Source organism: Pipistrellus hanaki, assembly GCF_964339955.1.
Source record: "Pipistrellus hanaki genome assembly, chromosome: 6".
NCBI classification, from domain to species: Eukaryota; Metazoa; Chordata; class Mammalia; order Chiroptera; family Vespertilionidae; genus Pipistrellus; species Pipistrellus hanaki.
In genome coordinates this window covers 41,345,479-41,453,508 of record NC_140508.1, presented here as the reverse complement: position 1 = coordinate 41,453,508, position 108,030 = coordinate 41,345,479, and the positions used below count along the sequence as shown (strand labels likewise).

The following is a 108,030-nucleotide window of genomic DNA, read 5'->3' as shown; positions in this document are numbered from 1 at the left end:
CTCGCAGGGAGCCAGTCGTTTTTTTTTAGCATTTTAAAATGCGGGCGCAAATGTTTTTTCTAATGTTCTCCAATGCGGGGCAAATTCCCGAGACTGGGGCGTGCTTAATCCACCGCCCGAGAGGAACTCCAGCGCCCTCGCCGCCTGTGAGCCGCGGCAGGCGGATGCACCAAGCCCACAGGCGGCTCGGCCCATGGTAGGGCATGCAAAGTTAACACAATAATATCATTTAATTATCGGGAGAGCCCATAAATCTCCCTGTTATGAGGCTTCAGAAGGGCCCTGCTAGATTGCAAAACAAAGCTAGAACTCCAAGAGCTTGGGTTTCAATGTGGCCAAATGCTTGCCTCATTGGAGACTTGTTAATTTTAAAAAAATTGTCGATTGTGTGGGGGTGGGGATGGGTGTTACGGCAAGATTGTTGCCTAAAGCAAGCAAACTTCTCTTGGGGGCAGGGAGTATGTAAACAGTCTTGGACGACACCCGTGGATCTTTCCCCAAACACACACGCACGCGCGCGCACACACACACTTCTCTCGAATCCCGGGAGAGGAACACCCCGGATTAGGGCTGTAGTAGCTACCATGAAGCCTTGGCAGACATTGGCATATCCCAAATCTTGTCTCTGAAAAGACCCGAACCCGGGCAAGTTCTAGAACGCTCTCAAGCCGCAGCTTTAAAAAGTACACCTTCTTTTTACCTAGAATTTCCGTTATTTGGTAACCCCGGAGTGGGGTCGAGAGAAGGTGGAGATTTCTGCGACCCGGGTGGGAGCAGGGAGAGAGGTGATAGCCAACAGAGCCACCACCGGACACGGAAAGCATTAAAAGTAGCAGATTCTTCCAAAGCAGGTTGCGCCCTCTGTTTGCCTCCAGAAGATTCAAGCTAGCTGAGGTTGCGCAGATGTTGCCTTTGTTTAAAGAGACAGTAATTAAGGACAGGGTGGACATAAGTTTGAGAAGCGTGACCTATTTTCTTTTGATCAGCTGTCAGAAAGAAGAGCAGGGGGTCTCCTTAAGACAGCCCCCTCCAACCACTTCCAGCTGTTAGAGAAAACTTGCTAGGGAAACAAGGGCACAGTCTGGCATACTGTATGCGCCTTCCAGGGGCTTGAGAAAGGGTTGAAAAATAGGTCTTAGTCCCCCTGACCTTTCAGGGCTGCCCTCCTCTCTTCTGGCTACAGAGCCTCCTGAGTCCACCCCATCCCACTCAATTCTGTCACATGAAATGTACAGTGATGTTACAGGTCTACCATTGAGCTCCGGACAATGCCTTACCGGTTATTATTTCAAATAGCTGCTTCTCGCTGTAATATCAAAGCCTGGGTAAGAAAGTGGATTGTCGACACACTTTTCTGGATGCTCGCTATTGTAATGTCACAAAAACCAGACAGGTGAAACAATTCAGTTTTCTGTTTCTCTGCCTTTTCTCTCCCCCTCACCTTCTCCTATGGTCTCTCTCCCCACACCCCACCTTATATATGGCAGCTGGACACTTGGGATAATTTGAAACAGTTATTATTCGAAATAGACATGGAATTGAACAAAAGGTAATAAGAATGCAAGCTAGGGGAAGGAATCTGTCTGGTCTGCCCTGGTGCTGAAGCAGCCTTCTCTTTCCCGGCTTCAGCCTCAAAGACTGGCCAGTGACCCCAGGCTCGGACATTGATAGGCAGTGCCTCTATACAGAAAACTAAATATATAAGTTGCCATTTAAATAATTTTTCAAAAGGATAAACTCATCTACCAGGCTATCAAGATAAATATCCTAGGAATTGCATTTCGGTGTGCCTGGGAGCAGTCGAGTAGTGGGGAGTTGAAAGGTGAGTTGCATATTCTCGCTGCCTGGCTCCCTCCCTCCCTCCTCCCTTTCTCCTCCCTCTCTCCCACCATAGCTCCCCCTTCGCTCGATCAATATTGGCGATCTCAGGGAAATCATGAAATAGTATTGGCTTCTTTGTGTATAATTTCATCGGAGTAGATTAAAGCAGATTTTTCACGTTGTTTTTTCTAATGGTGGTTTGAGGTTTTATATTTCAAACCAAAACCCACTTAAAAGGAAAATTAATGGATGTATTTTAGTCGGCCTCCTAATTTTCTACTGATTTAGGTTTGCATGCCCTTTTTCCTTTTTTTTTTTAAAAAAAAGGAAGAATATTTATTATCTACTTGAAGATCATTTTAAGAGCATCAGTACTAATAAGGTTTTCAAATACGTTTTAACATATCTTTGATGTTTCTTTTTCTATTGTTCTTTAAGAAAATAAAAATGCTTTCTAACTGCCCCTTGTTTAGGACATATACACTAGGCTTCACAAGTTCTTCGACTCAGGGTTTTTTCTTTTAATTTGAAATTACATGCTTGTTCCCCCTTCCTCTTGGCATTTGATTGGCAAATAGACTATACAGAACTGTGGTAGCAGGAGAGCTAGTTCATGACTAGTAGAATCTGGACAAACAGTTGCACTAGCCATTTTATCAGGGGCAGGATCTCCATTTCTCCGTGTGCCACATCCACAGGTCTGATATTCTTTCAGATCAAACACTTAAATGGGTCAAAGAAGCCTTTACATAAAATGCAGCTTTGAAAACACATGTAAAACCTCTTGTATTGTAAAAGGAAAAAAAAATCTGAACTTGAGCTAGCCATTGCAGAAGACTGGAAATTTTTATACTTTTCATATGTGTTTTCACATTAAATTATTTTTAGGCTCTGATAGGGAGAAAGCAGTGGACGTTCAATTAAAACAGAGACCCTATAAATTATTCACACACACAAAAATAAACAGCCCACAAGTAAACCCAGTCTGGATGAGGGGCCCAACAGCTTTGTTTTCTCCAAACAACAGTAACCACAACCCAAACCTCGGGAAGAGGAGGGCTGCTAATTTCCACCCAAATGTTCAGAATGCTGGCGAAGGTTTTGTGTCGGGCAGAACACATTTGTGCTATAGCTAGGTTGATCGGAGCACTACAAAAAGACATAATGGTGGGCTGATTTGGACTATTTTATTTTTGTCCTTCCCCAAACCATCTGGCGTGTGAGTGTAGGGGTATTGATCAGGATCTGTGAGCCGCAGACCCCATGCCAATCTATAGCGTTTCTGGCAATCAGCATCGCCCATGAATTGCAGCTGTCTGTGCAGCTCCCGAACAGAAATCTTCAAAAAAGTCCCCCCCTTATCAAACACATCATCCGTTCCGGGGTAAGTCAATATCTTTTCTTTGTCATTCTGTGAGCCAGGATTATGAGGAGAAAGTTTTTTTGTTGTTGTTGTCCGTCCTAGCTGCCGCTGCTGCGCCTGCTCCCCCCCCCCCCCTTTTTTTTTTTAAAGGAAGGAGAGCAATTTTCTAGCCTTTGAATGGAAATAGGTTTCCAGAAAGGCCTCAAGCGTTTGTACGAATCTGACGACAAATGCTGTTTAAATATTGCGCGGGGGTGGGGGTGGGGGGATTCCAAGAGGAGGGAGAAATTCTTATGTTGCTATATACAAATTATACATGATAATAGAGGGTGCCTTTGAACGGAACAGAATTTTCTCCCCCTTTTTTTTCGGAGCCCCTGGTGATGAAGGCGCCACAAGGCTTTGCGATTACACTTGCAGATGGACGGCGGGTGCTGGTGGTGGAAAAAGGGCGTCTTCCCAATGGTGGCTCTGTTTGATATCTCCATTAGCTTCCGTGTCCCTCTGCTTGGAAGCTGGGGCCAGTTGAGCACTGGGTGAGGAAGACTAAAACCAAAGCTCCAGGAACTCCCTTCGGCCTCTCAGCTCAGAAACTCATGGACACATTTCGATTTCGGTTGGATCTAGGAAAGTTAAAAAAAAAAAAAAAAAGTTGTCCAGGTGGTGAGATGGAAGCAGTCCGGCCTCCATGTGAACGTTGTTAAAAAACCGAAAATGCCAGGTTGGTTGGCAGAGCTGGCAAGGAACTGACCGCCCTTAACTTTTTGGCTGACAAAGAGCAATTTGCGCCAGAGTGGGGGGAGAGTTGGAGTTTGTTAGTGTCCTTCCCACCCTCAGCTGGCCTCTTCGGTGGTGGTGATGGTGGGGGGAGATGAAGGTACAGGAGAGCCTTCCCTTAGAGCCCCAAGCCCAGTGCCTAGAATGGAAAGTGGGGAGTGGGGCAGCAGGGTGACCCCAATGGGGTGGCTGTGCTGGGGGCAAGTCAGTCGTCCACGGGCAGGAATGGTCAGTCTTGGGGGAGGGAAGAGAAGACCCCCACCCCAAAGAGCGTGGACACCTGGTTCAGGGGCCGAGTCGGAGAGGCAGCCAGAACACTGAGCACCGCTGGGGTACTCTGCCGGCCTCTGCCGGCCTCTCCACCTGCCTAGTTTTGAAGAAAGCCAGGGACTTGGTCGGTCACCCAGCTTGATTGCCCCCCCCCCCCAACTCCTATAGATAGGGAACTGTTGGAGTTTTGTATCCTCAGGGACATACACACACGCAAACGCACACGCGCACACATACATGCATACATGCACGCATCCCTGCCCTCTCTGGCTTTCCTGGCCCCCTCGGGGGAGGAGTTTGGGCAGAAGTGGGTGTTGGGGCCTCTGATCCCGGCAGCTGGTCACTGTCTCAGGGGCCTGGATTTTGGGACTGCGGCCCCGGCCCCGAAATTTGGGGCCCATCACAGAACCTTATCTGTCCCTCTTCCCATTTCAGTTCTGTTTTCGTGGCTGTGGCTGTTATTATTGTGGAAGCGGTGGGAGACATAATTTCACTCTTTCCGGGAAAATCAAATTCAAAGAAGTAAAGGGGAATGCGAATATTCGAACCTGTGAAGATCAGAGGGTTTCTTCTGGGTGGGAGTGGGGAGCCACCAGCACAGCTCTCACAAGAACGACTTTTTCGTCAAAACATCGTGGCACTTGAACAAAGCTACTTGGTAGCCCTAAGAGCGAGGATGAATTTGCTTCAAATGGGCTTCCAGTTTCTTTCCCAGGACGTTCAGTTCCCGTCCCGTAGCCTGTGTGGGTCTGCCATCCTACTTTCCTTTTGACCGTGGATTTCAGAAAACACAACTCAAGTGTGCTTAAAATAAAGTTTTCCTCTCCCCGGTTGTCACCTCACGAAAGATAAACTGGCGTGCGGTCCTTTTGTTCAGGTCAAGTTGTTCGTGAAATCTTTTTGTTGTCCTTTCAAAGGGAAGGCAAAAGTTGCAGTAAAAAGAACAAATTTAACTGAAAGTGGAGCCGTTTTCAAGTTGCTCCGAGACCCCTAAGCACGGGCATCGCCTTTTATTTATGACCTCCTTAAAAACGATTACTTATTTATTTGCTCTGGACATAACTATTTTTGATTGCGGATTCAGTATTGTTTAGGTATTGATACAAACATCCAGGACTTCTCCTCTCCACGAAAATGGTAGATTATTAAAGTCTTTTTGTATAATTTCAATTGTCTAGCTCCCATAGAATTAAAAAAGTATACAGTATATTAAAAAAAAGAATTGGCTAGATTTTAAACTTGACAAGTATCATTTCCGATTTCAAAATATAATATTTATATTTGAAACGAAGGAAACCGAGGATTTAACATGTTTATGCGAATCAGACCATTTCTTTAAAAAAAATCAATATATATTTTTAGATTCCTTGGTCTGAGCTCCCAAACATGACACAACCAAAGGGAGTCGGAGCTGATCTTTCAAAATAACAACGATCAAAAGGCCACGCTCAGATTATTGAAGGAGTATTTTATCTTTGGGAAATTGCTTCGATGTCACTTTTGGGGATTTTAATTTTTTTTTAATTTTATTGTTTCAAAACGTGTAACAAAAAGCAACTCCGACCGACCGCAGATTCGGCGGCGGCTGGGTCACTGCGGGACGCGGTGCCCGAGGGCCCGGAGTCAGCCCCGGGTCGGCGGGCACAGGTGGTTTGTCTGCTTCCAAAGAGCCGGGTGCGAGAGCCGTGCCCGCCGCGCTCGCGTCTCGGGAGGGAGACCTGTTGGCGTCGAGGCCGCGGGCGCGGGCGGCTGCGAGCGGCTCCCGGGGCGGCCGCGCTCTCCCGGCCCCGCCGAGCCTCGTGCCCCGCGCCCCGGCCCCGCGCCGGCCGCCTATCGGGGAGGGGGCTGCGCGGCCCCGCGGCCCGGGAGGCGGGAGGCGGAGGCGGAGGGAGCCGGTCGGGATTGATGTCTAAATCAATGCCGTTTCTAGGCGCTTCTCTCGGCTCCTCTCCATCTTCCTTAGAGGCAGATCGCCTCCCGAGGGTGGGCTTCCGCTCCCTTTGCCAAGTCAGTGTCCGCCCGCACCGAACCGAACCGAAACCGCAGCCCCCCGCGGGGCGCGGGGTGGCCGGGACGGACCTGCCTGGAGTACCAGCAGGACTGGCGGGGGAACTGCTGGCCCGGCAGCCGCGCCCGTCGGCGCGCCCAGGGCCCCCTGGACCTCCCCCCGCAGGCCGCCCCGCGCCCCTCTGAATTCCGCTCCCGCTCCCCTCCCGCACCCGGGGTGGCGCCCCCGCTCGCCTTCCCCTTCCGCACTGGCTCGGACCCGGGGCGAGGCCCGCCCCCGTCTGCCCTCCTGGCTCCCCCAACTAGGCCCCGATCTGATGGGATCTGGAAGGGGGAGACCCCTCGTTTCTGATTTAATTATTCACTGATGAATTAGACAGCTGCAATGGTTGTGAAAAAATCAGCGGCCGCGATCGATCCCGGGAGAGAGCAGGGGGTGAGGAGGCCGCGGGGGAGAAGGGGAAGTCGGTCCGGCCCTCGGTGCCCTGGTCCGGGCGACCTGGCCTGGCCCCAGCCCGGCCGAGCGTGCAGGACCCCGACTCCTCTCCCCGCGCTGGGGTGGGCTCCCCGCTCGGCCTGCTCAGGCCTCCGGTGGAGGAGCCGATGGGGGAGTGAAGAGAAGGGCCGGAGGGTGGAGGGCGATGCCCCTGTGGGCGCCCCGGCCTAGCGCCCCTGCCCACCTGGCGCCCGGGTGTGGGGAGACTGAAGGCGCTTCCGGGCCCGCACACGTGGGCGCGGGGTCTGGCGAGGCTGCGGGGAGCCCCTCGCCCGGCGGCGAAGGGCGAAGGCTCCTAGGGCCTCGCCGCCCTGCGCGTCACGCTGCGCCCCGGACCCTGGCTCCCCGGCGCCGCCGCCCTCCCCGAGGGCAGGGTGAGCCCCATCGGGTAGAGATCGGTGAGTTCCAGCCGCCGCACCGCCGGCTCCTAGTGCCCTCGAGGCGGGAGCCGGGAGCCCCAGGGCGGTGGGTTCCATTTCGCTCTTCTCTGACCCAGGTCCTGGATGAGGAGGGCTTTCCGGATAAGGAGCGGGCACGGTTGTGTGGCGAATACACAAGCTAAAGAAGCCATTAGGGTCATAGGGATGCAAAACTGTAGAAGGATTTGATGTGGCCACATAGTGTATGAAAAGCCGTGTGTGTGTGTGTGTGTGTGTGTGTGTGTGTGTGTGTGTGTACGCCTATATCCGAAAAGCACTGGAAGCCAAGGGGTAGTCCTTTGGTATATACATTTTATGTTCTCTTCTTTGGTCGTATTAAATTCACGTCGTTTTCCTTACAATTTTGAAATTATTTTCTTATACTACGTTTTATAGGCGTCACAAATTATACAGGGCATTTATAGGCTATGGAGAACAAAAATATTAAAGGTTTAAAGCGCCTCATCCCCAATGTTTCATTTTTCTTTCTTCTTAAAACTACTTTGAAGTATTTACTATCTCCCTTTGTTGGTGAAATGTGCTCTTTAGACCTTATCCTGAAAGAGGTGAGCGCTGGCTCCCTGGAGATCAGATATAGAGTCAAAAAGGGACCTCGGAGGTTCATCACAATCCACGGGGCTGTGCATAGGTCACTGAACACAAAATGGCCTTTGCTGTCTCGCTTACTGAGATGGTTTAATAGATTTTGTAGTGGTCTTCCAACTACCAGACTGGGGAAACCTGGCTTTGGGGCTTTGTGTTCCCATAAACCAGATATGATGCCCACGTGAAGTTCTTTACCTTATCGACATAAATTGGTAAAAAGAAAGGGAAATTCTTAGGACAATTTTGAAACATTATGCTTTGAACCACCATGTTTCAAACATGGCTTGAATATGTGGAAAGCCCTTAAACTTTTCCATCTGGGCTTGTGAAAGATTTCCGAAAACCCTGTAAATGGTACTCTGTATACTAGTACATCTGCTACAAAACTACAGATATTTAATTTGGATGTAAATTAGTATTAATTTGCCCTCATCCCCACTCTTTAGTATTAATCTAAGTAGCGGTGTTTTTAGGGGGAAGGAGTGAGGTATGGTTGATTTTACTCCAGTAAATGTGGAGTGAGTAGAAAGGGTTGGTTGTGGGTCCTCTGGTCCCATGCACCTGGAGGTCAAGGTTCTGGATTCCGGCACATGCCCCCGTTGCTTGTGGGCTTGATCACCCATAGGGGGCGTGCAGGAGGCAGCCAGGTTGATATTTCTCTCTAATGGATTTTTTTTTATCTCTCTCTCCCTCTTCCTGAAATCAATAAAAACATATTTTTAAAAGTACAAGCCAGAAGTTAGATAGATTCATATAATTAAAGCAAACATTTTTATGTTTTGAAGAGAGAGAATTTTTGCACTTGCAGATGCTGTTCCCTCATTGACTCAGATGGTGAACTGTTTTCAACCACAGAGGACCTGGTGAATGTCAGTTAGTTCATAGCTGAAGTTTTAGTTCCTATTTATAGACTTCTTTTTTTGGAGCTATTTGACTAATTTGCTTTGAGAAGGAATTTCCTTTATTTTCTTTTATTTTCATATTTTAATTTTATTCCCCAGCTCTTATATTAAATATTGTAACTTAAATATTGGTACAATAGTGGGGGCAGCAACCAGGTGCAATACTCAGAATATGGGAAAGTTCTTGGAAATTGTCAAGTGTTATACAGAAAGTTGGTGATGGTTCATTGATTCATTAATTTGTTTCTTCACTTAAGAAATATTTATTGAATAAATCCTAGGTGCCTCTTTCACTTCTGGTTTCCAAGTAAGTGAAGTTGTCTTTAAGTAGAAAAGAACTCCATGGAAGAAACCTTGTAGCTCACAGAGGCAATAGGAATACAAGAGTCAAGCTTGGAAAGCAAGCAGAAATCAAGGGACAATGGGAACAGCAGCAAAGTCAAGGTCACAGGGTGCAATAGACTGGTTAGGAAGCTTCTGTGGTCACTGTTGTCTCTGTTGCTGCTGCCAAGAGAGACAGGCTATCCCTGTGTTTTTATGATTTTTCTGCAAGGGTCAGTGGGGCAGCGGGATGCCCTCTCGTATGACATATACCAGGATCCTAGTTATCCAAGGGTGAGAAGGAGAGGCACTGATTTTACTGCACACTTTAGGGAGTCATTTAAAATAAGAAGTTTGTTTGGATAGTGGGCAGCAACCCCCCCCCAAACAAAACAAACAAACAAACAAACAAAAACAGAAAACAAACAAAAAGCACCCTGAAATATGTTACTACTTTGGTGCTGGGGGTAGAATAATGAACAAATTAGATATGGTCCCTGCTCTTAAGAATCTTACATATTAATGGAGTGAGGATAACTGGTTTTTTTTTTTTTTTTTGTTTGTTTTTTTTTTTGTATAAAGAAGGGGAAAAAAAAAACCCAGCCAAGAATTATTCAGATCTCATCTCAAAGTGCCAAAACCGGTTTGGCTCAGTGGTAGAGCGTCGGTCTGTGGACTTAAAGGTCCCAGGTTCGATTCCGGTCAAGGGCATGTACATTGGTTGCGGGCACATCCCCAGTAGGGGGTGTGCAAGAGGCAGCTGGTTGATGTTTCTCTCTCATCGACATTTCTAGCTCTCTCTCTCTCTCTCTCCCTTTCTCTCTGTAAAATATCAATAAAATATATTAAAAAATAAAATCAAATCAAAGTAATGGACTAAATTTCCCCTTATTCCCCCCCCTATTCTTATCTTTTGGGTAAGGTTGGAAGTTAGTTAGGGGAAGTTAGACATTACTGATTTAGGGGGTGCTGTGTCTAGTCCATCACCTGCAATCTCAAAATCAAGTGTGTGCTGGAAACAAGATCTGAATCTGGAGGTGGAACTGAAACTAGACCAGGCAATCCTGTTGTCTAGTGCCCTCCTCATGCAGATGCTCTCCAAAGTCCTTTCCATGCATGCTCCCCTTTTATCAAAATGGGCTCTTTATGATTATTGGGTTAATTTCCTGAGGGCTCTTTTTTAGATATCCTAAATCTGAATCCAAGTTGTTATGGGGTTTATAACCTTAAAAGCTTTTCTGATAGGATACTTTTGTAATGATTAACTTCATATAACAAAAAGGTTTTGGGATTCTCTTTTAAAAATGAATTTTTAAAAATTTCGAATTCTGAGTGATCTGATTCAGTGAATGGGTTTGTTGCTTCAAGATTTAAATTATATTCTGAGTTTGTGGTTTCTAGCTGTAACTAATTTTCAGACCAAGAAAGGGACAGAGGGTAGAAAATGAGTCATCAGTGAGACCAGAATTGCTTTAGAGTTATGTCATTTCTGAGAATTTACTGTACATTTTTTTACTGAGGTGTTTCTTTTGAAGAGGATTTTAAGTTTCCAGTAAAAATATTTACTTGATGGGGTAAAGCCCTACTTAAATCTTGTTTCTTCAAAGTGGAATAATAGCGATATTTACTATATCATCAAACTGTTCTGACTGGAAAGATGTGGGGACAGTTTCAAGGGTCATGTTTAACATTAGGTTTGTTTCATAATATAAATAAATTGCAGAAATCCTGCATATTTTGTATTCTTGGTATTTTGAAAAAATGGGTGTCAGTAAAATGATTGTGTGTTAAACCAGGGTCACTTGTCCTGTAAATGAACCTGCTTTAGACCTATTTTAAAAGGGAATAATTTCTTGGAAAACCAAACAATCTTTGCAAATATATATATACTTAAAAATTGATTTCTGCATGTTGGGGTTGCTTACAATAGTAGGGGTTGGGGTAGGGTGGAGGGGAATGAAATGAGCAGTGGGAGGAGTCACATTTATAGGAGTTTATTGATCCAAAGCATGGTAAGATTTTTTTTTTTTGGCTTGGCTTATTCTCTCCTTTTCTGTACCATTTCAAATCCTACTCATCTTTTAATATCCCAGTATAAAAAATTTCTGGGTGAGACCCATAGTAGGAAATGGATTTTATGCTGTAACCCTAGTACATATGTTGTATATACACATTTCAGGAAGGAAAAGACACTTTTTAAAAGTGCCCTGTTGTAGCCAAAATTGTATTTGAAATTAATTCCTAAAGCAGAGAGCCTTGTCTGTTGGTTCTGGGTTGTTTTTTTCTCTGTATAGTGTTTGTTTTTCTTGCTGCTCATTTAGCACATGCCATCTAATGCTTGGTATTGTTATTTGTGTATGTGGTTCCCTGGCTGCTTTAGATAGTTATGATGCCATCCTGGAGGGGAAGTCTCTAATGACATGCCATAGGACTCTTTATTCTACCATGTTCAATATATTTTTTTTTATTAAAGTCTTTACTGAAGATTAGAAAGATTGCTCATCAAATTTGTAGGTGACACAGAGCAAGTAGCCATAGCTAATATATTGAAAGGCGAAATAAAGATTCAAAATGAAACATGAATGTTGGAATGAAAACCAACATGATGTAATTTAACAAAGACCAATACAAAAGCCCTTTATTGAGGCTAAAAAATATAAATCAAGGGAGGTTTCTGGATTGTGACAACAATGCATGTGAAAAGATGGGGATATAAATCTTATATACATGCAAAATGGTTCAAAAATATCATTCTGTATAAAAAAGCTAATGTAATTTTATGCATCAATAGAAACATAGAATATAACTTGCAAGGAAGGTAACAGGTTCCCAGTATTCTGGGCTGAAGATTTATCTGGCTCCAGTTACCTTATTTTAGTATAAACATTGATAAGTTATAGATTAGCAAAAGTCCTCAGGATGTGAAGGAAGAGGAAACCATGGTTTAGGTGGAAGAGTTAGAGCAAATGTTTAGCCTAGAGAAGAGGCAAATAATACAGTACATGATTGCCACTTTAAATATTTGCCTCGCTGTCACATGGCAGAGGGGCGAGTGTTTCCTGCTCCCCAGGACAGAGTTAGGACCAAAGGGTAAAAGTGACAGAGGAGCTGACTTTGATTCTAATAATTAAGGTCGTCCGAGAGTATAGCAAGTTTCCACGTGAAGGAGTGAATTCTTCACCCAGAGAAATATCCTGCAGAGGTTGAGTGACTATCCAGCTAGGATGCTAGTAGTAGGGATCAGCTGAATTAGGCAACCAGTTGAAATAGATGATCTCTCTGTTTGAATTTTTATAATTCTCTGAATTGCATATTTGAAAAATAATACTATGAAAGTGATTTCATATAGATGATTTTAAGAGATACATTAATATTCAAGCTTGTGAGAACTTTAAATGTGCACAGTAGAGCATTTTGTATCTCAAGGTACTATAACACTATTCCTTTACTTTTGAAAAATACAACTTTGTTTCTTGTGTGCATTTGTAAAATCTAAAAAAAAAAAGCCTGAGGACCAACATTTTTTTAATCTCATGTTGAAATAACCTTAATTGAACTGATGTGACACTATTTCAGTCTTTACTCCAGTTAGAATTAACATTCATATATACCTCTGTAGAAATATTATTGTATGTGATTATAGGGAGCTGTGGAGATCCTATTGGGGGTTATGATTTTTACCACAAACTTTCAAAATATCTGAAAAGTTCTTGATTCTCAATTATCTATCTCCAAAGGATTTAGTTAGGGGGTTATTATTATTAGTTGTCCTATTATTAAATAATTTTTGTTTTTCTTGAATTGATTGGCTAAAAATCTAGGTAATAAGCTCCATTATTTCCCCATGCTAGAATGATTCTCAAGAGCTATTGTCAAGTCCTTAAAATTGTCACAGAAGGAATTTTCCCTATGAGCCACACTTATACTAAATATTGAAGCAGTAAGTAGCTCTGCCATTCTATATATATTTTATGAAGAGGTCAGTGGCAAATATTATCAGTGTCAAGGATCTTCTCTCAAAGCATAATTTGATATTACTTAAGGCTGGCTCTGGGTGACAGTATCACACTTTTCTGGCCTAGGTGGAGTACTTAGTAAGATCAGGTAATTAATGGTTTTCATTTTACAAATAATTTCTGTAATTTTTACTCACTCTGCAGAATTTATGGGACACCTATGCTGATTCTCAGTGAAGCAACAGTATTTACAAGATGAAGGAAATGAAGATAATAATTTTAATATGCTCATTTCACCCTGAAAACAACCTGTAAGGTAAGCAGGACTGATATTATTGTTCCCATTTTAACGATGAAAAAATGGAGTCTCAGGAAAGTGAAGTGATTTGCTTAGGTTACATATCCAGTAAGTGGTAGCATAGGACTTGAATCTAAGGTTTTAATTCAGAGTCTAGTTATCTTTCCATCATATTAACATATATTGAGAACCTGTTGTTTATCATATAAAATGTATCATTTTTTTTTTTACCCAACCCTTATCAGAGTCATTTACTTTTACTTGGCTGCTCAGAATTTGTGCCCAGTTTTTGTGTTTGGAGAATGCACTGTGAAATAAGTTTTTATTGGATATGGGTCTCCACTTACTACTGTGAAAGTCCAAAAGCTCAAACTCTTTGTCTTTCCATTCGCTGGCAGTTGAGAATCAGGAACATCAAGTAAGCTCAGCCAATAAGATACACTCCCCTGGGGGTAAGACACCAAAGAACAAAAGAGTGGGGGCAGCCTAGAATTCAAGCCGGTGGAGGTGGTGCATTCTGTATCCAGCTGTGGTAGTTCTTCAGCAGACTGGATCTTTGGTTGCGATTCCTCATGCTTAATCTTTGTTGATTTCTGACTATTTTTTCTGGAGGTGATTTTCATCCCTTATGGTCTGTGCCGTGAGCCATCTGCTTTCCTTTCATGAAATTTGTCTGCAAAAGTTAGCAGGGGTTGGTTCCTGTTGTTTTAAACTAAGAACTTTAGAAGAGATTCATTTTATGGATGAGAGTTGTTCAGATTTTGGAAATATTTTGAAGGGGAAGCTGACGGGGGAGCTGACAAATTGAGGAAATTTGGATATGGAATGTGAGAGAAAGAAAGGAATCAAAGACAGAATTTTTGGTCTAAATAATAAAAAATAAATAAATATATTACCAGTTCTAGTTGTTTATTACTTACAAATAATCCCCCAAGTGAATTAAAACAGCAGCCATTTATATTATTTCTGTTGGCTTGGTTGTCTCACAGCAAAATGACTGGGTTTTGAGAGTTAGTTCTAGTTGTTTATTACTTACAAATAATCCCCCAAGTGAATTAAAACAGCAGCCATTTATATTATTTCTGTTGGCTTGGTTGTCTCACAGCAAAATGACTGGGTTTTGAGAGTTAGTGCTCCCTGAAGATGAACATTCCAAGAGAACCAGGAAGAAGCTGCATGGCCTTTTATGACCTAACCTTAGAACTCTCATAGGGTCACTTCCACCATATTCTATGTCTAGAATTATTCACAGGCTCATCCAGATTGAAAGAGGAGGGGACATTGCAGCATCAAAGAATTTGGAGCCAAGAAAACAGAAACACCAATCAGAAAGGATATATGCATCCCTGTGTTATTAGCAGCACAATTTACAATAGCTAAGATTTGGAAACAGCCTAAGTGCCCATCAGCAGATGAGTGGATTAGAAAATTCTGGTACATCTACACATGGAATACCATGTTGCTGTGAAAAAGAAGGAATCCTTACCATTTGCAACAGCATGGATGGGACTGGAGAGCAATATGCTAAGCAAAATAAGCCAGTCAGAGAAAAATAAATATCACATGATCTCACTCAATTGTGGAATATAATGAACAATATAAACTGATGAACAAAAATAGAACCAGAGTCATAGAAGCATTGAACAGACTTCCAACCTATGAGGGAAAGGGGGGGGCATTAAGGGGATAAGAGATCAACCAAAGGACTCATATGCATACATATGAACATAGCCAGTGGACACAGATGTGGGGAACAAAATCTGGGTGAACTGTGAGGATCCAATGGCTACCTAGTAGGTGGAGCTTTTGACTTTAGCTGGCATAGAAACTGACCAATCAGAACCTAATCTGGTGAACTGAGAAGGTAGAACCTAAGGTGGGGGTTGAGGAGGGGTTTTAAGGGCAACAGCTGTTTGGTGTAAGGAGTAAGAAAGTGGTTCAATTTTTTAAATGACTAGTTTGGCAGTATTGTGCATAGGGCTGGCTATCAGTCCAGATATAGGGAATTTTGTCTGCCAAGGGCATCTCCTTCTGCTGAAAAAGGCTCCCCTCCCCCCATTTAAGCAATCCTATCCTATATAATCTATCTATACTAATAAAAGGGTAATATGCTAATTAGACCAGTTCAATCAGCCATCTTCCAGACGTCCAACTTCCTTTCAGACAAAGCTATGGTGGTGGGGGCTGAGGCAGAGGCAGTTAGGGGTGATCAGGCTGGCAGAGGAGGGCAGGTAGGGGTGATCAGGCACGAAGGCAGAGAGGTTAGGGGTGATCAGGGAGGCAGAGGCAGTTAGGGGTGATCAGGCAGGTGAATGGTTAGGAGCCAGCAGTCTCAGATTGTGAGAGGGATGTCTAACTGCCAATCCCCACAGGAATTGGGTCTAAACTGGCAGTCAGACATGCCCCAAAGGGTCCCCGATTGGAGAGGGTGCAGGCTGGGCTAAGGGAACCCCTCCATGAACGAATTTTATACACCAGGCCACTAGTCCTATATAATAAAAGCCTAATATGCTAAGTGTCTGGTTGTTAAGTTGGCCATTCAACTAATCAAAGCATAATATGCTAATGATATGCTAAGGTTGCTCAACCTCTTGCTATGACATGCACTGACCACCATGGAGCAGATGCTCCAACCTGTAGGTTAGCTTGCTGCTGGGGTCTGGCCAATTGGGACTGAGTGAGATGGGATGGACACTCCCTATAGCCCTCCAGGGTTCCTCCCTTGCTGGCCAACCTCTCACATCCCTCCCTGGCCCCAATTGTTGCACTGGTGGGGTCCCTTGGCCTGGCCTGCACCCTCTTGCAATCCAGGATGATATGGGAGAGCCGGTTTCAGCCCTATCCCATAGACCAGGCCAAGGGACCCCACTGGTGCATGAATTCATGCACTGGGCCTCTAGTTTTTATGTAGTTATTATAGCTGTTGCTTATGATAGCAGGTGGCTGCTCTGCTCATGCCTTGGGCTTTGTCCTGTGGAGAGGACCAATGTTGAACAAAATTCCTGACATTGCCTCTTAATTGATCATTCACATGGAGAGGGGGGGAAAGGTAGTAGGGGGGCAAATTCCACATTTTGCAAAGGGGAATTGGTTCTAGAAATTAATGTGTATTAAGAAGGCATAAGCAGGAAGTGAGATTTGAGGTGGCTCTGTAAAAGAAAGCTGTTTGGGTGATTCATAGGTGGGAGTACTAACATAGATAAAAAGGAGATGAGGGTAAGGGAAAAAGTTAACCTGCTCATAGGAAGGGAATACAGAGTTTAGAGCTGTGTGAAGATAGGATCAAATGGGATGGATTGGACTGATGGAGCTTTTCCAAATCATCCCGATCTGGTCTTTGTTTGGGTGTGTTTTGAATTCTGATCAGTGTGCTTCCTCATAATATGTATGTCACCATTGAAGTGTTTCAGTGACCCAGGGGTCCAAATGCATGAAATCACTTTAAAGAGATAGATAGACAGGTTTCTAACCCTTCAGCTATTTGGCTACATTCAGGTCCCACTTAAGAAAATTACCTGGATTTAGATAATCCTCAGAGGATTTTGGTTCCATTAAAAATTTTGAGCACAGGATAGATGTAATCCTTGATTCCTCATTTAATAAAATATAGAGGGAAATGGGTGCACACACATCAGCACCCTGAAATAGCAGACGACTAGAAGTACCTTGATTGGAATACATTCAGACAGATAGAAATATGTTTGAAATCACTGGGTGACATTTCAGTGGTGTTTGCCCTTCCCCTTTCCAATTTGCTGGGGAAAAAATATTTTTTCTTTCATGGAGTATTGCAGAAGCATTTGCACTTGCTTGTATTTGCAGAATGCCAAGGCATGATATTACTCACTGATTCCTTGCAAGACAGGGAAAGGATTTTAACAAGTGCAAAACACTGCACCGGTTGCTTTGAAGTTAACTGCAACGGAAGAGAAGGCCCCTGTTCTTGTTAAGGGGCAAGGCTAAACATCGAAAAAAAATGTAAAATATTACATATTAAATATATTCATGCTAGTTTTTAAACTAGTTTTGCAAGCATCTTTCTGTTTGACACTAGCCATATATGGAGTGTTTAATATGTGTCAGATATCATAATACATTATCTCATTTAATCTTTCTTAAGAAGTCCAATGAGGAAGATATTGTTATTTTTACAGAGAAGGCCCTCCTGGCAATTCTGAGGGGAGTCAGAACCAGCTTTTAGAATAGATTAGGAAACAGGCTCCCAATGCTAAATGACTTCCATACCTTAATGACCTAGTCTTTTTAACCCTTTCTCATGGACAGTGCACTGTGATACCAGCATGTGAATTTTCTGACATTGTGTTAGGATCTTTGCAGGAAGTTGGTAAAACAACACATGTCTCAATGTTTATGATGCTCATTATGCAGTTCCCAAGATCCTTCTGGACTAATTGCTTTAATGCAAAGGTTTATTTCCACTAGCAGCTATTTCAGGGCCGGTTACAGTTAAGAAAAGGAACTGGATTTAGGATGTGAGGGAATTTAAATGTCTTTTAAATCATCCTAGGCTATCTGCTGCTTATTCTGCTTATGCTGGATGACGTAGAATTGAGAGGAAAACATAGGTGCTACGAGAGTGTGTATTTGGGAGCTAGAACAGGGGATTTCAGGATATTCCAGTTGGTGGACCGAGACTTAAGATTCAAATGCTGAAGAATTAAAGCAACAATCTCTTCTTTAGACTTCTTCCCTTGAAGAATTTAATGAATAGATTGGGGATTTTGTTTTCTGAGTCCTTTAAGAAAATGTGGCTCTGCATATAACAATCAGTCCTGTCCATCATAAACTGGGAGGTAGAGAAGCAGAGCTATAAAGCCAAAAGGCTCCAACACCACTGTGTCAGTGATGCTTCCTTCACGTCATCACCTACCCTGTCTGCGATGCCTGCTTCCTGAAGACTGACCCCAGCATCTGAGACGTGCAGAACCCCAGAGGCTGGCCACTCCTCCTTCCTCCCAATGCAAGATATGACATCATCTTGAAAATCTCATCACTTCTTGGGGAAGCCCATTCCATTGCTTTCAGGCTCTCAGGGTTAGGAAAGCCTCTGACTTGTGACTTCCACCCCTTAGTTCTGTGTTTGGCCCTCCCAGAGAATAGATTCAGTCCTCTACCTCTACCAGGTGCAGCTCCTGCAATCTCTTGCTTCTGTTTCTCAGCCTGCAGAGGGTTAATTATGCGTGCAGCTCTGCTCTGCAGCCCAAAGCACAAAAGGCTGAGTTAAATGAAAGTCACAAGCTTTGCCTTCTAACGGAAGGTCCTCTGTCCCTCCTCCCAAAACACATGAATGTGGGCAATAGGTACATGTGAGGACCGCCACTTTCTGTTGACTGTGTGTGTGTGACAGAGCCTCTGCCTCTGCACCCTCATTTGGAGTTTCTGGCTCTATGGTCGGTGACTATAAGCACCATAGAAATAATCCTTGGTGTGTGAGTGTGTGTGAGTGTGTGTGTGTGTGTATGTGTGTGTGTGTGCGCGCGCGTGTGTTGAGGACTACAGTGGGATAAGATGTTAGGGTGGAAGAATGCTAAAGATCTAGATCATTCTGTAATTGACAAAGAAATTGACTTCTGAAATTTTTGCAGAGTCCTCAAGTAAAGTCGCTGCACACACCGTAGCCATAATCACTAAATTTGATTAATCATTGATGATTGAGTCCAACTTTCAAACGCTCTCCCTCAGGGCACAGGATCATTACTTGATTGTCCACTGAATGGATAATCCTATTGCTGGTTCTGCATGGAATGCACTATCTAAGCCACCTGCAAGTTTGAGTTTGAATAAGGGAGATGAGTCAGTGATATCAGTACAACCATATTAATTGTAGCTTCCACTTATTGAATGTTTACTTGTTAGTCAGTTATTTAATTCATGTAACCCCCATTCCATCACCCTCACTGTAACATCCTTGGAAAGTGGAGGGTATCAGAGACTCTGTGACTGGTATGCCAGAGCAGGAACTAGGGTCCAAGCTTTTCTGACTGCATAGCCTTGGTTCTCTCCATGCAGCCCCACTGCCTTCCTCACACGGACAGGGGCAGAAATCCGTCACAAGGTACAGCACTGACTTTCTGCTAAAAACATTGTGAATTCAGTCCGGTTCACACAGCCTCACTGCTCATGGAAACACCTTGTGGAATAAGTTTAATATAGGCTGACATCGTAGAGGAGGTGTCTCCTTGACTAAAAAACATTGTACAATGTTCTGTGGAGAATTAAAAAAGCAGTGGAGAATTCTAATTCATGGGGAAATCAACGTGGGCTTGCTTTGGACTTGGTTTGCTTAGGGATCAAACACAACTGAAAAATGGAAAAGCTATTCTCCTTCCTCTGCTCCTTTTTTCCTTCGGCAAGGAGAAAGTCTGATTTAAAGGCAGTGGAGAGGAGTCCTCTCCCTCTGAGCCTCTCCTTTTGCCTGTGCTGAGGTAGAAAAAACCATCTCCCTGTTCATTTCCTTCCTCCCTCTCCCCTCAGATTGGAGTTCCCATTCTGCACTTTGTGGTTTTCACTTAAGGAATGTTAATGAGATGGCATTGTAATCACCGGATTTTATAAATATCTCACCCACAAATTGGACCACAAAACCCAAACGAGCCAGCTGAGCGGCTATATTCCATGAGCCTGTTTTCCCCACAGTCTTAACCAAAGGATGTAAAACGTGTTCTTGCTTAGAAGCTGTTCAGGCCCTTGGGTGTTAGATGCTGAGGACAACTGCTGTCTGCCTGGCCCTAACTCAAGTGGCTGGTTGGGTCTGAGCCTTTCACACAGTCCTGGGTGATGTAAGGGATTTAGGCTTGTTCAATTATACCCTTTTCAAGTTAACGCTAGAAAAATGAGAAATTGATTTTTTTGACGAAACAATATTTTAGAAATTCTGGATATAAAAATGGGATTTGACCTCTCTTATCAAGTCAGCTATCATGATGATGATTACAGTCTTCAATTATGCCATATTTTGTAAGTCACGGCCTAATGCGATCAGCTTGTCAGATTTGTTTCGGGGAGAGGGTAGGGCAACGATAAAGCATCCAGCTGTGACTGCTTTGTGGTATGAAGGGGAGAACCTCGCAGATCCATCTTGTTCAACAAATCTGCTGGAGTGAACATCCTCCCGTTCGGCTGTTGGAATCTAACAATCCGGCTTAATCTCTGCAGAGATCTATACTGAATAATTTCCCTGGTGTTTCATATTTTGACCTGGTATTTCTTATTTTTATCATCATCCTTCTATTATTAAATCCAAATCATAACCAAACAATAAGCAAAGAAATAACATATACTGCAGATGTCTGTTGACTTACTACCCCGTGTCCCAGAAAAATGTATGTATTTTTTTTAATGATTATAAAGTCAGTGTTTATTAACATAGGTTTATTTTAACTATCAATATTTAAAAGAATCTACAGAAATGAATAATTTCTTTTATCAATGTCTGTTTTCAAACTGATAACTGTTCTTTGTGGTTTTCACTTAACAAATGTTAATGAGATGGCCCAGGCACTGCTGATAATGTGAAGCATTGGAATCACAAACATTAAGAATCATTTTGTTGCCCTAACTGGTTTGGCTCAGTGGATAGAGCATTGATCTGGGAACTGGAGGGTCCTGGGTTCGATTCTGGTCAAGGGCACATGCCCAGGTTGTGGGCTCAATCCCCAGTAAGGGGGGTGCAGGAGGCAGCTGATCAATGATTCTCTCATCATTGATGTTTCTATCTCTCTCTCTCCCTTCCTCTCTGAAATAAATAAAAATATATTTTAAAAAAAAGAATCATTTTGTTCAGTATTTGTGTGCCCTCAACTCGTCAACTGTTGCCAGTTTTGTGCCATAAACTTTATCTTTTATGTGTCCCCATAAAAAAGACTTTAGGATAAATTTTCTTCATTCAAAGGTTATTCTGGCTTCACCCATTATTACAAATCAGCTTAATCCAAAAAAGAGTGAAAATTAAGTGAGTTATCAGCTGTTAAAGTGTGTATACATTTTTTGGGACACCCTATATTAGGTTAAACAGCATTTTTTAAGGTAGGACTAAACTTTATTCTCTTTTGTATCCTCAGCACTTAGCACATTGCTTGGCCCATAGAAAAGATTAAGTCATGTTCTTTTAATATTTGTAAATTATACTGCAACCTTGGAACTATCTGAAGAATAATTCCCAGGCTTCTCCACTGGAGTAATATGAAAGAAATCGTAATTATTTAAAATTTGCCAGTAAAAGATGTTTGTTTTGGGTAAGTGGCTATTTGCAAGGTGATTAGTTATCCCAAATATTGAGTGACCTGGTAAATGAAATAAAAAAATAACTATAATGTAAAGAGTACATGAAAGATTTTGCTAAAAACCACCACCACCTCCACCTCTCCTCATATATAGGAATCTGGATGACTGTATCTTTAAATTTCTTATTATGTATTCTAAATATTTGAGATAAATGGCCATTTTTAATACCGTTTATTTAATCACTGATTTAAAGAGTCATTATAATCATATATTGTATGAATTCTTGGATCTGCTTTTAGAATTTTTGTCCTAGAATAGAATATATTGATTTTTCCGTCTACTCATCACTAATAATACACTTTTAATTATAGTAGCTTTTTTCATATGTTTAATATCTGCCAAGGCTAGTCACTCATTACTAATTGTTTTTCAATATTTTTTTGGTTATTTTTGCATAGCTTTTCTGTAAGCTAAATTTAATAGTCATTTTGTCAAGTTAAGTTGTTCTTTGCTTGCTCTCTGTCATCTATTTCCAAAATCTGGTTAAAATTACATTAAATTTATTTATTAATTTTTGGGAAAATTGACTAATTTATGATGCTATATCTCTTAATGTGATGTTATTTTCACTCTAGTGCTATAGAAACAAGACTGTGTATCAGGGAAATAACCAGTCTAAGAATCAAGGCATGTGAATTTTAGTATCTGCCCAGTTGTAACAATGGTCTGTTTATGCCACAGTTTTCTCATCTCAGATGTTGAAAGACATAAATACCTTTACATATTTGAGGCTTTATTATATATGGTTTTTTAAAAAAATGATTTATTATCCTTTGTTTGATAGAATATGGATATCCTTCCCTTAAGGATCAGATAGAAAGTGAGATTATAACTTAATACATAGAGGACTTCTAATTCTAGTTTGAGAGTAGGAAGTTACAAGAGACCACTGCCTTCATCCTATAAAAGAGAATGAACCAGATAGCCACAGAATCATAACTTTAAAGACTCATCAGACACAGTAACAACCCAAGTGACTATGGACGAATGAATAGATAAACAAAAGGTGCTATACAATGGAATACAATTCCGTCTTAAAAAGAAAGGACATTCTGAAATGCTGTACAACATGGATGAATCTTGAGAATATACTAAGTGAAACAAGCTAGTCATAAAAGGACAAACATAAATAATTCTACTTACATGAGATGAAGTGATCAAGTTGTTAGAGTTAGAAAGTAGAATGCTGTTTGTTAGGGTCTGGGGGAAAGGAGAATGGGAAGTTGTTGTTTAATGGGTAAAGAGTTTCAGTTTGGGTAGATGAAAAAGTTCTGGAGATGGTTGGTGATGATGGTTGCACAATAATGTGGAGATGCTTAATGCCACTCAAATGTATACTTAAAAATTAATAAAATAGTAAATCTTAAGTAAATTTTTCAGAATTAAAAATAATCCTCAGAGAGCCAAGGATAGGAAAAAAAAAAAGAAAAAAAGGAAGCACAACCCAAAAGTGATAAGCTATTTTTAGAAGGAAGGAGCAGGGCAGTGGGAAGGGGAGAAACATGCCAGAAGCAGGGGTAAGAAGCCAGCTGAGTTTCAGATAACTTTTAAAAAATTCTTTCATTGATCTACAATTGATATACAACAAATTTCAAATATTTAAAGTGTAAAATTAAAACAATAACAAAATAAAGTGTAAAATTTGATACATTTTGACATCATTATACACCCATGAAACTATCACACTAAATAATGAACATAATACTGCCAAAAATTTCTTTGTGTCCCATTTGTAATTCTTCCTTCTCATCTTCTCCCCTCACCCTACCCACACCCCCAGGCAACCAATGATCTGCTTTTTGTCACTATAAATTTGTTTGTATTTTCAAGAATTTTATATGAACTCAACACAGTCATGCAACATGAAATCTTTTAGGCATGGCTTCTTTCACTTAGCATAATTGCTTTAAGATTCACGGGTACTGCCAAAACCGGTTTGGCTCAGTGGTAGAGCATAGGTCTGGGGACTGAAAGGTCCCAGGTTCAATTCTGGTCAAGGGCATGTACTTTGGTTGCAGGCACATCCCTGGTAGGGGGTGTGCAAGAGGCAGCTGGTCGATGTTTCTCTCTCATCGACATTTCTAGCTCTCTATCCCTCTCTCCCTTCCTCTCTGTAAAAAATCAATAAAATATATTAAAAAAAAAAAGATTCACCGGTACTGTTGAGTATACCAGTTCATTTTTTCTTACTAAGGAGTAGTATAGTATTCCATTGTATAGCTATACCATATTTAAAAAAATTCACTTTTCTGCTGGTGGACATTTGGTTGTTTCCAGTTTTGGCTGCTACAAATGGAGCTGCTGTATGAGTGTTTGTACACAGTTTTTGTATGGACACATGCTTTCTTTTCTTGGGTAAATACCAAGGAGTGGGATGGCTGGATCATAGAGCAGATATATGTTTAAGTTTTTAAGAGACTGACACACTGTTTTCCAAAGTGGTTTGTACCATTTTATATTCTTACCAGCAGTGTATGAGAATATCAATTTTTCCATGTATGTCTTCACCAACACTTGGTAGTCTTTTTTAATTTTAGCATGTAAATGAGTATATAAAGGCATTTTGTGTTTTAATTTGTATTTCCCTAATGGCTAATTGTGTTGAACATTTTTTTCATGTGCTTATTTGCCATCTGTGTATCTTCTTTAATGAGATGTCTGTAAAAATCTTTTGCCCTAAATGAACTTTTAGTGGCCACATGTGAGTTGGCATGACGAATTAATATCTTAAGGAGCCCCAGCTACAGATCAGGTCCGACCCACCCTAAGCTTTATAATGGACTTCACTGAGTACGTGGAGGGAGTACATTCTGAGTTTCTTAGAGCTGCCCTAGCAGTACCTCTGAGTGGCTTAAACACAGAATAGAAAATAAGATTCACAGATTGCAGAATCTTGGAGGGAAGGCAGGGGAGGGTGGTGTGGTGGGAGGTAATTAACCAAGGACCTTATATGCATCTATGCATGGCCCATGGACACAGACAATGGGGCGGTGAGGACCTGTGACTGGGGCGGGCTGAAGGGGTCAATGGGGGAAAAAAGGGGGATGTATGTAATACTTTCAACAATAAAGAATTATAAAAATAAAATAAAATAAAGATTTCAGGTCAGTGCAAAAAAAAAATGCTATATGACATGTGTAATTGAATTAGCAGAAAAAGAGGAGAGAGAGAATGGGGTCGCTGAAATATTTGAAGAAGTAAGGCCAACATTTTTCCAAAATTGATAAAAGACACTCACTGACAGATCTCAGAATCTCCAAGAACTACAATTAAAAGGAAACACCTCTAGGCACAAATTAAGCAAGCTACTTGGATCCAAAGATAAAGAAAATAATTCTAAAAACAGTCAGAATAAAAAGAACATATTACATATGGAGGAGGGGAATAAAAAAATAAACTGACTTCTCCAGAAATGTGATTTACAGACAATGATGAAAGAATAAACTTAAAGTATTGAAAGATAAAACAAAAATTGTCTATCTAAAATCCTTTATAAAGTGACAATATCCTTTTAAAAATGAAGATAAAATAAAAACATTTTTAGACAGACTAAAGTGAAGTTATGTTTTGGTAATAAATGAACCCCCCCAAAGTTCAGTGGTTTACCAACAGAAGTTGGTTAGGTTCACTAGAGCGCCATTGGGAATGCAAAATCATGAACAGGTTTCTAAAGATGCCATTTTTCTTTCTGTTTGTTGTTGTTGTTGTTGTTTTAAATCTTTATTGTTGAAAGTATTCCATAGGTCCTCCTTTATCCCCCATTAACTTATTCCAGCCAGCTTCTGTCCTCCCCTAGACACACAGGCCCTCAACACCCCATTGTCTTTGTCTACAGGTTATGCATATATGCATACAAGTTCATTGATTAACTCTTCCTGCCCACTCTCCCCTGCCTTCCCTCTGAGATTCAACAGTTCATGCTTCCATGACTCTGGGTCTATTTTTGATCATCAATTTTTTTGGTTCATTAGTTCATGTGGTACTTATCTTTCTCTGACTGGCTTATTTCACTCAGCATAATACTCTTCAGATCCACCCATGCCGTTGCAAATGGCTAAGAGTTTTTCCTTTTTTATTGCCTCATAGTATTTCATTGTGTAAAGGTACCATAGTTGTTTTATCCACTCATCTACTGATGGGCACTTAGGCTGTTTCCAAGCCTTAGCTATTGTGAATTGTGCTGCTATGAACATAGGGGTTGAAGATGCCATTTTTCTATGTGGCTGTCTGGAATCTGCCCACCCCAGCTTCCAGCCTGTCTTTCCATAGCCACTTTCTCCCTTTCCAGAGGGATGAAGTCTGTTTTTCTTTATTCATCACAATGCTGCCACCTATTTTATCCCTTGAGCTTCTTATGTGTCTACAAACTGGCAGCAGAGGAGGTCACACTCCTAATTCCCAGCTCCTGGGGTTATTCTGATAATTCTCTCCTTACATAGGTTGGGTCTTGGTGTGCCGTGGGCTTGCTCACTCATGTCCCAAGGGCCTGTCTCTTGGTTGGGGGCACCTTCAGAAACTTGAGGTGATTACAGCTTGTGCATCTCAAAGGCTACAAAACAAGGTGAAACCTGGAGTTGGTGTTACTGAATGGATCCATGCAGGGGTAGATGAGGACATGGAGCTGGGTCTGAGTGAGAGGGGTACTTTAGGGAGTTAATATGTGAGGAAGGTCGTTGCAGTCAGAAGGGAAGCAAATGAGGAGGACTTCCCTGAAGCAGAATGACTTCCCTGAAGCACAATGTTGGGATCACTTAAAGGGCTGTCAAAAAGTTAACTCTACCCACAACAAAGAAACAATCCAGGCATTGATCACAAGGAACATAGAAAATTACAAAAGTTAAAGAGAATGACAAAGTTCTCTGGTTCCTTGTTCCTGGTTGGTAGTTCACGATTCTCTTCTTTAGATAGTATCCTGATCACCCCAACCCTCCTTCTTTTATACCCCAAACTCATTGAACTTAACCTCTTCCTTCATCCCTTCTCCCTGCTCTAGTGTTTGCCTGACCTGTCACGTGGAAAACTCCTTCCCGTGGCTAGGGATGGACCAAAGAGGGAGAATGGACAGGCCTGTAGTATACTCTGGCACCAGTGGATCACTTCCTGGTCTCTGGAATTTTCAGGTGTTGGGGACGTCTCCCATCTGAAAACTCTCTGCCACCTATAGGAAAGACCATTTAGGCCCTTTCCTCTTAGAAATTTTCATATTCCCTGTAATTTTGTCTCCTAAGGAGGTTCTTAGTAGTCATTCTGGTCTTGATATATATATAAGGCAGAAAGCTTTCTTGTATATGTCCCATTTTGAAGGATGTAATGCTTTCAACAGGGTGAAACAAATCTATGCGGCTGTTTCAGTTTCTGATTTTCTATTTAACTTTGCTTTTTCTTTCCTTTAAGCCACTCAATCATTCTCCTTTGCTATTTTTTACACTTTGTTAGTTTCAGTATGTTCTATTTCTGAAAAAAATATCTCCAACTGAATCTCCATCTTAGTTCCCAATAGGCTTTGTTTGCTGATTAGGTCACCAAAGTTTTTGGGAGCTAAATCAGATATATTAGTGTTTGTGGCTAAAATGGTTTAGCTCTAAGTCTATATATCTGTGATATCTACTACAAGATGAGAATGAGTTTTAAATTGATCTTTAAGTGTTGAACAATGTGTCTACTGAAACATTTTAAACATTTCTTCTGAGTCTGTCACCTCATGTCATAGGTTGGGTCAGCTTTCATATTTTCGACATACATTTTGTTTTCTTTCAATGTGTTGCATGCACCCCAGCCAGAAAACCCACTTACACAAGATCAATATCCCGGCATTGAGCATCTCCTTGGTGTAGGAAAATAATTCTAGTACAACAGGAACATTTTTAGAATTTGTTAACTTTGGAGGTGATAGTTGATTTGTTTCTGAATCTACTTTTGGAAGTGTATCCATTTACAGTCTATAGAAAAACGTAATTTGATCACATCTTTCCATCACCCAATAATGCTTTGGGCTTTTGCAGTATTGACTTGTTATGTCTGTTTCTTTTAAAAAATCTTTATTGTTGAAATTATTACAGATGTCTCCCCCTTTTCCCCCCATTGACCCCCCTCCACACTGCTCCTACCCCCTCCCCAGGCCTTCCCCATACTATTGTTTGTCCACGGGCTATGCATATACTGTATGCATATAAGTTCTTTGGTTAATCTCTTCCCACCTCTGCCCCCCCTTCCCTCTGAAATATGTCAGCCTGTTGCATGTTTCATTGTCTCTGGACCTGTTTTGTTCATCAATATATTTTGTTCATTAGAATAGACATATAAGTGAGATCATGTGATACTTGTCTTTCTCTGACTGGCTTATTTCACTTAGCATAATACTCTTCAGGTCCCTCCATGCTGTCTCAAAAGGTTTGGATTTGTTACCTTTCAAGGGGGAATAATGACATCCAGAGCACATCTGCATCTATGCATCCCTGAACTGTCTTCTATGGGCTGATGGGTCTTTGAATTACTTGGCAGATGGGGTAATATTGAAAATGGATGTAGTGGGTTGAATTGTGGCCCCAAAATATATGTACACCTAAAATATGACCTCATTTTTAATAAGGGTCTATGCAGACATAATTAAGGTAAGGATTTTGAGATGAGATCATCTTCTATTGGGGCAGGCCCCAAATCTAATGTCAGTCCTTATGAGAGAAGGGGAAACATACAGACAAACAGGGAAGGCCATGGGAGGTGGAGGCAGAGTAGAGTCATACAGCTATAGGCCCAGGAATGCCAAGGGTTTCTGGCACCTACCAGAAGCAAGGTGAGAGACATCAACCAATTCTCCCTTGGGACTTCCAGAGGGAATCAGAATCAACCTTGCTGATAACCTTCATTTCAGACTTCTGGCCTCCAGACCTTTGACAGAATAAAATTTCTGTTGCTTTAAGCCATCAAGTCTGTGGTAATTTATCGTGACAGTTTTTTTCCTTTCTTTTTTTTTCTTTTTTTTTTATCGTGACAGTCTTAATAAACTAGTACAATAAAGGCTGTCACATGAAATCTTTTACATACAGTAAGGAGCATGTTCCTAAAAGCAAAGGTTGGCAAACTATAGCCCAAAAGGCCAAATGATGCTGCCCATTTTTGTAAATAAAGTTTTATTGGAACACAGTTGTACTTAATCATTTATGAATCATCTCTGCTGCTCTTATGCTACAACAGCAGGGTTGAGCAGTTGTGATCCGAGATATAAGGCCCACAGTGATGAGATCATCTTCTATTAGCTTTTTATGCATGCAAATTATACATGTTCTGTACCCGAAGCTACACTGTGTTCTAGTAAAAAGCCTGCTCAGATTGGCCAGCGTCAGAGAGGCAGTCTATTACAAAAAGAACTGGTGTTGCCTCTGAAGTGGGGGGTAGTCTTATACAGCAAATATAGGCCTAAACCTATGTTTTAACTGTAAAATTAGGGGGTCTTCTTATATGCCAGAAAATACGGTAATGATAGGGAATAAGGAATTCTGAAGTGATTTCTTTGGCCACCGTTAATATATTTGCTTTGAAAATCTGTATGTCTATATTTTGAATTTGCTTAAAGTTACATCTCTTCAATAGAAGCAGAGATATTGATTAAAAGAAGTGCAACAAAAACAACTGATCTATAGGATTTATATAGCCTCAAGGTAGATTGTTTAGTTCAACCTTCTCATTTTGACTTCTTAGACTTAATGTGAATTGGAAACATTATTAGGTTGGTAGGATTGAGTAAGCAATAATCATACCCTCAGAATAAGAAAAAGAGCTATCTATCATTGTATTGAAGGTCCCTCTCTCCCAGATGGTCCTGGGTGCTTTATATTTGATTAGCAACGAAGATGTAATTGGATGGGTTTTCTCTCTTAATGTGTGAAATTCTCTCAGCTCCTAAATAAGAGATAATAGTAACTGAATTTAAGTAGCTCACAACAATGGCTTATTTATTTACTTTAGTGTAGCACATAAAAATACATAATTTCCCTGTTGAGGAAGTCATTCTCAATGATGATTCATGCTTTCCTCCTAACCTTTTGTCTTTTTGAAAGCCTTTTAAGTTTTCTAGGGAAATAAAGATTTAGAAATTTGGTCATTGAACTTCCACTTGAACATTTCTGATTTTTGAAAAAGGCTTATTTTATAAAAATATTTCATATCTTTTGAAAGTCCACTTTAAGGGCTTTATACAGGGACATAATCATGGAGGTACAGACATTCAGTTAAAAAGATGTTGACCAAAGCACAATGAAAAATGGCAAAGAATCTAAATCTAAATTTGAAAATACAAAAATAATGGGTTAAATAAGTTATAGTGCTTTCATACTATGAGCTTATCATTAAATAATATTTGATAACATGGAGGGATGCTCTTAATATACTTTTAACTTGGGAAAAAGCAGAAAACAATAGTATGCATGGTGTAGGACAAGCATACACTCAGAAAAACAGATTAAGGTTTTTGATATTTTATTTTGCTTTTCTCTGTTTTCTAATATTTTTAAAAAGAATATATTTGCAATAATAAGAAAAAAGAGTTAAACTGAAAATGAGCAGGCTGTTCTTTCAAATATTTTCATTTAGAATTGAAACTTGTTAGTTGATATAAAAATAACTTTTTCCTTTTGCTTCCCAGAAAAATCTATATCAATAAAAGGGTAATATGCTAATTTGACTGGACATCTTCTGGACATCCTTTTGGACAAAGCCATGGTGGCAAGGGCTGAGGCAGAGGGGTTTAGGGGCAATCAGGCCAGCAGCAGAGGGCAGTTAGGGGCAATCAGGCCAGCAGCAGGGGGCAGTTAGGGGCCAATCAGGCCAGCAGGCAGAGGTGGTTAAGGGCGATCAGGCAGGCAGGCAGGTGAGCGGTTAGGAGCCCTGCAGGATCAGGTTTAAACCTGCAGGGGTACCAGATTGTAGAGGGTGCAGGGACCCCTCCCCCCAATGCATGAACTTCATGCACTAGGCCTCTAGTTTATTGTAAAGTACTTAAATTATTGCTTGTTAGGGAAGTACATTTGGACAAGTCACTTTCTCTCCTGAGCCTTGGTCTCTTTATTTAGAAATGAAAGCATTGAATTCACTGAATCCCTGATCCTCTAAATTAGGGGTGTCGAACTCAATCAGAGAAGGGGCCAAAATCTAAAATCCAGCCTAAATCACGGGCCGAATGGTTTACTGAACAGTCATAAACTGACAATGTCATAAACTGACAGCGGAGTGCAGTGATGACAGCGCGGTGCGGGCCACATTGCAAGGCCTGGCGGGCTGGATTTGGCCCGTGGGCCTTGTGTTTGACACATGTGCTCTAAATTCCTGGCCAATATGACATTCCAACTGGTATGAGATAGTATTCAGAGCAGCCTTTTAGTGGAGCTGACTTACCAAGAATAGCTCACTGAGGTTGGGGCATGCCTTAGTTGTTGAGGATAACATTAGCTCACCTTCTGTCTCTCCCTAGGCCTTTGGACCTGGAGAATGCTCACTGGAGAAGGTGCCCATGCTCTTGCTTACACTAACATAGAAAGTCTATATCCTTACTGGCCTTGGAACCTTGAGTCAATTTGGTCCTTTTATGAGTGGGGTTTCTTTAATCTCTGCCTTGATCAAGCTCTGGAAATGCACTTTCTTTTTAATTTATTGGAGAGAGGGAGAAAGAGAAAAAGAGAGATAGAGAAATAAAGAGAGAGAGACATGGATTTGTTGTTCCACTTACTTATGCATTCATTGGTTGCTTTTTGTATATGTCCTGACTGGGGATTGATCCCACAATCTTGGCGCATCGGGATGACACTTTAACCAACTGAAATATCTGGCCAGGGCCTAATATATTTTCTTAGGGAAATAAAATTTACTTTTAAAATTTAATTTGTATTAATTGGACTCAGGCAAAGAGAGCCTGCAATAAATTTGTTGTCATTTTTATGTTTTGTGAAATGTTTTGTTTTAGAACAACTTACTATTTCTCTGAGAGGTGGGAGCAATAATCAGCTTGGCAGGTAGTTTTAGAAAAACACAAGTCGTAAGTATTATGTTTAGCCTCTATCATTTTGTTGTCTTCACTCGAAATTAATGGAGTCATCCTTTTCTCTCTGCCTCACTCTTTCTCAGTGTTCCTACTTGCATCCCAACATTCCCTGAGTTGCCCAGGATAAAAGGTATTCCCCATTAATATGTTGAACTGTTTCTCCAATAAGACTTGTAACTTTTTTCAGGATAGCCATGATGATTTTGCTAAATTTTTACCCTGTTCATATCCTGCCCTGTGTTGTGCATAGTGTAAAAGAAGGGTTTTAAGTTTGAATTAAAGAGCATTGCGGGAAGCACTCTCTGATGCAAACCTGCTTACTGAAGGTGGGGTCTTCCAATCATGCTGTTGTGGCTTTTTTTTTTTTTTTAATCCTACACAAGTTTTCCTTTTGCTTGAAATTATTATCAGCCAGCCTCAAGAACAGGGTAAACTTTGTGCATTAATATGCTGGGACATCTTAATGCTGGAATATGGATATTGAGAAAAACAATTCCTAGGACTGTTCATGAATTCATTGAGTCTTCAAGTACTTAGTGAGTGTTGATCATGGTCAGAGCAGAGTGAGGACTTTGGTGTCTGCGGTGTAGGGACAAAGATGGGAAGGGTGATAACGAGAGTTGAAGTGGTGCATAGACTCTATGGTGTGTCTGTCAATCTGTCTGTCCATACATTCAACAAATATCATTTGAGAGCCTACCAAGTTCCCAGCACTGTTATAGGCATTGGGGATATGGTGTGACTAAGACAGGCAGTTACCTGCTTTGTAGAAGGTAGAGCTTATAATATGTAGAGTGGAAGAGTAGTCTTTATCCATGAGTAGATAAAGACTATCATTTTAAGTAAGGAAAGAAAATACTATCAAGAAAAATAACACATGGTATGGAGAAGAAGGCTAATGGGGATATTCAGGGAAGGCTCTATGAAGGGGTGGCCCAAAGAGGGACTGGCGTGGGGTAAAGGTGCAGGGAGCACTGGACCCAGAGTCATGCAGCATTCTCACTTTAACTCACAGTGCAGCATGCATCGAATCCCTCAATGTCTCTCCCTCACCCAGTAATTGATGCAATGCAATGATGTATGCAACTGTGTATCATTCAAATGTACAGTGGAACCTTAATTCTCAAACCTAATTCATTCCAGAAGGTTGTTTGAGAAGTGATTTGTTCAAAAACTGAATCATCTTTTTCAATTAGAAATAATGTAAATTGAATTCATCCATTCTAGACCACCAAATGATTTCTTGCTTTAACCTTTCTTATATATAGTACATGTTTTATGTACTGTTTAATCTATAGATAAGCGCTTATTTTTAAAAATTTATTGAACCACTCCCCACGCTTTAAAGGAATCACGTTCAGCACTCATTCCAGGGGTGTCTTTAGGCCAGCACGCAGCATCTTTGCTTGTTCACTTACCACTGCCTCCCAAATGCTGTCACTGGCTTACTGCTTTTTCTTTATCCAAATCAACAGGTTTTCCTACCTCTTCAATTGCCTGTGACCATTGCTTCTTTCACACCCTAAGCAACATTACCACTCTTGATGGCCTCTTTAAGTTTTAAAATTGTGCTAATCATTTATTTCCCCAGCAACAAAAGCCTTCTCTCCTTTGTCGCCTGAGAGATGCTTTTTGTCATGCTGAGGTATCAGCATGAAAGGGTTGTCAGTTCAAAAACTGAAATTTGGTTCCACAATGGAGACATTTTTTTCTGTGAACAACTTGGCCAAGAACTGAATTGCTGGAGATGGGAGACGTTTGAGAAATGAGGTTTGACTGAACATATTATTATTAATAACATTAAGGCCTGCTGCATGATTTGCATTTGAAGTACCTCTGGAAAAATTGTGTGTGGAAAGCATTTTTAGTTTTTGCTATTAGTTCATTTCTGTAGGCAGTCAAGTCCAGCCTTTCTGGAGTCTCACAAATCTCCAAGGAGAATTCTTCAAAACACGGACAAGGAAGAAAAGGAGGCTGCACTTCATCTTTTCACTGGATGGAGTGTGCTAGTGTGTGCGTGTGGGTCTTCCTAATGAGACAGAAACAACCAGCAGTTCTCCAATGCACAATAAACCAGTTTATTTAAAAACAACGCATTCTGTACTGTGTTTGGCACATGAGGCAACAAGGCAGGCACATTCACACGTAACAGGTACACGTGGGGAGCTATCGAAGCAAATCATTGCATTTCTTCACAAACTACAGTCACAATGCACACGCGATTACCTCTACAAAAGAAAGATGAGCGTCCTTGTTCACCAAGAAGGCAGAAGATATTTACATGTTCCTCAGTCCATTCCTTCAGGTCTCCATGGCTCTGTCAGTCTGGCAGCGTGTTTGCAAGAGACATGAGTCTGATTCCTAAGCTCCAAGGCTTCTGAGGGGGCTGAGAGGAAGTGAAGTCTATAGTGCCAGTCACTAGGCATAAAATAGCAATTTCCAAAACAAATGCATCAAGTACGTGGGAGGGAAGGCGGGAGAGGGCTTGATGGTCTGACAATATAAGAAGCATTTATTTTTCCCTGTCACATGCTTCTCGCACATTTCTTTAATAACTTACATTCACTGTTCTTCTGCTATTGCACCTTTTGGTTTCATCATTATAGAGAGCTTTGTTCTTATTTTACATTGATATGACATTATTTAAAACGATGCTAAGATGAAACGGTGAAACCAAGGAGGTTAAGTGAGAGAATATGTCACAAACATTCTTTTGTCTTCACCTCTGATTTATGCTTTCGCAGTGGATTGTCAGCTTTCCATCTAAATAATGGAGGCTGCACGTTGTGGTGTAGCACAGCCAGTGTTTGAGGTGCCCAGACTCCAATTCCAGGTAACTGGCTGGGAAGTAAGACACTTCCTACTTTTGGAACCTCAGTTTTCGCACCTCCACATTGATAATGTTGGTTTAGAATCCAGACCTGAGATAATGTCTAGATCTGTGAAGTGCTGCTGTGTCCTGTGTAAGTGCAGTATTTTTGTTCTGTGTCCTGGGATAATTTCAGTGCTAATTGGTCAGCACTTGATGATTGGATCTAAACCCATCAATAAACCCCTCCCAGGCTCTTGGCTCTCAGACTGCTTCTCTCAATAGGAAGGGCTCAGATCTATATCTTAAAATGTGGTTAAAGAGCATTTCTGACATGGAGACCAATTATTTTAAGTCTTGCAAAAATGGTCTAGATTCCAGATTTCGAGGAGAAACTTCCCCTTCCTTTTGGCAAGTATGCCAATGACTTTATGCCATCTATGCACATTGACTAAACCTTTCTCCCATTATCTACCAATTTTCCTTCCCCACCTTCCTACCTAACAATGTTGTGAGAGTGGCTGGACCCCAAAACTGGATTTGCTGTGAACATGTTTATAATAGAATGGGGCCTGCTGGCAAGTCCCTTCTGCTTATGTTTATGGACTTACATCTTTGGTGTCCAGAAAAGAGCCAGAGTATGGAGGTGTACTCTGTTCCCAGGCTGCATATATGCAATTTTTGTGAATACAGAATAACATCTGAACATGTACCTGACTCCTTTAAAACCAAATGTAGCTTATCCAGTGCAGAGAAACAAACACATTTAGATGACTTAAGGAGAACAAAAACCAGAGGTGTGCCCTGGCCTTTTAAACATAATATAGAAAATGTCGAAGTTGAGTTTCAAACATTTATAGTCCAGCAATGTCTTACTAAACCTATAGATATATACTATAGCGAGGGAAGTAGATTTGGTCCTTTATGATCTAATTTTGATTTACTACACACAGAATAAAAAACAATGGCCACTTATTGTGTATGAGGAATTCAGAACATTTTTTTTTTCTAGCACTGCCTTCCAAAGGATCTAAATAAACCCATTTAAGAATGATTTCTACCAGAAAAACCTCTAATTTGCAAACAAAGCTTGTTTTGTTGCTCACCAGGGTGTCTGATTTCTAAGTACTCAGTAAGGAAAGGCTTTCACTTACAAGCAGTGTTAAGAAGGAATGTTCACTGCTCAGCATCGAAAGAACTGCAGTGGCCAAATGTTTGTTGGCAGTTTTTATTTTCAGGATTCAGCCTTCCACTAGCTTAGCTAAATGCAAGGCATTGCATGACACCTTCTTCTGAAAGTTTGCCAAGTGGTATTCTATTTAGTGGTGTTTCTTTTCCATTTGGAACTTTTCTGAGGGCAAATACTGGTAAAGCTCAGCTGAGTGCATACTCAAACCCTAGGAATGAGGCATCCTGAGTATCTCTTGGTGGGGTAGAAACATTTGAACTACAGAACCGATGTAGGTGTGGTGTGGCCAAGTAAACATATGGGATGTCTTATTCTCCCTCTGCTCCTTTACACACTAATTTCCTCTTGATGTCTATAAATTTTGTGTTGTGTCAGAAGGATGAAAACACATGTAATACCTTAATTAATAAAAAAATTAAAAAAAAGAATATACATGGGCACCATTTCTCAGTAAAGAAAAGAAAAGCAAGTGCCCAGGGAAAATTAGAGAAGTAGAGAAATAGGTGATGGACTATAGGCTATGAAATAAGATCAGCCAAATATTGTTTCAATTGGCAGTTAAAAGCAAATGTTTACCTGGAAACTCACTCTTAGAAATGAGACAAGCCATGGCTAGTAATCTCCTAAGGTACTGAGGAGTATGTTAAGAGGTTCATAAGAGTCACATGGCTAGGGAATATTTTGAACACTTTAGGGTCCTTAGCCTTGGGACCCAACAGTATACTAAAAATTAGAAGAATCAAAGTAGAAATGCTTCCCTGGGAAGAGAGTGTACTTGGGAATTCTTCCAAAATCACTGATAACATCTCCTATTTGGTACTCACTGACTCAGAAATTGATGGGCTCTTTAAAACATTTTAGCCGGTTGACATCAACTTAGTAGCTTGAAATTGGCTATGGTGAGAGTATTTATACTATAGAAATTGGCAAGTGCTACAAATCAGGTCTTCATCATTCTTTAGAGCCAATTGTTGAACATTTAGCAGCACATCAAAGAGCTTAAAACTGTCAGTCTCACAGAAGGGAATTTAAAGGAGCCCTTTACTATCTCTGATGATTAAAGGCTCTGCATGTGCACAGCGATGGAAAGCCAAAACTTCTTTATGATGGGGCACCCCAGTGCCACCTGACTTCCTCACATATACCCAGTTGGTCTTAAGAATTTTAGCTCCTTGATTTTTAAAAAAATTGGTTTCATTTTAACATGGGAACATTTGTATTTGGGGTATTACATGGAGGTTCAGAAATCAGACCCCTTTAGGGACATTTTAAGCTCTGGGAATGATATCCAAGTAGAATCTGAATGATTAATTTAACTTCCTTGCTTCTCTATCTATTTGTAAAGATAAGTTACCTGAGATCCGCTTCTTAGTTTGAAATATAAAGAGCTGGAATAGGGGTAAAGTATAGTAAAGCTATGGCTCTCCACTCTATCTTTAGTCTTGCATCCATTCTGACAAATTTACCAGTTGAATGATTGAGTCAGTAAGACTATGTCTGTGTTGCCATGTATCCTGATAACTTCAAGGAGCAGATCTGCTACTTGCATAAAGAGTAGTAAGCTTTCATCTATTTTGGTGATAATGATATATATGACTTTGCTATATATCGTTCATTCCCAAATGATGGCCACCCCAGAATCACCTGGGATTTGTAAGCTAGGTTTATCCCAGGACATAGAGTCAAAAGTGTGTGGAGCAAGAGCCATACATTTAAAGAGCTTCTCATGTCATACAACTTTGTTTGCTGGTGGATCAGCAGCATAATCCAGGTCCTAACCCTATAACGCATTGTGGTCTTAAATTGCAGTCAGTTATTCTATGACAGGCTCTTTACTGTGATTCCACTGTAATCAACAAGAGAATGAGCATCACTACGGATTAAAACATCTATTCAAACACATATATCTTCAATAATTCATTACAATAAAAAACATTTTAAGAAATACTGCATAATACAATAACAATGTTGGAAAATTTGCTGTGGTTAAGCAGAGTGTGAAAGAGGCATATTTAGTCATTTTGGTCCTAGGTGTCCACTGACCTGTGGCCTTGATTAATTGGGCCACAGATTCAAGACAGGTCAATCAGGTGGCCCCTGGGGGCTCAGATACTCCATCGGGGTTTTCCAGCCACACACTCATAGCCCCAACTCTCTTTGAAATAAAAAGAACAGTTCTGCACATTCAGGGAGAAGTAGAGGCCAAACAGATATGTTTACCTGGCACATTCACACAATTAGGGGAAAAAAGATTTAGAGATCTTTTACTATACAGAAAATTGCTCAGTCTGTCATTTTGCACATGAAGACCCAACCTAAATTATTCATTATTATTTGCACATCTTAGCATATTGAACTAAATGTAGTAATACAAAGTCTGCTGTTGAAATTGCTCAGAATGTGGAAGGCATTGACAAAGGTATTTCTTACCTCAAGGAGTCTCAGCTGAAAATATACATATGGAGAAGTACATAACCATTCTCAGTATTCAACTTTCAAATTATGCATACATATCACTAAGACAAGATTTTATTAAGATGAATAGATTATTGAAGATTCCAGCTGTCAACTGTGACCCATGAATAATTGAATTGTGATTTATCAGAATCATAATTTACCAAGGTTTCCTCTCATTTCAGGCATAATGTATGTTATTACCGGTAAACTTTTTATAGCTAAGAATCTCCTTTATTGTTTTGCATTTAAGAAATAAATAATTTGGGGTATCTTTTCCTCCTTTACAGCTTTTGTAACTTATTTTCTGTGCCTTGTGAACCCCAGACCAAAATCACTTTCCCTTTGAGCCTATCTTCATTGGATGCTGATAAGGCCAAGAAATATTAGATGAGGAGGTATAATTGCTTCTCTGATTATCTATGCAATATTGGGAAAATCACTTAGCTTCTCCCATCCTCCATTTCTTATTTGTAATGTCAAGGATGAGGACTAAAGATGCTCAAAGGCTCTTCCAATTTCAGTGTCCTAGGGTTCTACAAGTCTGTCCCTGCTTCCTTAGGCCTCGGGTCAACATCTCTTTGCTGTGTAAGAGTGTTTAATAATTAGTACCTTGCCCAAAGTCAGAAGAAATGCTCTTCCATTCCTTGGCTTCCCCACCAAATAGGTTAGTCCTGGCATTCACATTCATGGATAATTGGAGGCTCAGGCACAAGGAGGCAGAGGCAGCCTCCCCCTTTACACATTTTGGCTAGTAGCCCATGGTAGCCTGATACCAAAGTCATAGACAGATGGCACAGTGGTCACAGTCAGCACTGCTAAGCACATGACACTACTAAACACAAGTACTTTTACAAAGGTTAAGTACATTTAAGACACAGAAGCAAAAGAAGAGGAGCCATAGATGTTTAATTATCAGATAGGAAAAAGACTTTCTGGGTGTGGGAGGCATTCTTGATATCACATTTTAACTCTGCCTCCCTTGGAACTGCATGTCTGCACATGATATTCAGAACCACCATGAAAACTTGAGGGACTAGCGTTAAGCAGGTTGCTAAATGTCCACAGGTCTTTCTTAGCTCTACAACTGAATTGGTCATTTGTATTGATATCACGTATTGGGGGTTTTATGGTGAAATTAATTCCAGTTGTTGAGAGTGGACTCTGCTGTGAATATCGTAAAGAAGAAAGGTTCTATCAAAAGGATGTATTTAACCTAGAACCAATAAAGCAAGGGCAATGAAAAAGCCAGAGGTTTGTAGCTGTAGCTGAATCATGAGGGGGGACCGAACTGATCCAGCTACAGGTCCTGCCTTTCCAGTTCACTGCTCTTGACCACACAGGGAGTTCTGGTTATGAACACCGCTGCCTTTCATATCAGCACTTATGGGATTCACCAACTCTTTTGGTCATGGCAGTAGTTGTACAGGTTTAATCTTTGAAACAGTCTTTAAAAACAAAGAGATTTTATATAATAAGCTAGCAGTGGTTCTCAACCTTTCTAATGCCACGACTCACAGGTTTGAGAACCACTAGCAGGGTTGCCTCGGTCAAGGGTATAGCTAACAATAAAAATAACCATAAAAACTGACATATATTGAGTGCTTACTACATGCTGAAAACTAGGGTAAATGCTTTACCTACATATTGCATCTAATTTTTGCAATAGGAGGAAGGTAGGCAGTATATAAAATTTATAAATTATAAGAATGGTGGTTAGTCACTGTGGGAGGGCTTAAGATTTTCTTCAGAGATTTTTAAAGAAAAGGGAAGAGTGATCTTTTTGGATCAGGAAGTCCTGCCTAGAAACAGGATATAAGCCTGGTCTCTAAGTTTTCCTAGTTCTGAGGCACAAGTTTATTTCTTTAATATTTTGAGTTCTTGTGAAAGTGAGAGATGAAATGATGTTGGGAGATGAAAAAGTTCTCCCACTCTAGATTAAGATGAGCCAAGAGTGAAATGAGATTTTAAAAAAATCCAACAAACACTTGGTTTTATGATGAGATCTAATTTAAATGTTTCACCATAGATCACTTAACTGGTTTTAGGGATTCTGGTTCTTTGCTTTTTTAACCTGTCTGGTTCAAAGTGTCTACGTATTTGTATTCAGTGAAATTTAATGGGCACATTGGGATTAAAACTCTAGTCAAAATCTGGCCTGTGCAATATTGGCATTAATATCACTTAACTGTAACCTAATGAACTAAGTGCTTATTAAAAGCCAACTAAACATTTTGTCAGTTATCAATCTAACAGTGATCCTGACAGAGTCTAGCATGAGAACTGTAGTAACATTCTCTTTAGAGTGACAGGGAACAAGCATGGTTTTGCTAGGCATCAAATTATACCATTGAATTTAGAAATTTATAATTATTTCAAATATCAATCTGTTTTAGTGTTTTCCATTTTGAAATATCTATTCCTATTTCTCCCCATCTATTTGGATGATTACCATCAATCAGAGTTGTAAGATGTCACAATTGGCAGCATATTTGAACCTGTATGGTTTTTCTTTCATTAGTTAATATCTGGATCTATGTAGGCTTCTCTGATTAACTTTTTAAAAAATTTGGAATAAGATAGCTCCCATTCAGAACCAGGTAGACCATGAGCATAAGGACTATGTTTTTCCATATTGTATTTGGTTTAATTGTAGGCATGATCATATTTTTCCAAAGGGGTGGGGGGAGTGAGCTGATCGATTATTGAACTACAGCAATTCTTTTCAACAGTATTTGTAACATTGCAAGAAATCTAAATGAGATTTCTGGAAAAGAACAAGCCACCCCACCAAAATGTATTATAAATACAGTATGCTTGACTGGCATTTGGAAAGAAGAAAGAAATTCTTATTAAAATTTAACATCGACTTGGCCAGACTTTGGGCTGAATTGGAAGAACAAAATGCTGCCCAGTGAAAAGCCAGGGATGGAAGTGATGTGATATCTACTTCTAAGGCTGAAATAATGAAAAAGAGAATGGCCCACTAATTTCATGGCAAGTCTGCACATCTCAAATTCCAAGAGTTATTTAGTACCAAATTTTGCCACTGCACAATGGCTTTTCATTTTGAAATACTTAATTTGTAGATGTATAAATCTGATTTCAGTGGGAAGGGGAAATATTCAGTGTCTAGAATTGTCTTGAAGAGAGAAAATGGGTCTAGGGCAGTGCTGGTGGACACAATGATGGTGAAGTTGACCTCACCTGAGCACTATTCATATGGAGACCTAGCCAACCTGGAGGCTTCTACTCTGCTCGAATCTTGCTGGTTCTCACAGGCTCTGAATGGGCAACGTGGTTACAACGCTTTAAGGTAAATGGGGTCCATGACAACTTCTAAGCATTCTTCTTTCTCTGTGTCCCAGGCTCTTAAATTGACTCATTGCTTCTATATTCTGAGAGTATTCCCAGCCCAGTGCTTGAATTGGGATTGTGAGAGGCACTAAACCCAGGCTGGAATGCCCTTGCAGATATGGCAACAGAATGATTTGACATAATAGCACTCATGACAAGTGGCCATGCCACCCAAGACATAGGCTTTCTCTGTGATTGTAAAAGATGCACTGCATTATATGCCACTCACCACAGAGGGACCACTCTGCTGTAGAAAGACCATCTGAATAGTGAGTACTTATTAAGAGGCATTTCTTATCAAAGTAATCGAACAAGATCCATCATGATTTGCTCAGTTTGTCATGAAACATCAAAGTTACCCAGAGCTTTGAACACATCAAATACAGATGCAACATATGCAAGCAAAACGAATTCACTATGATTCCTAGCAAATTATTACAATCCATGGCAGTGGGGAAAAGGAGAGACAGAGATAGAGGGAGAGAAGGAAAGAGGGGGATAGAGATGGAGAGATGATATATGCATAACAACTTTTTATGTTTCCATTTTGAAGAGTCCAATCCCACACAGGAAAAAATGAATCCTGCCCAAGTTGACTAGAGGCCTCTCATTATGAGCACTATATCTTGAGCAAAGCTGCAGAAACTCCAGCTCCAGTCCTCATAAAAATGGGAGGCAGTTTATTATTAAAATACAAACATGAAAATATGTCAAGCCATTTGTTAGCAGCATGGTTCCAAATGCAACATTCCATTTATCAATCAAGTTTTAATTATGTGGCTTCAATGCATCTGTCCTGCTAAGACCCTTAAGAGAGCAGTGCAACAGAGGGAAAGGAGACATCTTTCTTTTAAATGGCAGACATTCTTTATAAGAAATTCTCTAGGGTTCTATTCTGATGACTATTCAATTTTATTTGGGGCACTTTTTAAACCACCATTTGGCACTTTCTGTTCAGAGTTCTTAGGCACAGTGTGACAGAGTCAGCTTGGTGAGCCCTTCCCCATGCATTCGGTACAGCAGCTGAAACTCAGCAGGCAGCTGGTGGGACTCCTGCCACTTGGTGGTAAATTTGGTTCCTTTTTTGTCATAGTAATGGTATGGAAGATCTTCCTTTGTGTTGGGGTCAAATCCAAAAGGCCAAAATCCATACAAGTGGATCTCTTCACATATTGCTGATGCAAGGGTGTACATAAGAATACCAGTGCTCAGCCGTTTGGGTGACAAATGCTTGTTTTTCCAGTACCTGTGGAACAATAAGTATAGGTGGATTCAGTGGCCAGTGTTGAAAGTTTCAGTCAGAGGTCATTTGACTGGGCTGGGAGGTCAATTTATCCAAGCAACTTGGATACTACTTGCTTTGAATCTGTCTTTTAGACTATAAAACACCTCTGGGCAGGACTAGCTACATAATTTGTGAGACCAGGAGCAAAATGAAAATGTAGGTCCTCATTTCAAAATGTATTGAGAATTTCAAGAGTTCAGTAGCAGATTATTAAACCAACTGCTGGGCCTGCCTAAAAACGGGCTTCTGTATGAATCACAAGGCTGCACATATTGGAAGCCCACCCTGCCTCTGGGTTGGCCTAGACTCTAGGGCTAGAGAATGGTGGCTTCGACTGAGTGGTGACACTACAGGGGCCCACCGGTGAGAGTGACTATGCTTCTCAGTCACAAGGGGAGCTTGGGAGTGTGAAGGGGTTAATTACTCTAAAGGGATCCCTTATGTCACTTCCTTTTCCAAAAGTTAAATCTTTCTTATTGGGTTTGGAAAGATTACGGGACCTTATTTTTTCATATTCTCTTGTAAAAAAAAAAATCATATTCCCTGATTTTTTGTTTTTTAACTAGAGCTTCCCAAGGCCTTCTTTAGCATGTCAGGACCTAAAAAAAAATATATGAATACTTTCTGAACTTAAAAAAAAGCTAAATTATGGTTTTTATCCCTTCCATATTTAGATAGTATTCTGTAGCCTTTCTTCCTACAATGTCAAATATTTGAGACTGCTGTGGTGTGTGTGTGTGTGTGTGTGTGTGTGTGTGTGTGTGTGTGTGTATTTATATCATTGGCTGTGTAGCAGAATTAAACTGTTCATGAATCAGTTTCTATGGAATGTGTTTTGTTCAAGTTTTCATTGAATCAGTGTGTTTGATTCAAGGCTGAGTGGCTGTGGGACACTATGGCTAATTCTCTGGATCTTCTGAAAGGTGGGGCAGGGAAGGCCACAAAGGCCAGTTTCCGGAAGTTTTTGAGCATATACAGCTCCTTCTTCACACTTTAAAGTTAATCCTTTACCATACCAGTTGAAATATAAATATTCAATCTTGGTTTTAATATTCTAACTTATAGGAGTTAGAATGACTAGTGACAATTCTTTTGGTACTGTTGAATTTAAATAGAGCCAAGAGAGAAGCAAAATGATGAGGTCAAAGACCACGGGAGACACCAGCTTCTCATTCTGGTTCTGCCCCCTTTTGGACAGTTACATTGGGTAAATAACTCATGCTCTTGGTACCTTGGTTAATTCATCTTTAAACTTAGGAGTTGGGCTGCATTACCTCTTGTGTGGGCTTCAAAACCATACAGCCTGGAAAATTGGAACAGTCCTTGTAATGTTCTCTTTCTCTCAAACAAAAGGTTCTAGTTTGGACTTTAAATGATGGTGTCACCCTACCTGTTAGATACATACCAGTTTACTAGACGATGATTCTTTCTTCTATGAGAGATGAGCTAAACAGATCTTAAATTTGGAAAACTTTAGAGGACTACTGGATGGGAAAAATCTACTGAGATAAAAGTCTTTGAAATTCCCTGTTTTCACCAGGCCTCCAAGAGCCCACTGTAACTTGTAGTAATATCTGGACAACATGTTAGTACATTTTAGCTACTTGCATATGGGTAAATTAGAGTTGAGTCAATTTCCTCAGATGACTTAAAGAAAAAATACTACAAATAATACTGGTTTATAAAACGCCCCTGGATTAGTGGTTTCCAATTCTGACTGCATGTTAGAATCATTTGGGGAGTTATTAAGACCTACCAAGTACCTGCCCCTACCCTTCTCCACAAGACCAATTACAATAGAATCTCTTAAAGTAGAGCTTAGGTAACAGTATCTTAAAAAAGTTATCCAAATGATTCCAATGTACAGCCAGAGTTAAGAGTCATCAGACTAGATGAAAATATTGCATTTCTGGTCAAATTACAAGGGAACAAGGAGCCCATAAAATACTACTCACATATTTTGTCATTCAAATCCCAAATTACAAAGACAGATTATGCAATTTATGATTTATTTATGTGTTTATCTATTTTGGACATTTATAAAATATCCAGATATCAAATAAAAAGAGTATTTTAAGTCAATTGCACCTTAAAAAAAATACTTGATTTGTCTAATTTTGCAGTTGGCATTATTAGGCCATAGCTACTCATTTAAAGAAAATTATTGATCTCTGATGACTCATGGCTGGTTGGGGGGCTTACCACTAGGTAGAGGACAAAGAATAGAGACAGTAGGATGATGAACCACCAATCTCCCTCCCCCAATTTGGCACTGGTGACCAACTAGGGGTAGGAGATTGAACTTCTTACCTAGAACGGTTCATTCATTCATTACAAAACACAGGAGTTTGTCCTAAAGTACTAAGCTAACCACAACAATGAACTAATTCAGTAGTTCCCACCCCCAAGAGATTACAATATTGATGTGCCATCTGGTGGGGTATAAGTTAAAGGCAATAAAATATACACACCTGTTGACATGTTGCATTATATTCCCAGGCCAAGCCAATTGGACTTTTAACTGACCTCTGTGTTCAACAAAAAAGTCAACTAATGTCCTGGTAACAGTTGCTGAAGTGTGGAAGAAAAATGCAGGGATCCAAAGAATGGCCCCATCGAGCTTTTTTAAACTGAGGAAAAAGTTGTTACGGTCCTGAATGGTCAAAAGATTGTTGTAATATTTTTCCAGGATGCTGGGATTGAAGGTGGTAAGGTTGGTTTTCCTTCCAACATCTCTTTGGAATGCCTCCGTAGGGGCGAAATTGCAACGAAAAACAAAATCTGACTTATCTATTTCTTGTCCACACCGGCTCCCTGTCAGGATCCCACTATTTCCAACCACAGCACAGACATTATAATGCTTATTCACAATGGGTGACACCTCTGGAAGCAGTGATCGGAAGTTATTGCTAATAGAGAAAACATATTTATGGTTGGAATAATCATAGTGCATCAGTTGTCCGATCCGAACACTATTCTTGGTCAAAGAAAAATTTTTTATTACATCGACATGCTGAAGAATTTCTTGCCTAAAATAAAAAGAAATTCATTAAATACATCCCATTCAAAATTGATTTTTCCATCTTATGTCTTATGCTGCCTTTTCATTCAGACAAGAATCACAGGCACATTGAATCCAAGAAAGATTATACATTCATAATAATTGTGGTCTTTGAGGGGAGACTGTTTCAGAATCTACAGACATGTTAATCTCTCAGTCAACTTGTGAATGTAATCCTTCGAGGCTTGTAAGTGTTGTAACTTACAGTTTTCGCTGCCATTCTTTGGTTTTCTGATCTACATGAAGAATATATTTGACTAAGGGGAAGGCACAGGTTAAACTATGTCAGAAAGATAGGGAGACAATTGACACAGGCCCCAAGGAGCTCACATTAATGCACACACATTGGTGACTTAGAGTTTGTAATTAGGGACTATTTGTTTGCTATTGGACTGCAGTGTTCAAGGAATATAAAATATCACTGGTGTACAAATAAGAGCCAACTGGATATGAGTCAGTATAATACTATCTATTATTAAAATATGAAAATGGTGATGGAAGTGGGTGTAGTTGAATATTTAATAGAAAGGAGATGATAATCTCATTAAGGTCCTTTGAATAATGAAACAAGAATATTTTTCTACTTGATTATATAAAAACACAATTTAGTTGGAGATACCTAATCCTCAGAAGAAGAGACCATTGCAAATCCTGGAAAAGTGTGTATTTTCTAAGAATTCAGAGAATAAACAAGGTGAAGGTGATACTTAGTACTAATTCCAGGTTGCTTTCATGTTGAGCTTTTAGTAAAATTAAGCATCTCTTAAAGTCCCATCTATTTAAAATATTTAAGAGAGCTGAGTAACATATTACTATAAGATTCTACAATTGCTATAAGATTCTACAATTCTAAGAAATCACATTGAATTTTCTTTGTCTTTTGCATTAAAAAAATAGCAGAATTGAAACTAAATGCTTTGCATATCATTGCTTTACCTAAATTTTATTTTTAAAATTACTTCATTTGTCAAAGTACAGAGCAACATAAACTTAAAGCTTTAATACAAAACTTCCAAAGTTATCAATATTGCTCTTACTAGTACAAGTTGTTACAAAGGTAAAAGTAAGTTTAAAATGATGCTGGAAAAATTAATTAAAGATTACCTAATGCATGGATTGAAAGGAGGGAAGTTTTGAGAAAGAAATGTTGTTCTGGCTGGTCATTTGGGTCACATGGCCTAGTGTGTGAAGAATATTTTTATTGAATTAAAAATATGTTTTGGGAAAAGGAATAATGTGTTCTACCCATTAAAGTTTTCTATAAAATTAATATTGTATTAAAAACCTAATGGTTAAAAAAAGGCAATTCCTCGGTTTTAGAATTAATCAATTATTATCATAGATTAATTTCTAATTAGTGTTTTAAAAGTTTTAATCATGATCACATAATTATGTCAAAAAAAGTATGTCAACTTTTAAAGAAAATTGGATATCTATTAAATTTGCTTTAAGTCTGTCATTAAATTAAAAAAGAGAAAGGCAATAAGTAGAAGTGCTCTGACCAAAACACATTCCCCTAAATAGACTGGTAAAATAAGAATTTAAAATAAGTGTTCCCACCCTTAATGAATACAGTAGATGGCCTTATACCCCATTTAGCAACATAATACTTCCACCAAGAAGGGAGGAGTAATGATTTATCTGGGGTTGCTAAAAGTAGACCAGAGTCACTAAGGAGAATAAATAAATTTGAATAAATCTAATCCTTCCTCCCCACCTCAAAAACAAAAACAACCCAAAACCAAAACCTCAACTGCTAGCCCTATACCACATCAGCTCCTTCATCTACTGTATAAAGGAGACTGCTGCAAGACAATGCATAAGAATGGTGTTGGGTAGCTTTTATTAAAATATTTTAATAAATTAGAAGCTGTCAAAGTTTAATGAAAACAAGCAGACAAAACCATTCTTAAGCACCTGCATATATTGGGGCCAAGATTTTCACTAGTAATCTGACAAGTATGAATTATAGTATTTTTTTTATTATTTCATTGAGACAATACTATTTTATTTAAACATTTTTTTTTCCCAAGTGGGGGAAATGAAAACACATTTACAATTAACTTAAAAAATAGATGGCTTTGGCAGCCATGCATGTTAACTATAAATCATGGTGCTCAACTAAGCCCCAGTTATAGAGGATATTAGAAATACCTTTTTTCTCCCATTTAAATTGGCCTTCCTGATGTTTTCTTTTTATGAGAGGGCACTGCATACATAAAAAAGGGTCCCCAATCATTCTTTCTACACTCAGGCCAAGAAGGCAATACAAATACATCTCTGGGTGGGGGACAGAATTTTTTTGTTTGATTATTTTGTTTTGTTTTTTGAGCTCCAGAATTCAAAAATACCTTTTGGACCTTTTCCCCCTAGCCTACCTTTGATGTAAAAACGCTGTCCGATTAAATGTCCACTTAGAAGGTTTGTCTTGAAGTTCGTGGGCCAGAGAATTCGTAATGGGCACAAATGACGGATTTAGAAACTTCAGCGCAAATTGTGACCTGGAGAGGAGTATGAGTACAGATAGACAGGCTGGCCTCAGCTGGGGAAGCTGAGGGAGCCATTAACGCCCCGCCCGCCGGCTGGGGGCTGCGGGCAGGCGCGCACACGGGCTCCATCCCACCACAGGGCCCCCTCTCATGTGGTTCACTGTCTGCTCCCCACACACACCCGGGAGGAAGAAGAAGAACTAGGGAAATCCGTCTCCATTGTCCGTCCCGGTGGGTCCCGGAGAGACCATAAAATGGCCGTCTGGCGGAGAGGAGAGCAGGGGCGGGCAGGGGCGCGGGCGCAGGCTGCTGTGGTGAGGACCAGGAGTCAGCACCGCGGACAGCGCCGCGCCACGCTGGTGGCTGCCCCTGCGAATTGATTTTTGGGGAAAGGGCTGAGGACTCCCTAGACCCAGGGGAAGGCTGGGGGTGGCTGCTGCCTTAACCTCTTCCTTCCCGAGTTTCGGTTTGACTTCACTCCCAGTCTCTGACTGGGGACCCCAGAAGCTACCGGCTCGGCTGGGCTTCTCTAAGGTTTGCATTTCTAAGGCCCTTGCATGGACCACAGAGTGGCAGCTTGTATTTGCCAGCCACCCAACAGGAGGCCTTGCTGTGAGAACTTCTAGGGGTCAAAGGTAGGGTCAGGGGGTCCCGATGAGTTGTGTCAAGCTGCGCCTGGAGCCTGCCCCTGCCCAGTCCAGCTTGGCGTCAGGCTATGGCTTAGACCTGGGGCGAGGGTAGGAGGCCCTTAGGAGGGCGGGGAAATTGCAGAAGGGGAAGGTGGAGGTGGGGGGCAGGGGGAGCCAGAGGGAAGGATGGCAGCCTGGGTTAAAGGATCAAGGTAAAATACCCCAGGGGTTTGGGGAGAACAGGCCTGCACAACGACATTTGATGATGTATGGGCGGCGAGGGATGGGAGTGGAGGAGGTGACAAGCGGAGTGCGGCGCCTGCGCCATTACATCGCCTCTGGACTGTCCAGAGCCCAGCCTAGGAGTCTGTGGACAGGGCCCACGGAAGGCACTCACCTCACCCACGTCCATCTCCCGATTCACTCCCCGCCCTGCCCCCAAACACACACACCACACAGTGCTTCTCTCTCCACCATCATTCTCCTCAAACCCTACCCTCATTTTGGAAATGGGGGAAGCGATGCCAAGGAAGAATAGGAGAAATGCAGTCATATCGATTAGTACAACAGAGTTTAGGGGCTTTGGGTTAAAAAACAAACAAAAGGGAGGAGGCAGAATCGGAGAGAGGAGTGGAAGGACCACGAAGTTTGTCTTGCCCAAGGTATCTCAGAGAACCCCAAACACCCACCTCATGGCCCTCCCCTTCCTCCTCGCCCATATACCAGATGCCCGAGGGCGCTCAGAGGCCCTCACTCACCGGAATCCCGCGTGGAGCATGTACATTCGGGGCGCCCCCGGGCTGGCGTACTTGGAAGTGGTGAAGATGTTCTCCTTTTTCAGGGACACGTAGCTGATGAGCGATAAAATCAGCAGGGCAACACTGAGCATGACCAGCCCCAGCACACTGGCGACCCGGGCCATTTTGCAATTTCTCATCCCGGGCTGGGCTGGGCTGGGATCAGGAACAGCGGGGAAACCGGTCCATTGAGCAGCCAGCAGCTCGCTGGCGTGTCTGGCGTGTGTGTTCTCGCGCGCGTGTTAGCGTGTGTGGCGGCGGTTGTGGGGGAGGGGACCGGGTCGGGGAGCCACAGAGGCAGGAGGGGAGGTATGGGGGTGGGCCGGGACCCCAGAGAGAAGTGGGACCCTCAAGGCTGGGGTGAGCAGGCGGGGAAGCTGAGCAGGAAGATGGAGGGTCTGCGTGCGGCGCCGCCGAGAGGGAGTGCGCAGCGCTGTGCGTCTCAGGCTGCGGGCTCAAGCTCCCCCGCGCGTTTCCAGCGAGGCTGCCATCTCCTCCGCCGCCGCCTGCAAGATAAATGTGATTGGAATAATGTTACAGTTCGATCTAAGCACAGGATTTAATTAATGAACTCTAATCTCCCAAATAACCCGGGGAGGAGCGGGAGAGGGAGAAGAGTGGGGGAGGTGGCGAAGGGAGGGGAATTGAGGCTGGAAGGATGCAGCCCGTGTCAACAATCTCCTGCTGAGGGGTGCCAGTGAAGAGGGGGCTGTAGAGAGACAGAGGCCTGAACTTAGCTAATGGACCATCCATTACTTTATAAATATATCAGAGAATGGGAGACAAACACTGGATTTGCTATTCTGGAGGATACACACCAGCTGGGTGCTTCTGAGTTGCAGGGAGAGTAGTTTCAGGAAGGCAGACATTTAGAAACTTCTCTCTCACCACAGAGGCACTGACCTAGACCCCCCAGGAATCACTCTCCCCAGCTCCCCAGCAAGGAAATCCTAACCAGCTGGCCCAACCTGCCTTGTGAGTAAGTAAAAACCTCCTTGGGCCCTAGCTGGTTTGGCTCAGTGGGTAGAGCATGGGCCTTCTGACTGAAGGATCTCAGGTTATTCTGGTCAAGAGCACATACCTGAGTTGTGGGCTCCATCCCCAATGAGGAGAACGCAGGAGGAAGCCAATCAATTATTCTCTTTCATCCTTGATGTTTCTATCTCCATCTCCCTCCCCCTTCCTCTCTGAGATCAATAAAAATATATTTACCTCCTTGGAATTTTCCAGATGAATCTCTCATCTGCCTTTCATGCTCACTACATAATTTGCTTCTCTGCAAAAGATGTGCAGTGCCTAGTGAAGTTCTGGCTCCCCCTCCCCTGTCCACAGCCAACAGTCCCAGCGCACAGAAGGTGGCCAACAGGGTGGGGCTCTGTGTTCACCAGCCTGGAGCATTCTCCCTGTCTTAACTCTGTATTTCCCACATTTCTGACTCATCCCTGTGGCCAGACCTTGGCTATGGGCCACCTCACAGTCCTGAGAAGCCAAGAAGCTGAAGGCATTATAAACCTTGTCCATTATAAATGCACAGACCCCTCTTTTGAAGGAACCCAAGAACCAGGCTGTCTCTGAAGGTGAAAAGGAAGCCTAATACTTTGACCTTCAGTTTCTTTTAGCATATTCATATGTTTCCTGTTTAAATAACCATTGGAAACAAGAATTAATCCATTTTCAGTCAGGCTGTTGTGTGCTCAGAGGCAAGCCACATGTTTCTTTAAAAAAAAAAAAATATATATATATATATATATATATATATATATATATATATATACATTTTTATTGATTTCAGAGAGGAAGGGAGAAGGAGAAAGAGAGATTGAAACATTGTTGAGAAAGAGAGAATTATTGATCAACTGCCTCCTGCATGCCCCCCACTAGGGATTGAGCCCACAACCTCAGCATGTGACCTCCTGGTTCATAGGTTGACACTCAACCACTGAGCCATGCCAGCCATATCCTGTGGTTAGCTTGTGGCTTCTTCCACTCCAGCTTTACCCTTGGCTTGGCCCTTTTAATACTGGTCAATAAGCACCAATGAAAGAAGCTGGAGATGAGAAATTGGTTTTCAAGAGCCTTTTCCAACAAAGCACGTTGATCTTTTCCAAGTTGGTCATGCTTTCTTTCTCTCCTGAACTTCTTGCCCTATTGGCTTTGGGGGAACTAATGTTCTGGTCTGTCTGCAGCCAGGGCCATGTGGTCTTCCTCGTGCTGCCAGCAACAGTCTCATTAGAGGGTGTGCTTAATAAATGCTTGAGGACCAAATGAGCTCCCTTTTGAAACACATCTGTCTGGTTGTGGACTGCCAGCGACACACATTATACAACTGTATGTTTCCAATGTATGTACCCACTCTAGACAATTTATACAAAAGTTTTAAAATGTGGGTCAAGAGGACATATTCTTTTCCTCATGGGGCATTTTATTAATTAAAAAATGTTTATAAAAGTTCTGTTCTTGTGTACATGATAAATATTGAATTATGTATTTTGAATAATTATTATAGCTTTTTAAGGAGAAAGGATCATATGAATATTATAAAATTCCAAAAGGAGTAAGATCTTATGAGAACTGTCTGGGAATTACACATGCTGGGAAAACTCTTCCTGAACAAGAAGTCAGTGAACAAGCCTAGGGCAATGGTTACACCTTCAGGCTCCAGAGCCAGCAGACTTGACTTCAAAAGCTTACTCTGACACCCAGGAGCCATGTGACCTTGGGTAAATTACCAACCTCTCTGTGTGTCAGGCTCTCATCTGAAGAATCAGAGTAAAAACCTCGCAGGAACTGGGGGAAGAATAAGCAAGGATGTCAATGCCTTGGCCCAGCTCCTTGCCTGCATTAAGCAGTTAATACATGTGAGCTAAAATGGCTAGGGCAAGTTTTTAGTGTCTTTTCCTGTCCCCATACATGTCCCACTACAAAATGCATAGGGAAGCATGTACTTGGTGAGGCATTTTCCTATGGAAAATAGCAAAGATCAAGAAGCTCTTTGGTTCTCTTTATAAAACAGCATTATAAGCTTTCCTTGGGGCCTCTGATATGGACTCATTCTGCCTGGATTTAAAAATTAATCTATGACTTATTCTTTGCACATCTCTGTGAACCTTCTAAGGAAAGTCCTACTAGGCTAATTTCTATATTGCATATGGGTCATTGAAAGTCATATGACATAAAGAAACTAAATTAGCCAGAAAGTAAACAGGCAGGCAGGAACCCTTGCCACAGACACCAGACCTAGAGGTGAAAATGGATTGCTCAGTAATCACCAGAGGGGAAAATCCAGGGGTGGTGCTTCAAAGAGCAACTGCAGCAGCTGGACACAGGACTTTTCCCACTGGGATTATAGTTACCTAGTACATTAAAACTAATTAGGATATTAAAAAAATCAAATCAGACTTGTACAAGAGTATAGGAGGGTGAACACAAGAAATACAGAAAGACCCTCTCTGACATAACTTTTACTAGGGGGGCTGTTATTTTAGACACAGCACTTCCCTCTCCAATCCCCATGAGTGCCCATCTTTTGCAAATATGGTTCTGTTGACATGTGTAGTCCCTTACTAACCAAGAGTAACTTCCAAGAATGGATGGGGAAGGCTGGGAAAAGTGGTATCTTTTGTTAGAAGCAGCTGGACTCATTAATTTAGTTCTGTTTTCTTTCATCAATTTATTAAATAAAATGTATTGGTTATCAGGCACCATGCTGGGTAGATACAGGGGCTATAAAGTCACCCTTAATCTCATAATGCTTATGGTCTTATGGGGAGCGAGGAATAGACCTAACAACGGCCACAGAAGAAAGATCTTGGAATCCTCTGGGTTTCTACCTCCTGTTTCCTGACAGGAAATAAATACTTTATGAGTTCAGAGGTTGGAAAAGCCATTGTGGTCAAAAGTTCTCAGATGGAACTGAGACAAGAAAGATGCACGGAAGTTTCCAGAGACGGATTTGGCAGCGGGCAGGGCAGGCAGGGAAAGTGGGTGGAACAAAGATGTGGAGGTGGAAGAGGGAAAGGCATGTTGGAGCCAGCAGCCAGATAAGCCCCCTTGGAGTAAAGTAAAAGTGGCCAAGATACAGCGAGCTCCTTTGGGCCAGCAGCTTTTTAAACATTATTGGTAATCTTTGCCCTGATCTGGTGAGGAAGACATACTTATCCTCACTTTATAGTTGAAGGAACTGATGTTAAGGGTTGGCTCAAGATAAAGCCTCTTTGACTTGAAAGCCCAGTTTCTACTTTTGCATACTGCTTGCATGCAGGTCCTAGGACAGAGAGCTGGAAATGTGTATGTGCCTGGGAAGTTTGAAAACATCATCCTTTGGCAGTGAGAACCACTGATACTACTGATAATGACGTCATTTCATATTTATTGCATACCTACTATGTGTTGGGTATTATATTAGGCAAGTTATACACTGAGTGGCCAGATTATTATGACCTCTGAACGCATAATAATCTGGCCACTCAGTGTGTGTGTGTGTGTGTGTGTGTGTGTGTGTGTGTGTGTGTGTGTGTTAGAGGCCTGGTGCATGAATTCATGCATGGGTGGGGTCTGGCCATCATGGCCAGGGGAAGGGGACATGGGCTGTTGGCCAGCCTGCCTGCTGGACAAACTCTTGGTTGAGGGAACAATTTGCATATCAGCCTTTTATTATATAGGATATATACTGAGTGGCCAGATTATTATGCGTTCAGAGATCATGTGTATAACTGAGCTCATTCAATCTCTCTTATATCCCTTTGATAATATAAGGACTGCCACTGTTTTAAGAATGAAAAACTGAGGCTGAGAGAGGTTAAGTAATTTGCCAAGCACACAGGTAGTGACTGCCATGTATTCCATTGGTATTCCAGGGTCCAGAGGAAGAGGAGCTTAAATTTTCTCCCTTCATCATTGTGGTGTTACTGAGGAAGAGAGTGCATACTAGACTCTTTGAAAAAGCCATTTAGTCACAAGAGTGGAGAGGTGGAGACAACAAGACAAAGACCAGAGTGATACATCTGAAAAGCAATAGACTTCTCTGGGGCTGCGAGAATGCTTGTAGAACTGGAGCCTCAGGATGGAGGGCCAGCCACCCACTGGGGACACTCAGGAGACAGCGTCTTGCCTTCACTGTACCATTTAGTTCCAGTACTGCTGATGCTCAAGGTGGAAATAAGGCAGGGAACTTCTTTGCTCTACATTGTACCTGAGGTCCAGGACTGATTGTAGACAAAGGTCATCTACCTCAACTGAGATACAGGAGTTGGCTTGCCTATCAAAGAGACCACATTTAATTAAATTAAATGGTTAGGTAAGCTAGTACAAAATATAAAGCACAGGAAGGATGCACTCTGAACAATAAAACTCCCTCCTATCTTTGTCTGTAGATTCAGCCACTGTTGCCGCTCAGAGATTCTCTATGCCTCCACAGCATATGAGTGTATGTTAATCTTTAAACATAAATTCTGAGACCAGCATGAAATGATGTTTATTTTAAGGTTTTTATCTATATCTTTACAAAAGACATTTGCATAATATTTTAACATTTCCAAAGTTTGCAACGATTAGGTTTTCTTAGAAGCTGAGAAATTTTGCACCTGTAGATGAATGCTTCCCTTGAAGCTCAGTAAAGCATTTCTGTGCGAAAGGAATACAAGAACTTCAAATAGCCTTTTCTTCACTGAATAAATAAAATATATCTGGAACACTATCTTAAGGCTTTTTTTTTTGAGGCCCAGTCCCTAGGAAATGGTTTGGAAGGAGCTATTATGTTCAATTGTATTAATCTCTTGGATCCTTACATGGAATTTCGACTTTTCAAATGTTTGCAGCAATTTTTCTAGAAGCTAAGGTATTATACTTGGATAAGCTACTTGAAAAATAATCTTACAGTTAAGTTTTAAGCTATTCTTATGACTATTGTGCCCCTTCATTGCACTGACTGTGGGTATAGGAAATCACCCACAGTTAGAGCAGGTGCAGTAACATTGCCTAGGTACCATCAGGGGAGGTGTTTTAGCAAGAAATCTAATTTTAGCCCTCATCTTGAGTTTTGGGGGAGTTATTTGGCCTTTGTGCTTCTAAAACTGTAATTGTCAACAACACATCTTTGAGAACAGGGAAAAAACAACTTTTTGTATATTACAACAGAAAATGGTAAAATCTCCATGTAATTTTAAGGGTTGCACTACCGCCTGCTGATTTATAGGAGTGTTGCTTCCACAGAGGAAATGGTAGGAACTGTTGAAGGAGAGACTAACAAGAATTTCCTTCTTAGGCTCCTGACTCCACTACCCCCTGCCTCCCAATTATAAGCACAGATCTCTACCTGGAATTTCTTCTGTTCTGTTCATGGGGAATTCACATGAATAAGCATTCACTGGATTTCCCTGTATTGAAAAACCCACCCTCAATGTGTGGTGAGAGATTGAGTGATACCATGTCTTAGATCATAGACCTCCATGTTCTATATCAAGTCACCTATAATAATAAAAGCATAATATGCTAATTAGACCGGACTGCCGAACCACCTTCCGGACATTATTCTGGTGGGGGCTGAGGCAGAGGCAGTTAGGGGCATCAGGCATGCTGGTGAGTGGTTAGGGGCAATCAGGCGGACAGACAGAGGTGGTTAGGGGTGACCAGGCAGGCAGGCAGAGTGGTATGGAGTGATCAGGTGGGCAGGCAGGTGAGCGATTAGGAACCAGTGGTCCTGGATTGTGAAAGGGTTGTCCCAGATTATGCGAAGGTACAGACTGGGCTGAGGGACTGCCCCCCCACTTTATGATGAATTTCATGCATTGGGCCTCTAGTGTTCATAATAATGCTATATGATAATGTTTTCATTGATTCCATAGGTATGGAAGAAAGACTCAGGGAGGGTAAGTAACTTGGACAAGTTCACAACATTAAAACAATTAATAATGACTGTCTTGGTGCCCCCATGCCAGAAGCTTAGGATCTGCATATGGGGGCATGAAAGATGCTTCTTTGAAGTGGATGTTTCTAATTTCAAAAGCCAAGGATGTGGCACCCACCTTGGCTTCTATACCCCTTTCTCCTCATGGTTAGCTTTTTACAAAGATGTTTGAACACAAGAAAGCGACTTTTCAGTGGATGAGAGGACTGATGTAAACTTCTGAAGAATCCTTTTTGTCTGTGTTTCAGAATCCTACTTTGCTCTGTTTTATAGTTTTTTTTAAAAAAAATATTTTATTGATTTTGTACAGAGAGGAAGAGAGAGAGATAGTCAGAAACATCGATGAGAGAGAGTCATCGATCAGCCGCCTCCTGCACCCCGCCCCCCCACTGGGGATATGCCCGCAACCAAGGTACATGCCCTTGACCAGAATCGAACCCGGTTCCTTCAGTCCCCAAGCCAACGCTCTATCCATTGAGCCAAACCGGTCTTGGCTGTTTTATAGTTTTACATGCAAAAGTGCCTACTTCCTGTTGGAGGTGGTGTAAGATGAGGATGTCTGATTTTGGGTGTCTGTTCTTCTGTTTTGAGGAGGGCAGTTTTGAAGTAAGCCTTTCCTTTGGAGGAGGAGATTGGGTGGAGAATATCTTAGGAGTTATAGGCAGATCAAGAATGTAATTAGCACTTTCTCCCAGATAGCAACTGAAGTAGGAGCCAGGCAGACTCAGAGGTGAGAAGGATAACTGATCCTCCCCACGATATCTCTGATGCTAACACCAGTTATCTGATACCTGGCTGCATTTCTATGTAGAAGTTTGCCCATCTTTTTATTCTTGTTCTGAATTGAAGCTGCTTATTAGAAAAAAAGAAACTCAACTATTATGTATGCTATTTCCTTAACAAAGAATTGTATTTCTTGTATTTTTACTGATGGAAAGCATTAAACAAAAGTAAGTAGAGAGCATGTTGTAATACTACTCTTCACGCCTATGATAATCTATGATTAAAGGAAGCCTCCCTATTGGAACTTTGTCACCACAAACCGGTACCACTGCTCACTTGGGGACAGGTGCTGCCTCAAGGGCAATTGGAATGTGGAAGATTGAAAGTGTTGCTGTTTTTCTTCGAGAGTGGCATGATATATTATATATAGGTAGGCATGTCCAGATACCCTAAGAGTAGTCCCCACAGTGGTATCTGAGTTCTACGGCTGGTTTTGGCAGATATCTTAGACAGTGCTCCATCTGCCAGAGAATTCAGCTTTTGTGATGCTGCAGTATCACCTGCATTCACAGGCATCTCTTGACCTCTCACTTGCTTTCCCCATTCTCTGTAACAATTAGGATTGATAAGTAAATAGGGACCTTATAACATTAAACTGGTTTTTAAATACTTATAAGAGCATCCTTCAACTCTTTAGTTTTATGTTGAAGGATGTGTATTTAGCAATTTTAGGTAGGCTTTGTAAAACGATGGAAACAGCTTCTACCATAGGTCCTGTGCAAGGCCAGCTGTGGAAAAGCGAGAGCTGCATACAGCATTAGACCTTTAGGTAGGGCTGTGAACACTTATCAAAAGGCTCTCTCTGTGTAAGATCCATGTGGAAAGGGACGCTGGTTCCATGTAGGACTTTACAGTTGAAAATCACTATCTTTCTGGCCATCTTTGGGGGAAAAACTGACAACCATATAAATCTTACATTTTTATAGCACTTCAGTTTTTTTCAAAGTACTCTCACATCTATTATCCCATCTTGACCTCCCAAGGAAACTGAGAGTTGGGCACAGCAAGTATTTCTATCCTGATTTCACAGATAAGACACAAGGAGGTTAAATCACACAGCAGGGCAGGAGACTGAGGCTAAACATCTATGTCTGATGTTAAGACTGCTAGTCTGTCTCCTTAAAAAAAAAATGACCCTTCTTTTTTATTCTCTGCAATCTCACTTCTATTGCTAAAATTGCTTTATTTAAAGCAATGTTTATCAACTCTACCTGCACATTTAAATCATTTGGGTGATTAAAATGTAATGCCAGTGCTCAGGCCCCATCCCAGGCCAATTGCATTATGCATCTCTGTTCTCCTCCCACCCAGTATAAATAATTAACTTTTAAAATTTATTGATCTTTCTCTATTTCTCCCCTTCTCTGAGAGATGTAATCCAAATATTCTCAGGCATCAGCATGTCTTAAAGCTCCTCAGCTGAGTCTCATACACAATGAGGATCAAAACCATTGCTAGAAGCAGACCAATGGCTACCCTCATGTCAAATTTTTCCAAGCTACTCACCTGGGTCCATTGGACATTAATTCCATCTTTAAACTCACTCCTCTTTTGGTTTCTATGAGATGACATTCTCTTGGTTCCCTATTCTTTTATGACAGTGCCTTTCCTGTCTTATTTTCTTTGTCACTGCCTTTGTTTCGTCTTCCTAACTTATATAACTTCAGCCTTGTTCTTTTCTCTGTTTGGTCACAAGGCACAGGGATATGTGGGAGGTTGTGTAAAGGGCCATTTATTTTGAAGGGCTTGGACATCAGAATGTAATCCATGCAAGAGCAGAGGCTTTATTCTGCCCACTGCTATAGCTGGAGGACCTAGGATAGTTCTAGAACCTATGATAGACACATGCTCAATAATTGGATAAATTATCACAGCTACTTGACTGAATCTCATGTCTGTGTATACAGTCCTGATCCACACTCCAGTCTTGGCCCTCTAATGCCACCTCTTGGGTGTGCTACCATCTTCTCAAACAGAACCTGTTCAAAACTGAACATAGCATCTTCTTTCATCCTACAGAATAGTTCTTTTAAATGCTTTCCTGCTTCTAATAGCCTCATATTTCCCTTCCTGTAAATCAGCTTTGAATTCTCTTTCTTTTTTATCCAAGCTTGCATCATGGTCTCCCCATTTGGCTGACACTGCCCAGCCCATGGCCTCTGGTGAGGAAGCCATAGTAGGCTGTGCTCTGGGCAGTGATGGACCAGGAGTGGGTCCACCCACCCATTGGCTGTTTGATCACAGAGAAATTCTCGTAGTTCCCTAGGAACATAGAGGGAGAATGTGGAGTGCACTGACTGGCAGAAATGGAGAAACTACCAGAGTAACTTTGGGAGCCAACTTGCTTAGACACTGAATGGTTTTCTAGATTCAGTTCCAGGTCCTGTGAATTCCTTTACAGACTGTTTGGCAACACCCATCCATAATCAATTATATCAATGTTAGCACCAATATTTCTCCTTTGAAAATAATATTTTCTCAATATTTTTCTTTTTTTCTTTTTGTGCCATTTAACCAAGGCCCTACCCAACTCATACTTGAACCAGATAATAACTTTCTAGCATTTCCCTAGCATGTTGGAGCTCACCTGGGTACTGTGCCTTCATCCACTAAATATTTAATGGGAGCATACTGTGTGCCCAAGCAGTACTCCATGCTCTGATGATCCAGGGATGAATGATACAGATAAGGTCTTCAGCCCTTATGCTTGTGCACTAGACCTTGTCTGCTCCTGTCTTTTTGAGGGCATTGGTTCAGCACTTCTCTCCTGCATCATCAAATTGTTGCTCTCTGTTACTTCACTCCCAACAGCTTACCAACATATTTTTATTTCTTTCATCTTAAAAAAATTCTTTTGATTCCCACTTTCTTCTTCAGCTATTACCCTATCTTTTTGTCTATTTTTATAGCAAAAACTCCTCAAAAGAGTTGTCTATTCTTTTTTTAACTTTAGTGAGTAATAATCAACAATTATAATTAAGTGTATAATGTGAAGATTTGATATAGATATTTATTGTAGAGTGATTATCAAGATCAAGATAATTAATATATCCATAACCTCAAAGAGTTAACATGGTTAAGTCTTTTTTGTATGTGTGGTGAGAATGCTTCAGATTACTTTTAGCAACTGTTATGTATACCATACCACGTAGTTAATATACAGTAGAGCTAGCAAAGAGATATGGTATACTTAAAAGAGTTGTCTATTCTTGATGTCTCCAACTCTCCCCAGAGTCCATTTTAGTCAGGCTTTTGTCTCTGCCTCCCACAGAACCTAATCCTTCCAGGGTCACCGATGATTTTCCTATTGCTAAATCTAATGGTCCATCTCCACTCCCAAGCTTACTACACTATCGTTCAACACAGATGATTGGTCCCTTTTTAGAACATTTTGTCTTTAGATTCAGGGACTTCATACTCCTCTGAGTATTCTTCCTTCCTCACTGATTTATTCCTTCTCAATTCTTTGCTGGATTCTCCTTATCTCCAGCATGAGTCCTGGATTCTCCTGAACTCTCAACTTTGCTAATATGCTTTATTACCTTAAGTTTGGAGACATTGAGTCCTTCTGCTGGGAGTCTTACTTCGTCCTTTCCCACATGAGCGAAGGCATCTAGCCAGGATAGTCTGATCTGACACTGTCCCCGAGGGCACTGAATTTTGGGATGTGGTGTCAGATATCCCCCTCTTCTCACTGATGCTTGGAAATTGGGTTGCAACAGGAAGAACTCCCCTGAAGCAAAGGAGGGTGTCTAAGTTGAAGAAGCTGTCAATGCTGCTGATCCTGAGACAGCCAAGTATGAATTCAGGAGGGACAACTGGAGGAGCCCTCACGTTGGGGACCAGAAGCAAGCACAGAGGATAGGGGAGGAGGTCGCCCTGGCTTTTTCTCACCTGGCTACAGGTACTCTCTGTGGAAGGGTGTCATATGTGCTGGGATAGGGTACATAAAGCCAAGAGATGGGACAAAGATTTTTACACTCAAATGTAAAAGAACATGGAATAAAATACAAACAGAACATTCATCTTTAAGGTGAAAACAGATTTTTTTTTTTGCTACAGATCCTTTTATGCCTCTTCCCAGACCCTAGAGGATTCACTTTTTCTGTCTGCTTGTGGGAAGGGCTGTACTGGAACATCTGCCTGTGGGCCTGTTTAGTGTGATGGGTACAGAGAAAGGCCCCCAGGTCAGCCCAGTGAGTAAGCATGACATAAGCCGACTGGGCTCCCACACAGCACCTGGGCCAGGAGCAGAACCTGCCTGTCGCAGTCAGACTTCACTGGGCAATCTGATCCCCACCCAGGTGTGAGGTTTCAGTCTCACTTCTGTCTGCAAGCACTTCTTGCTTCTGGGTGTCACTTGCCCAGGAAGCTGGAACTAGGGAGAATTTTCCACTGAGTCAGAGCCAGGACCTTTTCTGGGGGAGGGGCGAGCCCTTTGGGGTTGGGCCTGGGCTGCTATTGGGGGTCTGAGCAGAAGGGCCTCTGCAGTGGTGCCAACTCACTGAGGTTAGAGTGTGAGGAACTGATGAACTCTGCTGAGTCCATTGTTTCATATGAGAATCCTGGAGGCAGGATGGTTGGCTGGTCCATGGAAGACACAGATGCAAAAGGACACATTTTTTTTTTAAATTAAAAATTTAAAAGTTTTTATTATGATAAGAACACTTAATATGAGATTTTAACAAAAAATTTAAGTGTACAAATATAGTATTGTCAACTATAGGCACAGTCTTGTACAGTGGATCTCTGGAATTTATTTATCTTGCATAACTGAAATTTTATACTCATTGGTTAGTAAGTCCTCATTTTTCCTTCCCTCCAGCTCCCAACAACTACCATTTTATTCTTTGTTTTTATGAGTTTCACTATTTTAGAGATACCTCGTTTAAATGGAATCATGCAGTATTTGTTCTTTTGCAATTGGCTAGTTTCACTCAGCCCTAATGTCCTCAAGGTTCATTCATGTTATCACATACTGCAGAATTTCCTTATTTTAAAAGATGAATACTATTTCACTGTGTATGTATTATATATATATACCACACTTTATTTATCCTTTCATTGGTAGACATTTTAGTTGTTCCCACATCTTGGCTATTGTGAATAGTGCTACAATGAATATGAAATGGCTAATGTCTTTTTGAGATACTGATTTTGATTCCTTTGGATATATACCCAGAAGTGGGATTGCTGGATCATATGGTAGTTCTATTTTTAGTTTTTGAGAAAAAACTAAAAATGCTGTTTTCCATAGTGGCTACATTATTTGCATTCCCCACCATCAGTGTACAAGGGTTCTAATTTTTCCACATCCTGGCTAGCACTTGTTTCCTTCCTTCCTTCCTTCCTTCCTTCCTTCCTTCCTTCCTTCCTTCCTTCCTTCCTTCCTTCCTCCCTTCCTCCCTTCCTCCCTCCCTCCCTCCCTCTCTCTCTCCCTCCCTTCCTCCCTCTCTCTCTCTCTTTCTTTTTAAATAATCATCCTAACAAATGTGCGATATCTCATTGTGGCTTTGATTTGCATTTCCCTGATGATTAGTGACATTAAACATCTTTTCAAAGAGCTGATGGCCATTTGTATATCTTCTTTGGAAAAATGCCTATGCAGGTCCTAAGCCCATTTTTAAAATCAAGTTATTAGTATATTTTCTTTGTCTTTGAGTTGTAGGAGTTTTTTTTTATATATTTTAAAAATTAACCTCTTTTCAGGTGTATGGTTGCAAATGTTTTCTCCCATTCCATAGGTTGTCTTTTCACTCTTTTGTTTCCTCTGCTGCACAGAGCTTTTCAGTTCGATGTAGCCCCACTTGTCTATTTTTGCTTTTGTTGCCTGTGTTTTTGGTGTCACAACCAGGCCTTATTTATCAAGACCAATGCCATGAAGATTTCCGCTGTGCTTTCTTCTAGTTTTATAGTTTCACTTATTAAATTTAAGTCTTTAATCACCGTGCGTTGATTTTTGTGTTTGATATAAGATAGGGTCCAATTGAATTCTTTTGCATGTGGAGGCCTGGATTTCTCAGTACCAGCTGTTGGAGAGACTATCCTTTCTGTTGTGTATTCTTGCCACTGTTGTTGAAATAACATTTTGGCCTTTCATTCCTCCAATGCCTTTCATTTGAGGGAAATTAAAAGGTCTCTCTACTTCCACAAGGCCAGGCCTTGTTACAATGGTCAGAGATTTATTCTAACAAAATGGTCTTTGCCAGAGATTTATCCTAACAAAATAGTGAATCATAAAAAAATACATAAAAATTTTTATAGAAAATAGTAAAGTACAGAGATAAATCAAGAGATTTTATTTGTATACATTCAAAGTAATAATGTTTATTATTTAAAAAATCTTCTTGAGAAGATCATGCACTGGCATAAGGCTTCAGTGATGGATACAAATCAGTGGAAACAGCAGTGTGATGTCTGGGTGCTAGACTGTGGCTGGTTTTTATATTTTTTTTTAATATTTTCTGTATTTTTTCAGTATTTCTACAATGAACATTCAACATAGTATTTGTATATTATTTATCTTTTAAAATAAAAATGTAAGGTCTTTCTGACTGGATACAATTACTAGTTAATGAAAGTTAATGCAATGTATTTTACCATTTCTGGGTTCATTGAGTAGCCCACACCTTACATCTAATTTGACTTTTCTTTTTGCTAAAGAAACTCCTTTGTAGCAGTTTATACAGAAAGGGAGTGTTGGGTGGTTAAAAAATAATCTATTTTTGTGTCTTTAAAATGTCTTCATTTTGTCCTTGTTCTTTAACGATCATTTAGCAAAGTGTGTGGTTTTATTACATTTTCCTTCAGCACTTTGAGGATGTTGTTGTTGTCTTCTGACATCCATTGTTGTTACTGAAAAGATTAAAGTCATTCAACGAGCATATTTTTGTAGAAAATCTCCTCTCTCTCTTTGTATATCTATCCCTATCTCTTATTTTCTTTTTAAAAAGACTTATAATATGAAATCTTTCTTTCTTCCTTTCTGTCTGTCTACCTTTCTTACTTTCTTTCATCTTTATTTGAAAGTATTGCATATGTCCCCCTCCCCCTCACTGTTCTTGTCTAGCCTGCCCCCATCCCCTACTCCATCTGTGAGAGCATTTATACTGCTACTTTTATATCCTGCAGTTTTGCTATGTTGTGTCTTGGTTTGTTCTGCTTGGCACTTGGTGTACGCTTTTAGCCTGAGGATTCACCCTTTCTCATCTATTCTTAGCCATTTCCTCTTTGAATATTGCCTTGGTGTCCGTTTTCTTCTAGAAGTCTGATTACTTGTATGTTTAAGTCTTTCAATCTGTCCTCTATGTTTAACAATTTTTTAAAAATTTTAAGTGAGTCAAAGTTTATATACAGAGACATGCATAGATCTTAAGTATACAATTTTATAAATGTATGCTCTTGTGCAACCATTGACCTCAATCAAGATTTAGAACATTTCTGTCACCACGAACACTCCCTTATGCCTCCTTCCAGTCAATTCCTACCTCTCATGGGCAACTGTTCTGATTTTTCTCAGCATATATCAGTTTTTCTGTTCTTGGAACTTCTTACAAACGGAATCATGCAGAATACAGTTTTTGTGTCTGTTATCTTTCACTCAAAATATTTTTGGGATTCAAAGTGTTGCTCTATGAACCAGTAGCTCATTCCCTTTTTGGCAGAATAATATTCCAGTGTAGAAAAATACTAAAATTTGTTTAATCTATTTTCCTGAATCATCTGTAGTGATTGGGGCCTGTTCTATTGACTGTGTGTGTGCGTGTGTGTGTGTGTTTTAATATTAGCCACATAAAATCATGAAAAAGGCAATTGAAATCCTTACTATGCCACCATTACTTTTTCTGCACTCTTTATCCCCTGTTAGTACCCAGCCTTCTCTTACCCAGCTCTTGAGTTTCTTCACTTTTCCCCAGTCACCTAGCTGGGAAGAAATAGGATTGCATAATTCCCTGTCACTAAACGTGGGGGGATGTGGTAGATAGAATAATGCCTGCCTCCCCTCCTCCCCCATTGTCCATGTCCTAGAACCAGTGAGTCTGTCAACTTATGAGGCAAAAAGAACTTTGTAGAAATTATTAATTTAAGGATTCTGAAATGGATTATTGGGGTTGGTTCACTGGAATTACAAGTGTCCTCATAAAAGGGAGGCAGGAGCATAAAAGACAGAGAAGGACAGGTGACAGAGGAAGCAGGGTTAGAAAAGGCGATGTGAAGATGGAGGTAGAGAAAGAGACAGGGAGGCAGAGATTGGCAGATGTTATGCGGTGACTTTCAAGTTGGAGGGAGATAGTCAGGAGTCAAGGAGAATGCCAGGAAACCAGTCCTTTCCTGGAGGCTCCAGAAAGTATGCAGCCCTGCTGACAATTTGAGACTTCTGATCTCTGGGACTATGAGAGAAGGTGCTTGTGCTGTTTCAAGTCATGTTTTTGGTAGTGTGTTATGGCAGCAATAGGCAACTAGTACAGAGCCTGAAGTCTTGACCTCACTAGAAATATTTGAAATATAAAATGGGCCCAAAGGAGAAGGGCATTACTTAGCACAAATGAATCACTCTGTTAGGGCGGGATTTCAGCCATGGAGGTGCTGCGTACCTCACCTACGAGGCCCGCTCCTCGGATGTTCTTCCTGTGTTGTAATGCCTGCGCTTTCTTCATCTGTGCATTGCCTTGGAGGAAGCCTCCTCCAGGAAGGCTTTTCCCATCATGCTATTGAGCTGGGAGGGTGTGAGGAGGGTGCTTATTAGAGTCAGGATAGATACTCTGAAGGGAGCAGGGTGTAAAAATAGGCGAGATTTTCAGCCTACAGGCTGGAAGCCTTATGAGGCCCCGACTCCTTGGAGGAGATGCTGATTGGTGGAAAAAGGCACCCACATCCCTGGTGTGGCCCAGTGAGGTCTTGCCCTTTAGTCCTACAGGCTTAGCAAGGTTATGTGGCAGCTCCTGTACCAAACTGTACAGAGGAACAAGTTGCAGAGCGAAACAAAGGTGATTTTGCTTCTGATTCTTCAGAGATAGCAATATGTCAGCAGCCTCCAGAGAGGCGGAAAGTAAATGAATCAGTGCTGGGAAGTGAAGGATACCGTCGGCACTGAATGGTGAAAAGGACTCCTGAACAGCATCTTCATTGATTTTTTTCTGTAATTGACACAGCATCTTGGTTTGCCTTCGGGCTTCAGAAGGAGAAAGCGGGGAGTCCCTGTACACAGCTTCCTTGGGTTAGAATTTAAAAAAAAAAAAAAGCCCCTGATTGAGCTTCTTCCCTCCATTCCTCTCTCTCTCTTTGTGTCTTCTCTCTGCTCTTTCACTCCTTCCTGCTTCCCTCATTTCTTTCTTCCTCCCTCCCCTCCCTGCCCCGTCAGTGTTCAGTGTCTCATCCCCCCACCTCCTTTTGTGCAAATAAAAGCTTAGGCAGTACATAGCGCAATATGGGTAACTTATTTTTGCTGGATTTGACATGAAGGCCCTTAAGAAAGAAAAAAAATATAGCAGGTTCCATCTTTCATGTTGGCTTAAATCTCATTCAGTCCGAAGTTCAATATATTTTTTTTTTATAGAGAATACACCCCTCGCAGTTGCCATATCTGAGAATTATCTTCAGGTGGATGCAGGGAGAAAACCTGGGCTCGGTTCAGGGGCTCCCAGAGGTCCACCTATAGGAGATGGAAGGATTACCTCCTCACCTGACTGGGAACCCTGGCCACAAGGCAGAGCCTGGTCCCCAGCGGTGTTGCTGGTTATGGGTTGCTCAGCCAGGAAGAGCAGAGGTTAGCCAGAGAATTTTCAGGAGAGCCTGTTGACAGAGCAAGCCTGGTAGCCCAGGGGATGGATGTGCTGGTTCTGACTGGCTTGACAAGGCCTGCTGAGAAAGGGCGCTCCTAAGGCAAAGGGAAGCACCATCCACAGATTTACCAGTGGCGCTGGGACATCCCTGAGGAAAACAGGATTTGGTGCTGGGGAAGGCAGGTCATCTGATAATCTCTCTTGTCTCAGATATGCTTGCTCTAGCGTGCTCAGAGGGGTGGGAGAGCATTGAGACATTCTAGCATAAAGATGTGACATCAGACCAAAAGCTAGTCTTAGCACAGAAGAGATTCCAAACATACTTTACAAACTAAAACGAACTTGGTTTTAAGAGTTGGCTTCAAATGTGTCTTTGTGTACCATCCTCATTTATTCAACAAATATTTATAAAGTTCCTGCTATGTGCTAGATACTGTGTTTTATGTTGTGAATTTAATGGTCAGCAACAAATCAGATGAAATCCTTCTTTTACAAGAAAATATGAAACTATCAGTGTGGTAGGTGCTGTGGAGGAGAGGCGGTGGGTTGCCAAAGGGAAACGGAGGGATACAGAGGGAGGTCAGAAAGACTGGTGACATGTTGTTATCTCTGAGCAGGTGGTGACTCTGTGCTGGGAGCTGAAATCTGCAGGAAGAGTAGGAGTGAGTAAAGGGGAGGGAATGGGAGAGTGTCCAAGAAAATGGAGGAGGCTTGTTCAAAGGTCCTGTGGCAAATGAAGAAGCCCAACTGGTTGGACAGAGCTGGTGGGGAGAATGGTGTGCATGTGGAGAGAAAGAGAGAGAGAGAGAGAGAGAGAGAGAGAGAGAGAGAGAGAGAGAGAGAGAGAGAAGAGAAAATATCAGTAAAAGTCATTGGAGGGCCAAGAGTGGTAAGGGTAGGTCAGTTACAAGGCTCTTGCAGTAGTCCAGGCAATAGATGATATTGGCTGGGCTGGGATTAGTGTGGAGGTGGACAGAAGAGGATGGAGTCCACAGGCAGTTTTAAGAGAAAATAAGCTGTATTTGGTGATAAGTTGCTGAGAATGGTGAGTGAGAGGAAAGAGTTAATGGCTTCTAAGTTTTTGGACTGAGCAACTATAAGGCTAGATGGTGGTGGTATCACTTGGAAATGGGGAGAACCATGGAGAAGGAGCAGGTTTGGGATGGACATGAATTTGGTATTAATCATGTTGAGTTTTAAGTGTCTTGAAAAATCTAAATGAGATGTCAGGTTAACTTATCCATGTTATTCATAGCTCTCCTTGCTACTTACTGAGTGAGAGTTACTGTAATATACAATTTCATTCAGCTCTCATAATACACAGGTAGGTAGAGCAAGTATTGTCATTCGCACCTTTAGATGAGAAATCTGAAGCTCAGAATGGTTACGTTGCTTGCCTCAGGTCACACAGCTAGAGGTTGTACACTTGGGGTCAGTTTAATTCTTTTGACTCCTAGTGTGGGCCCTTTTCACCACACTGCTTCCTAGTTAAGGCATATCAATAGTTACGGACTTCTTGGTACTGTAATAGATTGCTAGAGGGTATTTTAGCAAATGGGGGCTTCTGCCTACGTGGCCCCGGAATCTGGCTACAAATGAGACTGATACCACAGAACATCCCAAGTGCTGATCATGTCAGAATGCTATTATGAAATGCTTTTGCATGCAACCATGGTTCCAGGGGTCAAATATCACATTCAAGATACAAATTCAACCAAGATGACTAATATTTATCATTGACGCAGCTCCATGGTATCATGATCTCCATTTTATAGACAAGTAAACTGAGGGACCTTAATATAAGTTTCTTGTCCAAGGTGGCGCTGCCAGAAAGTGGCTAAGCTGAGACTGAAACTCAGGGTGGTCTAATGATAAGTCTGTGCTTCTTGAACCAAGCCTCATGGGATGAGGGACTGAACTGGGTCCTCATGGGATGAGGGGCTGAACTGAATGACCCAATTAGTGGTCCAAATCTGAAAACACTATTAAGGGAAAAATAGCACCAAACATGATCCTAATGAGAGGGGTCTGTTGCTTTATGTTATTTTTCATTGAATACCAAAGGTCACCTTAGTGGATGTGTGGAATACTAATGCCCCTTTTTGCCTGATCTTATAAAAAATCAAGCTCCCAACAAAGCAATAAAACAATTCTTATGGAGCTGTCATAATAGGAGAAATTGGTTTATTCTACTCACTTTTTCTTTCTAGCAGTCTGCTTTTAACTTGGGAGGAAGATGTAATTTACCAAGGATTATTTGTAAATGGAAAAAATTTAGAAGTAGCTTAAGGAACCAAAGGCAGAACAGATATGGGAAACCTCCTTTGAATGAGGGAAAGTTTTTCTAGTCTATCTACCTTACTCTTACAACTTCCTCTGTCCTTTCTTCTTATCTGAATGTGTCCCTGTGTCCCCCAAATATCCCTCCCCCCAGACATGCTCAGTGCCTTACCTCAGTGGATTGCCACCTCAGCCACACATCAGAATTGCCTGTGGGGACTTTACAAATTACAGCATCCCAGACCAATTAATTCAGAATGTTAGCACTGGGGCTGGGTGATGCTCATGTCTCACCAGGGCTGAGAACCACTGCCAAGGCCATGGCATTTATGCCCCAAAGCCTTTCTGGGATCTTTGGGAAGGGTTGATATAGGAGGTAGGCACAGGAAGAGTAGCTAGTAAAGGTGACCAAGGCAGAGATTCGGAGAGATAGAAGGGAGGTTGGCAATACTGATGATGGAGATAGAAGGCTATACCAAGCTGGTGTGTGGGGAGGTGGGTGGTGATATCTCAAGGAGAGAGGAAGTGAGTGAGAGAGACTGGGGAGGGGGGAATTGGTTCAACTTGGTGGCTCAGTTGGACTCATTTTACGGGTGTGGGGGTGGGGGTGGGGGTGGGGGGAGGGCGGGAATAGAAGCCTGCCTAAAGTGAGGAGGGATCAGAGTTGAGAAAGCAGGAATAGGGAGAATATGTTTCTCTTTCAAGGCAGTTGGTGGCCAAAGCAAAGAATTCTAGAAGCAGTAGCCTGTTGTGGACAAGGTGAAGGAACAACTCTTTATTAAAGTGGGAACCTGAACATGTTTGTGTGGTGAAGCCGAGCACTAGCAAGGAGGGCAAGAGAGGTAAAAGTGATCAACAAAACTTCCATGTTCTTTCCAGGCTGGGACCTGATTTACTTTCAATCTTGTTACTTCTTTTTTTTTTTTTTAATTAAATTACTATCTGTGTATATATATCATTGCCCCCCCCCATACATGCCCTCCCTCCCCAGAGTTTTGTGTCCATTGGTTGTACTTATATGCATGTATACAAGTCCTTCGGTTGATCTCTTATCTACCCCAGATCTCCCTACCCTCCCTGCTGTAATTTGACAGTCTGCTTGTTGCTTTACTGTCTCTATATCTATCTTTTGTTACTTCTTCATGCTTCAGTTTCCATGCCTATAAAACGGGGATAATGATAAGAACAGCTGCTTCAAAGGACCTTTGAGAGCAGATAGTGCTTGGCACATAGTGAGCACGACATGACATGTTCTTGCTATTATCATCTCTCTCTTTGCCTCTCCACCCTGCTCTTTCTCCATCTTCCTCCTCTCCAACCCCCACCACATTCTTCTCCCTGCACTATGTATCTCCCCCTCCCCCTCTGTTTCCCAGGCCACAGCCACCTGAGAGCATGGCATAGAAGGCTGCTGTCACAGCCCTTCTCAGCCTGGATGGGTGACCTGGATGTGCGACAAAGTGGAGGAGGGCAATTTTGCCCCTCTGCCTCTAGCTCTGGCTTTTTTATTGTTTCCTTTATAGTCTTTAATAGCCATGCTAATTTTGTCACCAAAATCTATACTTGGTCCTTGCAGCATATGGTGCGACAACAAAACTCTCTGTGTAGCAAAGTGAGGGGAAGGTTTGTCTCCGCAACTTTCCATTTTAAAAAAGGTGTATTAAATGTGGGTAACAACATCTGCAGCCCTTGTCTGGCTCTTGGTTCCTGATTCTGTCCCTGAGTGTGGGGCTGTGGAAAGAGCTAAGGCCTGGGCATCAGACAACTGGGCTCCAGCCTTGTTCTACCAGCAAGCAGCTGTGTGTGGCCTCAGGCAAGTGCCTTCACATCTCTGGATCCAGTTAAGTTCCTATGAGGGCACTGGACCAATGGCCAACCTCCATTTCTTGGACTTCTCAGGACTACTGCCCACTATTGCCATCGACCCTAAAAGTCAGGGGCCCTACTCACCTCTGCCTGCCAGAGGTTGCTCAGCAAGGCCAATGTTGCTGGTCATGAAAGAAACTTTGAGGCATGTAATAGTCAAGTAGTCTAAGAGCATGGAGGGTGATCATGCTATGAAAGAATTAAGTGGGTATTTCTAGTACTCACACTATGTTCATGTCCACATGTAGTCATGAGAACTGTTTGATAAGACAATCAATCTCTTGGCTGTTTAGACTCAGTGTACGCTGATGTGCTTACATTTAATGCCTATCCTCATGAGTCAGTTACTACCGGCATTCGTTTGGCTGTTTTTTTTTGTGGAAATTTGCATGAGTTTTCTGAGTGGTCCCACTAGACAGAAGCAGCAACTTGAGGCAAGCAGAGCTCTTGATTATCCTCGCTGTCCTACCAATTCCAGTCCATGGTTGTCTGGAGACTGGCCCTCATGAAAGAAAAGGGCTTGTGTCAGAGACACAAATACAAGCATTCTTTCTCTACATTACCTGGGTGGCCATTGGAAACCTGCACATTCTGTGATCTTGAACCATGCAATGGAGGTAGTTGAGGGCAGCTGATTTAGGGACCCCGGCTGGGAGAGGTTGTATTGCAAATGAGCAAATGAATCCAAAACCAATAGCAAAAATCAGCCTGCAGGCTAGGCAGTCACACAAGTTCTCATTTGGGGACATATTCATGATAATTCCAGTTGGGATTCCAAAAAGGATCAGGAAAAGGCTTGTCCTAATATTACTTAAGTTCACACATTGACAGCTTTGAGGCCATGAGCCATATCTTAAATAACTCCCAATGTACAGTTGGTGCTCAGGAAACCTTTAAAATGAATACTTTATTCAAAACTGTGTCATTGTCAGGAATCTAGAGAGCATGGAGAACATGGGTGCTCATTTAAAAGGGAGTGTTGCAATATTAGGGGAACACTTTGTAAAGTATATGATGGTCCGCCCATGATGCTGTACACCTGAAACTAATATAGTATCGAATGTAAACTGTAATTAAAAAATAAAAAATTTAAATTAAAATAAAATAAGAGTGTTGGCATGCAGAGGTATTGTCTCCATGAAGCTGGTTTTGGGGAGGGGTGGTTCCAAGTCTAAAGGTATTTTAAAAGCTTATTTATCTGGAGCCTGTTTGTGTGCTGAGGTGTGAAGCTATGAATGTATTATCAGCAGGGCCTTACATGGGTTTGTGTGATTTTATGTGGCCAGAAATGGGCTCCCTCTTCACACATTCCCTGGGGGCAGTGAGACCAACAGGACCACCTGCTACACTAATGACCCACACACCCTCCCCCCAATTAATGCAGGAGATGAATTTGTCTTTAAAGATACAGGCTCAGCTTGTTCTAAATGTGCAATGTCCACAATGGTAGCCTCTAGTCACATATTGCTATTAACCCTGGACATGTGGCTAGTCCAAATAGAGATGTGTGTTGAATATAAAATAATTACCAGCAATTTTAAACTTGGTACAAAGAAAAGAATGAAAAATCCATCATTGGTAATTTTTTTTATTGAGTATGCAATTCAATGAAAATATTATGGATATATGGGGTTAAATAAAAAAATTTAAATCACAATTATCAGTACTTTAAAAAAAATGTGTCTGCAACCTTGCCAGCATTGCTCAGTGGTTGAGCATCACAGTTCGATTCTCAGTCAGGGCACATGCCTGGATTACGGGCTTGATCCCCAGTGTGGGGCATGCAGGAGGCAGCTGATCAATGATTTTCTCTCATCAAATATGTTTCTATCTCTCTCTTGCTCTCCCTTCCTCTCTGAGATAAATAAAAACAAACAAACAAATAAAGCTGCATAATATTTAAAATTACACATGTAGCTAGCATTTTATTTCTGTTGGACAGTGCTGCTCTGAAAGATCTTACCCTGTGAGGGGGACATTCCTGAAATGCTTATATTTCATTTAGGTTGTGAAGAAGTTGTAAGATCTGAATTGAGTGAGAAGAGAATGGGATCCTGTACCAGCAAAATGCAGATAGCTAACACCACAAGGTGTACTTAGCAAAGGAGGGTGGACCAATTGGCCACAAACTCATCTCTAGGTTTCCCTGCATTTGATCTTATTCTCTGAAGACTCAGATGTCAGTGTCACCATTATTTCAAAGTGCTGGCAAAGAAAGCCAATAATGACAACATTATTGGGCGGAGAACTCCCTGCGACGATTTTGGCTATCTTCTATTACTGAGAACTTGCTATATGCCTTGGGCTGTACTAATTACTTGATCTACGTTTGTATTAATGAAGTAGGCACCCAACTATCCCCATTTTTACAAATAAGCAGAGTAGACAGATGGTACACAGAAGGATCAAGATGGTGCAAGTTTCAGGAGACGGGGGATAGAGAGCAGTCACAGGTGTTGTCCCAGTTCCTGGCATGACAAATAGGTGAATGCTGGGCCCATATCCTGGGAAGGGGGGGACTGGTTTCCTCGGTGTCCTCCCAGCAGGTGCCTGGCAGGATGTCTGATGTGCATCATGTGCTCATTAAACATTTGTTGATTTACCATTTGAGCCTTCTCCTTTCCCCTCAGTTTTATCATGCTCCTTCCTTGTCCCCATCACCTCTGCCCAGGAATATTCCTGCATTGTATGGTGGACAAATGATGGTTGTGAGGGTCAGATGGACTCAAGATTGGAGCCAAGTCCTGTTACTTACTGGCTGGGTATGGGAGGAAGATAGGCTCAATTCTTCATAAGATGGCGGGAACTGCCATCTACCACATGGGCTGTCCTGGGGACTTAATGACATGCTGAATGTAGGGAAACTGCAGGTACCGTAAATATTAGCTAATGTCATTTGTCCTTTTCTTGTGCAGTGTCTTCACCTCTGCTGCTTCTCTATTTCCTGGTCTCAGGTGCTGGAGGAGTGGAACCAGTGATTAGATGTGAGTGTCTTTCATGCTGGGGTCCATGCCCGACCCCCACCTCAGGCCAATGTACTTTTTACTCCACCCGAAAACTCCTTGGAATCTGAAAAGAACCAGTCTCTGTAGAGGGCCAAATGGGAAGACACCTGGACATTCTATAGATTGTTGTTGACTGGGCCCAGGATATTGGCAGAATCATGTCAGTTGCACTCCCGCCCTGGGAGTGCAGAGATGTTCTTAGTTCCTGGCTTGTGTTTGTTCAGGAGGAAGGAGTGGGTGGAACCTGGGCTCTCCCAGGCTCCTTGTTTTCCTGTGAAACCCCTTGTTGGATTGGAGTATAAATAGATGTGCTGTGTGGTTTAGGAGGTTGTCAGTCTGCCTCTCCAGCAGAGGAGTTCGGCAGCCCTCCCAGCTCCCAGCTTAAAATCTATCCTGTGTCTTCTCTCTTTATTTCTATTATTTATCAATCCCTGGCCACCTCCACTTAGAACTGGTTCGTTCATCTCTCTTTCCGTGCGGGATGCGGAAAAGGGAGATCCCGCCGCATCAGGTCCCCGCAGTCTCTTTTGGTGTAGGAAAAGATTTTTCTTAAGAATTGTCTTTCTATAAATATTTTGAGGCTTTTTTTGGGGAAACATCTATGTGTAATTAGCGAGCCTGGGCAGCTGCCCTTTGCAGGCTGGTGATCTGCTTTGCAGGTGCAGGTGCAGGTGCAGGTGCAGGGAGCAAGTAGAGAGAAGCCTTCATGTCAGCGACATAGTTCAGATGTGATCTTCCTCTGGCCGTCTTTGTCATGGTTCTGTGGCCAGCCACGTGCCAAGGTGAGGACACTTTCTGCCATTAGAGGTGGAGCGCACACGCTGGGAGGAGCCCAGCCCAACTCGCACACCTGGATTTCAGCTCACACACCTGGATCCCAGCTCAAGCTCTCATGTGTGATGTGGCTTTGGCTGGGTCTTGGTGTCCTTTTGTGTGTAACCAGGGGGTTGGATCTGATGGTCTCCGCTCTTGAGATCCCTGATGGGAACTACAACAGCCATTGCTGATTCTAAAACATCTGGGAGAGCTGAGTAATAAGGGAGCTTAATAGCTACATGAGTTGCTTTGGGCAAGCTGGAGGTTTTTGTTTGTTTGTTTGTTTTTACCATTTTTCATATTTCTCATCCCTATATACTTTACAGACTCTACATCCCTACATACTCCAGCAGAATCCACATATCACATAAAATAATAAAGAGAGGGATAATAGTAAAAGTCTTTAGCTCATTGAAAACTCCTGGGTATATTAAAAATGATGGATAAAATGTACATATTAGTTTTATGTTTATATTTAGTTAAAAGATGTACATATTTAGGTTGAAGGGAAAGAGCCCAGCACATGCTTAGTGCATTGCATGAGTCTGTATATATGGAATTTCTAATGTTGAAGCTGAATTGTTGTGGGCTGTGATTATTTGGTTGGCAGATCTGAGAGAGGATTTTCTTCTCAGCAGCTTGCAGACTTCTTTCAACCTGTTTGTCTCAGGAGGGGGGCAGGAGTAGCTGAGGGGACCCACAGACTTTATCTGTGAAGTCCATTTACTCTAATCCCTTAACTACGCCAATTCCTGTGGACCCTTCCTGAGGCCGTTGGGTAGCAGTGAGCCTGTGGAATCCTCTTCTCTAAGAGAAAAGTATGCTTGTCAGAGCATGTGGTCCAGGGAAGGACTCAGTGTACTCACACCGCTGAGCAATAAGTAGTCGTTAATAATTTAGCATTGAAGATACTTCGCATCCAAAGCACAAAAAAGAGGACATTGTGCCTGGAATTATGAGCTCTCTTGTGTATGGTCAAGATGGGAAATGGAGAGCAGGTCTGGTGCTGATCCAAGACCTTGTAAACAGGCATTATTCAGCCTGAAACAAGGCCTCAGCCTGAGGAAGAACCAAGGATTGGCCCCCACGCTCATAGGTTTCTCTAGGGCCCTCTGTTCCTCTGTTCTTCTTCCTTCCCTGTTCTTCTTAGGCAATGTGTCCCCTTCCCCCGCTCTCCCCTCTTCCTGCCAGCCCCACCCCCTCTGCAAACAGGTGCACAGTTCCAATCACTCTGAAGATGAGCACAGGCCAGAGCAGTGAGAAACCCAGATACAAAGAAAGCACCCAATGGGAGGGACATCATCCCAACAGGACGTTTTCATCCTAACCTCTGTCTGATTTTACTTTCAATTTACAGGTTTTTGTCACATTTGATTCTCTCTATTTTCTAAAATACTTGAGGGATTGCTTCCCTCCTCCCACCCCTCCCAGCTCCCAGGGCTGCTCTAAGCGGTGCTCCTGCTGGGACAGGGTCCTGTTCTGCTAGTGGCCTGGTGCTCCGGAGGACGGCCGGTGTCGCCGCCTCATGCAGCTGGAGGCCGGAACAAGAGACAGTCTGAGGAGGCATGGCTGCTGCCCAAAGAAACTTGATTCCTGTCTCTTGTTCTTAGTAAAAACAGGCCCCTGGACTGGGCATTGGATAGAAACTTAGAGGCTGGAGCTGTGTGACTTTCTGTTTAGTGACAATTCTTTAAGGAGATGTACAGAAAATGCCTGAATCTGCCAGGGAGAGGCAGGGTGGGTTTGTGGGGCTAGAACTGGGCTTTGATTCTGGGGATGGGACCCTCATGTTAGCAGCCTAAGTGGCCTTGAGCCAGGTCTATCACCTCAGCTTCCTCATCACTAGGTGAGAAGGGTGATCCAGATGGTGTCACTCTCCGCCCCCCCCCCCCCCCCCCCCGAGAAATGCTCTGTGCGAACAGGCCTCCAGGATTAAGGTAGCTGACAGAGCAGCCTTAATAGCACTTGGTTTTAATCTTAAAACATATTAACTTCTTCAGTCCTTGTAGACAATCCTATGAAGCTGGTGCTGTTGTTAATCTCATTTGTAGATGAGGAACAGAGAGGTTAAGTGATGTGCCCAAGGTCACATAGCCAGCAAGGGGCAGAGCTGGGGCTCAAGTTTTGCCTCTGATACTGTGTTGTTAACTACTTTGGTACTCTATGCCCATTGAGATAGTCAGGCAGGGCTCTGGAAAGTTCTTCGGTATCAAACCAGAATTGATTTGACCAAAGAATTGGTCAAATTCAGGCAGCATCAGAGTGTGATGAATGAAAGTGCAGTCTGAGTCAGACATGGCTGAAGTAAATCTTCAACTTCAACTGCTGTGACCTTGAGCAGTGCTCAGCCTCTCTGAACATCAGTCTCCTCACCTCTAAAATTGGAGTGATGATAATGATGATGATGATGATGATGATGATAATGATGGTGATAAAGGGTTGCTGGGAAGATTAAACCAATGCATGAAAAAGTCTTTACATAGTGAATTGGCATATTATATAGATGCCAACTTTTACTATAGATAGAGATAGTAGGCATATATTAGAAATACATACACACACACACACACACACACACACACACACACACAACAAACACACTTATTTTACTGAATCTACAGAACTAATATCCCTGAAACACATTTTGGGTAATCTAACCATCTCTAAGGTCCTCATTTCCTTCCCCCCTATATTGATTTCTAATTTTTAGTTATAAACTTCCTAAGATCTTATTGATGCATTTGTGGGCTCCCTCTCTAGAAAGAGCTCACATGCATAGTTGTAACAGCTGGAGTGCCTTAGAGATCATGGTGACACACTCATTTCACAAAGAACTAAGGCATGGGGAGATCTAGTGACTTGGCTCAAGCCACTGTCCATGGTGCGCTGGGATGGGTGGGACTTCACTCCCTCTGTGCCTTCAGAGCAGGTCCCTACAGCCTGAGGGTAGGGCTCTGTGGGCTTTCTTGAAAACCTACTCATGAGGATCTTTTTCAGCTAAGGTCCCCTTAGGACCCTCTGCTCCCGCTGAGCTCCCGGTCTCTCTTAGATTTGCTTTAGGAATGGGAGCATTCTCGGAGATCCAAGTCATATTTAAGTAAGGGGTTACAAACTCCTTGGCCTTCCTGGAGATGGGTGTTGGGCCTGTCTGAGACACTGTCAGTGGTCATTGCTGTAGCCTCAGGGAGCACAGCCCCTGCCAAACCCCACGGTGCTGATTACCAAGGCCAGCATCTGCCTCGATTGTGCTTTCTAGGCTCATGGTTTGTCATTGCTGCCGGAATAGTCTTAAAGCAGCTCGGTGTGGAGCCTTCCTCTCCTCCCCACCTGGGCCTCAGTAGTTCATGTCAGCCTCTGGCCCCTCCTGTTACGGGATCCTGCAGCTTCACACCCTGGTATGCCTGGGCTCACCTCTGCCGGTGTCCTCTGTGGCGAACTTTCCAAAGTCCTGTGTTCCCCTTTCAGAAAGTTGTTGCTAGAAAGTGGCTGACTTGTCAGAGACCATAGTTTCACCTCTTTCATCTAGGTGGGGCAGTGACCTGACTTTAGGTCAAGAGGATATGGGAGAAGGGATATAAGCTACTTGCAGGCTTAAACTATATAAACCTCTCATGTGATCCTTACTAACCTTTTCCCCGTTTGCTGGGTGGATGTTGAATCCCTGAGTAGTGGTGTAAGGCATGTGGTGAAGATAACAGAATCCCTGTCAGCCTGGGGCCCTGAATGACTGTCTAGAAGACAGTCTCACCTCCTACCTCCACCCTCACTGCCCAGCGGCCTTTATGTGAGCAAGCAAAAACTTTTATTAAGTCTTGATATTTCAGAGTGTTTTCTTACTGTAGCTAGTACCCCCCGGATACATATTCCTGTTTCTTCCACCAGCGATAGTCCCTGCCCCCTCCTCCAGCTCAAGTCCACCTCCACCTGAAGTCCTCCCGGCCTCACTGGTCCCAGGGTGCCCTTTTCTCTGCATTCTGCCTTGTGTTGCCACACTCAGGCAGTTCCGACTTTGCTACATATGGGCTCCTAGCGCTAATTGAAGAGGACAGGGACATTGTTCTATACTCACTCTGCATCTCCCAAAATGCCTAGCGCCAAGCCCGGCAAACAGTAGGCACTCAATCAATACTAGTTGATCGATTCGAGAAAGGCTGGAATGATCCATATCAAACTCCAGGCATCATCTGGGAGCTCGCTGATTAAACAGATGAATCTTGCAGCCTTTCTCTAACGCCACCAACCCAGCCTTAGCCGAGGGGCCCGGGCCTGGGCCTCCAGGCTGCAGAGCCCTCCTTGCTGGCTGGTTCCTGGCTGACTTCCCAGCACCCAAGGCCTCCAGGCCTCTCTTAAATGGCCAGGGCATCCATCAAACGATCTGTCGACTGAAGGCTATTCTTTGTTCTCTGCTCCTCCTGGTTAAAAAAAAATCCACGGTAAACTCCTCTTTCTCAGGCTCCCGTTTCTCTACCTATCTGGAGAAAAGTAGCACAGTGGTATCTTCCAATTACTGTATTGGTATTTTGATATGTATGTATGTGATATGTATGTATGTGATAGACGTGTCATCACATGGGACCTGGGAAGCCCAGCCCAGGACTGGGGGCCATGAGCATTAGTTAGTTCGCAGCCTGTTTTGAGCTGGGTAGCTCTGTGCTAACGCTGCAGCCGCTGACAGCTAGTGACATGTTCAGGCAGACCAGCTAGTTGGCTTCATAGTGATAAAAAATATCTTAGAGTCAATACTACACTTAGTTTCATTTATTTTATTTTTTTCATTACTTTTTGTAGTTCTCATAGCACTCTGTTGAATGAAAAACAATGAGAAAATTATGGAAATGGGAACAAAAATTTAGCACCACTTGAATTTCCGTGAATCAAGGATAACTAACTGGGAATATTTGCTGTACATCTTTTTCAGACTTTCCAATGCCAAAATATACATCCTGTTCTATATATATCCTGTTCTATAAGTTGATTTTTTATATATATCCTGTTCTATAAGTTGATTTTTTACTTGCCAATTTCTATATTAAACATAAAAAGTATAATTTTAAATGGTTTATATTATTCCATTTTATGGAAATGTATCATTGTTCAGAAAATTATCGCTATTGTTGGGTATTTAAATATTTTTGTTTGTTTTGTCTTGCTGTTACAAATTCCTTAGGGACATTGTTGTATATAAACCTCTGCATGCTTATGTGGTTATTTCCTTATGATAAATTCATAGAAGTGGAATTATGAGATCAAGGGAGTGTAAATTTTACAGATGTTTGATACCTGTGGCCAGAAAGGCCACACCAATTTACCCTCCCACCAGCATTCCACTAGTTTTAAGTTTATTCAGTCAAATTAGTTTATATATGTGGATACAAACCGAAGAGCTGGATGGGGAGAAAGAAATTAAATGGTTAATGTATTTCAAAGCTGTTTATCTTTGTTCAGTCAGCTCTGAATTGTGCTGCTCTTTAAAACAGACCAGTTTTCTGTCTGATGCAAGGTTGCAAAACATCTGCGTGAGTCTAAAGGACATTGGTTTGTTTCAGCATAATTCAGAGGGGCAAAGGCCGAGTTCCAGAGAGCTGTGGGCTGTGATGTGTGAGTGGGGGGAGGTGTACATTTCCGTCCTGTAGTTCATAGCCCCTAACTCCAGGGCGGGTTATTCCAATAGGAAACAGAAGAAACCTGCTTTTGAGATGCTCTGGGAGAAGCAAATACAAGGCCAAGTGTAGGCCATTTTGTCTCCCGGGAAGAAAGCTGGGGCAGGGAAGAGCTGCATTGGGGGAAACTGGCTTTTTGGTGTGCGCAGGTGTATTAAGATTCTCCTTCATGTGTCAAAAAAAATCTCTTTCAAAGTGAAAAATAGAAACTGTTAATATCTCCCCTGTCTTCTCCCTGCCACGCTCAATTCTCTTGTCTGCTTTTTGACGCACATGCTGCCAGCTTTCTGTCTGCTGGTGAGAGGTTCGGGCAGCATCTGTGGTGGGCAGAGATGCTTTGCTGGGGGGAGCACCTTTGCCCTTGGACAAGACCTTCCTATTGCCTGAGGTCACATGTCCTGATTCGCTTGGCTCCTGAGGAAAGCAAGGAGAAGCCCTGAGCAGGATCACTTCTGAGTGGGCACTAGCCGCCTTGTGGAGAGGAACAGGGGAAGTAGCTTCTATTAAACCCTTCCTGGAGGTCCAGTCAGTTGCCTAGATTATGGGTTTGTACTTCTTCTAGAAAAGGTGTGAGATAGTGTCATGCCAGGGGAAGGGAACCTAGTTGAGTCAGGAGTCCTGGCTCTGCCGATGACCTATAGGTAGGGTGACTTTGCCCAAGTCATCTGATTGCTCTGAATCTCAGAGTCTTAATATGTCAAATGGTGATGGAGGGGTTGTTTGTGAGGATCAGATGGGCTACTTCTTCTGGGCGCACTGATTCTGGATATATATTTCCTGAATTTCCTGGTAGGAGTTGTCTCTCCCATCATAAACCTCTTTGGTTTTCCATAACACATTGTTTATGTAGCTCTTATTATACTGAGTGATGACAATTTACATAGCTCGTAAATTTGTTGGACTTTTGTATCAGGGCTGGTGGCCCTGATGAATAAAACACTCACATTTTGGAGGTTTTCCCAATAGAAGTATACTTTCTAATTACTTGACTGATGAGCATCTCCATGTAGGTATTCAGGGACCCAGGTTCCTTCTGACTTGTGGTTTTGTCATCCTCTAGATCCTTGAAGTCATATACATTCAGCCAGAAAACATGGGATGATGTCTGGAGACTGCTTCTTCATCTTGATATTAAGTGGATTATGCTACTTCTTGTCCACATTTCATTAGTGAGCAAAGGTGCAAAGGAGGCTGGGAGCCTACATGGCTGGGCAGTTGGACCAGAGGCAATTCTCTTTAAAAAAAAAAAAAAAGGACATTCTGACTCTTTGGTGGACAGTTAACTGTCTCTTCTACATCTAAGTTCTCCGTGAGGATAGGATGTAGTCTTTCCTATGTCTCAACACCTTACACTGTTCCTGACACAGATGTTCATTCAGTTCAGTAGGCTTGCATCATCGGTGCATTTAATTTTGGTAAATTTAGCTGCACAGAGAAAGAGAGGAAGAAAACTATAAAAATAGTGCCCGTGGTTCTGTTTACCAATTCCAGGCAATGGACAGACGACTAGAAAAGGATCTGCAAACTACAGACTGCAGGGCAAACCCTGCCTGCTGCCTGTCTTTGTGAATGAAGTTTTATGGGAACACAACCATGTCCATTCATTTACACATTGTCTATGGCTACTTTCATGCTACAGTGTCAGACTTGGGTACTTGTGATAGAGGCTGCAGAGCCTACACTATTTACTACATGGCCTTCTTCAGAAAAAGCTTGCTGACCCCTGCACTGGAGATAGAGCATGAGATGGGAGACTTGAATCTGTTCTTTTGTCACTTTCCGTCTTCTCCAGCCCTCTTAGTGTGAGCATACTGTGTCAAGGTGATTATCAGCCTAGTGTTTAAATACAATATGGTGTCTAAATGCAACCCAACAGTACTTCTTCAGCTATTTAGGAAATTTTAAGGGCAAAGTTTATCTTACACACTTTATCCAGAGCTTACTCTTTCTTATAAAACGTGACTCCATTGTAAAAGCATGTTGAATGAATGCATAACTGAATACAGCAACCCTTTGGAAAGTTAAAAGGATTCTACAAATCACAGTATTACTATTGCTTTCATTTCTCACTCATTATATTTCAGGAAATAGAGCTGTCCCTGAATCCCAGGAATAACCCGTTAACCCCAAAATGCTCATTATAAATTTATATCCTGCTAGTTTTGTGATTAATTGCCTCTTTCCCTCCCTCTTCCTCTCCTCCCCCCTTCTTGGTTAGTTCATTGTCACAAGCAGAAAAAATAAAAGAAAGCTATTTTTTTCTCTTTTAAGAATGAGTGGCAGCATTATAGACACCCTGAGTGGCAAATATCGAAAGAGAGTTAGTCATCTAAGTAAATGCCACAGTGGCAACCTGGGCATTAATGTACTTTATTAATGTTTCTTTCCCTTTCTTCGCTCGATTTCCCACTCTCCTGCTAAAGCTTACTGAGATAACTTCCAAAATATACTCAAATCCCTATCTCAGGGTCTGCTTCTGGGGGAACAGACTAAGGCAGCTTGTCCTTTTGTTGTAAAATTAACCATTAAATGTGGACTTTTGAGGGTGGAGAAGAAAAAGGGAAGTTGGGAAATTTTACCAATTTTAGGCTTTCCCAGTCTTGAAGTTTGCATTGGATGAAACAAACAAACAAAAAAAATCTAGGGGAAAAAGGTTACAAAATCAGACACCCCCAAGTTTGGGGATGTCTGTGAGGCATAGTTGTGTTAGCAGTATAGTTTGGAGAATTATAAGAATTTTTCCAAGGAGAAAATCAGATTGCCTTTAATAATAGAAATAGACAACCAACCTTTTAAAAAATTTTTTTAATTACCACAGGCAATCCTGTGGAATTTTTTTAATTACCACAGGCAATACTGATGTACAGTCAGCACTGAGAGTCACTGCTCTATACATTTAATCCATGACATTAAAATGACATACAGCTAGAGTTTATTGTCTGTTTCTGTGAGCCAGGCAATGGACAAGTCCTTTGCACATGCTATCTCATCTAGCTTAGACAGCAACTTGTGGGCCTGCACTGAAAGAAGTTAAGAAACTTGCCTGAGACTGCACAAAATTCAGGTTGGAATTTAGCTGCCTGCCTTCATCACGTACCATGTGTTGATGTGCTTTCTCTCTGTTAGTCAAATTTGCCAAAGACTGATCTTGTCAAGGATTAGTTTAATTTTATTGATTAATTTATATTTAAAGTTAATCTGTTTTACTTCCTTTCTTCTACTTTTATTGATTTTTTTTTGTTTCCACACTTCCTGATTTGAAAGTTGAGTTTGTTTAATTTCAATCTTCCTTTTGTATTAAAGCACTTGATTATTGCTATTCATTGGCTTTTGAGTACCACTTTGGCTGCATCCCATAAATTTTGCCATTTAGTGCTCTCATTGTTGGGTTATAAATAGTTTATCATTTGCTTATAGTTCTTTTATAGCTTGGGAGTTATTTAAAAATATATTTTAAAGTTTTCAAGTATGAAAAAGCAGAAATTGTAAAATTAAAACCACCAGATTAGTAAAATGGTATGTAGTAGGAATTTATCCTGCATGTAAGAACAGTTAATGAACTGGGAGCTTTCATATTTAATACTGATGTGAAACTCAGGGGCATGGGATTACCATAAAATGAAAATGAGGAAGTTGTTTAACTTTTACAATAATTGGTTATTACAGTGGGGGTTTCCAGATGACAGGAGATTGATTAAAAGTGATTTTCTCACATTATTTTAGAAGATGATTAGTTTCTCATATGATCATCAGAGGCATTTACAAGAAATAACCTAAATTGAGTTTTGCCTATGTTTATGAAATAAGCTAGATTTAGTTTTGCTTACATGGCTTAAATGGTTTTGTCTATTTCAGAGATTTTGAAACCTGGTCCCTATTTGATTTTACTTAACAGTTTCCCTTTATTGGTCATTCTTTTGCCAAACTAAGCATGTGACCAACTAGTTTAGCATTACTCTCAGTTGTTGACATAATCAGGATGGAGAGTCACATAGTTGCTATTCAAAAATTGACTAGTAAGGATGGAGGGTCATATTGTTACTATTGTCATCATTTGTATAACCATCACTGAATTATTCCAGCTGTCTAATCCTAACAGATACTGTTGACCGATGAATACTGGCTGAAAGGCATTTAAAACCCTTGAGAGGTTAATATGATGACTATAAGGAAAATAATAACCAAAGATTGAAGAATTCCTCAGAGCAGAGATTCCCAGGAGCCAAGATTTAACAAACTAAATAAATCAAATAGTTTATATTTAAATTCAAATTTAAGTCAACCTACATTTTTCTGAATAATATGTAATTGTGTTTCAGGCTTTCTTTCTGAGTAATTTACATAGGTACAGCATGATGTAATAGCAATTACATATCCTCCTGGTTATCTAGGACAGAATGAAAATGAAGATGATTTATTTCAATAAATAGTGTTGCAGGTGAACTTCCACTTAACTGTAATGTAATGTGAGCAATCAGGTAATTTAATAAGAAGCATTTCTATGGAAACAAACAAACACCCACAAACATACAAAAAACAAGAAAGGTTAATAGAGAAAAATATAAACTTAGTTCTGAGTTTGGAGAGGAGTTAGTTGAAAGAATGTCTGTATTTGAGTTTGAAACAACTTTAGATGGTGGAAAGAGGATAACAGTTTCAATCTGATGTATTTTCCTGGTTTTCAGTTTGATTGCTTTGATGATGTCATTAGGTACGTATTCTGGTGAACTCCCTTTAGTGGCTCAAAGAGCAATAGGCACAAAGGTTGTCCATACAAGATCCATTGTAGTGATTTCTCTGAGGCTTACAGTTAGATGACAAAAACCTTGAAGACACTGAATAGGACTAGAATGTGATGAAGGGCACACTATAGTTTTTCTATTAAAACATTTTTTTCTATAGTCATTCCATGTTTATAAAAAATAATTATGGTGAAATTAATTTGTATGTGATATAATTCTAGTTTTATTAAACTTGGCTTGATTATTTTTATAAATATGGCAAGAATAGTGATTCTATGTACATTCTCAAATACGACATTCCAGTGAAAGCTTTGCTAAATATAAAGGACTTTAGAAGTCAACCTTAGTTCTCTAAAATTTCCTGGTAATCAGAAATCTCAGATTAGACCTTCACCTGTCTTTAAGTGAAGAAGCAAAGCTAAGGACTTGTTTGTTTCCTATTACAAGAACAGATTACTATTGAACTTATGTAAATACATATATTGTCCTGAAAAAAATAAGTATATATATAAATAAGCTTATTTTATATATATATATATAAATAAGCACACACACACACACACACACACACACACACACACATATATAAGCTTAAGCAACTGCTCAACTGTTCGACCGCTCAACCGGGAGCTATGATGCACACTGACCAACAGGGGTCAGATGCTCAATACACAGACATGGAAACATGGAACAATCTCAGAGGGAAGGGTGGGAAGAGATTAACCAAAGTTCTTATATGCATTCTAGAGGCCTGGTACACGAATTTGTGCACTGGTGGGGTCCCTCGGCCTGATCTATGGGCATCAGACTGAATCCATGCACCAGGCCTTCAACATCCCCAGAGGGCTCCCAGATTACGAGAGGGTGCAGGCCAGGTGGAGGGACCCCACTAGTGCCTGTGCACCGGCCTTTAGTATTTAATAAGAGTTTATGAATTCTGGAGAGATCAGATAGGAGGAAAAGATAAATATTTCAACCTTTTTTCTTTTGCAAAGGTATATATTACCAAATTGCTGCAAGTTATAGATAGCTTAAAAGAAGAGATAAAAAGGGCCTTCAAATCTGGAAAATAAAGCATTAATAAAGAACCACAACTGTTTTAAATGAAGTCATAAAAATTTTATTAATTTTCTAGACTTATTCAGTCTCATGTAATAAATTCTTGTTTTGTTTGATCTGGGGTTTGCACTTTTATGAATCAATCAATTTTTTCATTAGAGTTCTAGAAAATCTTACCTTGTTCAGTGTTATGATTCGGAAGTTATAAGAAACCTATATTCTAGAATACTTTCCATGAATCTCTTTGAAGATTATGTATTTTTGCTTGTAGTTGATTGTCAGAGTCAGTAAAGTAATAACTATCTGTGAATGAGATAAGACTTAAAAATAGGATAAGGATTTGGTGAGAGTGCACTACAAATGATGCAATTGTTAAGTAAATTTGGTTACTTTTGTGATAATTTTATACAATATTATAAACTAACTAGAGGCCCCTTGCAGGAAGATTCCTGAAATAGGGCTCCCTGCTGCTGTCTCCACTGCCCTGCCTGCTTCCCTCACTTCTCCCCACCCCACCTGCTTCCCTTCATTCTCTGCCGCCCCGCTTGCTTGCTTCTCCACAATTTTGCTCCCTTTTGCAGGGCTTGGCTTCTTTCTACGCTTTCTTCAGTCTTCGTTCTGGCCTGGACATGCAAATTAACCGCCATCTTGGTTGGGTTAATTTGCATACACACCCTGATTGGCTGGTGGGCATGGCTTCCGGGTGTAGCGAAGGTATGGTCAATTTGCATACTTCTCTTTTATTAGAGAAGATAACTGAAATTATGACTGAAAACACTATACAAAGATATCAGATTTTTAGGAATTTCATATAATTTATGAATTACTTATATTAATAATAGCCACATAAATATAACCTAAGAAGGTTAAATATTTTTATTTGATCATGTTTCCCATGTATGTTTAACATATTAAATAAGCCTAAGTAAATTAACATTTTTCTTTTTATAAGGAGAGAGCAAAATCTTTTGAGATCTTTTGAGATCTGCTAAGGATTCTTTATAAAGTCCCCAAATTAACTCAACATCAAAAATATTTTATTAAGAATTTATTTTTGGGATGTTTGTAAAAAATCTCTAAAATTTTAAAACACTTGATCAAATAGAAGCACAGGTTATTTAGTTATTTATTCAGCCAAAGTGTTAATTAAAATATTTCAAGGGCAAATACAAAAAGTTAAATAGTTTTTAAAAAAATCTTAACTCTTTTAACATTGAAAAGACTTAGTTTTTCTAAGTGATTAGAGACAACATGAAGCACAGGAAATGTTTTGCTGAGATGCAGAATTTTTGTTTCCTAGGAAGATTACATTAATGGAAAATAAAATTTCATAGAATCTTTTATTAAGGGCAGACCAATAATCTAATAAATTTTGTGATTTTAATAGAGAGAGAATTAAATCTAGTTTTATATCAATACATTATTGACCTTATTTAAAAAACCCTTTAATTGTTGAAAGTATTACATGTCTCCCCTTTTCCCCTCCATTGACTCCCTCCAGCCTGTCCCCATTCCACCTCCCCCATCCCCCAGGATCTTCACCTCCTTATTGACTGTGTCCATGGGTTATGCATATATGCATACAAGTTCTTTGGTTGATTACCTCCCACCCATTCACCCTCCCCCACCTATTAAATACTTCTATTCCATTTTAGGCAGAATTAACCTCAACATACCTAACCCTGCCAACCAAACCTGCAATTTACTATAATCATATGGGTTTTATCTTATTCTTTTTCTCTTTCTTATTTTGAAACAACCAGTCATCTTATTTAGGAAAAAACTATTTTTTTTTCTTAACGAGAACACATTCTATATTACTTGATTACTCTTCATATAAAAACACATCTCATTTTCTTATACTTCGTATACAAAATTGCTTCCCTTCACTCTTATTGTTTCTAGTAGTTTTAATTTTACATATTGATTATAAAATGTAACTTAATAACTTTGACTTTCTAGTGAAACCCAAGCATCAGTTAATTGAGAACTATCTATCATATATATTAGTATCCCATAGTAAGTAGATTAGCAAATTTATAATACATAATTATGAAAAATTTTATTTTTATTAGACATATGTTTTTCATAGTACAATTTTTAATGTGGCATAAGACATACATATTAATACATCCAAATAGCTTCTGTCTTTGTGTGAAAATAAAGCCAAAAGTAGATAAACATGTTTAATAATTACTGTTCCAGTATATTTTTGAAAATTAATATCCATTATTAGTTTAACTTAGTATACATTTTTATGTTATTTACATCTATTTAAATTACTTATTTTTAACAATTATGCTTAGATTGGACACTAAACAGCTATCTTATTTTTCTTGTTGAAAAATTTTGTAATATAGAGGTAATATGAGCTTATTTGACTAGTATAATACACCCAGGCAGAAAAATTTGCATGTTAGCATCATATTTAATGTTGAAAATTCTGAAGACATGCTTGCTTTCATTAAGACAAAAAAACTTAAATCAGCTTTCATTTATCAAAGATTACCGATGTAAATTGAAAAGCATTTGGATTAGTTTCCATATTTCTCAGAATTTTAGGAATACTTACTTGATATAAACACATTTTCTTTAAACCATGAAAAATAATATAGCTCTTTAAAAATTTTACATATATGCAATATACATACATACAGAATTTCCTATATAACATTCAATATATATATATATATTGAATTTTATATGTATATAATATACACACACATATAATTTCCTATAATGATATCTCTATAGGCTCCATAGACTTTTACCTAAAATTGAGAAAACATCCATTATCCATGTTAAAATATGGAGGGAGTGGCTGAAGGAGATTATGGGAAGACTAAAACCCTTCTCCCTACTCCCAAGCCTGGCAGTGGTATACATCATTAAAAACCACCTCTTTATCCCCTGCCTACTTTTTGTATTCTTTACCTTAGTGACTTGGTCAGAATAAATCTTTAATATATGGTATGTTGAGTTGAACAGTTACACCCATCATAAAATAATTAGCTCCAGGTACAAATATAAGATATATCATACTGAGAGCAAGAAGAATTAGAGTTCAGTGTGATCAGGTGTCATCAAATGCATGAGGGAGGAAATGAGGCAAAGTGGAATGGAATGGAGAGAATAGCACCATCAACCTGTTAGCAGTGGGAGCAAGCAAAATGTGTTCATTTGCATGAAGGAAGGGAGAGAGAAAGAAAGAGAAACATTGATTAAGAGAGAAACATCAATCGGTTGTTTCCCATACATGCCCCAATTGGAGATAGAACTTACAACCTAGGTATGTATCCAGACCAGGAATCAAACCCTCAAACCTTTGGTGTATGGGATGACTCTCCAATCAACTGAGCCACCCAGCTAGGATCATAGATGATTTTTAGGTGATATTTTTCCATTCAAGCTGGCAGAATTGAGTTGGTACTTTACATCAAGATAATGTACCTGATGATGTGAGGGAACAGCTTGGCTCCTCTCTGAAGAAGACACAATTCAGTTGGGAAGATAAAATAAATGCATGTGAAGCAATACATCCCAGGGCAAACTGTGAGAAGGGAGTACACAGAAGAGGAGAGGCCATGAGCAATACCATGGACAGCATAATGAAATTTGACTAAACAAGGTGCTGGCATCCTTCCCTTTGCACAAAGATATCTAATAATCAGAAAGTGAACCCAGCATTCTGTAATATTCTATCAGAAAATAACACCATCACCAGTCTCATCAAAATAACATGACCAGCACATCTAAAAGCTATTTAGCAGAACCACTCAATCTTACATGCGAGGTTTGGAGATGTCCACTTTGAAATTACTTGTTTTAATCACAGACTGGAAGCAGCAAGATGTAGGAAAAATTATTCCTGTATCCAATTAATTAGGTTTCTCTCTGGTTGAAAGCTTTTTCAATGGAAGAAACGGGAAAATAATTAATGCCCCATAAAAGATGATGATGTAAGAGGACTCTGTGTGTATGCAGACCATTTTAGCCACTCGGTGCTTGCAAAGCATCAAGGCTTTTCAGGGATGACGGTCATGGTTACTCAGTCAGGAAGGGGACTCCTTTTATTTCTGAACTAGTGGCACTTACAGCCAGTAGTAGAGGAGGAAAGCTGCTGCCATGAATTCATCCAAAGGATAATGTGGAAGTTTCTTGCGTCTGCTTCTTCCTGGGCTATCCCCAAGTATGTCCTGGTTTCAAACAATCTTATGCTAACTCTAGGACCCTTGTTCCATTGTGGACTCTTATTCAGACCTGCCCAAACCCCCACACCTTCTACTGACCTTTTTACCACCTTCACAATACAGCTATCTGTCCATCATCGTATCCCTTCAAGGCCTTTCTCACCTTTATTGTATATTATGTTACCTTTAGGTAAACTGGTTTTTATTTGAACAGTGGCCTCCTGCAGGCAACAATGCAACCCCTCCAAGTAATTTTTATTTATTATTTTTAGTCATCACCCAAGGAAATGTTTTTATTGATTTTTTTTTTTTTTTTTTTAAAGAGAGAGAGCAGAGAAACCAAGATGGCAGCACAGGTAAACATCTGAACCGCTGCCTCGCACAACAACTTCAAAACTACAACTAAAAGACAAAATGGACATCATCCAGAACCGCAGGAAGGCTGGCTGAGTGGAAATTCTACAACTAGAAGGAAAGAGAAAAGCACACGGAGACTCAGAGGAGCTGCGGAAGTAAAGGCAGAGGTACAGAAGGCTCGCACAGGGAAGACTGGCATCTGAGTATGTGGCTAGGAGACAATGGGAGGGAGACAAAAGCTCCAGATTGCTCTGAACCCCAGTTCTGGGCAAGACTCTGGGGACCCAGACTCATACTGGGAGAAACTGGACTGTCTGGCAGTGGGTGGAACTTGAGGGCGGCTTTCTCTTAGAGGTGCTTGCAGTGATTACCAAGGGACATTGAGACCCAGGGAGCCTCTTAGGGCAGGGCTGATGGGAAGCCATTGCTGTTTGCTCTGCCCTACCCCAGTTGTGCACAGAGGCTTTTGCATATGAATGGCCTGCTCCTTTGAAATCTAAACTTACCTAACAAACTGCAGCTGAGTCAGTGAAACCCATAGCATCCAAAAGAAGGCCCAAGGCCCCATAGAAGCTTGTATTGCTTCACAAATGGGCATTATCTGGGCATCTCCAAAACCCAAACAAAGAAGATAAATCTGCAGATCTCTCCATAGCTCCTGCTGGGTGGCCTTAGGCAGAGGCTAAATTAGCACCTCCTTGGAGATCCAAGAGTCAGTGTACCCAGGGGTCAGAGTAGGACCATCCAGATTACAACTCATCAGATCCATAAGGGACACACACATGGGGCAGACTCAGTGAGCACCAAAACCCCACTGAAGCAAGTCTTGTCTCATAAAGTTGTCTCCAGCACAGAAGTTCTCCCAATGTAGACACAACGGATTCTCACAGCCAATTGGCCTGTAGGTCAATTTCTCACAGTGATACCAACAACAATCAAGGGTTAACGACAAGACTGTGCACACAGCCCACAAAGGGGTGCACCAAGAGTGTCCACCTTAGGTATCTGGGGAGGCTGAGCCACTGGGCCCTATAGGACACCTAGCACACAAAGCCACTTTATCAACTCAGGGAAACAGCCAAAATGTGGAGCCAAAGAAACAGGTCACAAATGAAAGAAATGGAGGAAAGCAAACTATTGTATATAGAGTTCAAAACCATGGTTATAAGGTTTTTCAAGAATTTTCCAGAAAAGGCTAATAAATTTAGTGAGACCCTTGAGGATATAAAAAAGGACCAACTAGAAATTAATCATACACTGACTGAAATTAAAAATAATATACAGAGACAGCAGACTAGAGGATCATAAGAATCAAGTCAAAGATTTGAAATACAAAGAAGCAAAAAACACCTAACCAGAAAAGTAAAAATAAAAAGAATCCAAAAATTTGAAGGTAGTGTAAGGAGCCTCTGGGACAACTTCAAATGTACCAACATCCAAATTACGGGGGCACCAAAAGAAGGGAGAGAGTAAGACACTGAAAACCTATTTGAAGAATAATGACAGAAAACTTCCCCCACCTGGTGAAAGAAATAAACTTACAAGTCCAGGAAGCGCATAGAACCCCAAACAAAAGGAATACAAAGAGGATCATACCAAGACACATCATAATTAGAATGCCAAGAGCAAAAGACAAAGAGAGAATATTTAAAGCAGCAAGAGAAAAGCAGTTAATTTACCTACAAGGGAGCACTGTCAGCTGATTTCTCAACAGAAACTATGCAGGCCAGAAGGGAGTGGCAAGAAAAATTCAAAGTGATGAGTAGCAAGAACCTACAACCAAGATTACTCTATCCAGCAAAGCTATCATTCAGAATTGAAGATCAGATAAAGAGCTTCACAGATAAGAAAAAGCTAAAGAAGTTCACCGCCAAACCTGTATTATATGAAACACTGAAAGGTATTCTTTAAGAAGAGGAAGAAGAAGAAAAAAGTAAAAATAAAAATTATGATCAACAAATACATATCTATCAACAAGTGAATCTAAAAATCAAGTGAATAAAAAAATCTGATGAACAGAATAAACTGGTGAATATAATAGAATCAGGGGCATAGAAAGGGAGTGGACTGACAATCCTCAGGGGAAAAGGGGTGTGGGGGTGCAGGAAGAGACTGGACAAAAATTGTACACCTATGGATGAGGACAGTAGTGGGGGAGTAAGGGCAGAGGTTGGGTGGTGGGGGGAAGAGGAAGAATTGTAATAATCTGAACAATAAATATTTATTTTAAAAAATAGAGAGAGCAAGTGAGAGGGAGAGAGAAACATAAATTGGTTGCTTCCTGCATGGGCCCCCACTGGGGATCGAATCCACAACTTGGGTAAGTGCCCTGATTAGGAATTGAATCTGCGACCCTTCAGTGCATGGGACAGCACTTCAACTGAGCCACACAGGCCAGGTTCTCAAAATAGTCTTAAACCTCCTAACAAGTATATCTTCCTATAATCGTAGCACATTCAGTGTTGGGTGGAGAGTATAACTTTGAAACACAGCATCTTGGTTCCAGGTGGGAGCTCTACTTCTTCCTAGCTAGGAGGCTTAAGCAGCTGCTGAACCTCTGAGCCTCGGTTTCATTGTTTATACAGCACAGACCATGATACCTATTTCTCAGGGTTGAAAAAGCTTAGCAGTAAGGCATGTGATGGGCTCAGCCCAGAGCCTGTAACAAAGTAGACGCTTCTTAGATTTAAGTTGTTGTAATTGTATGGGCCATTGATCCTGCCTATGAACGTTCTATTTTTAATTGAAATTCTCCAAATTTGGTTGAAGAAGGAGTAGAGATAGTTCTGCAGCAGCCAGTCTTTTTTTTTTTTTTCTTTTAATATATTTTATTCATTTTTTTACAGAGAGGAAGGGAGAAAGATAGAGAGCTAGAAACATCGATGAGAGAGAAACATCGACCAGCTGCCTCTTGCACACCCTCTACTGGGGATGTGCCCGCAACCAATGTACATGCCCTTAACCAGAATCGAATCTGGGACCTTTCACTCCACAGACAGACCTCTATCCACTGAGCCAAACCGGTTTTGGCGTGCATCAGCCAGTCTTGAATAAGCCTGCACACCACTGCCTGTGGGTGCCAGCTGCTTGAGCAGACAGCCCCAGCTCCAAGATCCTATAAAAGGAGCATAGGACAACTGAGTTCTGGTTGGTCTGTCTCAAGCTGGCTATTTAATACAGAGTACATTACATTTCCTGTGAGAAAAAAATGAGCAACTATATGTGGAAGCCTTTAGAAGCTGTTAATGCTATGTAGGAGTTGGCTATGAAGAGTGTCATTTCCAGTTTTGTCATGACCAGCCTGGAACCAAGAGAAGAGGGGAGACTACATCAATTTGTCTGGGGAGATATGGGGACCTTATTTCAAGAGGGTTTGCAGAGATTTTTTAAAATATTTATAAATTTTTTAATTTTAAAACAACAAATGTTTATTGGTTCAAAACATCTCCCATATATCAATTACTAATTCACTGAGACTGTCTAGTCTAATCTGTGCTCCCACCAACTTCTCCCTCTTTCAGTAATTGTTTTTGTGGGGTTTTTAAAATTTTCTATTATAGTTCACATTCAACTTTTGTATTAGTGTCAGGTGTACAGCATAGTAGTTAGACAGACATATACTTTACAAAATGATCCCCCCTGATATTTCTAATACCCACCGGGCACCATACACAGTTATCCTATGTAATAAAAGCCCAGCAACCGGATGGCAGAATGACCAGAACTACCGGTTGACCATTGCTATGATGCGCACTGACCACCAGGGGGCAGAGGCTCAGTGCAGGAGTTTCCCCCTGGTGGTCAATGTACTCCCACAGTGGAAGTACTGCTCTGCTAACCGGAATGAACCGTGCTCCCACAGCAGACCGATCCCCACAGGCCATGCCCCCACCAGTGCATGAATATGTGCACTGGGCCTCTAGTTAGAATATAACTGACTATATTCCTTATGTTGTATTTCACATCCCTGGGACTATTTTGTGACTCCAATTTGTACTTCCTAATCCTTTCACCTTTTCCTACCCAGCCCCACAACCTCCCTTTCCTCTGGCAACCATTAGTCTGGCAGAGATCATTTATTGATGAGGAAGAAGACAAGGTGTTAGGTACAGAGAAGGGAAATGGTGCTTCCCTCTTCTTGGAACCCCCTTTGAAATTTGGAAATGTGAGGGCGGAGAGGACTTCTATGACTCACGTTTAGGACGAAGCCTAAGGCTCATAGGCAAGTGGTGGAATGGAGCTGATGGCAGGAGAGGGCAGAGCAATGTCTGGTTTCCTGGGGAAGCGTGAGAGCTGGCCAGGCTCCTGGGCCTTCTTGTGGCCAGAACCAGGGAGGATGAGCAGACCGGCCTGTCTTGGCTAATAGAAACAGAGGGTAGAGACACATCAGGGCCAGAAGGAGTCATTCCCATCCACACCTGGGCTGCAGGAGCATTTCACAGGCCCTGCTCCCTCTTCTTCTGGAGCTTACAGCAGCTGCAGGAAGGTGCAGGGAGGGCAGGCAATCCTGAATGTAGCTGAGATTTAAACCTGAAATAGTTGTCATCCTGAATTTGACAGTTTTCCTGAAATTAATAAAATTGCGTTTCTGGCCATCAAGTAGAAATGAGATATTGATAAATACATGAAATCCTGTTAGAAGAGAAACCCTTGAGTTTGTGACTTATGAAATTTGTATACTTTTGGGTACTAATCTTTATAGCCAAGGTAGAATATTCTATTTAGGGAGAGGGGTTTGACCAGCCAGTGCTTAGGGACCCGGTTGGCTCTGCGTTTGCAGCCATCTTTGACAAGGGAACAACCAGACATCTTTGACAAGGGAACAATCAGCCTGCTTGCCAAGGCTCAGGGCCATTAATTATAGGAATCATTATTTTTGAGGGACCTGAGCCTCCGCCCAAACAGAGACCTCCCATCTCTGAATTCAAAATGCAGGTTGGCTCAGGATAGAGAGATTAATTTGGGTAAATGAAAACATTCAATTCCTTTCAGGCAGTGGCACTCAAACTTTAGTGTGCATCAGAACTACCTGGTGGGGAGAGGGAAATGGCTCCGGATAACGTGCAGATCCCCGAGCTCAGATCAATTTTGATGTAAGTGATCCTCGGCACACACTTTGAGAAACAGTCCTAAGGATAACCTATATATACCATTTGGATTTCCTGAAAGGCACTCAGAATGGACAAATCGCTCATTCAAATCTCTCCTGCAGATTACTTCTAAAGACAAACCAAAGTTTTTTAAGGGGGGGAAATCACTTGAAAAGGTAGTTTCTCTAGCAAGTTGATAGCAACCAGAAGGGAAAACGTGCCTGGAATAGACATGACATCTTAATCATTGGTACTGAGGAGCTGTAATGCCAGACTATAGACAGCTTAAATAAAACTGTAGCTCTCTTTCTTTTATTAAAGAAAGAAAGCCCAGGAGTACAATAGCAGTACAAGAACTAATTCGGGAAGCTTGCTGGTATGATATTGTCAATCACACCAGCGATGTGCATAAAAGCTTTTAGCACATGAATAATTTCAGTGAAAGGGCTTCATAGCTTTTTATTTGCTGGGCATTTACAGGAGAATAAACATGCTGGTATATATTATATATGGAGTGAAAGTCAGCAGCAAATGAAAGCAAAACCCCCAGACCCAGCTACCAGAGCAGACTATGGTTGCCTAGCAACCAGGCAACTGGAGAATTCTCTCTGCCTTTCTTTCTTTTGTTTTTAGATTGCAGTAACCTTTGATCAATTTTGGCTCCACAACAAAAGCCTTGGATATTTTGAGTGAAGGGTACCTGCTAATTTGTAGTGGAAGGATGTGGACCATGACACCAATTTCTGCCTCCAGTTTCATATTAAACAACAAAACAGGCTAGTATTTCTTTCAAAAGTCTTCGTGCTGGTGGGCTGGGTCCCTGCTGAATCAGAAGTTACATGATAATTGCTTCCAATTACTCTAAAAGACACTGCCTGTCGATACACGCTGGTTCTTCCTCTGATGGGCCTGTTTGGAAGCCTGGTTCATGGTGCCAAATCCAGTTCCTAAGGAGAAGTATGGGAATCCCCAAGTCCTACATCCTTGGGAGACTTTACATTCCATTCCTTTCAAAAACGTTAAGGAATTAGGCCGGGACCGGTTTGGCTCAGTGGATAGAGCGTCGGCCTGCGGACTGAAAGGTCCCGGGTTCAGTATCGGGCAAGGGCATGTACCTTGGTTGCGGGCACATCCCCAGTGGGGGGTGTGCAAGAGGCAGCTGATCGATGATTCTCTCTCATCAATGTTTCTAACTCTCTATCTCTCTCTCTTCCTCTCTGTGAAAAATCAATAAAATATATTAAAAAAAAAACAACGTTAAGGAATTAGGGAATGCTGAGCTGGAAAGGGCTTTAGAAATGGCCCCTTCTTTCCTTATGGGCACTTTCCATTCATTTTTACAAGGCAACTCACCAGTGTCCACCGGCCCAGCTACCAACCTTGAAAACTCCAGATTCTTCTCCCCCTCAGGGAGCTGGAAAGCTGTGGAGAGCAAGAGAGGGTACAGATAATGATCCAATTCGATTTGTGTGCCCAACATAGGAGGGAAATATCTGACAGCCACGATGCAGCATGTCAATGGCGAGTCCCTGGGACAGAGCTGTTGCTGGCTTCCAGGGGTCACAAAAGTCTGCTAATAGTTTGGATTCTAGAGGCCGAGTCTATTTCAATAGACATGAATCAATCAGACAAGGACTGCTAATAGGCCAAGACTGCCATTTCCTTTGTTGGAAAGAGATGTGAAGGGGGTTGAGGGGGAGGAGCAGAAGTTAGGGATCATGCCTTTCTAGCTGGGTGGTTCTTTCTCTGCAAGGTCTTCTGTCAGTTCCAGATGAGGAGGGACCATGTGAGCAGAGCCATTCTTCTTCTTCTTCTTAAAAAAAAAAAAAAAAAAAAAAAAGGTAAAAAGCAACTTTGCTCTTGGTCTTGATCAGCTTTGGAGTGTTCTTGCCTTGATGAGCAAAGGTTAATTTCATGGCTTCTCCATGGCTCATATTAAGCAAAGAGCATAATTCCCAAGAGGCAGTTCCCAGGCCAGGTGGGTTATAGATGTAAAAGGCATGGTGTTGCCAAAACCGGTTTGGCTCAGTGGATAGAGCATCGGCCTGCGGACTGAAAGGTCCCAGGTTTGATTCCAGTCAAGGGCATGTACCTTGGTTGCGGGCACATCCCCGATGAGGGGTGTGCAAGGAGGCGGCTGATCAATGATTCTCTCTCATCGATGTTTCTAACTCTCTATTCCTCTCTCTTCCTCTCTGTAAAAAAATCAATAAAATATATATATTAAAAAAAGGCATGGTATTGGTGTTACTTTCCCAGCCTTGTCCAAATGCCCAGGCTTGGCAGCAACCTTTGATGGCTAAGGATTTTGGGCACAGGGCAAAAGAAATTGTTCATTCAAACCACCCTGTAAAGTCTTGTGGGGGATCCCAGAAGGGTCAGAGGAAGGGATTCTGGGTCTAGACCCAGTTTTCAATTCTGAAGTCCCTGCATGCTGGTTTGTCCCCAGCTTACTTTACGTTGTGAGCAGGCAGCAGCTCCTTGCACTTTGCTGAAAAGAGGGTGAGCAATGCTCACCTGCCCTAAAGATCCCTGAAGTCTGAGCTTGTGCTTGGTAGGCTGCTGTGCACAGCACCTGCCACTTTCCTCTCTGTCCTCAATCACTGCCACCATGCACCTGCCAGGCCCAGGAAGCACTTGAACTTAAACTGTCTTTGTGTCTGCGCCTGGGGTTGAGCCTTCATTTAGATTCTCCACCTGCGTCTGCATTCCAGGAAACCTCTGGATCCCCTCCTGTGGCTCCCGTAGAGCCTGGAGGATCCTGGAGTCCGGCCAAACCTGCGGGGGCCTAGGGAAGAGTCTGCTTCCCTTCTCTGTGGCTTGCCATGAATTCCCAAAGGAGCTGACTCCCGTTTCTGTGAACAGATGAACAAGACTGAAACTGCATTTTGATTAGTACTGCTTCCTAAAAGAGGATTTAGGATTATGAGGCCACTGTTATGAAAATGCCTGCAAAAGGAGCCAAAACCTGGAAATAAATAGGTTAAGTGGAACAGTCAGACTGTTGAAAGGCTCACAGACTCGAAGCAGTCACAGAGGGACGTGGTTTTGAGTGGCTGAGTTAAACATGTTAGAGCCAAGACTGTTTCATTCTAAGGCCTGGAAATTTACACGGGTACCTAACCCAGGTGCCAACAAGCATGATTCCCAGCACACTCACCCTTCAGGCCCGGCTTGGTCACTGGAGTTGGTCAATTCGGTGTGCAGACAATTTAATTTAGTCAATAGTATCAATGGAATTGGTGATTGTGTGGTGCAGGGGCAAAGCAGGAGCCTGACTGATTCAGTTCTTTGTTTTTCCCAAGTTGAGTTGAGATCATATAGAGGTCACTTGTAGCTTTTGTACCTTCATCCTCAGTTATTAATTGGATACTCAGGAAGAAGAAGTCAGAATTGGCATAGCAGGGAAAATACTATTGAGTAAACAACAGCAGAAGTGTGCAGAGACCTAGAAATCTCTGTTGAAAATCTTTGAATTAGTTGTGTCACCCAGAGTATACATTCCCTATAATTATTGCTCCTTCAGCTATTGGCTCTAAGGTTTTCCTTAGGGGACATTCTTGAAATTAACCCTTTGGGAAGATAGAGTATACTGATCTTTAATGTATATGTTACCTTTTGGTTTTAACCATTTGTGCAAATTTAAAGTCTGGAAAATTGACATTTAGTTAAAATCTTGACTCCAAAAGCCTAGCTTGATTGATCACCATTCCAATGGAGAAAAGTCAAGGGGGATGGCAGCACAGACAAGCTTCCACTAGAATCCGGAGGGATTAGAGACCCCACAAAAGGAGCCCTAGTCTGGGGCAATGCCCCCTGGGCAGCCCTTCCCTCTGCTGTCAGATTGTCAGATTGTAGACAGGACTAACACTGGTTAACACTGCACCCCAGCAGAGCAGCCTTGATGGATTGCAGAGCCTGAACCACAAGAAGTTGGCACACAGGGTGCTGTAGGAAAAGGGGCCTCTCAGGAGGTGTTGGGCAGCCTGGGGACATCTCCAGGGGGCAGGGCATTGTGAGGAGTGGGTTTCCGGTCTCCAATGGGAGATGAACCAGACACTGTTATTATTTGATTTGCCTGTCAACCGGGACCTTTAAGGAAGCAAACTCTCTAAGGCACATGTGTCAAACACAAGGCCCGCGGGCCAAATCCAGCCCGCCAGGCCTTGCAATGTAGCCCGCACCGCGCTGTCATCACTGCACTCCGCTGTCAGTTTATGACATTGTCAGTTTATGACTGTTCAGTAAACCAATCGGCCCGCGATTTAGGCTGGATTTTAGATTTTGGCCCCTTCTCTGATTGAGTTCGACACCTCTACTCTAAGGGATATCTTTTCCACATTTGAATCCTGTGACCTATTGGGGAGAGACAGAAGGAGAATTAGGGCTTTTCTCGTCCTCCAAATTTCTGGCTTCAGATGTGACCAGGAGGATAGGAGAAGAGTTAGTGTCAGTCCTCAGAGGACATTTACAGAGAACATGGCGACTTTCCCCGACCAGACAGTACAGGAACTTGTCCGATCAGAAGTGTGATACTAGCTGGGTCCCCAAAACACTCATGAAGACTTTGAGCTGTGTCCACCTGCCAACCCTCCAGCCTCTGCGATTCCATCCTCTTGTCTTCCTTCATTTCCTCCAGAACAGGTTGGCCTTATGTTCTTGTAACTGGACATTCCGGCCGTCAGGGGGCTGGTCAAATGTTTGTCTTTTATGGACTTAACATTTACTTATTGTGCAGGAGTCACTAATCACACACAGCATAACAGCCTCTCAGTTGACCAAACCAGTTTTCCTTTATTAAGCCCCAAATTTCATTCTAGGCTCTGGAGTCAGCCACCCTGAGGCTGAATTCTTTATCAGCTACTATCTGCAGGTGAATTACTTAACCTCTGTGTGCCTCAGTGTCCCTGTCTGTACCTTTGGCCAGTAATAGAATTTACCTCATGGGGTTTTTATGAGGTAATAGAGGTGAAGGAATTGGAATAGAACCTGGACCATGGTAAATGCTCAGTAAATGTGCTTTGATATTACATAGCACCAGTACCCAATGCTGATGCACACCATTAGTATGTGCTCACTGGGGCAGGAAGAGAGAATGAGTTTTCCTCTGTTAACCAGACACCACCAATCCTTCTCATGGCCCCAGTTATTCCCGTTGGTTAGGAAATAGCCATGTTCCCTCTTCCATGATGCCTGAAAAAACCCCAAGCTGGTCAGACCACTTCTTTCAGAGCCTAGCAGTGGAGACAATAGAATGCAGTCTCTATCATTTGGAGTTGATTGAAGTAATTTTTGAGACTCCCTTTTAAGTCATAGTGGCCTCAGTCAGCCTTAGGGAGCTGAGTTGGACTGGAGTGTAAGTCTTGGTGTTCTATCTGACCCCTGCATTCTGAATCTTCTAGTGCCCGGGAATGGGAGTGTTTCTGCTACAAGTCACTCGGGATGTTGGGGGCACATTTGTCCCTGGAGGGATGAATCACAGAGGGCCCAGAAGGGTGACATGGAGGGGATAAAGTTAACTAATGGAATACACAAATTAATTTCTGGGATAAACTGTAGTTTCACCATTCTGTTCATTTTGTTTCAACACTTGATATTTTAAAAAATTTCCCAAGCCTCTAGATCTTCTTTGGGCTTTGAAAAGTCAGTCTGTGGCCAGAATTAAATCTTACTGAGGCTCATGGTGGACTTAAGAAGCTCTGTTCTGTCAGTGTTCGCTCTGCTGTCTTGCAGACCTGACTCCGTGACTTCTCTGAGTCCCAGACCATCGTCTGTAAGATTGGCATTACTAGTACAACAGAGCCTGCCTCAAGTAGTTAGTGAGCCTGGCTCCTGGTAAATACTATGCAAATGCTTGCTATTATAATTATTAACTTTTTTTTGTTCTTGAGGAATATTCACTTAATGAAAGATTCTAATTAGGTGGGTTCTGGTTAATTGGGATTTCTCTATAAAACAATCAAGTCTTTAAAAATAAGATTTTTATTCTAATTGTGTGGGAAATGTAGAGCATGATGCAATTGGATTAGGAAGTATCAGGCATTTAGAAGGTTTTGTCTGATTGTCAAGTTTCCTCCAAGTAGAGTGTTGGATTATGCAGACAACACCTAAGTACCAACTGATTACAAAGGTGAGGCCCTTTTTTGATGTTCCCAGGCTTGGGTGCCAGGGCAGGGGGTACCAGGACTCAGGAATTTTCTCCCTCCCCTTGCTGAGTTCTGTAAAGAGACAGCTCTTTTGCCAAAAGAACAGTTCCTGAAGATAAATTATTTCACTATCTATAGTGAGCAGCTCCTGGCTTAGGCCTACTGAGACTTAAATGGAGGTATTGAGGTTAGCATCTGCTCCTGCTGGAATGAACTATCCTTCCCCGACAGGCTCCCAACCCTTTGGGCAATTTGGGGGTGGGAGGAGGGAGCCTCTCAGGAAAAGATAGTTCATTCCAGCAGGAGCAGATGCTAACCTCAAGTACCTCCATTAAACTCTTAGTAGGCCCAAGCCAGGAGCCGCTCAGGTACCATCAGTTCTGGGGACCTGGGATCTCCACCTTAGCCAGAGCCCAGAGCCAGCAGGGCTGCTTTCCAGGTTCATCACTTGCTACGAGGGGGACACAAAAAAGGTGAGCAATCAAAGCATGCTTACTTAGGATACCCTGGCCCTTGTCCTTCTTATTCCCACCGAGATATGTAATGTGTTCTGGTCTGCTCATAATTATACAAAACGTCATCCTTTATATATTTAATTGCTAAGAAATTTAAATTTAATTTAAAAATCAGTACTTTTAAAAAGGGTCCTAACGTGGAGCAAATTCTCAAGGGAAATAAGATAGATCAAGACATTTATGGATTTTTCCACTCTGGTGTAGGTGGCAATGAATGTAGGGGCCATAGTCACAAAGAGTCTCTTTCCTGCATTTCACCATCTTCTGTTTTATGGCAAAGAAGCTCCAAGTATATTGGCGGCCTGATGGGAACCATGGCGTTGTGATTAGATATGCCATCGAAGGCTGTGGAGCGGGGGAATTTCTGGACAAGTGTTACAGCGTGTAAACAGCGCTGTTACCCGAGGAGTGCACAGGCTACTGGTCAGCACTACAGAGCATTTCACTGTTCTGTTCCACTGCTTTTCTCTTAAAAGAGGTAAAGGAGGAATCTCTGTAGGAAACAAAACCTTGACTAATTAGTAAGGCCGGTCTTCCGCCCCCGACCCCATAAACTCATTTATCAGATATGCTCCTATTTTAGCCAGTTACTTTAAAAAAAGCAAATACTCTTTATCAGGCATGTCTCTATTTTAACCAATTACTTTATTGCATTTTTATTACAAGTGCAAAGGTTAGGCAAAGTCGATGGCTGCTGTCTGCATGGCCCTGAGTCACAGCAAACACTGCTGGTCAAGGAACTTTGGAACCAGGCTTCTTATTGTCCAAACTGTCATTAGTGCCTAAGAAATTATGACAAATGTCTTTTATATGTCAACCATTATGTTGAAAGTCTCCCCACGTTCATGCACATGCGGGGGGAAATCACCTCCGCCTTGGATTCTCCTGATAATCTTGAAAGATTATTTCTCAACCCTAAACGGATGTGTGTAAAATGGTCTTTTGTGAAGCAACACTGAGGGCACTACCCAGTCATAAAGAGAGACTGATAGAAGCACAAATATTAATTACACGGCATGTTAATTTGGGCTAAAATTCCACTTTCCATTTGAATTTTGAAATTTATTTTGCAATTGGTCTTACACTAGCTTTTTGCTCATTCTAAAAATCATAAATACAACATATTGCAGTGTCTCAAACCCTTTGTGGAATAGACAGGAGGTGGAAAATGAGGCAGACAAGGAAAATAAATGAACATGGATATTTTAAGTGTTTAAGGTACTTCTAATGTTCATTCAGAGAATTCTTGCCTCAAAATCTAATCTCCCTCAGATTTTGTTCCATCTTTGTACAAAGGACTCTGGTGAGTCTGGTGAGATAGTGGAGCATGGGGGAATAGGCAGATGCCTGTAGATCACTGAATTCACTCATTTGAGTTGTTATTTGAGTTGTTACTTTGGGCCAGAATGATAGGGTTCTGCTGGGTTTTACCACTGACCAGCTCTGTGGTCTTGGGTGAGTCATCACATCTTTTGAAGCCTTCATTTTCTCACCTGTATTTCAAAGGATCCTGCTGAATGAATATTTCTCCAACTCTGGCCCATAGACCTCATTTAGTGCTTGTAAAAAATGTGGCCTCTGGTCCTCATTCCACACCCTTGAAGGACTGGTGTGAGGCTTGAGAATCTGCATGTTTAATGCATCCACAGGTGCTTCATGCACCCGCCAATCTGAGGGCCACTGGCTAGGTGAGGCCTGAGGCTCCTTATGCTCTCACAGTCAGTGCTGCTGGCAGGGACAGGGATGGGTAGCTAAGATAAGTGTGCTTACAGTGGTTGCAGCTGATAGGTAGCTTGATGGGCTGTTAGTTTCAGCAGAGAGGGGCAGTCTTTTGGCATATGGTGGGGGAGGGATGGGACTCAAAGGTCTGGTGGCATCTGTTTTCACTTTCCTGAAACACACCACCTTCTCCTGTGGGTGAGCCTGGGTAAGGCTATCTGTCTAGGAGGCATGCAGAAACCTTGGACAACCCTCTCAGTGTTTTGTTGGGCTTCTTGTAGACCAGTCTACCAATTGACTTTACCCTCATGATGTGGCAGTGGGTACAACCTCTCTTTCTAAAGCTGTGTGAAATTGGGACAAAGTCTCTTTCTTCCTCTCTCTCTCTTCCCTCCCGTCTCTCTTTTCCTCCCTCTCTCCTGCCCTCCCTGTCTCCTTCCTTCCTTCCTGCTCTAGATTGGGAAATGAATAAATAGACCAATTAAGTGATATGCCAAACTGTACTGCTTTCAAGTTTTCCTTCCCCATCTTTTCAACTCCAGAATATGTTGTTCAGATGTCACTCTCAAGGGTCTGACCTCTTCTCAGCTTGTATTATCGGCTCCTCTGTTGACCTCCTTAAAAGCAAGGCTCATGCCTTCAACCCCTGTATGATTCTGTGTGCCTGCACTTCATAGGTGCTCAATCTTTGCTTTTTGAATGAACTAATATGTAGCACTTGTAGTGCCATTTATTGAGCAAATACTATGTGCTGGCCACTGTGCTTTGTACCTTTACATTTGTCATCTCATTCAGTTCTGCAGAAGGTATACTTTTTATCCTACTTAACAGCCAGGAAAGCTAAGGCTTAGGCTAAGGATTTGACCAAAGTCAGATAGCTAGTAAGTGATGAAACCAGGCTTTGGGTAGGCCTGGCTGGTCCAGCTGCTGACTGTACTTCATCACTACCCTGTGCTGAGTGGCGGTCTTACTGGGAGTTAAGAACCAACCACAATAGAAGCCAGGTTTCCTTGCTCCCAGGGCTAGTACCCAGAGCACTGGTGCGGCTGATGAGCATCCTTTAAAAGAATCCACGGTGCAACATTTTCCACTCTCACAAACAGCTTCAATTCCCCATCACCTAATCTGTTTGGCTCATCCTAGTTATTTCTGATGCAAATTTGTTTCCTTTGAGACACATACAAACACACCCATAAATATACTCATTTATTCAGCCCTGAGAGCCCATGGCCAAGCTTGAAAACAGATCTGTCATGTCTGAGTTTCAATTCTTCCCCTGACCGTTTTTTCCAAACTCCTTTCTTCCCCTTTTCTCCAAGCAGCCAGCGTGAGAATTTGGGACTTTCAAATTGTGTCTTTCTCCAAGGACATGGGACCTCCCCCTGTGCCACTTTAGAAGATTAAATTTGCAAAGCAGGCAGTGAAAGAAATAAAAGATCATGCTTCCTTTGGAATTAGCAAAAGAAAGGTCTTGCTCCAGTAGGCAGTTTATTGCTAACAGTATAATTTTGGCAGAACGGGTTATTAGTAATAAAATTATCAGAACTTACAGTGGTAAGAAATAGTAGCCACACCCCCATGTCCCTTTCCTTCAACAGCAAGCACAGGGCCTGGGTGGGGGAGGTTTCACCCACTCAGACCATCCAACAAAACCCTGCTCAGCAAAATCCTGCTCGTGGGTGTGTTTCTGCGGCTGGAGCCTCTAGGAGCCAGGTGTGCGCCTCTGCAGGCTGAACTTAGCAGTAAATTACGTTTTGTTTTCTGTCAGCGGCCTGACAGCTAAAATCATATTTACTGTCAGAGGTGACAGGGGCCACAGTGGTGATGTATTGAAATGCCGCAGAGTCCCGGGGAGCAGGCCGGCAGTTGCTGGTGCCCCTCCATTGTTACCTGCTCCCAGTGCATGTGACAGAGCTGGTGAGCCTGGGTCTCAGTGGTTAAGGGGCATTGTGTGCAGGTGAGCCCCACAGCGAGATGCCATCTCACCAGAGTCATTGAAAACATGGCCAGCTTCATAGGGATCTCCTAACAGGCTTACAGTGTTGGTGAAATTCTACCCCTTAATTGCAGTGTATGACAAAATGCAAAATCCATTTCTAAATTATCTCCAAGCACTGGATTCCTGAGCATTTGGTTATATTCAAATGAATATTTAAACTCCCAGACAACAGGCTTCATTTTCTCCTAATGACTGATTGTTTCTTATCATTGTCTCAGCAACACCACCAGTGGGAAGTTTACTTTATTCACTTTTAGAGACCAAAATGCAGTGTCCTGTAGACTGGTGATAAGCCCAGCTTTATGACTCCACTGCTCAGGAAATAGAAGCATGAGGTTCTTTTGCTCTACCAGCCCCTTAGAGGATGGCCTCGGGCAATCTTCTGTATCTGCGGAGGTTCCTCCCTCTTCTTTTCTTGAGTTCCTGTTAAAGTCACAGAAGCCCTTCGTAGAACTGGGTTGGGCTTTCAAGCATTGTTGTTGGAAACCTGCCACTCTATCAGGGACAGCTACCACTACTGAGCCCTCGCTATGGGGCCAGCCATCAGGAAATGCACTTGATGTCCACCTGCAGGTCGCCCAGGAGGACCAGTGGGAGAACTGAGGCCTGGCTCCTCTTTAAAACCCACGCCTTTCTTCTCTGCCTCTGTTCCAAAGCTCACAAGCGATGAGTTAGAATGCCCTTTGTTTTGAACTGTGGACACGGTGGGCCCAGGGATGGATTCCTGGGCTCGCGGCTGTACAGTCACACAGGCCCTGCACTTAGACAGGCCTTGTGCTTGGATCTGAGGATCTGTGGTTGCTGAGCCTTGAAATTCTTACTCATTTAGTCTTTGAAATCGTGTTTTGTAAGTAAAGTCTGATGGGACAATGTCATGTGTGCCCGGGAGCTCAGTTAAGCACCTCCCAGGCCTCCCTGCTATCCAGAAAAGTTCTCCAATGTCTGTTCCCAGTGCCCTGGCACCCCAGGCCCTGCCCATCCTCCCCCACCCCCTGCCTGGCTGTTAATGGTAGGAAGAGGGGATGCCTGTGTGCTGCTGCCCTCAGGTGGGGCCTGAGCATGGGCACAGGGAGGGTAGGATTAGGTGTGTGCCCTTTAGCATCTGTGGTTGATCGTGGCCATTTTTACCAGTGCACTTGACGGGTGATTCAGCAGGGGCTGCTCATTGCTCCCAGTCCAGACTTGAGCAGGATCCAGTGCAGACGTTGCAAATCTTTGGGGCATCCAATCTGTGGTGGGTTGGGAAGCCAGCCTGTGGGGAGGGGAGGTTGACTTCTTCTCCTATGGAGATTGGGCATGTCTGCAGGCAGAGGAGCCTGGTAACTCATTTCCTGATTGCTCGTGATCATGCACCAGGGTGGCTGGTTCTCTCTGTGTCTAACTGAGGGGGAAGAAGAGACGGGAAAGGCGGAAGGTGGGCAGACATGGGAGGCAGAGGTGCAGCTCCCTGAACTCCCCGGTTTGGTGAGGCAAG

At 41.8% G+C, this 108,030-nt stretch overlaps 1 protein-coding gene and 1 long non-coding RNA gene across 2 annotated transcripts; one reads left to right on the top strand and one right to left on the bottom strand.

The window, feature by feature from the left end:
• The first annotated feature begins 6,661 nt into the window (after nt 1-6,661).
• Nucleotides 6,662-93,207, top strand: LOC311624083. The gene is made up of 3 exons (XR_014795250.1): nt 6,662-7,132; nt 13,143-13,254; nt 91,054-93,207. It is a non-coding gene; the product is annotated as an uncharacterized lncRNA (long non-coding RNA).
• ST8SIA3 (ST8 alpha-N-acetyl-neuraminide alpha-2,8-sialyltransferase 3) lies at nt 33,638-50,089 on the bottom strand. The gene is made up of 4 exons (XM_084886919.1): nt 49,605-50,089; nt 48,107-48,229; nt 45,139-45,696; nt 33,638-42,628 (listed from the first exon to the last, which is right to left on the bottom strand). Exons 1-4 carry the CDS (start codon nt 49,781-49,783, stop codon nt 42,346-42,348), a joined length of 1,143 nt encoding a protein of 380 aa, XP_084743045.1. The 5' UTR covers nt 49,784-50,089; the 3' UTR covers nt 33,638-42,345.
• Nucleotides 93,208-108,030: the final 14,823 nt, after the last annotated feature.

Bases quoted from the DNA above. Each gene is read 5' to 3' on its own strand.
- ST8SIA3 (XM_084886919.1), bottom strand. From the start codon at position 49,783: ATGAGAAATTGCAAAATGGCCCGGGTCGCCAGTGTGCTGGGGCTGGTC. The intron at 48,230-49,604 runs GTGAGTGAGGGC...ACTCCTCTCCAG, and splicing joins ATGCTCCACGCGGGATTCCG to GTCACAATTTGCGCTGAAGT. The intron at 42,629-45,138 runs GTGTGTATATTT...ATTGTTCCACAG, and splicing joins ATAATGCAACATGTCAACAG to GTACTGGAAAAACAAGCATT.